We start from the raw sequence: 104,382 nt of genomic DNA on the forward strand, positions 1-104,382 counted from the left end.
AGTATCTGCAGAAGAAATGCAAGTAAATAACATCAAGATGAGTCCAACAGTTGTTATTCAAGAATAAGAACCATGGGTTTATGTAACACCTCAAGTAGATTTGCATTTGTTGGAGGTTAAAAAAACTGAAAGAGAAGCTGAATTGTCATCCGCTTTTACAATATACACCAGAATCCAATACCCTCTGCATTTACAAGTGTATACAGATGGATCAAAAGATCCAGAACGTCTAATAACTGGGGCTGCTTTTTTAGTTCAAGACAGTGATGGCCAGTGGATCAGTGGAGTAAAGTGAACTTCAAATCATTTGGCAGTTTATACTGTAGAAATGATGGGAATGTGCTTGGCATTGCAGTGGGTTGAGTAACGTAAACCTGAGAATGTTTTAATTTGTTCTGACTCAGTTTCAGTCTTAAAGACTTTGAAAACTTTTAAATCATGTCACCAAGATATTCTTTTCAGTATCCTACAAATACATTTAAGAATTGTTCAAAAAGGTACATCAATTAGTTTTATATGGGTCCCAGCACACATAGGAATAAAGGGAAATGAAGAAATGGATAAATTAGCTAAGCAAACTCTACAGAGAGAAATGATAGAGATACAAGTTCCATTAAGTAAATCTTAGAGTAAGGTTTTAATATAGAGTAAAGTGATTAAAGAATGGCAATTAAAGTGGAGCAATGGGGGAAAAGGTAGATTCCTCTATAGTTTAATAAACAAACTAAGTCATAATATAAGGTGTGTAGGTAAGTCAAGAAAAGAAGAGGTTATCTTTAAAAGGATATTGTTAGGGCATTCAAATTTAAATAGCACTCTTAAAATAATAGGGAAACATCAAAATGGGTTATGTGAACAATATCATGTTGAAGAAACAATACCTCATGTATTACTTGAATGTAGTAAGTATGAATGGGAAAGAGGAAAAATGATAGTAGAAATAAGTAAAAATGCAATTCAGGATATACATTTTAAGGTTTTAATAAAATGGGCAAGTGAAATAAATAGTAAAATATTATTTGATTTTTTAAGAGAGACGGGGTTGTTATATAGAATTTAGAACTCTGTCCCACACTCCGGAGCAGAAGGTGGCGGTAATGGAAATATTTTACATTGGTGCCAGCCGCCGTTAAAAACCAAGAAGAAGAAGAACCGCACACACGCCACAAATTCTTTTCTAAAAAAGCTTTTTTTAGGTTCTTTCTCTGATCCTATGAGGGTCACAGTTAAATGTTTTGTTGGAGACTCCGCTATCTTGTCTTGTTCGATCCCTGGAAGTGAGATTCAAGACAAAATAGAAAAATTCAGTGTACACTCGAGAGTTGATGAAGGCAAGATTGTGTGTGACACAACTGAGGGGAACAGTACATGTAAAGATCAAGCTGCAGAGTACAAGCACAGAGTCAAAATGTTCCCAGAGGAGTATAAGAAGTAGCCTGACTACGTCAGACTTCGTACTTGTGCCCAATTTCAGTTCTCTTCTGTACTGGCTACTAGGCAAAGCAAAGTAGCAGAGTTTGGTATAGAAAATCTGTGATTATGGTTTCAAATTCTGAATAAAGTTGCTAGTGATGGATCGAACTAATGTTACAAAGTTTGCCATTGTTGTTTTGTCTCACAAATAAACCAGAAGGAAGAGAAAACCATAGAGAACTATCAGTGATTGTGTTGATCAGTTTTCTTCTTACCGGCATTCTGTCATTTATCGGAGCAATGATTCGTTTAGTTCTTTAAGTGTTGTATGAGTTCAGATCTGATCAATCAGCCAAATGTACTTAAGTATGTTTTCCAAGTATCTTTACACTGCGTATCATCATTTTTGGGTAAATTACACTCTACATAAAAAAAAATAACATGTTGATCCTGTTTTTCAAGCATTACGTTACATACATGACTCCATTCCATTCATTTCAGTTGTTGCACAACTTGGCACACATTGTTTTCATCAGTGTTTGTACTAAAGATGTAACAATTTCAGTCATTGCTACTTCTGTCAGTCATGCATGCAATTAAAACGGTATAACATCAACCCTGGTAATACAATTTAAAATAAAATCTCTTTTTACATATCTAAGTATTTTACTGGTGTTGGAATGTAAGTTATGAACCTTTTGCATTATAGATAAAATAAACATTACCTGAAATAAAATATAAAAACTAGTTGCAAAAGCAATTTCTCATTAATTTTAACTTGTACGAAACAAAATAAAAACTATTAACAATGCCAAGCACATAGTACTAAAACCTTAAAAATAAAATTAAAACTTAAAAATAAAAACTCAAAATATTAATAAAAACTGTAATAGTTTCATAGTTTCTCAATGATACTTAAGTGTTGTTATTTAGTCAAAATATTATATAAGTGCATAAATCTACCTTTACACATCTCATTTAATCAACACAACATATTTTTTTAAACACAAATTATTTGCACTATTACAGGTAGCGTAGCACTGTTACACAACAAACTTAAAACAAATCGACAAGGGCTTGAATTAGTTTAATCAATTCAACAACTCAAATATACATTAAACTAAATTAAATAACTTAAATATTAAATACAAATATAATTATTTTATTTTAAATAAACAAATAAATAAAGCTACTGCATATACTGTTTTGAAACTGATCAGCCTGAAGCAGGTGAGGTCTTTATAACTAAATACAATACAATACAAGTGACATTTTATCAAACCTCCAGGATTCCTGAAAAAAACAACAACAAAAAAACAACCTTGTCAGGGTAGATGCCATTTTTTATTTAATTTGTTTCATGTGAATAGAAAAGAGTTTGTGTCTTAATCAATGTCATTTATTGGTTTTATCCACTGGAAATTTTCTGGAAAGACATATTTGCCATGTTGAAGTCTGAATCCTCTTTAATAGAGTCCAATGAACAGACTGTGCTTACGGCATCTACTAGGGGTGCACAATAAATATCTGCCAATAATTAATGCACATCTCGTCAGTAAAGCCTGTTATCTAATCAGCGGTAAATTCCATCAGGTGCGTGATTTCACATAGAGCAGCTGATACTACACAGAGCCATTGTTAATTGACAAGCTGCGCAAATCAATGTTCATTATCAGTGTGGATTTGCACAGCTTGTCGGTTAACAACGGCTCTTTGCAATAACAGCTGCTCTATGTGAAATCACACACCTGATGGAATTATCGGCCGATATTTATCGTGCACCTCTAGCAGTGGTGTAATGTAACGAAGTAAAAATACTTCATTACAATACTTAAGTATTTTTTGGGAGTATCTGTACTTTACTCCACCACATTTCCTAATTAAAATGTATACTTTTACTCCGATACATTTCCTCTTAGTATATTCGTTACTACAAAATAGTCGGAAGAACACAGACTGGTTTGACGAATCAGAGGTCTGGCATTTGCTAGACTCCTAAAAATAGCATTGCTCATGAGGCTGTGGTGTGCATTATATAGCTTCATCTGCGATAATAGGGTAAGTGTTGTTGTAATGATATGCAATGTGACGTTATCAAGTAGGCCATATCAGCAAATCACACCCAGAGTGTGTGATAAATACATTTATTAGTCTATTAAAACTCAAAATATTCCAGGCATTTTAAATTGTAGATGGCAATAATGCTTCAGATTGGTTTTTTTTTTCATATATAATTTCAAATAGGCCTAGTTAACTTAATCTATATCACACAAAGAGTACGGTTTTTCAGCAGATGCATGAACACATTAAATAATCATTGTATACAAGTTCAGTAAAACAATAAATGACTTTTTAGACATAATATTGCTTGTTTTTGCTCAATTTTGCTAACGGCAATAGTTCCAAACAAAGATCACAGCACTGTTTTGCATCTCTAAGCAATCGACTGTGTTTACTTATTGAATGAATCAGCTTTTTGAATGAATCGGTTGAATAAATGATTCAATGATTCACTCATTAACACAGCCAAATGCTGTTTCTGAATAAATCAGCCGTTTAAATGAATCGGTTGAATCTCAATGACTCACCCATTAACATTCACTTGTTGTCACCTACTGGCGGTTTTAATTTCTCATTTCGACTATTTATTTTTCCTACATGTTTTAAATGATTTGCAATATCAATATTCAGTATTGTGTGTTAAAAACCAAACATTAGGCTTATTTATACATCTTTATCTGCAGTTTAAATGCATCCATATCCCCTCTGAGATACATGAATTTGCTACCCAAGCTGTGTAAGAACAACCACTGACACTTAGCATCTACCCTGATTATAACTGGTCTTATATGTGATATGTAATATGTGTGTGGGTGCACTTCTAAATGTTTGCCACAATTATATCTAGATGCTAGACACAATGCAGTGGAGAACTAGATGCAATGTAATTCTGTGGTTCCTACTCTGGTTCATTAAGTACAGAATAGAAAATAGTAATAATGCAAATTCAAGCTTCACTTTAATTGAAGCACACTCTAAGTGGTCACACTCACACTCAGAGCTGAAGAGTAACAGAGAAGAGAGGAATTAACAGAGATACAATCCTCCCTGCTGTGGTTCCAACTCCACCATTACAGCCTGGCTTTTGGATTCCTATTGGTTTCTCTACAACATAAAAATAATGAAAGATGAATGAAAAAAGTAGCATGTGGGTTAGTACACACTCACTGCACTTCACAGTGGCACATCATCAGGAAATGCACTCAAACACTACAGGTGAAGTGTGTCATTTCTGTGCCACAAATTATATCAAATGGAAGTGCAAGAATAGTTACTTGTTTCCAAACAGGTTTCACAAACCATCAAACCGCTCCACTCCTTCTGTCTTCCACCTCCTAGGCAATTGTATTTTCAGTTGTTACTTACCGATTTCACATTTGGATTTTAGATTTAGTTTTGAATGGTTACTGTTATGGGAATTATTTTTGTTTGTAAAACATGTTACTTCTTTACAAGATTTATGTTTTATCATAATCTGTTATTTTGTTTATAAGAGTAGTTTTATCATTTGTTTGTTTGTTACGTCTGTTATTTTGTTTGTCAGACTGCTTATTTTGTATTAAAATGAATTCAGGCAGATGTTTTACTGTTTTAGAATTTATTTAGCTTTATAATCTGTGTTTTCATGTTGGACTGCTTATTTTGTTTTAGAATCGATATTGTTTGTCAAACTGGGGTGCATTTCCCAAAAGCAACTATGGTAGAAAGTTCCGTTGTAACCAATAATTCAATGAAACGTCTCGGTTACGTACGTAACCCTTGTTCCCTGATGGAGGGAACGGAGACGTTATGTCGAACGACATACGGGGTCTCACTTGGGAGACCAATCATCTCTGAATTTAAGAGAAAACGCCAATGAAAATTGGCTAGTGGATTAACATACCTGAGCCACTCCCCGTGCCAACGGGTATAAATAGGGCGACAGGTGCATCCACTCATTAGGTTTTACGCTGAGGAGCCGAGAACGTGTCCCGGCAACAGCGAACGGTTCAAGGTTGTGGCATGGGGACATAACGTCTCCGTTCCCTCCATCAGGGAACGAGGGTTACGTACGTAACCGAGACATTCCCTATCTGTCGGTCACTACGAGTTATGTCGAACGACATATGGGGTCCTATGGAAAACGCCACAACCTGAACATCGTCACAACCCTGTGGCGCTGCAATTGTCGACAAGTCCTGGCGTGCCACAAAAGCTACGCTTAAGGTCGTAACCTTCCCAAAGCCCCAGCGCAAATTCAAATTCAACCGAGCCAGCCCTTCCCGCCAATTACCTGTTACCCAACACACGGGAAGAAACTGGCTCTACACGGAGGTTGTAAAACCTCGCAAGGGTGTTAGGTGTCGCCCAGCCCGCAGCTCGACAAATGTCTGCCAGAGAGGCGCCGTGCGCCAGCACATAGGAGGAGGCCACACTCCGTGTGGAGTGGGCCCTCACCCCCAGGGGGCACGGCTCGCCTTGGGAATGGTAAGCCAAGGCGATGGCCTCCACTATCCAGTGGGCCAACCTCTGCTTAGAGACAGCCTTCTCCTTCTGCTGACCTCCAAAGCAGACCAGAAGCTGCTCAGAGCTTCTAAAGCTCTGGGTGCGGTCCACGTATATGCAAAGCGCTCTTACGGGACACAGCGACGCCAAGGCTGGATCTGCCTCCTCCAGGGGCAGCGCTTGCAGGTTCACCACCTGGTCTCGGAAGGCAGTTGATGTGCCAAAGCAGTCGAGGTCCTGTCCAGGACCCCGAAGCTGCCTGCCCGTTGCATGTCGTGCCCCAGCCCGAGTTGGAGGCATCTGTTGTGACAACAACGTGCCGGGACACTTGTTCTAAGGGCACGCTGGCCCGTAGAAAGGCAAGGTACGACCAGGGGCTGAATAGGTGGCGACACATCGGTGTGATGGTGACACGATGTGTACCGCGGCGCCATGCCCATCTCGGGACTCGGGAGTGCAACCAGTGCTGAAGTGGCCTCATATGAAGCAACCCGAGCGGCGTGACTGCGGCTGCGGATGCCATATGCCCCAGGAGCCTCTGAAAGTGTTTCAGTGGTACCACTGTCCTGCCTCTGAAGGAACTCAGGCAGTTCAGCACTGACTGGGCACGCTCGCTGGTGAGATGTGCCGTCATACTCACCGAGTCTAACCCCATACCGAGATAAGAGATTCTCTGCACAGGGGAGAGCTTGCTCTTCTCCCGGTTTACCTGAATCCCCAACTGACTGAAATCTGCTCTCTTAGTTGAAGCGCCCAGGGGAATCGCTGAAAGGGACACCGCTGTTTGCGCCGTACCGCCAACCAGAACAGCTTCCCGACACAGCAGATGAATGGCTTTGTGGAGTATAACAGCTTTCATACAACCACTCAGCTCCGAAGCAAAAATCTAATGAGTGGATGCACCTGTCGCCCTATTAATACCAGTTGGCACGGGGAGTGGCTCAGGTATGTTAATCCACTAGCCAATTTTCATTGGCGTTTTCTCTTAAATTCAGAGATGATTGGCCTCCAAAGTGAGACCCCATATGTCGTTCGACATAACTCGTAGTAACCGACAGATAGGGAACTAACAGCCATACAGATAATGATGCTTTTGGGAAACACAGCTCTGGTTATTTTGTATTAATATTTATGTTGTTTATTATAATTAGATATTTTGCTCAAATACTTCTGTTATTTTGTTTGTCAGGCTGTTTTTTTGTTTGTTTTACAATTTTGCCAGATTGGCTATTTGGTTTCATAATCGGTGTGTTTGGCAAACTTTTTTTTCATCATTATTAGTTTATTAATTTATTTTTGGTTTTGTTTCAGAATTTATCATTGTATTTATCAAATTATTATAGACGTTTGTTGTGTTTTTATTTTTATTTTTTGGTCTCTTTCAGAACCTGCTGTTTTGTATTTCGAGCACGGGCTTGGATGTGAGGCCGGCCTTCACCCGCTGGAATGCGCTCTCCGTCTCCGGGTTCCACGGGACCTTCTCTGATTGCCCCTTCCTGGTCAGGTCTGTCAGGGGAGAGGCTAAGGAGGAGAAGTTAGGGATGAAACAGCGGTAATATCCCGCGAACCCCAAAAAGGCCCATACCTGAGTTTTGGTGGTGGGCCGCGGCGCAGAGAGGATCGCCACCACTTTCTTCTCCTGGGGTCGAATGAGGCCGCGGCCCACTTGGTAGCCGAGGTACTTGGCTTCGGTGAGGGCCAGGTGACACTTACGGATCCACTCCAGGTGCTGTGCGGATATCATGCTTGAGTACGTGGGTGTGCCCTGGCTGGGGAGAGAACACGTCGGTGAACTGACTGACCAGGTGTCGCAGCTCCGACTTTTGGGCGGTGGGGGTCCATGTCAACAGCCACGGGAGGAAGATGAGCGAGGGCTGCAAGCTGTGGCCCAGTCCCGACCCAGCGCTTCAGAAGATTCACATAGTATAGTTGGTCCTCTCTGCGTCTTCCGGGCTGCCGGACTCGGTAGGTGACAGGGCCGATCCTTTCCGTGATGGTGTACGGACCTTGCCAGCTGGCCAAGAATTTACAGGCGGCGGTGGGGACTAGGACCATGACGTGGTCTCCTGGCTGAAACTCCCGTGGCTGGGCCGCCCTGTTGTAATGTCGTTGCTGGGCCTGCTGGGCTTTGGCCAGGTGCTCCCGGATGATGGGCATGACCCTGTTGATCCTCTCCCGCTTCTCCCAGACATGCTCGATCGTAGAGTGGTGGACGGCCGGCTGTTGTTCCCAGGCTTCTCTGGCGACGTCAAGCAGGCCGCGGGGACGAACAGGACATAGGGCAGCATCTTGTCCCTGTCGTGCTTGTCCTCAGCAGCCACTCACTGCAGCATTTGCTTGAGCGTTTGTTTGAAGCGCTCGACCAGGCTATCCGTTTGCGGGTGGTATACGGTGGTGCGGAGCTGTTTTATTTGAAGGAGCTTGCAGAGGTCAGCTATCACCCAGGACATGAAGGGGGCGCCTTGGTCAGTCAGTATCTGGGATGGTAGGCCGACCCGACTACTCAGCAGGAAGAGCTTCTTGGCAATGGCTTTCGCAGTGGCTTTGTGGAGGGGGATGGCCTCAGGGTAGTGGGTGGCGTAGTCCAGGATGAGTTCATGTCCCCGGGTGGACTTCGGCAGTGGCCCCACTAGGTCCATTCCGATCCGCTCGAAGGGCACCTCAATGATGGGCAGCAGAATCAGCGGGCTGGGGGGGAGGGGTCGAACCCCGGCCAATCCCTGCCGAGGAGGACCAGAACTGGCAGATCCTTGACGATCCCGACTTCCACCGGCCAGGCGCCAGGGGGCACCATGATAGTGACGCGCCGCACCGGCACTTCCCTGGTATCGCCATGGATGCAGGTGATGGGCAGTCTGGCTTTGGGTTCAGGCCGTGGAGGAAGGACAGTCGGCCGGACAAGAGTGACTGCGCTGCCAGAATCGAGGAGGACGAGGACCGGTCTGCCATTTATCTTCACTTCCGGCTGTGGGGCCTGCTTTGGAGTTTCCGCGTGTACGGCACAGCCTGCCAGCCAAACGCGTCCAGGGGAGTGGGGAGCTTCGGTGGGCATGGGCTCATCCTGTGGCCCGGGAACCGCCGGCCTGCAAACTTGTCGCTGGGTGCCCTCCAGCGCGTGTCGCTCCTGGACCACCCTTCGGGGAAAGGGCAGCGCTCACTCCTCAGCCTCACCGTGTTGGGTGGCCTCCGCCAGCTCGATGGCCTCCACCAGCTCATCGACGTTGGGTGGGTTCCTCATACCGGCCGCCTGCCGGAGAGGGCAGGGATGGGCCCGTAGGAGGCGGTCCAGTACTACGCACTCCGCTACCTGGTGTACGGTGGGACCCCCGGCCAGTAGCCAGTGTTGGGCGAGGCATGAGAGGTCTGTCACTTGCACACAGGCGGGCCACCGTGGGTTGTAGGACCAGTCATGGAACAGTTGGGCGGCACTAATGGGCGAAAGACCAACCCGCCCCAAGATCTCCTTCTTCAGCTCTTCATATGAACCGCTCCGCTCGGGGGGAAGCATGAAGTACCCCCGTTGCGCTTCTCCCGCCCCGCAACGGCGCCACGATCCACGCCCACTCATTCCTGGGCCACGCCTCCCAGGCCACGATCACCTCGAACATCTGATGGGATGTCTTGACATCATCATGCGCCGTCATTTTGGGGATGAGGTGGGTAGCTGGGCTCGGGGGCTCAGGTAGCGGAGTTTGCGGGGTGGCGGCCATGCGGAGGGCGGCGAGCTCTCGTTCCGTTTCACCTTGTCGGGAGGCCATGTGCTCCATGATCTGTTGCTGGCGGATGCTCACCTCGGTGAGGTGCTTCAGCAGATCAGTAAAACAACCCGGAAAAAAAACGTCCGTCAACAAGCCAAGTGAGGTGACAATGGATGTAGTGGTATTCTGGTCGGTAACTTCTTCACTGCAATGCCCGCATTCTCCGACAAGTGTGACGGGGTGAAGAAGTGCATGACACAAGGATCAAGGCGAGTTCCCCGAAGGGTGGATTTTTATTGATAACCGTGAAGGGGAAATAGCCAACGTGAGGGGTTTCCGGTGCTCAGTGCTCTGCTTTCTTCTCTCCTTCTCTCTGTCTTGGTGCGCAGTGCTGTGTGGGTCCGTGAAGTCCGTGTCTGGGGAGGGCTGGCGGTCACACGCTGCTGTCTGGAGGGAAAAACAGAGTCTTTTGGAGACATCGCTCACCTCTGTGTTCGTCGGCGCAGCTTATAAAGCCCGTCCTTGATGGGCTGCAGGTGTGACCGCTCAGCCCGTAATGAGCAGGTGCAGGTGTGTCTGCTCTGTTTCCAGGGCGACGCTGATGAGAGCTCGGGACACGCGTCACAAACTTTAAATTCAAAATTAAAACTGCAAGTAGGTGGCAACAAGTCACTGTCAACAAGTGAGTCATTTCTATTGAACCGAATCATTTAAATGGTTGATTCATTCAGGAACGAAACACAGCCATGTTGCTCAGAGACGCAAAACAGCATTGTGACTGAGTTCGGAATTATTTTTGTTGTAGAAATAGCCAAAAACTGAAAATATGGTTTCTAAAATGTAAGTCTCTTAATTATCTTGCTGTTTTTTTTAAATGTTGTAAAAAATAAACATTACATTTGTAAGCGTGGTAATTTTTGGTTTTGGTGTGACATTGATTAACTATATGCAATTATATAAATATTTATGTGTTCTGTCCCCATGTCTTGAATTTGTGATCATTCTAATTGTATCAAGAACACACTCTAAAGAACACACTCTAAATGCACTTCAAGTAATACATGTGTGCACTCTGTAGGGGTGTTTTCAAAGGTCTTTGCAAAATACTCGATTATGTCAAATCGCACTTCCTTAAAACAACAATTATGATATTATCGCAGACGATATATATCGCACACCCCTAAGCACCAGTGTTTACATTTATTGCGTTAACCTATGAAAAGCTTACTGTGCAGTTGCCTTTAAACATTAAACTGAACCGATTTTTTTATTTATTTATTTTTATATGTTGGGGAGGGGGGTGTACACACTTCACCTTACCTCACTTCACTACACTTACACACTATACTATTCATAGATATTTAGGAGCAAATTATAGCAACCATTTCATCACACCTCTGAATACCTCCAGTGTGCAATGATGACTGTAAGTTTTCTGTTCCCAGGATGGCACGGCAAAACTGCAGAACCTCCGATAAAACCCTGAACTACTTCCTGGACAGATGCTGAAACAACAGCAGAGACAGACCAGGAACACATGAAAGAGAGTCGATATTGACTTAAAATTTTATAAAAAATCTGCAATGGTATGTGTTACCTTCATTCAAAAGTAGTATAAAGAAACAGATGAGCAGCACACTGCGAAAAAAACATCACACAGACATAACAAACTGTGATAAACTTCTATTCCCAATATTAAAGGTATGCCTCAGGATACTAGTCACAGTTTCTTAAAAACAGCTTTTCCTGAGGGGACTGACAGACTTCAACAACAGGTACTGCAGCGACACAGAGGTCAACAAAACTTCATTTATGAGGACAAAAGCAGGTGATGAACCTACAGTAGTCACAAGAGGCCTTTGTAGAAGAGTTAAGATAGAAAAGACGTTTTGTCAAATCTCTGTGTATATATATATATATATATATGTGTATATATGGCCCATAAATATATATATACAACTATAATTAACTGGTGCAAGTTTGACATCAGATAAGTTAATAATACAAACACATAAACTATATCAGTCTGCATATACTACAGGTTATAGTATATAGGCATTAATATCCGCAATAACACTTTATTCACTTTAATTTGTTTTCATGAATTTTAGTTTTGTTTATGTTCAACAAAAGTTAGTTCTTCGAAATAACGTCGCAAGCAAACGCATAATTTTAAACGGGTGCACTAGAAATTACATTTCTCTGTTCCTGGTAATATTCAGGACACGCTATCGTTGTAATAGTATCGACATTTATTGATACTGTTTATATAACGTTAGAGACTGACGCTTAGCTAACACAAAGCCTCGAGCTAATCTTAACTTTCGACGAGTCTTTCTCCTCAAAGTCAGTGAATAAAGATGACTACTGATGGACGACGACGATTTCAGCACAAGGTACCTTTTGAGCATGATGCACGAATTTAAATGTGTATTACTTGCAGCAATCCTCAACTGCGCATGCGCAGATTAAGTTGTTTACTCAACGGTCTTTAAATTACTGATGACCTAATAAAACTCGCTTATGCAACACAAACAATACAAACGCGTCTATGGTTATATACAAAAGAAAAATGATACTTTATTAATTATATAGATATATTTTTTTACACGACAATAAACACATGTATTTATCCCTTCGACTAATAAATCAACAATAAAGAGCTACTCTGCAAAAACGAAAACATAATTGTATCAATAAAACCACTTCGCATATACCTATTTCCACTATGAAAGATATGAGCCAAGGTGCTAATTTAGTTAAAAAAATATTATATTATTAATATGGACATATGAATCAGCCAATGCTGCTTTTTGTCCGACTGTTATTTTAGTATCACCGAAATACTAGTTTTTATTAGGCCTATCATTTTGAATCGGTTTCTATTTTTATATTTTCATCTTTCATTTTCAAGTTTTGGTTTCTCTCTCTCTCTCTCTCTCTCTCTCTCTCTTTCTATTTCTCTCTCTCTCTCTCTCTCTCTCTCTCTCTCTTCTGCATAAATAGTTTGCTATATTATTCAGATATGTTTGAATGTTGTCGCATCTGACAAACACATATGAATCTTGAATATTTATCAGAATGTACACCAGATGGCGCTGTAACTATACCCGCCAACCGCCAAAACTGCAGAAGAAGAAGAAGAAGAATTGGGAAGAACGTCGCACATAAACAGAAGAAGGGATTCCCACTTGTTAGTTCACTTATTGCTATTCTGCTGTCCAGAATACTTTAGCAGTGCCTTCACCCGTTCATAGCCCATGCCTGATATTTCTAGAGCGAGTCTCAGACAGCTGTGTGCTGTAAGTATGGCGTTTATGAAGCTAATATCAGCTCAGCTGTCTAATATTAATGGCCCTGGAGCCTAGCAGCCAATGCTAACTTAACTTACATGTTTAAACTGAGTGACAATAATCACATTCACGAGCTCCAGAGCTTCGAGACACTTTTATTTTGATTATTATTTCTGATATATACGATTATATTTAGCTTGTGTTTATTTAACTGTGTGTTTGAACTGTGAGATTTTGATTGTAAGATGGGCATATAATTTTTTTAAACAGTCTTAAAGGGGACTGTTTTATATGTATCTCTTCTCCTAAATCATGAAAGATATGTTTACTTGAGAATAAAGATAAGCAGTCTTGTTTTCTGGGAAATTTAACAAAATTAGGTGAGTTTTTGCTTTAAACAAGAGCATATATCTTTCATTGGTGTTTTTAATTTTTATATTTAAAAAAAAAAAAAAAATTATATTTCCGAACTCATTGACAGATATCGTTGTTTTAAGCATCAACTCACTTTATTTTTGATCAGTTCCTCAGCAAACAAGCCTCTTCACGTATTTATTTTTGTAAGCACGTGTATGTTTCGCAGGCGACAGTAAAAGCCATTTTAAGTAAAAATGACATTTTATTTATGTAAAATTAATTAGGAAGAAATGTCATAAATACAAATCATTGTGCGCTTCCTAGACATTTTTTTAAGAACATACAGATGTATTAATGCTTGGTTTTCCTTAAATCCTTCCAATTATTCCTTTACTGTTCTGTACTTGGTCTTAGTTTTTTATCTAATGTTTGTACAAATTCCTAAAAATACACACTGTTTGCTGTAGTGCATTACGCTGATTTATCACGGTGTAAAAGTGAAATGCTTAAAAAGTCTGTTATAGTTTGAATGCCCTAACAGTTCTTGTATTTGTTGTAGATGGCAGTCCCGTTCAGGATCCCCAAAAAGAAGCAGTCGTCAGATCTGTGTCTTAACATGCAGTCTCCACTGTCTCGACTGCAGGACAGCAGCTCACACGCGGTAATAAAGCCCCCATCTGCACTGATGTCCATAGAATCAGCCTGTAAATGTGTGTCGTCCATTTACAGTCTCATCTCAGCCTTTTTATATAAAGCAGCTCTTTTAGTTTAAAAACGTCTCGTCTCACAGAAGCAGTGGGGTTCAGTCGCTCTCAATGGAAGAACACTTCAGAAATGCAGTTCTAATGGAAATGTGCTGCAGAGAGACTCTCAGAGGAGTGAATCTTTGAGGTAAGACCTCGGTAAACCAGGAACATTTGGAAAGTGTCACTAGATGGAGCTGTTTATTCACTTTGAAAGAGGTGTGTGTTCAGACTAGATTCACTGTTACACTAGTATTTATAATTTTTATAATCCTGTTATCTATGCTCTCCAAGGCTGCATTTATTTCATAAAAAATGCAGTGAAAATGGTTATATTGTGAAATATTATTACTATTTAAAATAAATGTTTTCTATTGTGATAGATTTTAAAATGTATTTATTCCTGTGATTCAAAGCAGAATTTCCTCAGTGTCACATGATCAATCAGGAATTATTTTAATATACTGGCTCAGTTATTATTGGTGCTAAATTATTATTAAGGGCTCTTATTATTAATGTTGAAAGCAGTTTTTTTCCAGCTTAATATTTTCGTGAAAACTATAATACAGTTTTTTTTTTTTTTTCAGAATTCTTTGATGAATAAAACATTCAAAAGAACCACATTTCTTCAAAATAAAAGTCTTTTGAAACATCATATATATCTTTACTTTCAATTTTAATACATTTTGTATTTTTTTTGTTACTTTTAACTTTTGAGTGGACTTGTATTTTCATACAAATAAATTCATAAAAAAAAATCAGCTTTGAATCACAGAAATGAATTACATTTGAAAATAAATTCTATTAGAAAGCAGTTATTTTAAAATGTAATAATATTTCCCTAATTTTTATTTTATTTTTTAAAAATAAATGCAGCCTTGGTGGGCAAAAGACATGGTAACAAATCACAAACATCAAGAAATCTTAATTGTTCCATACCTTTGACCTGCGAGGTATTATTTTTCATCTTTAAAGTTCAGAACCAAAACAATTCCCAACTCCAAGTATTAAAGTATGTTTATTTTAAGCAGTCAGACTTAACGTTTTGTCTTAAAAGATGATAATACCGGCAAAATAATCTATATAAATTTTATTGTAACAAGGATCTCACCTGCATTTAAGGTCTTGATTGCACACTGAGTCTGAAATTTTTGCAAGTTAAAAAAATAAATACAACCTCACGTTGTGTCATTTATTTGTATGTTATTTCATTTATACACTGCCTTCGAAACTTTCATCTGTCATAAAAAAAAAATTTGGATCAGGTTCGATTCGATGCATTTTTTGCTTTTTGCTAGGAAAGGATGACAAATAACGAAAAAGTGCATACAAAATTTCGGACTCTGTGTGCAAGGACCTTTAGAGAGCAAAACATCATTAACCGTTGCATAATGGCACATTTTATTTGTATCTGTGTCCATTTCTCTCTTGCAGACCCATCAGGCCGTCTCTCAGCGGTGAGCGGCGGGATCTTTCACCGGGCTCACGCACACGCACCTGCTCGGATAACATTCCCAGAGGAGCCACACGTGGACTGATCAGTTTTAAAATGAACAAACAACCGATAAAAATCAGCCCCATGCAGGGGAACAGGACACCCAATAAGGTGTCCGAGACGCCTGGTTTCAGAGCCCAATGTCAAACTCCCACCGCGGGGAGAGACTTCACAGGAAACAGCAGGTGAGAATCTGAGCCATGGTGTGCTGGTCTGTGCCCGTGATCTAGAACTGGAGATTTCGGTTTGATCGAGTGGGTTTTATAACGTCTATGTTTATTTGTTTCAGATGGAGACCCAAAAGAGCATCGGATACTCTTCTCTGCCATGATGAGAACCATACGGGCGCGACTGAAAGCTCTTCATTCAAGATCCATAGAGGTACATTCCTGTCTTATTTAAGTATCGTTAATATAATATTATATATAAAAATTATTATTATGATTTAGTTGGCTTTTTTATATTTTACAGTTCCATCTTAATTTTAGTGTAGTATTTTTATTAATTTTTTTTGTTTTTGTTTTATTAGTTATACACGTTTTTATTATGTTTCTTTAAAATGTAGTTATTTTTATTATTATTATTATTATTATTATTATTTAGTTTAAAAATTTTTGTATTTAAATTTTTAAATATAGCTAAATATAGCAGAAATATGTTATTTCACAGTTTCTAAATATTTAGTTATTTTATTTTCCAGTTTTAGGGTGTGTGTGTGTGTGTGCGCGTATATATATATATATATATATATATAAATATATATCGGTGTATATATATAATTTAGTATATTATTTTTATATATATGACGAGATAACTCCACTTTTAACAATTAAAAATAAAATCATGATTTTTTTATTGTGCATTCCAATTCTCAATCAAACCGCAATTGGGTTATATTGATTAGGTAAAATAAAATAAAAAGCTAACTAACACAATAAAAACATGATAACTTAATAAAAAACATTTGAACGATCTGTTTTTGCAAGTAAATTTTATATTATATATATATATATATATATATATATATATATATATATATACACACACACAATGTTTTATATTACTTGACAATCGTTTTAGAACTTTGGTGCTAGATATTGCATGCACACCCCCCACATTTTCCTAAGAAAACTTAAACCTATAGAATAAACTCAACCATACATTTCAAATGAAATTGACTTCGTACTAATTCTTGCCAAAAACACAAACACAATATAGCATGACTATCCGCATAATTCAGAAAGCGACTTGGGTTTTCCCTATTGAGTTGGACCGTTAAACAAAAGAAGCAGTTAAAGTAAACTGTAAACTTTGGCTGAGATATCTGCTGTAGATTATCAAGAAGCTAATGAGGGAAAATGCCCTTATTTTGGGGCTTTTCTAAGTCTCTGCATCTCTTAGTACCTTTAATGATCAGCTTTGTCTCTCTCCATTGTGCTTCAGGCAGTATGTTTAACATCGCGCAGCTGTCTCCTATCCTTTGACCCTCCTTCACTCCCTGCTCTACATAATATTGGACGGCATCAGAGTTTTCCTGGCTTCGGATCGCTGATAAATAAACAAATGCTTAACTTTATGGATCTGTTAAAATGGTCCTGCTGCTCTCCTTCTCGCTGGCTTTCTTTCTTCTACTCTGTCTAGTTCCACATCTCTGGGGAATTGGGTGATTTAGCCCCGTTTCATGGCTGATGTGACCTCCACCAAGGTGGAGGAATGATATTTGGTCAATAAGGCTGTTTTAGATGTACTGGGGACTGCATAAAGAGAAAAAAACAGTTGTTAGGAGAGGGTTGTGCTGCTTGTAAAATCCTAGAGTTTCCTTTTTTTATTATTTCACCATTCCATCTTAGGCCTGGATCCAGGGGAACTGGAGGAAGAAGAAACCGAAGGGACACAAAGCCACTCTCAGGTGAAAGAGGCACAGAGGTCGTCCAATTTAGAGGACACTGCGCACGTTTCACTGGAAGACCGCAAATTAAAGTCAACGGGTTCTGTTGGTGACGTCTCTAAGGTGAGATGGTGTTCAGATCTGTCACATTCAAGAATATGTAGTACCCACTCAGTTTTGAAAAATTCAGAATCTTTCTACTTTAAAGTTCTAGCTCATGAATATCAATTACATTCTGGCACTGTTATCTGGTCTAAACCAAAGGTCATCACTGTTCACCATAAGTAGGGCTTGTATCGAGGAAGGATATGAAGCAATATCTCTGTGACCTAATTTATATTTATGCCAAAGCTCAGCATAATACAGAAATATGGTCTTAGCTCATGAATATTAATTAGGGCTTTCTTATTATGTCATGTCGATTTGTGCAATGTCAGAAATGGAAACTGTCATTATTAAGTTGTTTTATAACCTCTGCGGAGTCATGCGGTCGTGTTACCTAATTAACATTCATTAACCAAGCCTTCACCATAGTACGACTGATAGATATTAATTAACCTTTCAGAAGCATCCAGTCATTTTATGACTTTGGGGAAGTCATGGCCTAGTGGTTAGAGAGTCAGACTCATAACCAAAAGGTTGCGGGTTCGAGTCTCGTACCAGCAGGGATTGTAGGTGGGGGAGTGTATGTACAGCACTCTCTCCAACCTTAAATACCATGACTGAGGTGCCCTTGAGCAAGGCACTGAACGCCTAACTGCTCCCTGGGCACCGCGGCAAAATTGGCTGCCCAGTGCTCTGGGTGTGTGTGTGTGTGTGTGTGTGTGCACTTTGGTTGGGATAAATGCAGAGTACTAATTCTGAGTATGGGTCACCATACTTGGCCGAATGTCACTTCACTTCACTTCACTTCATCATTGGTGATATTACAAATCTTACTATAGCAAAGTGTTGGACCATTAAATTATTTTAACTTAACTTATCTAATTAATATTCTTGAAAAGAAGTTTTTGGCTCATAAATACAAATGAAGTCATACTGACCAACCAGTCATGCTACCTAATTAATATTCATGAAGCAAAGTTTCACCATAGAACAATCTAATCTTGGCTCATAAATATGAAATAGGTTATACTGACATTGCCTCAAAACCTTCCAGGAGCTGTCATTCATGTTACTTAATATTCATGAATTGAGCCTTCACCATAGTAGGGCTCATAAATATTAATTATATCATACCATTATTGGTACATCAGTGGTGATATTACAAATCCTACTATGGCAGAGTGTTGCTACTATGCCTAGAGCATTGAAAGTCACCATAATATGAGTAGTACCTATTAGTTTATCCATACTGATGTTGGTACTTAGAAAATGTAAGATTCCGACTATGTCTTACTGTTAGATCATGAATATTAATTACTTTATGCTAAGGTTGCTTTGTAGCTTTTCTGAAGTGTTCAGTCTTGTTACTTAATATTAAAGAGCTGAACCTGTGCCAGTTTTGGACAGGGTGTTGTCTCACTCAGCTGGAGTTTAACTGTAACCTCTTTGTTCTTGTCCCTTCTGACTCTAGAACACTGCAAGCAAAAACAAGAATGGAACTGTGTTGAATGAACAGTCTGTTTCTAAACTGTCTAATCATGAACCCAGCCTCCGCTCAGGCCGCTCTCTTCAGGAAGCTCCAGCTAGGCATCTGAGGACCTCTGGAGAAAGAGTTGCCACCTCTGTGCCTGTTAGAAAAGACATACTCACTTCACCTCCAGAGGCCAAGAGCAAAGACCCATTTGGGTCATTTTACAGCAACAAATTGAGGAGGAAGCCCCCGATTTTCTACAAGACCTACAAGAGATCCAAGCCTAGCTCCACAGAGCCAAGTACGTGTGACTGTCTTTTTTTCTTTCTTTCATATTATTCTTTCCATCACTTTTCAGACATTGATTTAAGTGCAAACTTGCCTTATTTAAACTTTCTTACCCTTCAGGGAGGTGGGTAGTGCGTTTAACAGCTTTTGCATGCCGTGTATGCCAGCTTACCCCATAAATGATTGGAAAAAAGTTAACATGCTGCCTTTGTCTTTAATGGAAGACGTATTTCTTAAAAGCACTGATTGGCAGAGGCACCAGATCTTGTTTTTCTAAATGGTCAGAAGGTCAAGATAACCCAACCTATAAGTTTGTAAAAAAAAAAAAAATGCACCAATATTACAACACAATAAGTTGATAATTATTTTTGTGTTTTGGCTAATAAAAATAAACAGATTTTAAATTCTAAAATGCATCACAGCATTATAACAAACATAAATGCACATTATGAAAAATGGATATTCATTTTGAGATTTTCTAAAGATTACATTTAACGGTGTTATTAAATTAGTTTCCAAAGATCAACTTGAAGTGAGTGTTAGATGATGACGAAGGGAATTAAAATGTACAAACAGGGAAGATGAGCATTTACAAATACAACAGCATTTTTTACTGCTAAAAATTTTTTTTTTACTGATATATTTTGTATCCCTAAATAAAATGGGTTACTTCCACCAATTGAAAAAGTGGAATCTAGATTTAAAAATGCAAAGGGAGTCTGAACATAAAACGAGAGTAAAACCAAATTAGCAGGTAAAATAAAAGAAGCTTTTTCCAGTAACCGTTATTTACTGTGCATGCCTAAATAAAATAAACTTCCACCAACAGACGAAGTGGAATCTGTATTTAAAATGGAAACTGAATGGGAATGCAGAAAGAGAGTGAAAACTAATTAACCTAATAGGTAAAAAAAATAAAAATAATAAACCTTTTTCAATAACTCTTATGGTACAGATATACAACCTATCCATCGCTAAATAAAATAGTAAACTTTCACCAGTGGACAAAGTGGAATCTGGATTGAAAATCGCAAACTGAGTGTGAACGGAAAAAGAGAATGAAACCAAATTAACCTATCTGACAAAAAACTGCCTTTTCTGTGACTAAGTGACGGTCCTATTGTTATGGAGGCAGCATTTTTTCTGAGCTGTCATTGGTTAAAGGATGTCCTCATAAAGATTGATGCCTTGCTAAGTGTGTGGTGTGCAGAATAGCAGCATTCACTCTCACAATCTAGATTACTGCAATCCTGACCTCAAGGTCTGGGTAAAGCCCATTACACCTCTGTCTGCTCTGCTCTGCTCTGTCGCAGATGTACCATGCTCCTCTTCATGATCAGCTGGGATTAGTTCATCCTAAAAACCTTTCTCCTATTATGGTTGCCCTTAAAGGAACAGTTAGTCACTGGTCACCCAAAAATTGATTACACACATTCACGTTGTCTTCAGAAGACATGTGTTAGTGTGCAAAACAGACAAAAACTTCTCAGTCTGGATCATTAGGTCAGTGAGTTCATTCAGGCTGGTTTTGTGAACCAGATCAATTGATTCATCGACTGGCTCAAAATAATGATTCATTTTGCTTCAATCTTATGGCTACTTTCATGTTGTTTTTCAATTTATTTATTTTTTTCGTCTTTAAACGCTTCAGTTCCCTTTTGTTATGATTTTTTTCCGTTAGTGGCAATCTGAAAAAGAAGATTTGAACAGATTGATTCGAACAAACATCTGTTTAGTTTGCAAATTTGTAATGTTGCAAAAACAGATGGGCGGCATTGAGGTTGTTATGGTTTTCTGATGGATTGGTGGACAGGAAGAGGAAGGGAAGGAGGTGAAGGATGAAAAAAAAAGAGAGGATTACCAATGTCCCTGTTTCTCTCTCAAAGCCCATTATAGGACCCAGCCAAAGAGAAGCTTCTGCTGCAGAGAAGAAGGGAAAAAGATAAACACGTGGTCAGAAATTAACACTCATCAATCGCCAAATGCAAGAAAAATGGTCTGATGGCTTTATTAGAAACATAATATTGCGCTGTAAGAACACAATGTCGGAATGACCATCTGACCCTCGATGGTGTTAATCATGTGAACTTTTCAAATACACACACAAGCTGTTTACTGAAGCAAACATCTGTCAAGACTCGCGTTTACCTCATTGGAAAATGTAGCATCAGAAGTTTATCTAGGAGGCCTGAAGTTTGTTTTTCCTCCAGAACGTTTAGACATGTGCGGTGTGCTCCGGAAGTCTGAGACCACTGGTGAAAAGGCTTCTATTCTTCATTTGTTCCTAATTTAATACAAAACATTTCAACGCAAAATATATTATAATGCACAACCTGATGATCTTTGCTCCAAAGAACCTACTGTGTGCTTCTATGGAAGCAAGAACATCTGACTTTTTGCACAAATGCATTTCTGAATACACATCTGTCTCTCTCTCCTTCAGTCGTGCTGTCCAGCGATGATGAAGGAGCCGATGAAATGAATGATGTGTCTGGGGGTTTGCAAGAGCAGCGGATTTCTGAGGGGATCAGGGATGCTCAGGTAATGGATAACGAATGGGTGTAGATTTAGAGTAGATGCCCCTACTGACTGCATGTCATAAATATTTGCATTTATTAATTTAGCACTTGCTTTTACCCAACGCAAATTACGAATGATAAATGTTTAATGCTGTTTGTGGTTATACACTCACAGAAGTCATTGAATAATTTAGTCAAACTCCGATAAAGGTAAATGTAGAATATATACTTTGTTTTCAATAATGTGACACATTTTATTTAATAAAAAAAAAGAACTGAATACATAAACATTAAGAATGGAAAAATTATAACCTAAACCATGATTATTAAAATATGTCAATCATTTGGCAGCCCAAGATATTTATAAACATTTCTATAAACGAACCAAAATTAGCCAAAGGCTATTTTTCATCCGTAGTCCCTGGATAAAATAAGTATGGTATGTTTTTGTGTCTTTATTTATTTTATTATTAAAATAAAAGCATGGTGTTAACATGCAGATGAGTTTACACTTTAATGCCTTAACACATTAAAATTGCATAATAAAAAATAAGCATTTTTACACTGCATAAAATAAACGAGCTATATACAGATTTGATTTTCATGTTTTTAAAGAAAGTTCAAAAGAACAGCATTTATTTGAAACAGAAATTGTTTGTAACATTATAAATAAATGTCTTTACTGTCACTGTTTATTAATTTAATGCATCCTTGTTGAATAAAATGATTAAATACTTATTGACCCCAAGTTTTTGAAAGGTAGTATATAAATGCATTTTCTCTTAATCAATGTGGAATGGAAAACTCTTACATCTTTGACTGATCTTCAAATGTCCCTATCCTTATTATAATCTAACCCACACCATTTGGATGAAGCGTTTGTGTCCTCGAGAATCTGTGTCGTTTGAAGAAGCTTTGAAACTTTGCCGAAGAGCTATGCTAAACAAATGTTAACTCATTTCATCTTATCTTCATGCACATCTGTCTTTTGAAGTCTAGATTTGTTCAGTATGGCTGAGGAGCTTTGGGTTCGCCCTTGTTTACAGCTATTCGTCAAACCCTTTCAACGAATTTCCTTTGTCAGAATCGTTAGTTTTGTTTGTCCAAGCTGGACACATCTTCAATTTGCGTTGTTTTTTGTGACAGTAGAACAAATTCAATATGGCACCCCGGTATGAGAGGCTTCTAGCTTTGGTATGCAGCATTTTGGATTTGCGCTCAATTCTGAAGTAGAAACGTTTTTGAGACATGTTTGAGGACGAATACAGCAATGCGACTTTCAATATCAGTGCAAGGTTTTTCTCAATATCAGTTGATGTATTCACTTTCAGCCTGGCATGCAAACAAATGAGACACTTGGTTTTCATTACGTCCAAGAAAAATTAAGACCCAAAATTCAAATATTGTGTATTAAAAGCATTGACTATTATTACAATATAGTGTTGGTTTTATATAAAAGAAGTGTATTTTTACCATATAAAATTAACACTGCTGTTTGTGGTCAGTATTTTATTACAATTTGTAAAGAAATTAATATTTTTATTCAAAAAGAATGCATGAAAGTGACTGTAAAGACATGTATAATGTAAAAAAAAATGAAATGTTTGTTTTTCTTTTGAACATTCTATTTATCAAAGAAAGAAATAGATGAAAAAATGTACACATTTATTAAGCAACGCAACTCATTTTAACATTGATATTAAGCAATTTTTCTTGAGCATAAAATCTGAATATTAGAATGACTTCTAATGGATCATGTGACACTGAAGACTGGAGTAATATATATATTTGGTCAAATAGGCTGTGTATTTAAGAGAAAAAAAATGTAAGAAATTAATGTTATGTTATTAATAATTTTACCAAATTATAATTATTTGCTTATTAAAATAAAATATACATTTTTTTAGTAAATGTAAATATTATGTTATGAATTAAGAATTTAGTTTTTATTATTTGTGTTAATTTACAAACAAACAAATAAATAAAATGTTACAATATATCGAGGAACAAATTATACTGTTAGCGCTGAAACCACACCCACTCGCGGCAAAGTTGCCATCTCTCTCACCTGTCAAATACAGCAACAACCTGAATGAATTCTTCATATCAATTAAAATAATGAGGCCGAGCCGTTTTGTATATTGTTGCTACCAGGTAACCATTTGCGTAAGGAATGCATAGCTAGCTAGCAAAATGTAGACTATTATAGTAACGAACAGTGACGGTGATCGGGAGAACTGCTGATGCTAATAGCAGTAGTTATTATAAAGTTAGGGGCGGGGCCACGCGCTGTGGCTCCATTGCGTCATTGAGCCACTGTTTTTGCCCAACCCAAACATTCCTGAACACAGAACTGGTGAAAAACTATTTGACGCTTTAACACCACAATTCTGTACTACATACTTCAGAGTCTTTGTAATGTGTTTCAGCAATACATTTCTAACATTTATAATGTGTTAAGAAACAATTCTCAGAACAACAATTCTTGAAAAACAATTCTTCACACAGACTTTAACGCAGTTAGCGCAGGTGCAGAGCTAGCGGTGGCCACCCCACTCTGCATCCGACTGCTGCTTCGGGCTCTTTTTTTCTTGACAAGAATTGCACTTATTTAGATGCTGAATGTCTTTACGACCACATCAAATGGGAGACTTTTGAGACGTGCACTCTACTTCACCTCAAACGAGTGCGGAAACGGTACAGGAGACAAGAAGCGTCAGTAGAACAACAGTGAACTGAGATGTTGTTAGGCCATATGTCAGTAAAAACTAATTTTCCTGTCCTGTCAGCTGTTATTTTGTGCTATACTACGCTACTACTGAAACGAACATGCGTGTCAGATCCGCGTAGAAGTTGTTATTCTTAAAGTCTTATAAAACCGTATAATTACAATTATACTGTAATGTTAGGAGTTCAGTATTAGCAAAAAAAATTATAGAGAAATCAGTAGTATTGGTTATCAGTGAGATAGGATCGCCCTTAGTCAAAAAAGATGACATTAAACAAATATTAAACATACTTTCTTCTACATTAATTTGAAGATTGAATAAAACATTATTGCGATATAAAACTATATTTAACAATTTTATTGTTAGGTGGGATAAGTCGCGATAAATTTCAATAAGAAAATTGCAATTAATAAGCAAAGGTGACCACACTAATATATAAATGATATAATAATGTTTTTTTTTTGTTTTCCATTCTCTTTCATCACGCTTCAGTCAGGGAACCAAAAGAGCCCAAAGACAAACGCAGGAGGTGAAACATCAGCGACCAAAGTAGAAGTGCCTTCCAACATCGAACTGGACTTCAGCAGACTCCATTACGACACAATCGAGGCGCAGGCCAACGGGACCATTGTGGTGAGGGAAACTTATGCTGAAAATATGATTTATAGTTGTATTAAATTATAAAAGTGGTTCAGCAGCGGCCTCAAACCCACTAGATTTGACATCAGTCTGAAGATCTTAATTCTCTTATCTGGTATGATTGAATTAGGCCTCTCGGTTCCATCTTCCAGATCTGGACGGATGGGCTTCCAACACATGGTTCCAGCTCTTACATTCAGCCCATCACACAGTTCGATTTGTGTTGTTGTTTGTGTAATGAAGGACATCTGTTATCCCAGTGTTTTAATTGGCCGTTCCTGCTACAAACCACAGAGCAACAGCTAGCCGACATTGGGCTGCAGATGTGATTAAGAGACCAACGAAACACGGTGAAAGCCGTGTTTATTTAGAACAACAACAACGGCTGGAACCTAAACTGGCCCTGACACCGAGTACAGCTTATCATTGTTTGTCCAGCAATGCTTCAAAAGCACATAACAGGGGCTTTTATGCTCCCTTTTTACAAGCCGTTAAGCAATAGTTGTGCTCTCCTGGAGGGGGCCGCTTGTTTAGGATGTGTTTAAGGAGAGTAGCCGGAGGGGACGCGTGTGTGTAACGTGTGGATTTGATTAACAGGTCAGTATCTCTGTTCCAAAACCCAGGGAGCTGCCTCTTTTAACCTAGTAAAGGCTTGAAAAATGGGTTTGAAATTGTGAAATCAAAATTTTTCTTATGCAGTTTTTTTTTTTCAGAAATGTAATTGTATACATGCATATTAATAAATACTGTAGCATATATATATATATAAATAGTTTTAAATGATATTATTTTGCTTGATGGCAGGTCAATTGATTCATTATTCAATGCTTTTTAATTCAATTTTTTTTTTTTTTTTTTTTTTTTTTTTTTGCTAATTTAAAATGATTCATTGCAATACACAATTCTTTGTTGTCATCAGTTTGCAGATTGATTTTCATCTAAACTATATAATTTGAATTTTGTACACTAATAAATCACAATTATTTCACTTTTTTTATTATTTTTTTATTAATGCCTGACACAAACTTTCAAGATTTAAAAGTCATATTTCCAGATATGATTAAGATTTTAATAACAATAACAATAACATTCATATTGCGTTGATATGTGTCACGCTTACTGTGGTATGTTTTGTTATTTCCTGTCTATATAGACTCTTTTGAGGTTGGTTTCAGTAAGAATGCTGCCTTTGAAAAAACTGCCAATGTAGGCAGCATGAACGCGGATATTTGGAACAAAGGAAGTGTCAAGCGTTTGTTGTCTTTATCGGAATGAATGCCAGAAGGAACGTCCTCTGTTCTGGTTTGGGTTCATTGACCACAGTTTTATGTGACTGTGTTCTTTTCTGCTTTTCTATCTGTGGCAGAATGGCTCTTTTATATCTTCAATCTGTTAAATATCTGCTGGTGGACAGACTTTGTTGTCAGCAGTTTAAGAGACCGCTAAAACCCTTTGTTATCCCGTCCATGTTTGCCTTTTGTCTTAATGCAATGTTTTCCTTCTCTCTTTCTTTTATAGATCACAGATGAAGGCATCTATGTACCACTGAAAGGTATTTACAACTAACAATCTTTTTCTTTTTTAGTTTAGATAAATATTGAGGATTATGAAATAAGGTAAGCAAAAAAAAAAGAAAAACCTTGAAAGACCATTAAAGTGTATCAAAAATCTGTTTTTATTTTTCCATCCAAGTTTTCTGTTATATCAGAGCTAAAAAATAAGAACTAGCTTTATATTTAATAATAAAAAAACATATTTAGATCTATTTCTATAAATGTATTATTTAAAAAAAAAACTTTTATGTTTATGAATGTTAAGTAATAAATGAAAAAAATGAAAGAATCTAAAATATGTATTAATATTTAGGAATTAGCTCTTATTAGTGCTCTTATTAACATACAGGAATTAGCTCTTATTAGTGCTTTTATTAACATACAGGAATTATTGTGTGTGTGTGTGTGGTGTGTGTGTGAGGATTAATTTATTCAGTCTTGTGCTCATGCTGGGAAGAGCAGTGAAAAACGAGACTCGTTTAAACAGGTGTTTTGCGTTATATTGTACGACACATGCGTGTTAAGGAGTAGAGCTATTTAGTGTGATACTAGTATAACATTCGGACACCCAGTGAACAAATCTGATCTAATACAAAGTTTATGTATACAAATATCATTGTTTTGCTGTGGTGCTTCCCCGTGTGGCAAATAAGTGTAATTACATCGATCGATCGGCTCACTGGATGGGTGTCCAGCAGACTGCAGAGTTCATTAACCCTTCACCCTGTTTTGTCCCAGGTCACAGCTCTCCTCAACTGTCTGTGACCCTCTGTCTCTCCCTCCTCGCTCTTAGTTTCACCACTAAGACGGCTCAGATTAAGACTCTATTTATGTGTGTGAGACAGAGGAAGAGCAGAGAACTTGTTTGCATGACTTCAGTCATCCCCGTATTACTGTATGTGTTCAATAGAGCACCTGTGTGTGTGTGTGTGTGTGTGTGTATAAGATGCTTATGAGGGTTTCAGACAAGCGCCTCTCTGTTCTTAGCTTTCTAGGGTCTTTGTGCATAAGCCACCCACTCGAGAGACATTAAAACAAATCATTTTGAGCAAGGTCATCCTTTTCGGGAGCCAAAGAGAGCTTTTTATCAAGCCTTTGTGATAAATTTATGGCTGTTAGCTACCAGTGTTGACGTATATGCTAGTGTGTGCCTAAAAGCTTATCAGTGTCAGTTGCTGTTTGAAATGCATTTTACTTGCGTAATGTGACATATTTTTCAGGGAAAAGGATATTTTTCAGGAAAAAAATTACGTGGTGGGACATTGTGTTATGGGATTGTGACAAATGGGGGCTAAATATCAGAATGTATCAATGCTGGTTCACATTGGTATTCATTCAAATGAGGCTATCCTGTTTCAAGAGCCAAAGAAAGCATTTTATCAAGTTTGTGGCTGTTAGTTTATTAGCATTGACACATGTACGCTAGTGAGCACCTAAAAGTTAGTCAAGCTAATGTCAGTTGCTGTTTGAAACCATTTAATGTGAATAATGTGTCTTTTTTTCTGAGGAAAAAAGGACATTTGACAAAATAAAATAGGGTTGGACTTTTCTAGTGGGTGTTAGCTATTAGCATTGACACACGTACACTGGTGTGCACCTAAATGTTAGTCAAGTCAATGTCAGTTGCTGTTTTAAACCCATTTTATATGAATAATGTGAGCTTTTTTTCTGAGGGAAAGAGTATATTTGGCAAGTAAAAATGTGGTTGGACTTTTCTGGTGTCTGTTAGCTATTAGCAGTGGTGTGCATATGCTAGTGTGTGCCTAAAAGTCAAGTCAACGTCAGTTGTTTGAAATCCATTTAACTTGCGGAATATAACGTATTTCTGAGGGAAAGAGGATATTTGACAAGAAAAATAACTTAGTGGGACATTACATCATGACACATGGGCACTAAATATTATAATGTATAAATGTTAGTTGGTTATTATTTGAATGATACCATTCTGTTTCAAGAGCCAAAGATAGCATTTTATCAAGCTTTTGAGTACAGATCATGCCATGTCTAGGTCTAGTTAAGGCTAAAAATGTAGCTACTTGGCTATTGGTTAGCATTAACCATTAGCAATTAGCATGCACATTCTAAAGACCTAGGACAATAACTACAGTATAATAATAGTTATAAAAATTGGTCTAATTAAAAAGAATTAGGAAGTCCACACTACAACTTTAACGATAACGACACCGATACGACATCATTGGAATCGCTTTCAGAAAAATTTTTTTTTGAGCTAATAAATTATAAAAAACTTTGGCAGCCAATCAGAATCCACCTGACTTTAAAGAATTTAAGAATTTGAAGCAGCAGACAACCAAACTTCAGCTTGCGATTCTAATTGCAGTTCGTCCATTCGCTAAAATTAACGGTAATCTAGCAATCTTTAAATTTAACTTAACCCTACATATGAAAATGTCTGCTTATACAGTAGGTGAAAAACAATGTGAAAAGAGTAGGATATCCAAAGTTGTAGTATTCATAATATCGTAGAGGAAAAGTTCTCGAATGACCTACTGCTTCAGATGAAATTTCAAAGTGCGCAACTGATGGACACTTTACTATGAAATCTTAGGAGAGGAGTTGTGAATGTGCAAGTCACATGGTGATGACAACATTAAGTTAATAGGCCAGTTTTGATTTTGTCAACTTTTAGCTACATATTTCAAATCAATAAGAAAACAGACCACAAATACTGATTCAGTGCTGTCTAAAATGAGAACGTCTCTGTTTGTCACTCAATAGACTAGTAATGGTGGCGGTTTTGATTCATCTCAGAAATGCAAATCTTATTTGAGTCTGTTCACTAAAATGATTCGTTCACTGACTCTTTGGGTATGCCAGTAGTTTTTGGTATAATTTGCATGTTTTGATCAGATCATTGAATCATGTACTCAAAAGTTTGTTTTAACTAGGGATATCAGTTTGGTTTGTTTGTTTGAATGACTCTTTGAAAAGAAACACATTAAGATTATACTTCGCCAAATATTTGTCATGCTATATTTAAAATATATTTGAGTAAAGTTGAATAATCCTTCTTGTTTATTGTATTTGTAGGTGTTGATGGAGAGGGTGAGCTAGCCGTTAGCGTGTCATGCTCTCAGCTGCTCTTGTACGGCGTGTGGGACGGCGGACTGGCCCGTGACGGCAGTTTGTTATTGAGCACAGAGGAGCCCGCACCTTCTCTCCTCTTCCTCATGGTGTCAGATGCTCAAGCCAGGCTACTCCAGACAGAGCTGTCTGTGCTGCACACCGTACACACTTCAGGTGATCCCTGCACTGGAGCATTCTGGATAGGGATCCATTTGAGCTGAAAGTTATGCTTTTCTGGATGGAAATCAAAGTTATTTTATTATAAAAGAAACTCATTTAACAAATGACAATTAATACAGATTATAATATAGACTATCAAAAATGTTATTGCACTTTTGTAGAGCACAAGGTACTGTTATAAATTAAAATGAAGAACCTGCTCTAAATTCTGACTGGATAAAGCATATCTGTACACTAAATACAGATAAAATATTTGACATTTTTATACATTTAAAATTCAAGTTTATTTGTATAGCGCCTTTTAAAATATATATAATTTTAAACACACACACACACACACCTATTAAATCAGTTGAATATTTAAAAATATATTTTTTAAAGTGCCAAGTTGCAATGTTAATTGGAAACTTTAAACTAGAACGGCATATTTTATTACTTTTTTCTTAAATACTTTTTTCCATTAAATGAATAATTATAATAATAGTAGTATTTTTGTCATTTTATTATAAAAATATAAATATGTATTATTAATAACTGTTAATAAAACAAGAAACAAATAAATGTTTAAAATTAAATATTTATTTTTTTTAATTTGATTTGTTGTTGTTATTATTACTACTAATACTACTACTACTATTATTATTATTAATAAATATAATTTTATTATTCAAAAGATTTTACATTTCAAATCTAAATCACAATATTTATCTGAGAAATTGCAAGTCCAACATGCACACTCACACACCCCCTTGATTTCTGTAATGAGAATGCTGCTGGCATGGTGACCCAGTCTTAATGGCACCATGCGGTTATCGCAGCAGTCGGAGCTCATGTGACGAGCCGTCAACCATTGAGTATTAAGGCAATCCCTGCAGTGTGTGTGAATCGCAAACAGGTGTGTGTGTGTGATTGAAGCGGCCGCCATTAAAAGATTAATTAATTCAGCCTGGTTCTCATGTGCTTGGCATTCTAGCAAGGAAGAAAGCATTTTCTTTTTTCATTTTGGCCAACCAGTGAGCATTTCTGGATGGATCTTTAAGCATCTGAGCCAAGTTAAATGCTCAAGATAAACAAATAAAACAAACTAAATTAATAGAAAGAAATGAAGAATGTGGTTTCTATTTTTCTATTCTGTTTCCAGGACAGGCCTGTCCGTTCATCCTGCTGGTGTTGACTGGCCAGCTGGAGGATCTTCAGGTGGCTCTATTGGCATCTCTCATGGACGTGATTGGTCTGCGACACGGTCAGAGTGATTTGAGTAACTCTCTGTCCTGGTCGGACGGACTGAATCAGCTTCATTGCTACCCACGGGGCGAACATCTCCTGTCCCTGCTGGGACAAAACGTGAGGGACGCTGGACAGGACATGTCAAAGGTCAGTTCATCTGTCTATCCATCCATCTATTGATTCATGCATTCCTTTGTCAGTCTTCCATCTAATATTTACCATTCACCCATTGATTTCATTGTTCGTCCATCTGTCTATTCTTTTGTTCATCCTTCCATGTTTCCATCCTTTTGTCTTTTCGTCCATCCATCCATTCTTATTTCTTTTCGCCTGTCCTTCCATCTATTTCTTTTACTGTCCATCCATCCTTCAGGTTCTTTCATTCTTTCATCTATTCTTATGGTGTGTTCACACCAAACAACTGTGATTATTTGTGCGAGTAGATCATATTTAACGTCAATACAAAGACCTGAATAGTGGAAAATTCATGGCAGGCAACGTGAATGAAACAAAGTGTGTGTCTCATTTGCTGCAAACGCGCTGTATTTGCCTCAGTCATTTTGAGCAGAAAATCAGCGGTCACCCAAGCGCAGTTCCTGGAGAATGACGCTGAAATTCGAGTTGTTTGCGCCTCTGGATGGTGCTGTGTGCTCAGACATGTCAGAATTTGGCTTTCTGGCATATTTGGAACTTCCAAAACAGGTACAAATCAGCAATCATAGTTATCTCAACCATGGTAGATCACGCAATGTTTTTATTTGTGCGAATAACATCCCACGAGTAATCTAGAGTGATTGATACGATGCGCATCTATTTCCATCAATTTCTCTTACTCCATCTTTCTGTCCATCCATTTATTATTTTGTCCATACATCCCATAATCTGTCTGTCCATTCAGTCCTGTCCTTCAGTATATCCTTCATTCCTTTCATCCATTCATTCATTCGTCAGTTTCATCCTATCATTCTTTCATGAATCTAATATCTGTCTGTCTTTTTTTTTATTCATTAGTCCACCCATCTACTCCTTATTCTGTCCATCCTTCAGCTTCTTTAATCCTTTAATCTATTTTGTTTTAGTTTCTTTAATCTTTAGTCCATTCTTTTGTCCTTTGATTCATTCAGTCATTCATCCATACATCAATCATTCCTTTGTCCATCCATTTTTTTCCCATCCATTCTTTGTTCATTCATTGATTTCATTGTGCATCTACCTATTCCTTTGTCCGTCATTCCATCTGTCCATCTCTTGGTCTGTCCAACATTCATTCTTTTGTCCGTCCATCCACCTTTTCTTTTGTCCATCTGTCAGTCCTTTCATCCACTCCTTTATCTCTCTCTATTAATCTGTCCTTCAGTACAACCTTAATCGTTTTCATCCTTTTATTCATTCTTCAGTCTCTTATCATCCATCCATCCATCCTACCCTTTTTTTCATTCATTCATCCATCCAATTTCTTTTTATCCATCATTCCATCCATCTTTTCATTCCTTCAGGTTTGTTATCATTCATTATTTTTGTTTATTTAATCTTTAATCCATTTTTTGTCCATTGATTGAGTCTTTCATCCATATATGATTCATTAATTTGTCCATCTGTCCATCATTCATCCATCCTTAATTCCTTTGTCCATCCATTATTCAATTAATTCACCCATTCATCCAATTTATGTGTCTATCCATTTTTGTTTATCCTTGATTCCACCCATCTGTTTCTTTTTTCTGTCCAGCCTTCACTTTCCTTCAACCTTTCATATATATATTTTGTCTTAAATCTTTAATTTTGTCCATTAAATCATTAATTCAGTCATATATCCATACATTGTTCATTACTTTGTCCATCCATCCTTAATTTCTTTATCTTTCCATTAATTTGACCATCCATCCATTAACATCCATCCATCCATCCATATTTCCTTCATTCTTTTGTCTATCTGGACATTCATTTGTCCTTCTATACACCCAGCCATTCATTTGTCCCTTTCAGTCGCTTCCTCTTACAGTGTTCAATGGGTTGGCCAGATATTGGCAGATATTTGAGTGCAGGCATGATAGAGGCACCGGTGGAATTATACGGCCCAATATAAGAGCAGGAGTGAGGTTAGCCATGGTCCATGGAGGCTGTGCTGGTGTGTAGATATGGAACAGAGAAGGAAACTTGGCTGTCTTTATGGATAGTAGCTGAGCGGTTCCCTCTCTCTCGGTTCTGTGGAAGTGGCCATTGTGTCACTCTCTCCAGAGACTTTATTACGTGGATGAGGGGCTCATAGCGGCTGCACTTTGGGGGTCCTACAACTTTAGTAAATTTGTGGACCTTTTTTGGGGCAACATCTGCGTGTGGGCGTCAGGACTCTTGGGGCGTGACACGTTTCTTTATTTTCGGTTTCAATGTTGCCAGCTGGCAGCAATGGAAGTAGGCCACCTCAGACGCGTTCTCCTTTCTTTCTTTTCTTGCGTTTTACGAGCTGGCTCAGCGCTCAACAGAGATGGAGCCCAGTTAGCCGCCCTAAACAGGCAGCACATGGCGTCGCTATTCTCACTTTTCATTTTCCTTCTTCTGAACTCATATCGCCCTCAAGTCTACTGGCACTTTGATCACATCATGTTTGCTCTCTTTACATTTTCCCAACCTATATTTACAATCCTCTTTTGAACGAAATCAAATGTAATTTGCGCGCTCGAATGAAAACCGAGTAACCTGTTGACTTTCTCGTAGCCAATGAAAAGGTCAGTGGGTTTGGATACTGCAATCACAGGCAGTTGGAGTATCTCCAGCTGTTTTGATTCAGATCTGACCTGGTTCACTTTTCCCCAGCTGGAGAACACAAGTGGGACCAGCAGCTTGCTAAGAGAGCCAACAGTCAGAAGACCCCTCCGGAGCCACAGCCGGCAACAGAGCTCACCACGCAGGTACTGGATTTGATGTTTCATGCCAAGAGGCCTCAAATATGATGACACTAAAAAATATGAAGGGAGCTATATATTTTTATGCATACAGGTTCATTGAAAATGTAAAAAAATATGTATATTAAATGTGAGATAGAGCGCTGCGGTGATGACTTATTTTTGTAAGCCAACCCAGCAACATCACACTGGTTCCTTCAACAAAAATACAATAGGATTTTTCCATTGGCTTTTATAGTATAGGGGAAAATCAGCTAAAGACAAAAGTTTATGATTCTTACATATTGTGTTCATCATGATAACCTTCGCAAAATCTTCACAAGTTTTATACATTTTTGAAGCCTAAATGCTAGTGAGTGAAGGAATTCAGCATGACCTGTTCAAGGTTTAGTTCACCCCAAAATGAAAATTCTGTCATAAATTACTCAACCTCATGTCATTCCAAACCTGGAAGACCTTAGTTCATTTTCAGAACAGAAATTAAGATTTTTTGATGAAATTCGAGAGCTTTCTGACCCTCCATAGATAGCAACACGAATGAAGTGTTCAATCCTTCTTGTGCACAAAAAATAAAAATAACACATCTGTTGAGGACTCACCTGAACACCTGTCGGAAGGTTGACAAAGAGAAGAAATTGTTGAATAGTCGTTATTGTTGTTTCTGTCTTTTGCACACAAAAAGTATTCTTATAGCTTCATAACATTACGCTTGAACCACGCTAGTTGCATTGCTGTCTATAGAGGGTCAGAAAGTTCTCAGATTTTATCAAAAATATCTTAATCTGTGTTCTGAAGATGAACAAAGCTCATACAGGTTTGAAACAACATGAGGGTGAGTTATTCATGACGACAAAATTGTAATTTTTTTTATCCGGCCACTTGATAGAAACTGGCCATTTCAAGACAAGTAAAAGCTTTTAGAAAATCGCAAGGTGGTATTACTGATGCAATTTATGTTGTAGAAAAGAATGTGAATATATAGTCTGCCTGTGTTAACCACAGAACTTCAGACATTCAACAAAAAACACATTCAGAAAGGCATTAATTTCAGGATGATGGAATCAGAAGTGCTAAAATGTCATCCTACAATCAATCATTTGTCCTTTTATGAAGTCGGTGCACTAAAGTCAAAATAAATATTAGAGCTATAACAAATAAATCAACGAAACAAGTCTTTAGGAAGTGTAATGCAACTATAATTATGTAAAATTATAAACATATTACCTTTTTTTTCCTGACATTTATGTGGAACCCTTAATGCCCCTTATATAATTAATGTTTAAGTTAATAAATAACAGTTTGAATAACATACATATTTATATATATATATATATATATATATATATATATATATGCATTGTCTTTTGCACCATTGAAGACAGGAAACCTTTTTTTATACTTATTATTTTTGCAATTCAGTTAGGTGCCACTAGAGGTGCAGAAGTGACACACTTCACCTTTAATTTCTTCTTTGAAGGCAATGATTAAGCCGTAAGCTCAGTAGTTGGAACCCAAACGCTGACGTTCCCTGGCCCTTCAGAGAGGTTTCCATACCACTAACTTTCCATCAAGTTGTTGAAGTTTCCATACAGGCAGTGAAATTTAGATTTAATTTGTAAGTCAATATTGATATGTCATGATTAGCGCAGAGGATTGTATTTTTGGAAGCTGAAGTTACATTTTCTGTGAGGAGCTTGTTTGAACTTTTTTCCACCAGGCTGATCCAGTACCCGCCTCCCCCCTCCAAGGGCGGCATTACCGTGACCACCGAGGACCTGGAGTGCCTCAAGGATGGCGAGTTTCTCAACGACGTCATCATCGACTTCTACCTCAAGTGAGTCTGATGGTACTTATGAGGGTTTCAGCTTGTAAAATTAGATCTGATATTTTCCCCGATATTAAATACTCCCTTCAGGTACCTTCTGTTGGAAAGAGCCGACAAAGATGTGGCCGAAAGATCTCACATCTTCAGCAGCTTCTTTTACAAGCAACTCACTCGGAAAAACACAAGCCGCCCTGAAGAGACTGGCAGCACGTAAGAAATCACCTTTTATAGTGTTTTATACAGGTTTTAAAGAGACAGTACACCCAAAAATGCAAGTTAAAGGGATAGTTCACCCAAAAATGATTTACTCACCCTCAACCTATCGTAAATGTACATGACTTTCTTCTTTCAGACGAATACAATCAGAGTTATATAAAAAATATCAGTAACACTTTATTTTACAGTTACATCCATTAGTCGCTTATTACTAATAAATAAGACTTTTCTCTCAGTAAATTCTACATTTTCTGATAATTAATTGTTAGTAAGTAGTTGTTAAGTTTAGGTATTGGTTTGGAGTAGGGATGTAGAATAAGGTCATGTAGAATTAGGCATTAATATGTGCTTAATTGGCACTAATACATGGCTAATATTCTAGTAATACACATGCTAATAAGCAATTAATAGATGTAACCATAAAATAAAGTGTTACTAAAATATCCTGGCTCTTTATAATGACAGTAAATGGGGGTCGAGACTTTTAAGCCCAAATAAAGTGCATCCATCCATTATAAAAAGTGCCTCACATGGTTCTGGGGGGTTAATAAAGACCTCCTGACGTGAATCGATGCATTTGTGCAAGAAAAAAAGCCATATTTACAACTTTTTAAACCGTAATCTCTAGCTTCTGTTAACTGTCGTACACTTGTTCAAGAGAGAGTGGCATTCCAGCGAAGTTGTAGGATGTAAACATATCATAAATCATGAGTAATTTTAGATTTTTGGATGAACTATCCCTTTAATGTATCTTTAAGGATTTATTTTTGTTTGTTTGTTGTATAAACTGTATTCTTCTTGCTAATGTGAATGACTGTGTGGTGTTTTTTTCCACAGAGCTCCGTACAGTCGACATCAGAGAGTGAGAACATGGACCCGTCATGTGGACATCTTTAGCAAAGACTACCTTTTTATACCCGTAAATCAGGAGTAAGTGAGGAATTTAAATTTAAAACACACACATGCATAGTTCAAATAGACACTAAATATTGGATAAAATAACTTTGAATTATTAATTATATTAATTAAGTTATTATTATTATTATATTATTATTATTTTTTTAATAATATGGAATGAAGTATTTTTTTTTAATGTCTCACCAAGGCTGCATTTATTGAATTAAAAATACAGTCAAAACAGTCACATTGTGATGTAACATTACAATACAAAAAATACAATACATTTTCTATCTGAATATATTTTAAAATGTAATTTATTTCTCCGATGCAAAGCTTAATTTTCAACATAATTGATTTGCTGCTCAATAAACATTTCTCAGTATTACCAATATTGAAAACAGTTGTTCTGCAATATTATCTTCTTTTTTTTTTTGAAACATTTAGATATTTAGGATTCCATTATAAATTCATAGCATTAAACAGCATTTATATGAAAGTTTTTTTTTTTTTTTTTTACATTGATACATTTAATACATCCTTGCTTTTAAGTATTAAATTCTGCTAGTTTGTTTATTTATAATCAGTATTTCAGGAGCATCACCATTCATTATTTGGAACAGAACAAGCTGTCACCAATGAAAATGAGACAACGTGCACTTTCAATGTCAGAGCGTTTCACGAAGCCTCGCAAATAGTTACGACATCTCAGACACACTTTACAGAATGTTCTCTTGTTAAATATCCAGGATGCATGTTGAAGGCCTGTGTAGATGTTGGATATCTGACGACAACAGAGCATGTTAGATTGAGCTTAAGCAACAAGTCTGTATTGCCAAACTGCGAGAGAACAGGCAATTCCCGTGTGGTACTCTATGTTCCCATAAAAGCAAATTGCCCCGCAGGACACACACTGTACGTGGACGTGCACACACTCGCACAGTACGACATGGCACAGATGATTCACAAACCGTCCCAGTTCAGGGATTAGCAGATCTTGTACTAGGACTTGGTGATAAAGCGTTTTTATGATGATGTTGCTGGTGATTATGATTTTAAGCAACATTTGTATTAATAGACTTCTGTTCTGCAGTCTTTATCCAAGTTAGTAAATTTCCATGAATTAGTTACGTTGATCCATTTGAATGAATCTATTCTTGGTTATTTTGCATCATTACTCAGTAAATGTTTGGGGAAGTGTCTGCATTCATATTTATAGGTAAATATCATTTCTTGTGTTTATTTAGTAAGGAACAGGGACAAAATGTATTTTTTTTTTTTTTCAATCTTTGTAATAAATTAGATTTAGATTTAAATAAATATCATGGTTTAGCCTTTTCAGAGCAAATACATAAATATTATGTCCAGAAAGTTATTATTATTTAGCAGTAAAATCCTGTCCTACTGCTGCAGGGTGTTTTCTGCAATGGAAACAAGGCTTTATCACTGATCACTGACTTCCACTTCCTCTCCTGCTCTGTTTGCTCTCGGTCCAGGGCTCACTGGTACCTCGTGGTGATCTGTTTTCCTGGTCGGGAAGGGCTTGAGTGGGTACCGTGGAGAAACAAAGGCCTTGTGTCGCAGGATAAGAGTCAGACAGCTAAAGCCAGCTCTGCAGGGGATTGTCAAAGAGGTAGCATACGCACATCAACAGAATTAATAAAGTGAACTAAAACTAAAAATGTTTTGTTACTTAAAATGAAATGGACATGAACTAAAATGTGTGTGTGTGTCTATATATATATATTCTATAAACATTTTATTTCAGTTAGTTTTCAAGGCATTTTTTTTTGTTTAAATTGAAATGCTAAAAAAGCAAAAACTAATTATATATATATATATATATATATATATATATGTGTATGTATGTATGTATATAATATTTATTAAATAATTAGAAAATGTTTAAAAATAGTTATTACATTTTCAGAATTTCTTTTATTTTTTTTTCAGATGTTCTTAGGTCAAAATATTAAGGAAAATCATGCAGGGCTTCCATGTAAAATATTGAGAATGTGTTCATTACAAACATTTCTTGCATTGAATTCTTAGAAAACTATACAATATTAGATTGTGCCATTTTTATGATTAATTATTATTAGAGATCATATTGTTTTTTAATGCCAAGTTTATTTTGTTAGATAATATTTTTTAAACATATCTAATAGTTGTCTTTCCAAAGAACAGTTGTTCTATGCCTTTATTGTAAAGGGATGCCAATTTTTAAAAAAGTAATGCAGAAAGAACAAAAATAAAACAAAGAAAAGTTATTTGAGACTCTCTTTTCTGTTATTCCAGACAGTTCACAGCGACCAAAAGGAAACAAATTAAAACCCAGTGAGCTGAGACCCCACAACCTACCGGTAAATACTAATAATATCAGTGGATATTACCAGGTGTCTTATAAGGCATCGTTAGTATTCATTTTAAACTTTCATGCACATTTTGAGTTTTTATTTACAGCAATATGTCATGAATGGCTTTTGTGTGTTTTTAGGATTGCACAGTACACAGCTGCACAAGAGAGACCATCTGCAGGAGGTACCAATATTCAATCTACCATCTTCATCAGTATTACAAATGTGCAACCACCATAGAGAATAGCATGGGGGCGAATACTTTTTCACGGCGTGTGAGATTGGTTTCTGATCCAGTTATTGATCTCTTTTCCTGGTTTGCCCTCAGGCCCTGTATTCTGGTCATGGACTCTCTGAAGCTGTCGTACCACCAGCGGATCTACACGCTGTTACGCGAGTGAGTCGTTCATGCAATCCGAATGTTTTACTGCATTCGATCATGTCAGAGAACTGAATACTGAACTCTAAGAGAAATGTCACCTATCCCGCAGGTATCTGCAGGTGGAATGGGAGGTTCGGAAAGGAAGCACTCGAGCTTTTACCAGTGAAAGCATAAGCGGGAGTCTGTGCAGGGTCCCGCTGCAGGACAACAGCAGCGACTGCGGCCTGTACCTGCTGCAGTATGTGGAGAGCTTCCTGCAGGTACTTCAGACTGGCTTAAGAGCAGAATTCGGTCTTTGTCCCGATACCTCGTGTTCTGTGGTGCGTTTAGTTCCAGGTCAGAGCTTTTTGGTTTCCTCAGTGGTAAATGTCAGAAACGTAACCTGACATTTGCTATTGAGTGGGATTTTCAGTAAAGTCAGTAATAGATTGGGATCTCAGAAACTCAAGTTACACCTGTTTGTTTTGCAGCCTTTGAGTTGAATCCTGGTTTGTGTTAAAGCACATACTGAACTAGAAATGGCCAAGTATGAAGTCAACTGGGTATGAAGGTTTTGGGACAAACAAAAAAATATATAATTGTATTTATTTTATAATCATTATATTATGAAATCAGTAAGCATGACATGACAACAATCAAAAAAGTCTTACAAGCTGTGCTAAAATGTGTAATGTTTATTTTAGTTATTTAGTTTTTAAAGTTTTACAGATTTGTCCTTGATTCGTTAAACTTCCGCTCAACGCTTCTTTTTGTTTTTGTTTTTCCGCTCAGAATCCAGTGGTGCACTTTGATCTCCCGCTGCGATTGGACCTTTGGTTTCCGAGGAATCAGGTGCGCAGGAAGAGGGAGGAGCTACGGGAGCTGGTTCTGCAGATTTACCGAAGACAGGGGGGCGGGGCTGAGCAGAGCGCTAAATAATAACAGCCGTGACATGTCCTGGCACTAAACTGATCATTAGGGCCATTTGATTTGTTTAAGTGCTTGTTCGGTTTCATTTTATTTGGTTTTTCTACTGATTAACAGATAAAGGATATATTTATAATTTAACTTTGTATTTATTTGTATTAAAATGGCTTTTAAATGTGACTTAAATTCCATCTGTTTTATTAATTTCCACACAAACATGTAGGTTATTTAAATAAAAAAGGAGCTGAATATTTTAAATTGATTTGGGATTTTGAATTTTTTATCTCACAATTTAGGCGCTTCATAGAATTAGGAATATATACTATATATATTACGATTCTGATTTTAGATCTAACAAATTTGACTGTTTTTATTTTAAGTTTTTATCTCATAATTCAGACATTTTTTACTCAGAATTGTGAATTTATATATCTTGAAATACTGAGTTTATATCTTACAAATCTCTCACAATTGCAAGTTTTTATCGCACAGTTTTTATCTCGCAATTGGAAATTTGTAATCTCACAATTTAGACTTTATTTCACAATTGCAAGTTTTTATCTTATAATGCTGACATTTCTTCTCAGAATCGAGAATTCGAGAGTTTATATCTCACAAATCTGCCCTTTTCACACAATTGTAAAAAAAAATCTCACAATTTTTGACATTTTTCACACAATTGCAAAAGTCGTAATTTTCTTTTCAGAATTGGAAATTTAATTTGTTATATAACAATTTTGTTTGGGGTACAAATTGTGAGATACAAAGTCGAAATGACCTTTTTTTAGATCTAGATTATATAACCAGATTCCAAAAGAGAATGTAAAAAAAGTAATTGAAGTAAATTCCAAAACTAGTGTTCGTAATCAGATTACAGTTACTTTTTTATAGATTACATGATTACATTTTATTCACACAATAGTAGTAAATTGCTTAAAAATGTGATAATGTAATGATCTTATTTGGAGGGAGTGAGTGACTGAATAATATTCATGTAATTATATCACTGACAGCCACAGCTGGAAGCAATAGTGCCATCACTACAAACAAGCATTGTGTTCCTGAGAATGAAGCAGGACTGGAAACCCCATAATGCACTTATATGCTCCATTAAAGAAAAAAAAAAAGAACATAAAAACAGCCCTTTTTCCAGAGGCACACAAAAACACAAATGTTTATGATGAAACTGAAACAAAGCATCGGCACGCTTTCACTTGTGTTTGTATGAATTGGCCAGAGCTCAGCTGTACCCCTCACTGCCTACTAAAATAATAATAAACATCATAAACTTTATTTAACCAGTACCTGCCATGTATTTAAAATGCTTTTCATTAATGGAAAACTTTAAAAATGGAGAGGGATGAAAAGAAATGAAAGACTTTTTAAAGAAAATTAAAGTCCGCTTTGACTGTACAGGCATTATCAGCCCCCGCTGGGCTACTTTAAGCATTTTGTTGGAAAAAGCTTTGATGGCCAGTGCTGATTGGTTTTTCGTGTGCATTTTTCTTCTTCCAAGGAAAATAATTATACATTTGTATTAATTGGATGCATGACAGTGAAGAATTAAGTATTTAGTGGTAAATGGACTTTTTTTTTTAAACTGTGCAACAATTTGTGGGTCTATCAGAGGACTAAATCCCCTCTGAAAATTAGAACATTTCATATATGTATGTGTGTGTGTGTATATATATATATATATATATATATATATATATATATATATATATATATCATTGCTATATATGAAGCTGATCCTATATTGAGGAGTAGTGTTGTTCATGAACGGACTGGGATTTGGAGGAGAGCAGGCGTGTGTTGGCCTGGAGCAGATGGGAATGGGATTTAAAGCAGCCACTGCTGGTTGTCCTGAATGTCCTCTCTTTCTCTCACTAATTCAAGTGTTTTTCACTAGAAGATTATTCCTGGGGATAGTGAAGGATTCCTCAAGGAAAATTAAGAGATTATTGCTGTACCTGTATAAGAACGGCCACCTGCCATATCTTTTTTTATTATTGTTTTGTTTTGACTTGTCTAAAATGCACCTTAAAATTCACTAGACACTTTTTAACTGTTTACTGTTTTTCCAAAATTGTTTTATTTTATTTTATTATTTTTAATCATTGGAGTGAAGGTTTGTTTTTTTTTTCAAATTCGTTTGCTGGTTATGTAATCTCTCAATTTAAAAAAAAAATTAATTAAACTAGAAACGTAAAATAGAAGACTTTGGGACGCCCGCCTGTATTCGGTATATGATTTGTGTTTATTAATAGAAGTACTGATCCTCCCACATGAGAGTTAGCCTTAAACTCCAGGCCTGACTGGGGTGCTGCGTGTGGGATTTAGGATCATTGTTGGGTTTTGCTCTAATCACGTCTGACAATGGAAGTAGCCTGATTGAGCCCATGTCAAGCCCAGTGCTCCAACTTTATACTATACGGCCCTAGATTAGTTAATCTGGACTAGAATCTGAGATTAGATCTGAATTAGGCTCTAAAAAGAGGAAATCTCGCACGCCCGTTCAACCCTAATTTATACCCCATAATCTACTCTCACAACAAGGCTACTGCTTTCTGGTTCTGTCCTAGCTGACTACAGGACTATATATATATATATATATATATATATATATATATAGTTAATAATAGAAATATTCATAAAAAATTTTTTTTTTTTTTATCAGAATTATTTGAAAATAGCTTCAGCAATTAGATGGCTTTCTGCTAAATCATATCAACCAAGTACAGTAAGTGTGAATGGAAGTGACTGAAGATGAAATGCTTATCTGACTGTCTGGATAGTCACCCAGATCTCTGCTAGGCGAGCATCCAACGACTTACCATTTTATCCAATAACTAAAGTCTAATCATTAAACCTTCTTGAAATGTCACTGTCACTGTCTGGAGCTAACTGTGTCCTTTGTGCTCGAAATAGTTTTGCAGACAAAGAAAGCGCAAGGTTTGTTTTATAAATAGGTCTGTCTGAATTCAAGGTGTTGGAGTTCTGCCGTGTCGACCTGCTCCAACCCTTCCTTTGTCTCTCTCTAAGATATTTTAATTCAGGACACTGACTGTTACACAGGTGAAGCCAAAGTTACCTAAACGCTAACACAACCTCCTGCTGAAGTGAGAAGTTGTGATAAGTGGACCCGTGACATAATTGTCATAATGTCATAATTACCAGAATGACTGTTCAGCTTAATCATCATCGCCATTTGAAAATCTTTTTAAAAGGCCATTAAGGTCACATGGAACCATTACAGAAACTTTTGTTATCATAAAAACTTTAATCATAAAAAATATTGTTTTCAGTGCTATCATATCACTAATAATTGTGAAATTATCCAAAAGTGTTTTCAGGAAATGATTTAAGCTGAAATAATACAAAAACTGTTGAAGTAAGTTTAACTGAACTACCTAAAAATTACTAAAATAAAACAAAAATGTATAAAAAATTATAAAATAAATATACTATAGAATGAATGGTGAATTGAGATGTGGTGGAAAGTTCTTCATATTGGTGAAGAATTTAAGAATGCATTTTGGTGCACTTTTGAACATTGTTAGTTGGACGAGTGAAAGAATCAAAGATGGAAGAAGTGAAAAGAGAGAACACAAAGCTACAGATATGGCAGATGTCACACAGGATTTGATCTGTCACACCCACCGCCTGCTTCCCGTCAAACACCCTTTACCATCAAACTCAACGGATTTAAACCAGAGTCCATCAGCTCAGTGTCGGAACCATCTGGCACTCTTAACATTCACACTTCCAAAGAGAAATCTGTCTGTCTATCTGTCTCTCAGAACATCTTGGCTGAACATACAACACTTAACCAACTATGGCATACATAGCTGTTTTCTATGTACTAAACTGCAAACTTGCAAAAAAGTGTCTTCATAACATTTCAGACAAGCCAGCATTCAGAATTTATCTTTACAATAGTTTTGGGCGATATGCTCCATATGTCATCAGCCTGTGAGATCACTGATATTATTTGTTAATTTATTGAATTATTTACTTAGTTTTATAGCAGGAAAGTGACCCAACTCCAGAGTAAGGCCTTATGTTAGTGTAAACTATTAACTACATATATGTCAAAAATATATTTAATAAGATTTTTAATTTGTATTTAACATGATAATAATTCAGTAAAAAAAATATTGTTAGTTACTAATTATAATTATAATGCTTACAGTTCATCGGTTATTCAAGCAGCAGCTAACTAACATGTATATTATCAACGGACATCACTGACTTCAGTCTAGTTAGAGTTTGTGAACTTTCAAACACTCCCGTTATAATCGGTGAAGCTTATACTTACATCGCACGTACATCTGCACTTTGTTGTTTATAAGGAAAGAATTTGCAAAGTTCAGTGAGCACACTTACTCAACAATAAAACTCCGGTGTTTCAGCAATGACTCATCTGAACGCCTCTGATTGGCCATTGAATTCATGAAGTCAGCGGAATTGTGTATGATTGGTTAAAATGTGCAACACTGTAAAAACGCATACAAATAAATATGATAGAACAAATAAGCCATAATATTATTTAACATGATACTCTATCATCGTCTATTGGCAGAAACCCTACTTTACAAACAGTAATTTAGAGTTAATTCAACTCTATATATATGTTGAATGAATAGCTGTGGTTTTAATATCCTCCACCGAACCACTGATACCTTATGAAACCTGGAATTGTTTGGCCCACTCTTGTGCCATCTGTTCATACGATCCCCTGCCATGATGGAACACACCCAAAACACAATAAAGATGAAGTTCTTGTAAGCTGTATGGTCACGGCACGTGGCAAACTTGTAGACAACGGGCTAACCCTACAGGATGTCAAATCTAGTCAAACACTTAGCAAGAGATCTTGCATGTTAGATTGCGCAATTAATCAATTATATCATTGCAACTTGAAATTCCATTTCAGACATTGGCAGCAAGGAAGCCACTCATAATTTAACTACTCAATGGATCTGACCGCAAATTACAAATTATGGAAATCTCGGCAATCCAGAAGGATCCCACAGGTGGGCAATAAAGGAGTATCACTGACTTCTCGACAAGCTTCCTCAGAAGAATTAACTAATAGGATTAGAGGGCAAAGAAAAATCTTCCAAAGAGCCATCTGCTAAGCCGCATGTGGAGACGTCAGCTAAAAGCTACGTGATCGCATCCCTCTGTGACAACGAAAGGATCTAGTGATAATGCAGACTAATTAATTCAACTATGTACTGTAAGGAGGGATGCCTGAATTGCATCCGTCAGTAAACTAAAAATTGACAACTTTTTCTTTAAAGTGTCCCGGAATAAGGAATCATTATGCCTGATTTATCTTTTAAATGCATTTGGTGGGTTTTGATATTGTTGTTGTCCGGGCATTTTTCCTTAGATGCAGGTATGTATCTACTCTACACGAACACCTTGAGGAGTTTTGTGGTGCCTGCTGTGTTGTGACCATGTGTTCTTTGTTCCTTATCAGATTCTGAGGATTATTTACCAAATGGATTTACAACTTTTTTGGACACCGATGAAGTTTTGAATCACTCGTTGGTGCCATTAAAAGATAAAACCTGGTCCAGTGAGGGGAAAACAGCCCTTTCTAGATGGAAAAGAGACCTTCTGTTTCCCAGTGGAGTTAAACTTTGCTCACATGAGACAGTGCAACAGGCAGTACGGAATCATCTCAACTACTTTCACCTGCGAGGTAAGAAACAGACATTTTGGTTGCTTTTGAGAGATTCTGGGCAAGTCACCTAAAATGGTTATTGTAAGGTACAGTATGTTGCAGATGACTTCTATAGTGTAAATGGATGATCTTTGAGATCATTATGTGAGAAAAATTAGCTCATGCTTCTGTACTTTTCATCAATAATAATAAACTAAGCCAACCTGACCAATTCCATTAATGTCCAAGTAACCACATATTTCAACCACGGTTTCAAAACGTCAGAAACACACTGTCTCTTTGTCTCTGTCTTACTTATAAGCTTGCTCAAATATTCAGACCCACTCAACATACTTTTCCACATCATGCTCTTTCTAAAGTTCACATATTAGCCTGTGAAGTTAGATGCAATCAAAGTATTAAACTCTATTGGAGACCACCGCTGAGAATAATCTTTCTCGATGTTGCATTGATAGGACCCAGATGACCCTAGTGAATCTAATTATGAAAACTTGAGAACCGAGTGTTGCTGTTTTACATAAAGGTTATGATCGCAGTGTGTCAGTGGAAAGATGATTACGTTTAGCCACGGAACCCTATTTTAGGGTACTATGGTGCTTTATTACATGTGCAGCAGGGTCCAAAAGTCAGAAACGACTTGTGAACGTGTCTATTTTGCATTTTTATAATTGAAAACAAATACAATTTGTTTGAAACACTGATTTAATTATTTGGTGTTTCCCCACATTATATGCCAAATAAATTAATTCATACAAAGATGTAAGCAAAATAATACCGTACACTTTTTGTTTTTCCTCGCAGTGATACCTAGGAGAACTATTTTGGTTTCTCAAAAAACCTTTAGTGAACATTTTCAAAATCGAAAGAATTTCTTAATGGAACCATAAATGTAAATAAAGGACAATATATATATATATATATATATATATATATTAAGAGTGTATATAGGCGTGCAAGCCATTTGAACTACTATTATGATGCTTTTGAGATGTTTTCATTTTGGTTGCATGCAAACAATAGCCTATATACAATAGCCTAGACTCAATGACTCAATTGACTCAACTGAGTTTCATGGAAAATTTGAAATCATTTGGGATCCAAACAACATGAGGTTGAGTAAATAATGACATACATTTTATTTTGGGGTAAACTGTCCCTTTAAGGCTGATAATAAAGGCGTGGCTTGAGATGTCTGACAATGCTTTTGAAATCAAATACTGTCAACATGAATTGTTCCAGTAGGAAAGGCCAGAATTCCCTGTTTCTCCCTCATTGCTCCTCATGCACTCCTAACTGCTACTGAATCACTGTAGATGGTGATCAGATCTTTCGCTCTGCCAGGAAAACTTGTGACCTTTGCCGTCTTACACGCTTGAGTTCTGGTAGTCGTCATACATAGTCGGTATGGCAGGCAGATGTAGATGGAACTTTCGACTGGAGCCGCAAAATGTTTAGCAAGAGTTAACAACCCCCATCTGTGCATTTAATTTTCAACTTGCAGGATACTTTAAGAAAGTATTCGACACGTACCAAAATAGTAATTTTGGTTCACAAATTGAGAAATAAAAAAAAACTGCGTTTGTCTGGAACAATTGACGTATGTGGATAAGGATAAGAGATGTTTCCATTATGTTAGTTATTACTTTTTCTTTATGCAATTTAGAAATAACTAAATAATTCTGTTATTTCTGTCTTCTAAATGAAAGGAGTATGCATTCAAATTGATGTCAATTTCAATTACAGCAGAGTTCATAGCTGGAGATTTGGCAGATTTTGTCTTCTACGCTGTTTATAGTTCACTAGCTCTTTTCCAAAACCTAGCGAGCTGCATTACTGTCTGCTGTCTTTACTGGCAGCATAAATTAAATTGAACCTCTAAAGTGACTTATCTGGAGTGCCCTCATAGACAGCAACTCTACAAACTTTATAGTTCAAATAACAAAGTGCTCTGAAGATGTAAGTAACAGTTGATTCCAATTTTGGGTTAGCATGTTGCTTAAGCTAATGCAGTGATGCACTAATAAACAAAAACTATTTTATACACTTTTTCATTTATACTTTGTCAGAATATATTCAGAAAGAAATAGGTACCTTTTCCTACATATTTTGGCTGTTTTTATGTTCCTGTGTTTTCCTATAGAGTTTGTGTGTGTTTACATTGTTTGGATTGGCATGCTTATGGGTATCTGTAGATCTGTCTGCATTTGTTTGTGTGCCTCAGTGTGCCAGGAAACAGTTTGGGAGGCTTTCAAAATATTCTGGGATCGCTTACCCGAGAAAGAAGAGTACCAGATCTGGATGAGGAAATGTCAAAATAGTAGCGTTAGTGTGTTTGACATTGGCCGGAGCTTTAGCCAGTCAGCTGAGCACCTTGCTCTGATTTCAAGTGTAAGTATCCTTGCTTATGTCATGACACAAAACAAATAAATCTCAAATCAGCACTTTACTGAATATACTGAAAAATCTTAAAAATTAAAAGAAGCAAACTATTTGTTATGATATTTTGCAGATGGTAGGAGCTGCTTCAATGACACCAACAAGGTGAGAACTGCTTATAAGCATCTACCATTATAATAATATGCGTTAATATCATGGTACATGAAGAGGGAAAATACTTTTAAACTTTCAAGCTTTACACTGTATTGCATCTCACACAAGTTGCCACCAAACTTGGTCAACACAGCACATTTATCCATATTTCAATGGAAAAATAATAATGTGCTATATAGACAAAAACAAGAACCCACGTCACATTCCGCTGTTTCTAAAATAACAGTGTAATCAAATAATTCCTATATTTGTCTTATGATAGTGTACCCACCAGTCCATGGCAACCTGAATGCAGGTAGGACTCATGGGCATAAAAGACCATATTGTGCAAATCAGTAGTACTCTGCTTTGAAACTTAAAAATATATATAAATCTGCAAATGTCCAGTGTGGAGCTCAGATTATAACATATGTAACATAAAACTAACACTAAATGAATAATCTGAAACACCAGTTTCTTACACACACTGACGCTTTGCAGACAAAACCACCCATTAACAGTAAAAGCTAGCCCCTGACTTCAGACTGCAGAAATTTCAGTCATACCTTTAGTCCCTGCTAAAGCTAGTTCACTTTCCACTAGCTTTAGAGAAATAGCTCTGCTTATGGTTTAATTCATTTCCCGGGTGGGGGGCTTTGGGGGGGTATAACTGGGTTGCCAGTAAGAAGTTTAGATTTTGTAGATTTTGGGTATGTTCCTGGCCTTCAAACACATTTATAATTGTCTTCTCTTTCGCAGACATCAGACAATGACTACTGCGCCAACACAAGCAAGCGTGGCCACAACCCAAGAAGGTCAGTCTAGATACTACATTGTTTAACAAATATATGCCACTTGAACAATGAATCTGTGTTCCTATTTCCTATCTTTATAAATACTACAAAATAAGTCTGGAAAGCCTTATTTCTATTTACTGGATTTTGCAGTCAGTTGATTTAAGTTATGCTCTGATTAATCTTTATTGTTAATGTCGGTATGAGACCCTGCAGTCATATCAGTAGAGACCTAGTGCTCTCTGGCTCAGGATATGCACTGCTTTCAGAATAGACTTTAATCCTTTTTAGGTAATGATTAGCTTGTAATGCAGTAGAGGTGTCCGGATCCTTAGACTTCATTCTTCCATTTAGTCAAATGTAAGTAATTATTTGTGCATGGACTTAGCCTCAACGATAGGCTACATGTTTGTCCCTCATGTCCTGAAAACAAATAAGAGCATGCAATTAATTGATATAACTTAATCTTATGATTTTCTTTTATTTCTGTCACTTCCTCACTTTCTTTCTTTCTTTTTCCTCACCTAGTCAGTGTTTTGGTTCTTGAGCCAGCAATAGATTCACAGGACATCACACCACAGACCACTGCAGCAAAAATCAGCACTATGGCTGCAGAGCTTCAGATGACACTTGGAATCAATCCAGAGCCTGACACAGCCTTTGAGGCCTCAACGGAGATAAGCACTAATTCACCCATAGAACACACAAGTGTGGCCACTGGGAAACCTATTTCAGAAACTGAACTAGAGGTTGAACTGGATGCTACTGAGGGTCCTGTCAAAATATTAAATATTACTATTCAACATGAAGAGGTTGAAATGGTCTCAGAGTCTGATAGAACTCCAGAGGAGTTTACTTTAAGAGCATATGATTATGATATTCCCACTACCTTTGAGGACTTGCTAGGAATAAGCAATTCTCCAAAAGTAGTCATCAAAGATTTTACTGAAGAGCTTTATTTAGGAACAGAGTTGGGAAAGGATGTTACTGATGGTCCAGTTTTTTCCATTCAACATGAAGCTGACGTTGTCTCAAAGTCTACATTATTGACCACTGATAGAACTCCAGAAGATTATACTTCCAAAAAACACGCGCATGATATTCCCACAACCATGGAGGACTCACCAGGGATAAGCAACAATACTCCTATGGTAATCATCAGTCAAATCACTGAAGAGCTTAATTCAGAATCGGAACCGGAGATGGGAGAGGATGCTACTCAGGGTCTGGTTAAGACAGAAGGTGTTACCATTAAACATGAAGAGGTGGACATTGTCTCCGTGTCTACATTAATGACCACAGATAGAACTCCAGAAGATTCAACTTCAGGAAAATATGAGTATGTTTTTCCCACATCCTTTGATGACTCAATAGAGATAATCACTAGTTCATCTACTGAACTCACAAATGAGGCCACTGTAAAGGCTACTGTGAAAAAGAATGCTACTGAAGGTCCTGTTAATACAGAAGATGTTACCATTCCACATGAAGAGTTTGGCATTGTCTCAGAGTCTACATTAATGACCACTGACAGAAACCCAGAAGATTCTACTTTAGGAAAATATGAGCACATTCTTCCCACATCCTTTGAAGACTCACTGGCGATAATCACTATTTCACCTAGTGAACTCATAAATGAGTCCTCTGTGAAGGCTACTGTGAAACAGGATGTTACTGAGGGTCTTGTTAAGACAGCAGATGTTACCATTCCACATGAAGAGTTTGACATTGTTTCAGAGTCTACATTGATGACAAATGCTAGAAGTCCAGAAGATTCTGCTACAGGAAAATATGATTATGGCATTCCCACAAGTTTCGAGGACTCAGTAGCGATAAGTACCAATACTCCTAAAGAAATCACCAGTGAATCTACTGAAGAAATTATTTCTGTAACTAAACCGTATATGGGAGAGGGTGTTAATGAAGGTCCTCTTAAATCAACTGATGCTACAATTCAATATTTAGAGGCTGATGTTGTGTCAGAGGCTACACTGATGCCCACTGGTAGAACTCCAGTAGGTTCCACCACAAGAAAATATGAGACAGATCTTCCCACAACTCTTGGGGACTTGCCAGGAATAAGTACTAATACTCCTGTGGTAGTCACTAGAGAATCTACTGAAAATGTTATTTACGAAACTGAAGTTGAAGATGGATTGGGTGTTACTAAAACTCCTGTTAAATCAGCACTTGTTACCATTCAGCATGTAGATGTTTCAGAAGCTACAATGATGTCAACTGATAGACCTGCAGTAGACTCTCTTACAGAAAAACCTCCAGTTCAGAGTGTCTTACCAGAGAAACCAGCACAGACAACTCCTACAGAACTGAAAGAGGTTTCGCCTAATCCCCCCACAGAAGGGCTGCCAAAAGCTCTGACAGATAAGGATGTTGTTGAAATCTCACATGTGACCACAAATCCAGAAATTCTATCACCCACTACACCTGTAAATACATCACTTGAGGTAGAAGACATTGCAGTTGTTACTTTACTTGACAAACATGAAAAGGAAGATGCACCCTACACTAAACCTACACCAGAAGTCACAACAGATGAAGAACTACCAGGTACCATGACAGAGAGTACTCATGAATTGTCAAAGGAAACACATGACTCATCTGATGCTGAAAATGATAATTTAGGTAAGGAAGAGGACATTATAACTGGGACACCAGAAGTTGTTGAGGTGACAGCTGGAGAGACACCTAGATTGACACAGGAAACTACAGAAGCTATTGAAGCTACTGTGTTTACTGAGAAAGACAAACATGTTGATAAGGACATAGCTGAAATTGTAAATCCTGGAGAGATGACAAAAGAGCCAACAGAAGTTGCTGAGGTTGAATTTGACATTACCACAGACGATGTAACGGTTCTTGAAAACATGCTTGAAAATTTTGTTGGAGGAACAAGTGAAGCTACTGCGGAACTGGGTGATGTAACGGAAGCTGTCGTCTTAGAAGAATCGTCTGAGAAAAGTACTGATGGAACTTTTACTGAGATAACAGAAACTTCTACTAAGACCATAAGTCAGACCACGACTGGAATCACATCCAAGACCACACCTGATACTTCTTTTGAAATTGGTACCCCTGAAACTGACATTGTAGAGTTTGTAACTAAAGGTATGGAAGATAAGGTAGAAGACACAACTAAAAAAGACCAAGGTGGTGAGGAAACACTTTTCAAAGTTTTCGAAGGCACAATGCCATATTTTACTGTTACTAAGTTGGAAAAAGATATACTGACAACTACCCTAAATGAAGATATACATGAAGTTACAGATCCATCAAAAATTCCACAGGACACACCTAAAGTTGCAGTGGAAATCAGACATGAAAACACAGATATGCGTGGGACCAGAGACTTCTTATCTGAGACACATGACGTTGCAACAGAGACACCTAAGGTCATTACAGAAGCTGATGCCATGAAAGAGACAACTCATGTCATATCTCAAACACCTGAATTGGAGACAAGTGTATCTATCTCAAAGGTCACATCTCAGAAACCTTTGTCAATATCTGAACTTTCAGAGGTGCCTGAGACAGTACCTAGAACCCCTGAAATGCCTGTGGTCCAACCGGAACCTGCAGAAGATGATATCCCAACTCCTATCTTGAAAGTCGAGGATATGACGGTTGTTCTAAATGACTTGACAACTACTATTCAAAAGACTTTCTCTACCACATTACAAAACTTACCACAGGACATTTCTAATGATATTTTAAATGAAAACAGCATGGTAAGCACATTGGATTTATAATAGACAATTATTTATGACATTTTAGTTAACTATACTGTATATTTTTAACACCGTAGTTGTGAGTTCCTCTAAAAATTTCATAAAGGTTATTTTTGCTTATATATAGACTGGAAATGAAATTGATGACATTATGGTCCGACCAGTACGTCCTGGCAACCATATTGTGGAGCTGAGTATTAAGATAAGAGGTGAAAGTTATGATGATGCTCTGAGAGATCCATCAAGTTACTACTATCAACATCTATCCGAACTCTTCATCGATAAGGTAAGCAGCATCTATACATTTATATATTTATGTATTTGGTTACACGTGACAACAGTGTGTGGGGAATGAAACTAATTATTAGTAGGGGTGTGACGGTTAGTATATAACCGTGAGACCGGCGGTTATAGTTGAACACCGTCATTAGAACTCTATAACCGCCAAAACCGTGTCATTAAAATATTTTTTACAAACATTTTTTATCAAAAATTATTTTCATTTATTAGATATGATCATAAGATGCGCAATATATCGGGAGACATGGTTTTTACCTTTTAATGAAGTTTTGTAAATCGTCAGACATGATATTTACCAATTCATTAAATTTTGCTTTGTAGAAAACGTACTCGGTTACTAAACGTAACCTCGGTTCTCTCTAGAAGAGCGAACGAGTACTGCGTCTTAGCTAAGACGCTACGGGAAAAGTCTCTTTTCACGAAATACTGAAGCAAAAAATTATCCTTAATTTTGTATTTTTGTAAAGCGCATTTGCAGCAGTACACAGCCATAGGCGAGACGGCTCGTTCGCTCATTGGCTTGTTCTGCGGCAACTGCACAGCCTATCGAGCGCGGGCTGATGCAACATCAGACCAATAAGGGCGCTTCGCGCCCTTCTTGCCACTTCCCGCCGAAACGGGTGTGGCCCAACCTATAAAAGGAGCTCGAAAAGGCTGACTCACCTGATTTATTTCATCGCCGAAGCGAACCAGAGTGAATCGTGCGCACGGCAGAGAACGCAGTACTCGTTCGCTCTTCTAGAGAGAACCGAGGTTACGTTTAGTAACCGAGTACGTTCTCTTACGAGAGCTCTCTCGTACTGCGTCTTAGCTAAGACGCTACGGGAACCCAATGTAAAACGCCGTGCGCGCAGGGATCACACACCAATAAACCTGAAGCAACGCCCAGGATTTACAGTGCACAGTCACCTGAGGGACTCACAGAGAGTCCAGGACAGAAAAGGGAAAAAGCCCTCCGTCCCATATCTAGCAGCATCCGTAGATGCGGCAATATGACGTCACACAGCCGAGGCAAGGCCTGACCAATGTGGCAATGCGGGTCTTACGCAATACTGCCCATATAACAGTCGGCAGCGCATAGCGCTCGTGAACTCAGAATTCCCCTCAGGGCCCTGATTCGCCTATACCGACAGCAGCCTTGCTTGCAAGGCGGGAACCTCCAGGTTATAGAACCTGATAAATGTAGACGGCGAGGCCCAACCTGCCGCCATACATATATCCTGCAAGGAGATCCCAGTAGACCACGCCCACGACGAGGCGATGCCTCTTGTGGAGTGTGCTCTGACGCCCAACGGGCACTGAAGGCCCCTGGAAGCGTAAGCTAACGCTATGGCGTCAACTATCCATCTGGATAGAGTCTGTCTCGAAACAGCCATTCCCTTGGAACGCCCAACGAACGAGACAAATAGCTGCTCCGTCTGCCGAAAGGCAGCAGAGCGAGACACATAAGCTCTTAAAACCCTGACAGGGCAAAGAAGACTCGAGTCTCCATCCTCCCCTGACACCGGCAGGGCAGACAGGGCAATAACCTGAGCCCGAAACGGTGTGTTGAGGGATTTCGGCACATAACCGTGCCTAGGTTTGAGTATGACTCTTGAGTCATTGGGCCCAAACTCCAAGCACGACTGGCTCACCGAGAGCGCGTGCAAATCACCCACACACTTCACAGAAGCGAGAGCCAACAAGAATACTGTCTTGAACGACAGATGCTGAAGGCTAATCGATTGGATAGGCTTGAAAAGGGGGACCTTTCAAGGCCTCCAAAACCGCCGCGAGGTCCCACATAGGGACTGACGGAGGTCTGGGAGGATTCAGCCTCCTAGCTCCTCTGAGGAACCGGATGACTAAATCATTCCTTCCTATTGACTGACCGGACGCCGTTTCAGAAAACGCCGCGATGGCAGCCACATAAACTTTGAGCGTGGATGGGGCTCTGCCCTTATCCAACAGCTCCTGAAGGAAGGAGAGGACCTCCGTCACCTCACAACTAAGGGGTGAATAACCTCGAGCTGTGCACCAGCTGGAGAACACCGACCACTTCGAGGCATACAGACGTCGTGTCGACGGAGCTCTAGCCTGAGTGATGGTATTTAGCACTCTCACTGCGAGATCAGCAGGTAACCATTGAGTGCCCATACATAGAGGGACCACAACTCCGGTTGAGGGTGCCAAATCGAGCCCCTGGCCTGCGAGAGGAGGTCTCTCCTCAATGGTACCGGCCACGGGGCGACATCTGCTAACTGCATCAAATCTGGGAACCATGGTTGGTTCTTCCAAAGAGGTGCTACAAGCAGTATTGAACATCTCGTTTCTCTCACCCGTTCTATCACCTGCGGAAGGAGGGAGACGGGAGGGAACGCATAAAGCGGGCAGCACGGCCATCTCCGTGACAGCGCGCTTTCGTTCTTGGAAAAGAACGCGGGGCAGTGAGCGTCTTCGTGGGACGCAAAGAGGTCCACCTCCGCCATGCCAAATCTCTGCCACAACAGCCGGACTGTTTGCGGGTGTAGAGACCATTCGCCCGTAGGAACATTGCCTCTGGACAGCCTGTCTGGACCCAGATTCTGCAGTCCAGGCACATGCACTGCTCTCAGCGAGCACACGTTGCGCTGAGCCCAAATCAGGAGGCGTTCCGTCAGCCTGCACAGGTTTCGGGACCCGAGACCGACCTGGCGATTTATGTAGGACACCGCGGACATGTTGTCCGAACGGACTATGACGTGGTGATCCTTGATATGGGGACAAAAGCACGTCAGCGCGTTCTCCACTGCCAGCATTTCCAGGCAGTTGATATGATGGAGCTTTTCCCATTCTGACCATAGGCCAAAGGACGGTCTGCCTTCGAGCAGCACTCCCCATCCCGAAGTGGAGGCGTCCGTCGACACCATTTTCACACTCGGGGAAGTCCCCAGGCTTACACCTGATCGGTACCAGCCGTTCGCTGTCCAAGGTGCTAGAGCCGCAACACAGCTCTGATCGACCTTGAAATGCAGCCGGCCAGACGCCCACGCTCTGCGCGGCACCCGAGCCTTCAGCCAGAACTGCAGGGGGCGCATGCGGAGCAGGCCCAGCCGCAGAACCGGAGATGCTGAGGCCATGAAACCCAGCATCTTTTGACAGTGTTTGAGCGACACAGTCGCGCCACAGCGGAAAGAACTCGCTGCACGCTGAATGCCCATCGCGCGCTGTGGTGACAGCCGCGCCGTCATGGAACACGAGTTCAGAACTATACCCAGAAACAGGATCGTCTGACTGGGGTTCAGCGAACTCTTCACCCAATTGACACTGAGGCCGAGCTTCTCGAGGTGATCGAGTAAAACGGCTCTGTGGTCCATGAGCTCCGCTCATGATCGGGCCAGAACCAGCCAGTCGTCCAAATAATTCAGCACTCGTGTGCCTCTGAGTCTAAGAGGAGCGAGCGCTGCATCCATGCACCTCGTAAACGTACGAGGAGCTACGGACAAGCCGAATGGCAGGACTGCAAACTGGTATGCCTGGCCCTCGAAGGCGAATCTCAAATATCGCCTGTGGTTTGACGCTATCTGTATTTGAAAATACGCGTCCTTCAGATCTATTGACATGAACCAGTCCCCTCTGCGAATCTGCGCGAGGAGCTTCCTGGTCGTGAGCATTTTGAAACTGCGTTTCATCAATGCCTGTTCAGCTGTCTTAGATCCAGTATGGGCCGGAGACCCCCGTCTCTCTTGGGCACCAGAAAGTATCTGCTGTACAGCCCCCCCTCGCTTTGAGACACAGGCTCTACAGCCCCTTTGCTCAACAGTTTTGATATTTCGGCCCGAAGTATGTGTGCTACTTCTGTTTTGACCGTAGTTTCGACGCGCGCTGAAAAGCACGGTGGGCGTCGAGAAAACTGTAGCGTGTAGCCTCTCTTTATAATGCCTAGCACCCAATCCGAAACCCCTGGAAGCACTGACCATGCATTTGCATGAATGGCTAAGGGCTGGATGCGAAACGCGCTCTGTTGACTGGGCAACGGCGGCGCTCGAGTGTGCTGCGCATCTGAGGCGGGGAGCGCGCTGATCACAGCGGGCAGATCGCTCTTCCTCGACCCCGTTCTGGCGCTTAACCGACTGGAGGGAGGCTGAGCGGGTCCCGTGGGACTCGATGTATCTGCGAGTAACCGTGGGCTGCATGTGTGCACTTTTACCACTTTAAACTCGCTGTCTGCCTGTGCAGAATGTACGTGCACGGGCCTCGTTTTTACAGAAGCCCCGCGCCGTATGTGACATAGTGTATGTGGGCACTGGGAAGTGGGCACGTTTACTATGCGGCGCGCTCGACCGATCTGTGTCGATCTTATGTGCGCTAGCCCTGTGTGCAGGGCTGTGCTTATATGTGGAGATGGGCACTGGGTAGTGGGCATCGTCACTGCATTTATAGCACCATCGGCCGTGGCCGGACGAGCATGCACGGGTTTCGTTTTTACAGAAACCACATGACGCGTGTGACATAGTAATTGTGGGCACTGAGGGGTGGGCACGTTTACTATGCAGTGTGCGCGACCGACTTGAGTCGACATTATGGGCGCAGGCCCTGTGTGCAGGGCTGTGCTTACATGTGGAGATGGGCACTGAGGAGTGGGCATCGTCACTACATTTATAGCACCATCGGCCGTGGCCGGACGAACGTGCACGGGTTTCGTTTTTACAGAAACCACATGACGCGTGTGACATAGTGATTGTGGGCACTGAGGAGAGGGCACGTCTACTATGTAGTGCGCGTGATCGACTTGAGTCGCTTTTATAGGCGCGAGCCCTGTGTGAAGGGCTGTGCTTATATGCAGAGATGGGCACTGAGCAGTGGGCATCGTCACTACATTTATAGCACCATCGGCCGTGGCCGGGACACCAGAAATTACACCTTTTTCGGGAAATATCTGGGTAGCCGTGATAACGGTTTTCGTGTGCAGGCAAGCGGGCAACCGTACAGGCTTGCGCATTGCAAACAACGCTGAAATAGTCACAATCTCTGGAAACTGAAACAGCGGCGCGCTTAGGTGAGAGCCCGGCCGCAGCGGAACTCGTACACTGGCGCTTCGATGAAGCAGCCATCGTGTGTAGTGCCGACGCAGCGTCATGCAGCATGCGTAGATGGCTTTCCCAGGATGGCTTCGGGGCTCCCGGCCTCACCGTAATCCTCTGCCGCGGTCCCCGCGGCGCGGGGCGACGGCCAGTAGAGCGAGAACGGGGGTCTCGAGCTGCGTTGCTGAAGCTGTTGTGATAACGGCTTTTGTGTGCAGGCAAGCGGGCAACTGTGCAGGCTTGCGCATTGCAGAAAACGCTGAGACAGTCACAATTCCTGGAACTGAAACAGCGGCGCGCTTGGGTGAGAGCTCGGCCACAGCGGAACTCGTACACCTGCGCTTCGATGAAGCAGCCATCGTTAGTAGCGCCGACGCAGCGTCACACAGGAGGCTTTAGATGGCAACACCGCTTTTGCCGCCGTCCAGCAGAGGGCGGACAAAGGTGCGTCGCTATCGCCTGTTCCACCGGCGGAAGTGAGTGGTAGTTCCTGTTTTTAGCATCATCAGTGTGGAGAATGCTAGTGAGACAGACGAACGAGTTCGTGCTGAATATGGAGCGTTCCAAGCCTTCGCCACCTCTTCGTGAAGCTCAGGAAGAAAAGAGGCGGGCTTTGAGAAGTACGCTCATCCGAAAGGGAAATACCATCCAGCCGGGAACGAGAGGGGGGGGCGCTGGTGCAAACCACTCGCGGCCGAGACTCATCGCGGCCAACACGATCATTCGCCCCGGCTCCTTCTCGATGTCAGCTCGTCTGCTGGGCTTCTGAGCAGAAGGCGCGAGATCCTCGGAGCTCGCCCAGCCCTCACTGCCCGAAGCTAGCAGAGAGCGCGTGTCCTCTTCCCCCGACGCGGCCCTGAGATCGACTTCCTCGAACGACGCGCCGGCAAACAGCGGGCGCTGCCCACCGGGAAGCGATGCAGGGGGGGCCGGTGAAGCAGGGCGAACCGGCGAGCTCGGTTGAGCTGAAGACGGTTCCGGAATCCGCTGGAAGCGATGCTTTTACGGCGCCTCAGCGCAGCGGAGAATGCAGGCTCAGAGAAAAAGGCCAGGCGAGTCCTCAGAGTCACCATGGCAACAGCTCGCAGTGGGGGCATCCGCCGTCAGCGAGCGAGCGCTGCATGATCTTCACCCAGGCAGGAGACACAGATGACGTACCGGTCTCCCTCGCTGAGTGGGGCTCTGACGAGCCGCAGGAAGGCATCTTAAAAAAGACGCGAGCTCTTTTACGAGTGTGTGTCGCAGGGCGAACACACACACACACATAAAGAACAGCTTGTATATAACAGGATTGAAAGGATATAGGCGCCGGATAGCGCAGCAGGAACGGCAATGGAAGGCGGCGATGCCAGCAGCTTCAGAATGGCTCGTCCTGCTGATGTGCTTTCTCAGACGGCGCTTGCTTCCTCCGTGATCCAGCGATGCGTGAGCTTCGCTGAAGAGATGAAAAATCAGGTGAGTCAGCCTTTTCGAGCTCCTTTTATAGGTTGGGCCACACCCGTTTCGGCGGGAAGTGGCAAGAAGGGCGCGAAGCGCCCTTATTGGTCTGATGTTGCATCAGCCCGCGCTCGATAGGCTGTGCAGTTGCCGCAGAACAAGCCAATGAGCGAACGAGCCGTCTCGCCTATGGCTGTGTACTGCTGCAAATGCGCTTTACAAAAATACAAAATTAAGGATAATTTTTTGCTTCAGTATTTCGTGAAAAGAGACTTTTCCCGTAGCGTCTTAGCTAAGACGCAGTACGAGAGAGCTCTCGTAAGAGAACCTTTCTTAAAAACGAATTTCGTTTGGTACAAATTTTATCTTAATTTTAATAAATGTTTCATCAACCAATTGCATGTATTTTAATAAATAAAAAGCAAATATAGCAGACAATGATAACCGTGACATGGAAGCGCCAGCGCGCCGTGTTCACTTGCACTGCACTGAGAACTAGAGCGCTTCTCATCGTATGAAACTTAGCGTAGGCCTATGCCTCATACATTAGCATTAAATATCTTTGCTGCATCCTTTCTAGAACAGACAAGGGCTTTTTTTGTGGCTCGCATCAGCAAAGCATTGCATCGTCCATAGACCGCAAAACAATCAGCGGATGGCGGGCGGGAGCCACTCAGGAGCTTTTGGCAAAGTCATCTTTCCTTGACCCACGATACAGAGGCAATGGGGGGGATGGATTGGAGGAGACAAAAGATGCACTCCGGGGGGAAATTGTATCAGCTGACGAGGGAAATGGAGGCGGAGTTAGTGGTGCTTCGGAGGCTGCTGCTGCTGGAGATGATTCGGGAGAGGTCTGTGCACCACCCCCTCCCAAGAAAAGAAATTAGCGGGAGTTAACCCGCTATCTCCAAGAACAACCAATTGACTCTACGGCAGATCCACTAGCATGGTGGCGAAACAATGAAACACGCTATCCGTTCTTAGCAAAATTGGCACGTAAATACATATGTATTTGTGCTACAAGCACAGCATCAGAGCGAGTTTTTAGCACTGCGGGGAACATAGCTACCCCTGTCAGATCGTCACTAAAACCGAGTAAAGTGAACATGTTGGTGTTCCTGTCACGGAACTTGGAAGTCGAAAAAGATTAGGAAATTAAAATGTCATTGCACTTTTTTTTTGTTTCCTTTAGTTAGTTAGTTTAATTAAGGTATTATTACAACAGTCGTTGTTCGACTTTTTTTCTTTGATAAAGGTATGTAGATTTTATCATTTTAATTTAGGCTTAGGCTACTCATTCATTTTTATGCTCTTATAGAATTTAAGTAGCCTACTTTTTTAAAAGGTTTTGTTTACTGTGTGTGATTTATTTAATGGAAAGCACATTCACTGCTAGTTCTCTTGCTGTTAATTTTAAATAAACATAGAGCAAGTAGCTAATCAGTGTCTGCTCGTTTATTCAAACTAATACCCCCCCCCGACGGTTATGTTATGAACCGTCATATTTGACTCACGTCATAACCGTCATCATCAATTCTGAAACCGGCACACCCCTAATTATTAGAATGTATAATCTCATACCCAAATGGAATTGGTATGGTACTGGTATTGGTATGGTAATTGCGCATTGATAGCATCTCCTTACTTTTTTCTTTTCTTTTTTTTATTCTTTTTGAAGATTGAAGAAGTTTTTAAAAGACTCCCAGGTTTCAAGAAAATATTCGTCCTTGAGTTTAGGTATGATTTTATGGTAATATAAAGGATTATGCATACAGATAAAAATAATAGCAAAAGAATATACAGAATGTTGATTTCTGAATAACATTCTTTTTTTCTTCTTAATAAAATATCCCAGACCACAAAAGGACATTGAAGGGTAAGTATTCTAACACTTTTATAAATCACAGTTAATCACATCTCAAAATGAAGAAAATGTGTAATGTGTGATTTGGGCTATCACTATTAAATTCACCCAGGCCTGATAAATCCATCTCCCACCCTGCCATATCACACAGCTGCATGACCCATATCTCCTCCAAAACATCTAATGAGAAATTCATGTGCCTGAATTTTCCACCCACCATATGTAGTGTTTTATAGAGCGTTACTCTGAAATCGCTTTCACACTGTTTTCTTGGTAAGGTCATATGGTTGTTGCCTCATTAGCCTTGCAAAATCAATTGACTGAAAGGATGGTCTTTTAGGTGTGACCTCTTATGTGTGTGTATCAGTGGGCTACTTCGTCTGGCCAATCGCCACCTTAAATGTGATAAGTCCCAGTGCTAAATGCATGCCCAATTGCCAAGCATGATGGGACTGAATGCTAAATGTTCTCTGCTCTCAAGGCAATCTATGTATCATGGAAATGTTTCCCATGGTTTATCAGCGAGGCCTCAGATAACCCAGATAACTGCTTATTTTGTGAGCTTTATGAGGCCCCTTAAACCATCTGAGAACAGAGATGTTCTCACTTAAAGTCATTTAAAACTAATTAGCATTTCTGGTGTGCCAAAGAAATTGAATCTTCGTGGAGGTTTTCTGTCATAGGAGAGAAAATTGATCTGGTCGTAAACACAACACAGGTTTTCTAACCCTCATAGAAAAATATGTGGCAAAAGAAAAAAATCTAGGTCAGCTTTCTTCACTCCCAATTCTTTTTTCTTTTTCCCCTAGTAACCAACAGCTGGCTGCTGTATATTCTGTGACATTTTTGGTTGCTAGCTACTAAAAAAAAAAAAAAAAAACTGAAAACAGCTTAAGCCAATGACTCTAAGCCTGTCCATGGTGGTTAACCATCCCTTTTCAGCTGGTTTGACTGGGACACCAGGTGGCAGATTGGTTAAACCAGCTTAACCAGACTAGGAGACCAACCAGACCAGCTTGGTGTTGCTAGTAGAACAATTAGACCTTAATCCATCTAAAGCCATCAAGCCACCTTAGACCATTTACTGTAAGATGTTCTTCTCTGAATTTATTTCACTTTAATGTACCACTGGGAATTATGTAAACAAAGTTGTAGAATATGGTCAAATATGACAAACTGACAAAAACAGATAGAAGACTCCAATATAGAATTATCCTACTATACTGTAGAGGAGTAATTTCATACATTTCATACATTTTTTTTTTTTTTTTACCTCAAACAGTCAATGTTTACTTTGCATTCCCCAGAGGCCTGGCTGTGGTGGTACACTATGCTGTGGTTCTTGAGGGTGATGGTGCAGGAATAAGTAATGAGACCATGGATTACATAAACCTAAATTCCAACATGGTTGAGAACTTCTTCACAGATCCTGATGAGCTACCTACTGTGGTCTACACCATCACTGACTTCCGAAACTACATTACCGAAGCCCTCCACAAGGAGAATTTCATCAGAAACACAACTCTGGAAGTGGACCCTGATTCTTTGCAGCTGGAAAATGGTAAGTCATTCTCTAAGAAGTAGAGACATATTGTGGATCCATTATAGGGAACCCAAGACATCAGGGTGTTGAGTTGAGTGTTTCTTACTGATGTTTCTTATAAACATTCAGGTTCAAGTTCTGTCATAGTGGTAAATTGCAAACTGTAGCTGAATGAACCCGAAATGCAGTATGTTGACAATGGTGGCATATCCTCTTACACTGCTTGGCTGTACGCAGTTTTAACAGAAGCAAGAGCCTTTATGGTTCTTATCTCTGGTTTTGGCAGACTAATCTCACAGCCCTCAGAGCTAATCTCTTGAAGAGACGCCAGTATGGGTATGAACTGTGCTTGAGCAGTTTTAAATATAATTTGATATGATTTGTCTCTGTTTTGGCTTCACAGTGGAGACACTGGAGTCTTCCAAACCAACCAGCAGACCGCTTGACTCCAGTGACATGATGGTGAGTCAATGGTCATTGGCAGGACCACCCAGTAAATGGGTAACTATGACTGTCCAGTCCAGAATCCCTGTCCAGAGCTGCAGTTTAGGATTCAGGGTTTTTTCACCTCATTGCAGTGCAATTACTCTCAAGTGTGAATGTGAATCCTTCCAAAGCTGTTAAATGAAAAATGAGTCACACTAATGGCAATCACATGTAGTTTTTTGTTGTTACATGATAAGAAAGATTACCTTGCACATAAAATGGGTTTTCATGGCATGTCATTAAAACAGATTATAGCACAGCTATGGGATAATACAGCAGGTCTGTAAAACTATTCAAGTCAATTTTCCAGCTCAAGTATTCTCTAGACACAAGTAACCATGCTATTTTATTAAAATTGTTTAGCTCAGGCACTATGAAATATTGAAAAGAATCTGTTTTTAATCTCAGTATGACATATATTTATTGCATAGGCTGAGCAGCTTTCTTCACAGTCTGTAGTTTAATTAGAAAGACACATTGGATACCAAACATGGCAATAATCTTAGAATTTACTCTCGGTTTTTCCTCTTACTTTTGACAAAACTGGCACTTCTTTCAATATCCTTATTAAATAGATTTACTGTCTTGTTTTGGCTGGTGCGCTATGTCTTTATCTGGAAACATGTTCTCTATCTCTAATAATAGTATGCATGCCTCCAAAGACACAAATGTTAGTTACTTAATGTTAATTAGAAGTTGATGTTTTATCTGATCTGAACTAGTAAGGTGCATAAAAATAGTTCTATAGGAAAGTCAGTCTAGCCATTTGTCCTGCATTAAATGGTCAGTGGACCTAATTCAAGAAATACAAGCATAGCTAATTTCTGTGTAAATTATCCGTGAAACTTCTTATGTAAATAGTCGCACTGAATTAAAAGTGACAGTTTACGTAAGAATGGTTTTACGAATGATTTACACAGAAATTTGTGCTGCTCGTGTTTCATAAATGAGGCCAGTGTGTGCATCTGACGGTGATCCATTTCCAGTAGCACCTCACTCATTACTTGCATAAAAATAAAATGGTGTGAATAATTCATGAATGTATATACAACCAGCTGTTATACAGTTTAAACAACATGACATATTCCAAATCTGCATGAAGGTTAAATGTTAATTTCTGGTATATGGAACAGTTGAAAACTGTCTTCTGGTCAAATATGCATAAGTCAATAAATCAACTAGGATGAGATCCTCAGGATGGTGTGAAGATCATATGCATGTGTGCTTTTTTTTTTTTAGTATGTCTATGCATTTTTTCCACTGGCATATCGCTGGGAAAAAAATATGTATTTCCAGTATAATTCACTAAGAAGTTTGAGGAAAATTTATTTCACTTACACCAAAAGTGTACTTTTTTTTTTTTTATTCTGTCCACTTTTTTTTCTTTTTTTTTTTGTGATGGTCAAATGATAGTCATAATTTTAACAGCTGAAACATTAGGACATTCAGTGGACATAGGCCTCAGTATGGAAAGTTATAGGGTATTTTGTCAGCAACCTTTTTTTGTAGACCTACCTTAAATATATTTCCTTTATTTCTCAAAAAAACTATTTAACAGTCAATAGTAACTAACCATGATTGTTCAATCATTAAATCCTAGGATAATGTTCTTGCCTCTGAGAAGCCACCAGATGTTCCCAGGCAGGAATTATCCAACAATGACATCTTAATTTCAAATAATGATTTCCTTGACCGCATTGACACAATAGATCCCTGGATGGATGATCGGAATAAGGACACAAATGATGTAATCATCTTTGAGGAAAGTCCCACTCTGTCTCCCACAGATGTGTCTTTGAAGAACGTTGACATTGAGTTTGCCTCTAAATTTGAGACCTCAAGCAGTGCACCTGCTCCTGCTACAGAGAGTGAGTCTTACCTAAAAAGGAATTATTTCCCACCTAAAGGCAGTAATATGATTCTAAAATTTTGTGTTTTTGTTTAGATGAGGGTATTATTGAAGAGGAGGGATTCTTACAGACTGTAGCTACAGACAGTCCTACCACAGGCACGATGAGTAAAGTTGCCTTACCTTCAGAATCACATCACAAGTTGGAAGAGACCTCAGTTTCTCCTGTGGAACCTCCTGATGTTGAGTTGACTACTGAGAGTGACTTGATAGACCTGGGTTCAGGCTCAGGTTTTTCTGGGGATCATCTAGGTCCTGACATTTTGCCTTGGGAGTCAGGAACACCGGAAGAAGTCTTGAAGGAAGATGAGGTACACCATCCTCAAGAAGGTCAGGAATCTATAGAGGAACAGCTTGATCATCCCCACCAAGATCTGACACCCAATGAGCCATTCTTGAGCAGGGTTCTTGTGACACAAGATATTCGTACTAATCCTCACTTCACAACAACTGACCAGGCTCCGGTTTTTTGGACAATGGAAACTTTGACTGTCGAGCTTTCTATGCAGACCCAAGTAGCCCCTGAAGAATATGATGACTATTTTCCGGATGAATCTACCACTATGGCTACACATGTGACCAGTCGACCCTTGCTACACATCTACACTTCAGCAGAAACCCAAGAGGTGGATGCATCACATAGTCCTGATACAATCATTTCACCTGCTGATAAGGACTATTCAGAACGACTTGTTACACCCACTGTGATCCCACCAAGCACAGCAGTAGCTATGGATGAACATACTACTTCAACAGAAACCAAGCAGATTCAGGAAACGCTGTCCTCCACAACAAAGTTCAATGAAATTCCTTCAACCACGCAAATACCTGTAATTCTAGAAATTGATACGGTTTCTGTGGAGGGTCCTACTACTTATTCAGAAGCCGTTGAGCATCCTGTAACCAAAGGTGTCACAGAATTACCTGCATTCTTATGGCCAGAGGTAGAAGGTCCAGATGAAGAAGTCAAGATTCTAGATGAGGAGATGGAAGGCATCAGGCTTATGCCTACAGAAAGCCCAGCAACTAAACTCTCAGAGGAGGATTTAGCTGGGGATGAAATCTTGGTCGCAACAACATCTCCAACAACAATAACTACTGAAGAGCCAAGTGTAGATGATTCAGTTTCCCTGTCTCCTGAGAAGGACTCTCCATTCACTCGGATATCACATTCATCAATAGATGAGGCTGAACCTTTTTCAGAATCAACCACAGAACCTCTACCTACCCAACCATCTACTCATTCAGTTTTTCAAGAGATGACTCCAGAGACTCAAACCAATGGAATGCACACTTATAATACAACTGTTGCAAAAGAGCCTGATTTATCAGATGGAGACTCAACTAAAATATTTCAGTCCACAATGTCTGTGATTCCAGATGTTGCAGAACATTTGGAGACCCTCAGTTCCACCACTGTACCATCATTTAATCAGCCAACATTCAAACCTACCAAACAAATAACTTCAGATGACTCAGTACAAGAGCACACAGTAGGATCAAGACCTGATATCACAGGCCTCATCCTTCCAACCAAACCAGTGAACTCTGATGCTGCTACTATGAAAGTTCCTGCTCCAGTAAACCCCAACATAACACAGTTTGATGTTTCTTTTGACATATTTCCATTTGATGGGCCAAGCCAGGATGAAGACGGCGGTAGTGGATTTGCTCGTGGAACTGACTTGGCAAGTATTGCCTTGCCAGCCAGTCCTGGAAGGGCGTTAATAGTGTTTTTCAGCCTCAGGGTCACCAACATGATGTTTTCTGAAGATCTGTTCAACAAGAGCTCTACTGAATACAAGGCTCTTGAGCAGCAATTCATAGAACTGGTAATATATATTCGTTATGCACTTACATTCTTAGGTACTCTCTTGCTCTTCTTTATGGAAAGAAAAACATTAGTAAGAAGACCTTGAGTTATTAATCACAACTGGTTTTAACATCTTTTTAGTCAGTAATGACCTTAAGGAACCGAAAGGGATGTTAGAGAGAATGTTTGGGACTTATCACTTTAATTGCACTTTAATCTTTTGTGTTCAGAGGAAAGTCTTCAATGATGACAAAATTTTCATTTTGGGGTAAACGATTCCGTATTTCACATTCTGAGGTTACACACAGGGCAACGTCAGTCTAGATTTGTTGATGTTTGTTGTTGTAGGAGTGTTTGTTATGGGCTTTGCATATTATCCGTTAACTCCATTAGCATAGCTGTCTCTATGAACACTAACTAATGAGATAATTGATGGAATTAGAATCTTCAGTCACCTTCTTGACTTCTATTAACGTAACTAGATATGCATGCTTCTGTATTGCTGCTCACTGGAATATGCTTTAATTCTTTTTTTTTTTCTAGCTTGTCCCATATCTACAGTCAAACCTAAGCAATTTTCAGAATTTAGAGATCTTGAACTTCAGGAATGGCAGCATTGTGGTAAACAGCAGGATGAAGTTTGGCAAGCCAGTTCCCCATGGTGTGACAACAGCAGTTTACCTTATTCTGGAGGACTTCTGCAGTACTGCTTACCAAACTATGAATCTTGCAATAGACAAGTATTCATTGGATGTTGAATCAGGTAACTCAAAGAACTTGCATATACACAGAAAACAAATTGGGGTTAGCTGAAGAAGCAAGCAAATTGTTGGTGCCACCTATGGCCAACAATATCCACCAAACATTATTTGATTCTTTAAAGGGCAGAATGGCTAACATATTATGCATTTTCTGCCAATTCAATGTCATTTTAAATCCTGAAATTATTAGCACTAGTCATTACTGGGATTTAGCACTATTTGTTATAGATTTTCAGTTTGTGCACTACATATGTTTTATTTTGAGCCAACATGGAGGAGTAACAATAAAAATGTTTTGTTTTGCTGTTAAGTGTGTTTTTGTTTTATTAGTTTTTTTTTTTTTTTTTTTGCATAACTGTGCTACACAGGGAGGCTTTGTGACTCATGTATGTTACAGGAGCCAGACTATGATTGGCAAAAGAAAAATTTCTTCAATTGATACTACTTTAGTACTAAAAGGCTACTGAACAATTGTAGTTGATCAGGCATTAAAATAGGTGAAAAATATATTACACTAACTTAGGGACAAGAATGTTGGAAGGGTTGTTCATTTTGCTGGCACACCTCCAAAATGGTAGATCTCTTGCATTTTGAACAATATTGAGCAGGTTTCTCCTATGCTAGAGGACACAAGGCAAGGCTTATTCCAGTCTGGTTTTGGAAAACAATAGGCCTTGTTGGGATGAGTGATAAGAGATTGATTCTGTACTGCAGACAGATTAGAGGTGATTTATTCTAGTGAGACGTGCAGGGCTCAACGCATCAGGCAAGTGAGTCATATTTGTTTGTGGCTCTGTGTAAATTCTGTCTGAGCTCCTTTGTCAACACACGTCTCTAATGACCAATGGCTGATGAATCTGAAATCAGTAAAATTATCTTTATTTTGATGCCACATTGGAAATGAATTGTTATAATGCTTATATAGCAATTGCAGCAAATGCAAAAATAGTCACATTTATCAACTGACATCCAAACTTTTAACGTCATTGTATTCCATCTTATTTTTATATAAGAAAAATCGATGACATGATGTTTTTGTTTGGATAATTGTTTAGATTATATTTAAAAAATATAGAAAAAATAAATTCACATAAACAATGCATTGAATACAGCTCTCTGTCAAAATGATAGTTGTTCCTGGCATCATAATGAAGAAAAAAAGCATCATTATATTTTTTATTCATAAAAAAAAAGAAAAAATTATAAAAACATAATGGTTTATTTGTTATTATTATTATACTTACTATTAATATTATTAGGTTTTATTTTTATAGTTTCTGTTCACGGTGAGAGCATATACAGTATGTACATGTATACATGCACATACATGTATATATAATAGGTCTTTTTCTTTCTAATAGGTGACCAGGCTGATCCATGTAAGTTCCAGGCGTGTAATGAGTTCTCCCAGTGTTTAGTCAACCGCTGGTCTGGCGAGGCAGAGTGCGTTTGTAACGCTGGCTATTTTAGCGTGGACGGGCTGCCATGTCAGAGTATCTGCGATATACAGGAAGACTTCTGCCAGAATGATGGGAAATGTGACATCATACCTGGCAAGGGCGCCATTTGCAGGTGTGTACTGTACAAAATCTCCTAAAGCAACAACACGGCCAAAGATGAAATTCACTCACCTTTTTTTAGGTGTCGAGTCGGTGAAAACTGGTGGTATCGGGGCGAACACTGTGAGGAGTATGTGTCAGAACCACTGGTGGTTGGCATCGCCATCGCCTCAGTCGCTGGGTTCCTCCTCGTGGCTTCGGGCGTGATCTTTTTCCTCGCCAGAACTCTGCGAGACCAGTATGACACGGATGATTTAGAGGACCCTTTACGGTACAAACTGTGCTTACAGAATAACAAACACACCCCAATGCCCTTAATAAATCATAAGATTATTTTTTTTGGGGGGAGAAATTAAGAAGCTTATGTCCTTCTTTAAACTTCAGAACAAGCTGAACTCCTTAGTGGTCTACAAAGTGGATAATTAATACCGGTTCAATTCATTTGAATGACTTCTATGGTGCCCATGTGAAGCCTAAATGGCCTTTTTAAAGCATTCTGTCAATGTTTTGAATGAATGCTGTAAATACAAGTACTCTGAAATGTGATTTGAGTTTCCTCTGAGGCCCCAAGAGAAAAATAATGTTGCATATTCCAACTTGTTAAATGACATTTGGTTTCCTCACCTGGTTGAAAAAGAACCAACTATTCTCAACTGTGATTGTGTTTGAAAGCAATGCGTTCTGGAACATAAATATGGAGTGCACTGCAATATTTTATGTCCCAAACGTGCACGTTTTGTTTTTATGACCTTGTACGAATAAGTCTGAACACATAATATTTTCACTTTGGTTGTTATGAAACAAATGCTCTTAGGCAAGTGCAGGTTGGACCAATTATAGTTTTTGGACAAGTTGTTCCTGTCATAAGTTTTATTTTGAAATTTTTTCACATCATAGTACATCATCTGATACATCATAGTGATAGCACAGATGCAATTTTTTTTTATATAGTTAACATACAGTGTCCCCAATAAGTATTTGAACACTTATAGTTCATTCATTTACAAGTTGAAAGCACATGAATGCCACCACAAAGTCTTATTAGGACTGGGAAACTCAATATTTCTTTAAGCCCAGAGATTCCAAGTTGAAGGCGTATCAGTGAAAAAGTGTGTCGGATGCAATCAATGCAGCCAAAGACTAGATATGCAGTGTATATATTGACTGTAATTTTATTTATTTAATTTTTTTTTGCAATGTAAAATAAAAATATATATTACCTATACAAAATATTATTGAGTATATAATGATTCACTTTACATCATCTAAAAAGGAAAAGAATAATGATGCACATGCTTTATTCAAATTGAATTTTATGAGTTAAAATCGCCATCTTGTTTTGACCAAAGTGTTTTGAACACACCTGACATCGTAATTACAATTTGTCAATTCGTAAGTACGAACTTTCCAAGAAGACTTTTGAATGCAGCATTCATACACAATGTATTAGACAACTGTGACTGAATTAGTACAGTATCTGAACAAATTTCAATTTATTTTAAATACAAAACATATTGTGATGGTCAAACTTAGATCTGACTTCATACATGCACTAAAAATGATCATGGGACCATTCAGTTTAAAGCTGCAAAAATGGTTCAGACAAGTCAAGTTAGCTCTTATACTTGAAAAGTTACTTTGAAATACATTTAAATAGATAAGAAAATACTTTAATTAATTTATTTTGCATCTAAACTTTGTCTGTAAACATGGCACACGGCAGACTTAAACCTGTTTGCTTCACTAGCACCAGGGCAAGCAGGGAAATGTTGGCAGACGTAAGATGATGTAACGTCTCTGAAGGGGATCTATCAGTGATCCTGATCAACAGGTTATAGAAGAATGAATGCCGGGATGGAAGAACATTGAGCCGCTCTCACTCGGCCAGAGATAATCCACTCACTTTTTCCATGGCTCCACTATCTGACCCTGGGGCAGATATAAATAGGAGGGACGATTTAATTTTACGAACTCATGCCAAGGACATGTTCGATCCCAGACACAACCCATTTTTTAGGTTTGAACGTTATTTTTTGGATTAGATTCGAACCTGTGTTTCCCAAATAAGCACCCAGGCTCATTTTTTTCTCATGTTTAGATGTTGCAATCCATAATCTTTTATTTCCTGACATTTTTTCACAGATATTCAGAGAACGCACCATCTCTAGAAAGAGCTACTAAGTACAATCCCATGTTTGAAAGTGAAGCAACTACAGGCTATAATCAGTACTATCGCCGTTACCCAGATGCCCCTGCGTATAGCACTGGCAGCGCTGAGACCTCCACGGACTTCAGCAGCGAGGAAATACGACACATTTATGAGAACAGGGAACTAACGAAAGAGGTAATGATGTGTTGGCGTGCATGTTAATAGACCTAAAAAGTTACCATATTTATTTCGAAATGAAAAAAGTTTTGTGGGATGGAAGTGATGACAAATGATTGAAAAGACATCTTTGAGATATAAAAAGTCAATTTTCGAAAATAATGCGAATCACGGCAATGCAGCAAATGTTATGTCAAAATGAAGCTAATAAAAGTGCAATAAATTAAACTGATTATGAATTAAACTGATTAATAAACTGTGACTACTTTACGAGGTGATGATTTTGCATGAATTCGTACAATGTTACAATGTAATTTTTAGAAAAAGTAAGATCAGGGTCCACCCTTAAACCTAACCGTCAACTGGGGCAAAAGTAAATCAAACAATGTAAAAAAAAAAAAAAAAGTAACGTAAAAAAAAGCATAGTAAAATTATGCCAATAAAAGTTGAATAAACTAAACTGATAATAAACTGACTAATTAACTGACTTGATTAGAAAATATAAAAATGTTATGAGATTTCATTCCAAATTAATTCACACTGTTTTATTTGTGCGAAAATGTATAATTTTTAATAAAAAGGTAAGCATGAATGTCCACCCCTAAACCTTACCATCAAACGGGGAGTAAGTAGATTGTACAAAGACATACCAATAAGATCATACACATAAACATTTTTCCCCCAAACCTAAGCCAATAACAGTGCAGTAAACTAAACTGATTATGAACTGAATTCATTAGAAAACATAACAATTTACAAATTGGCACTTTAGGATGAATTTGCATGTTATTTATATGCAAACGCATGATTTTTATGGTGGGGGGGGGGGGGGGGTGAAGGTTCACCCCTAAACCTTAAAATGAGGCATAATTAGATTGTATAAAAAAGTATGAAATTAAATGAACATTAAAATAATAATAATAATAAAAACTGTTCATGGTACACCATAGTCCATAGAGCAGTACAGCTGTGTGTGTTTATGCAAGTGGTCTGCAGCATTACTTAGAGTTCTAGTAGCGTTCACTGCGCCACATGTTTGCATGAAATATTCCTCAAAAACATCCCTAAAAACACTCCATGTCCTTCATCTAAAGCACTGTTCCCTGTAGCAATGAAACTGTCATAGTCTCCTTGACTGATATATGCTCACAATAGAGAATATTCTGGCAACTCTGAACAATGGAGAATTGTCAAGCACGTCCTCTTTGGAAAACAGTACTTGATGGGTAGATAAATCATATTTCTTATGTAACACAACGGAATGAACTAAAGAGTTTAAGAGGGTAAATGTCTTTTATTCACTTTTTCCTTCAATCCATTAAACATGTAGTGTAGAGTTAATAGGCGAGGAATTAATATTTACTTACTTACCTACTAAATACATGCATACTTGTATTTATGTCAAATGAAATACTTAATGTAAAATATGTAAAATGCAACAATAGTTTAATTATGGATTACTATATTTTAGAAATATAATATTTTAAGAAGTACAATCTAAAAGGCCTATATCTCTCATGTATTGTTCACAAATCTGTCTAAATCTGTGTTAGAGAGCACTTCTTGCCGAGATAATCCATCCACCTCACAGGTGTGGCATATCAAGATGCTGATTAGAGAGCATGATTACCGTATTTTTGGACTATAAGTCGCACCCCAGTATAAGTCGCATCAGTCCAAAAATACGCCATGATGAGGAAAAAACATATATAAGTTGCACTGGACTATAAGTCGCATTTATTTAGAACCAAGAGCCAAGAGAAAACGTTACCGTCTACAGCCGCGAGAGGGTGCTCTGTGTCTTCAGTGTAGACTACAGGAGCAATGAGCAGCATAGAGCGCCCTCTCGCGGCTGTAGACAGTAATGTTTTCTATTGGTTCATTTCTCTTGGTTCATTTCTCTCGGTTCATGTCAATTTAATTTTGATAAGTCGCACCTGACTATAAGTCGCAGGACCAGCCAAACTATGAAAAAAAGTGCAACTTAAAGTCCGGAAAATACGGTATTGCACAGGGGTGCCTTAGGCTGGCCTATCTGTCTGTCTGTCTATCTATCTATCTATCTATCTATCTATCTATCTATCTATCTATCTATCTACATGTCTGTCTGTCTGTCTGCCTGCCTGTCTGTATATCCTATATAATCCTATAATCGATGCTTGAATAAATGTTTTACTTTAAAATCACCGCATTTGACGTAAAACTGTCTGTAACTGAAGAAATCCTTCATAAGATTCTGTGTCTCACCTTTGCTCTTGGTTTAAAGTGCTAGAGTTGGTCTAGACGTCTAGAAGTAAAATGAGGGCTAGGGCAAAGAGGTCACTTTCTTTAGTTATATAACTGTCTTCTTCTCCCTCTTTCATCTTCCTGCTCTCAAAACAGGAAATCCAGGACCGTATTCGAATTATCGAGCTGTATGCCAAGGACCGCCAGTTTGCAGATTTTGTCCGACAACACCAAGTGTAAGTGTTTGTACTAACACAAACTGATGATGATAGACCTGACACACACCATCAGAATGTTCTGGTTTGCATATAACCTAAACTCAGTGGACAGCATCTGTGAAAATTGTTGCTGACCATGAAAAAAATAAATAATTGGCTCGTCCTTCAGTTGTAAAAATAAGCGAAACATTCATTCACAGTTGTGCACGTACAACGAAAATCTATAGCGCAAGACATTCACACAGGATAAACAATTTACATTTTCAATAACACATTTCTGTGTGAAAGATTTCAGTTTTAACAACAATACGAGCCCCACATTACTCTGGAATGTCTTGCCCAATAGACTAATTGTAAGTTCGGTACAATAAACACCAATTTTGTTTGTTTTTAAAAAGTGATGGATGAGTCAGAATTAATTTACATGGTAATCGACTGCATATCACAGAGGCTGCGGACAGAGCTTAACTTTTTCTGCACCCAGTACTTTTCTTTAACATGCACTGTGTTAGCTAATATGAGATCTGAGCCAAATAATAGACTGCAAACCCAATAAATGCATCACTAACTGGAAAGCAAACTTCCCTTGTCCTTCTGTAAAGTATGACTTCGGCTGCACATAAACATTAATTAGTAAATTCTATAGAAAAGGGGTCGGCAACCTTAGGCACAGATGCCAGTGCTGGAGCGGAATCCACTGGCAGGCAAGCAAAATTAGCAAGAGAAGTTTTGCTTCTGCATGCCATCAACCTCTTGCAGTAATACTATCTATCTATTCATCCGTCTGTCCATCCATCCATCCATCCAACTATCTATCTATCCATTCATCCCCGTACCATCTCTGATTCAACCACCTAAAAGATTGTTTGGAAATTACAGGCCTTTTTTCTTTTCTTTTTTTGGTAGCCATTTTAAAATTAAACACTGAAACTGTGATTAAAGGAACATTTCAAAAAGCCACATCGCGTCAAAAAGATTGCAAAGATTGTAAATTGCAGCGCTGGCAAAATATGTGACACAAAGAGCTGTAAAGTGACAAAAATGATCACTGACAGGTTCGTATGATGTTAAAATGTATTAAGGCAGTTTAAAACACTTAAAACTGGTGCCACTGCTTACATCCAAAAGCAATATTTAATACTAAATTAAAAAAATAATTTCATGCCGTTGAAGAGCACAGATTTGTTTCTTTTGTATCATGAAGAATGTCTTTTCGAGACATTCAGTTTCTGGATTTGAATTGAACTCTTTGTGCAGTGGTAGTTAATACGTCTTCAAAAGAGCTCAGTGTTCTGCACTACAATGGCATGGCAAAACAAATCCAGACAGCAGGCCGTTCGTGGGTGTTCTACCTGTGCCAGGTGCTGTATAGAGTTCCAGACAGGTGGAAAGTACCAGACTGAAAAATGAACGCTGGGGCTGAGTAATGGTTAACTGTCATACCAGCTGCGAGCACAGGGCAGATCGTTCACTAGAGTTTGGATCCAGGCCACACACACTCAGGATGTGCACCGAAACCTAGTGAACTGCCTACATAGGAGACATTTTAAAACTTTGTAGGCAACCTACTGATGCGAGGGCTACTCCAGTTGGTAAGCAACCTAAATCTGCAGAGTTCCTTTTGACAAATTCTATGGCAGTAACAAGCCTAATAAACAAATAATAATCCATCCAAGATGGCAGAAGAAGAAAGATGACTATTTTAGTGTATTTCTAAGCTAGTATAATTTTGTTAGCCTAGCAACATGTTAACACCTGACTTTAGGAACATTAGAATTTGCCCTAAGAAGGTTCCTTTTACTTAGTATGCCTTTTATTTAGGCCTAGACAGTTCGTTTTTGGAACAGAGCTTGATCAAGACTAACACATGGAAACACAAGTATAAGCAAATATAAATGTAAAACAGATCACATAATACAAGTCTGAACGCAAACCAATAAAATTCTTTGGTCCTTAGACTTGAGCCTGGCAGAAACGTTTCAGTTTAGAGTTCAATTCAAGCCGTCAGTCAAGACAGAAATAGCAGACGTCTTTATTTGATTCAGTGTCACTTTAAAACAGACTGCTTTCCTCAACCAGGAAAGGCTGTCATTGTAATGAGTGAAGTTTTATTGGTTCGTATTCATCTGTGTACTTTTTTATGTTGTATGTCTTCATCATAGGGCACTTGACGCTAGACGAGAGAGCTCTTCCAATTAGAGTTGCAAATCGCTAAACCCAAGGTACTTCTTTTTTTTTGCAAATTTAACAGCCTTATATAAAAACATTTGTTGTATAATACATGTAATCTGCACCAGTAGATTACCAAGACATGCTAAATGCAATTCTGGTCATCTTTTGCTCAACAGACTCTTGCCTTTTTTCTCGAATGCAAGAAGAGGGCCTCTTCTGCCATGGTGGACTTGTAAATGGACTGATTTTAATCGTTTATGGATGAATGTGCAGCCATCACAATGATGGATTGACAGATTGTGATCTAATGTAGAAAACAATGTATTTGTGAATATGTTTACTGTTTTTACTGATGGGCTACATGACTTATTGCTGCATTGTCAAGGTCATATCCATAAACACTTATTATTGACACATATCTGTATCAACTGACCACACCAGAAAACGCAACTATACGTCCGGGCTTCATGTTGGTTCCTCTCTTTTTTTAATGGAAAGCCTGTGTTTCTTTCTTATGGTTTTTCATTTGTCAGTGCCTTCACTTTGATTGTTAATCTTCTTTTTATTTGCGACATAATTGCTTGTGTCCTAAAACATGGACTGACTGAAGAGAGAACGTTTCGCAATAGTTATACTATTTTAATGAATACAGAGAAAAGTAGTTCTTTAATTTCATTTGCAAGTTTAACGTTTGGCCCTCATGGCTTTTTTGTTTGTTTGTTTTGTGAAAGCACAGCTTTTTGACTACGAGTTTGATTATACAAAATTGATTTTAACTTTAAAATTACTTTTAGTCATTTGTTTTGTGATTAGTGACTATCCTGCTGTTCATTTTTCTACTTTTGTAAAACACTTGCCATGCACACAAGTGTATTTAAGTTATTTAATCTAAATGTTTATGTCAATTATGACAACAGATATTTTTAATATTATCGATTTTCACAATGATTTTAACGGTGGTTGCGGCACAAGTTCTATTTTACGAATAAAGAATAGTGCACAATGTTTTGATTTATTGTTTAATTTATAATTTTTCAATAAATTAATAATCAGTAAATAGAAGGCAGTGAAGGTTCAAGTTTTAATTAGCTTTTGTTATGTAATTTGTTTGTATGCTTATTTTCATTTTCTATGATAAGTTGTTAGATTTATGGCTTTCATTTTCTAGCAGGTATAGAGTTCAACATGTTCCATGATATATATATATATATATATATATATATAAAAATATATGTGTGTGTGGGTGTGTGTGTGTGTGTGTATATATATATATATAATGACCAATATATATTATCAAATATTGTTCATTAATAACTTTCAGAAAGTTCAACCTATATAACTTAATTTTTATTATTTTTTTTTATTTTATTTTTTTATTTTTACAAATTTTTTGTTTACTTCACAAATAATCTACCATGGGTCTGTGCCCCCAAGCGTAAAATTTTTATGACACTTGCATTTTTTTCCACCATGGACTTACTGTGTGTGTTACTTTTATAAATTGACGCACAAGGGTTAAAGACTTACTAAGGCACTTACAAGCAAGAGACTAGATATCTTTGTTTTTGACATTTTTACAGTAATTAATTTTGTTGTTCTCTGTAAAATCATTTTATGAAGACACTAGGTGCCAATGTTTGAACTATTTGCAGTGGCCAATTATTGCTTATAATTTGCTGTCAAGTGGACCAGACTTTATGTAAATGGTCTCTGCAAAATTACTTACAATTTCTGTTTTTCTACTAGAAAATAATATTGATAGTTCCTGGATTACCCCTTGCAAGTTTAAGGGCCCTATTTTAATGATCTAAGAGTATGGTCTAAAGCACAAGGTTCGGTTGTACTTAGGGCATGTCCGAATCCACTTTTGCTAGTTTAACAACGGGAAAAATGGTCTGCACGCCAGGCGCATGGTCTAAAAGAGTTGTTCCTATTCTCTTAATGAGTAATGGGTGTGTTTTGGGCATAATCTGCGATAAACCAATCAGAGTCTCATCTCCCATTCCATTTAAGAGCCAGTTGCACTCAAACCATGGCGGATTCACTATTTACAGTACACGGAGGAATTTGCAAGCGCAAAGACTGAGAGGAACTGGATCTGTTGTGTGTGAGCAAATAGGTAGCCTAATTCTCTGATAAATGCAATGACTATCCATTATGACATGTAGGCATTTTATATTTATCTACACAATAATAGTCTTTTATATTGTAATCCTTACAGTATTTGGCATGTTTGTGTGGTGCCCGCTGACCTTGTGTGTAATAAGCAGAGTGTACACGCATTGTGGACCCGTTTATAGGCGCATACTACTAATGCTCTCTTTAAATAAAATAAATAAAGAAAAAAGTACTGCACTATTGACTTAAGACTAGGTTTTAGTTGGTCAATTTCACTTGCCTTAAATTAGCAATGCACCAACAATGCGCCTGAACACACTTTGTTTTCAGACCAGCACCCACAAAAGGGGCGCACATGCATTTGCTATATAAACAATGTGGCAAAAGACGTGAAAATTATAACTTAATCAGGCTGAAACTAGCAAAAAATGCTTGCATTGCGCCTAGGTGTATAATAAGTCGCTAAACTTACAATGTTCCCAGATATTATAAAAAGCCTATTCAGCTTTTGTCTTTAGCAGAAGGGCCGAACCCTCCTCTGGATGGCCACTGAGTTTACTTGCAGCCTGTTCCAACACAACTTATGCCAAGTTCACACTACAGGATTTTAAGCATGATATAGGCCCAATTTGGATGTTATCGAGTCAGGCTGTGATCGGAGCAAATCAACGGGTAATCAACGCTCTGCAATCTTTGTGTAAACTACTCAAAGAGGCAAAACAAATATCTAGCATGCTATATTATCTGGACTGGTCGGGTCACTCGACATCCTGTGTTATCAGGTGTTATCAGGTGTTGCGATGAGCTACAGCCAATGAGAGAACAAGGCATGGGTTGAGGTCACCAGAAGAAAAACAGCAGCAGCAACATGGCTTTAAGAAAAGTGTGGACACAAGAAATTGAGAAAAAAGAAATTCAGAACAGATTATTGCGTAAACAGCTTGCTTCACTAATTTTTTCCCGATGTCCAATTTCCAATAAACAACTCCTGTTTCACGTGTTGTTTCGCATCATTCGTGTTCCACTTCTCGCATGTGTTTTGTGAGAAGTCTGAACTAGGCTTTTCTGTAATTATCAAGTAATCCTGTCGACTTGATTAGCAGATTCAGGTGTACATATTTGGAACTGAATTGATTTGCCACAAAAATTGGACCTCCAGGAGCCGGGTTTGACACCCTCCATCCAGAGCAACTTTGACTACACTTATTGCGGGGCAGTTTGACTGAAGAAACTTGGGTGTCTTGCTCGAGGGCACAATGGTAATGGACTCTCCCAAAAGTACAGGGATTTCCTCGGTCAGAAAGGTCCCCTTGATTACTCACATTTTGGGCAATGTGATGCATGATGACACATGCTAAACACAACCCGGTTCAGTGTCATCTCACCAAGCCAAGGTTATGCAATACTGGTTTGACCGTGACTGTGGAAAAAGTAATTTCAGAACTTCCCTTGGATGCTCCAGTTACTCCCGTTCCTGAGATGAACTGGAAAGTCAAGGTCAAGGAGTGGATAAGGTTTCCTCAGACACCTTTTTATCTCCCAATTCTGTTTTTTTGTGCTGTCTAACCTTCTCTTCTTCCCTCACTCAGCCAACTCTTTTCAAACGTAGTCCAGAAGACGCTCAACAAGTGGCATCAATAAAACATATCCCTGTGCCAGTACCGGGCGTATAAGGTAACTCCACCATGGAACAAGTGACTTAACCTTTGGATGTACAATGCCTGTGATGTGTCTCCTTGAGCTCAGCCCTTAAGAGACAGAGAAAAAGAGAAAGTGGGAATCTCCCACTTCTCAAGAGGAGAGCCACTGTTATGTGGAAATGGTGAGGCAGCTTCCTTGGGATATCTTATGAGCCAACTCTCTGTCCTCATCCTTCATGAAAACCTTAAGTAACTCAGCTGTTGCGTGATTCTGGAAAAAATGGCAGGCCTTATGTTGCTGATCTGAGCCCTCATTCAGTGCTGGCCCCGCCGGCAGTTGCCTCCAGTGGATGAAATGCAAGAAATGTATCCTGGACCTCCAAAACCACAACACGTTTACAGTTAGCCCCCATCCAAGAACGGACTCCCCCTGTGAACCATTACAGCAGAGCCATGGAAACGCATGCACAACACAAGCCGGGAGTGGCTGAGAAGTGGCTGCGTTTCAAATCACGCACCGCTAAAAGTGGATAGTGACATCAAATCAGTGTGGGAAAGGGGAATATTTACCACAGCAACTGGACGGGTGAATCATTCATTTATGTGGCGTGAAAATGTCGTGGGGTGTAAGGCGAAGCTGACTCATCACACCCTTAGAGCTAGGATTAGTAACCACATTCCCTCGGCTGTTTATTTGTAAAACTTGGAGATGTTTTGGCTTCTCATTTGTTGATTGATATGCATTGTGCACATGTCTGAATCTAGACTTGCAGAAGTTAAAGTCGTGAATGCTGAGTTTGCACAGCTGAGGATACAGTGAAATCCTTGAGGCAAGGCTTGCTTTTCTGGCGAGCGATCAAAACCTGGCTGCATGTGTGATTGATCCATAGTCAGTTTGCACAAGTGTGGACAGATGTGTTTGCAGTGCGCATCCCATGGGTTGATTAACCTCGACAGACACGCTTCAGCATTCTTCATGTATGTGGAGATGGATGTGTGACGGATTGAGCTTGGTGGGAGTCTCTGGAAAGTTTGGGAAATCCTCTTTGGAATGGTGACAGGTTGTGGTGCTGAAAGACAATTTTTAATGCACAGGTAAATGATGTATCTCTCTTGTATCCTCTCCATCCTGCTTTCTCCTGCTCTCGTGCTCTGCTGAGTCTGCAACCCATCCGTTAAGCTGATTTGGCCATCACTACGAACTATAAGTGGAGTGGCGCTTTTCCGCAATTTTCTTAAAGAGTCTGGTTTTTAAAGGTGGATTTGTGCAAAAGTGTTTTCACTGAAACAAAGTATTTAAACGAAAATAAAACAGTGATTGGAAAAAGTGTTAAACCACCAGACCTTTAAATAACAGTGTGCTTACCTAACTGTCAATAAGTATGCAATATACTGTATGTTATTAATAATTTCATAAATTTTATGTACATCACTTATTGAAATCAATTAACTGAAGTCCATCAGATTCATTTGTTATATGCAAACCATTCCTGCCACTAGGGGGCTCTGTATTTACACAGTTCAGTGTGTGAGTGACATTCAGCCATATACATATACATATATCGCTGCACACTAATTTTCACATGCTAGGCACTCAACACACTTTAAGTACAACAAAAGCACAAAAACCTCAGTCCACATTTACCCTTAAGATAATGACTGGGTACCTGATTGTTTGTTTATCCGTGTTTAAGAGCAGTTACTGAGACACGTCTCCACTCTGCCTGTTTTGGGGAGCGTTCACTTCATCCAGGTGTTTTCATTGTATGGAAGCAATTACCTTTGAGTACAGTTGCTTAGTAATTTGGCATGCAAGGCACAGAGAGGAATATATAGACAGACAAACACAGACAAATAGATAGACAGACAGACAGAAACACACACACAGACAGACAGACAGACAGACACACACAGACAGACAGACAGACAAATAGATAGATAGATAGATAGATAGACAGACAGACAGACAGACAGACAGAGAGACAGATAGATAGATAGATAGATAGATAGATAGATAGATAGATAGATAGATAGATAGATAGATAGATAGATAGATAGATAGATAGATAGATAGATAGACAGACAGACAGACAGACAGACAGACAGACAGACAGACAGACAGACAGACATATAAATAAACAAACAGACACAGACAGACAGACAGACAGGCAGGCAGACAGACAGTGAGACAGACAGACACACACACACACACACACACACACACACACACACACACACAGACAGAGATACAGACACACACACACACACACACATAAACAGACAGACATATAAATAAACAGACACAGACAGACACACACACACACACAAACACACACATAAACAGACAGACATAAATAAACAGACACAGACAGACAGACACACACACACACACACACACAAACACAGACATTCAGACACATGGATAAATAAAAAATAAAATAAAAAATAATTTGGCTTTTGTTGTAACAAGCTTGTTCAAAAAGCATATTTTTCATAACTCAAATGTACATGCAGCATTAGCAAGTCCGATTTGTTTTAGTTTTTATGGTTCATATTTATTTGATTCCATGAAGAAATAAACAATCCACAGATTCATTCTAACCTCTGTCGATTTAGGATAGATAGATATTTCTGAGCTGATTTAGTCAGAAATACAAGCGCATTTTTCATCACTTCATAATCTCTATCTCAAATGTAGCATTAGCAAGTCAGATTTGTTTTAGTGATTCAGTTCGTTCATATGGTTCTTAAATTATAGCCATAACTATTCATCATCAAAACAAACGATTCACAGATTAATGATTAAAACACATTTTATATGCAGCCGTTTGTCACTGTTTCCGAATCACTGAAACACGATTTTATTCAATTTATGCTAATCATGCTAATTTCCTTTTATAATGAACAAAATCATATTTTTGTCAGATAAACAATCTAATTACAGAATATTTGTGATATTTATACATTTATGAAGATACTGTCTCCAAGTTAGAAGACGGATAGTGTTTGGACGGACCGACAGAATGACCGTATGGAAGGCCCGTCCGTCGAGACATCTAAAGGATGAGAAATAAACAAGGAAACGCACGAAAACAAAAAATGTACATATTTTCAGTGTGTGATATTAAGCAGAGTTACAGTGCCGGAGCAGAGAGTGAGACGCAGAGCCAGACAGCAGCACGTGGCTGGACTATGTCTCTCGTTCCTCTCTCACGTGCCCGTGAAGAATCAAAGCTACGAGCCAGTTTATTGGCCGAACTGATCCAGCAAGCAAATGACATACAGACTTCCCTCCTCAGGCCTTGGACGGGCCCAAGCCCAAGTGTGTGCGAGATATAAAGCTCTTTGATTTGAGGTGGGACTAAACAGCAGTGTCCGTATCCATCATTTAGTGCCGACGTGTTTGTGGTCTCATGCAAATATGTGTTTGTGTGTTCGGCGCCGCCACACGTAGGTCTGTTTGTGTGAGCGTGTAAACCTGCTGTTGACATGTTGCGCTTCATCTGTCAAGGAACCGTGGAGTGCTGTGAATGATGAAGTGTTGATGAAAGACTGCAAAAACATCTCTTTGTCTCTCAAACCTGCTGAAAGATGCTGTTTTGACGCCAGTCACCTTCGCATCAGCCCCTGACCAACAGCACATCACAACCAATTTACCAAGAAGCGAGCGGATGATGGAATACATTCGTCAACAAGGAAAAACTTACACAATCGCTGAGCCGAAAAACCCCGGTGGGATTTCTTGTGTTACTGCCATACAATACAGTACTGGAGTGAGCCGAGAAGGGGTTTGTATGCATCGCTCAAAAAGAAGGATGTTTTGAAGACCCATCGGGACGTTTCCTGTCAGTGTAGATTGTTCCGAAAGGCCTGCAGAACCTCCTCGGAGAAGTTTAAAAAACAACACATCAGGATCGAATGTCTGTTTAATTGTAACATTGTTGAATGAAGATAAGTGACACAGATTTAACCGTTTTTTTATTGTCGGAAAATAGGTTTAGTCACAGTAGAATGTTGACATAAATACAGCAGGGCCCAGCTAATGAGAAAATAATGTGTGCGCAGCTACAGTAAGCGAGAGCAGATCTTCCGAGAGGCCTTGAAGTTGTTTAACGGACAAATCGCACAAAGTCACACCAGCGATCAGTCTGTGGCCGGGGTCCAAGCGGGAACTCTTTTTCCACCCTGGTACTCATTAGATCCCAGAACGATTTGCGTCGAGACAATTTGAAAGGAATCCACTGTGAGGGATGCGCACACGTTGATAAGCACCACACACACATAGTAGATATAGTTCTTTAGATTTGAAAATATATTTCAATAAATAAATGATAAAAAAATAATAATTAATAATTAAATATATTTAAAACAATAAGTAAAAAAATATTAAATAAAAAAATTATTTCGGGATAATATTTTATTATTAATAATATATAAGGCATTTAATAAAATAATAATAATAATAATAACAATAATAATAAAGACTCCTAGAACAGTCATGGGGTTGAACCAACCAACATTTAGAAATATTTTGGCATTGTTAGGATGTAAAATGTCATGTGGTGCAACCAAAAAAATAAAATAAAAATAATGAAATCTTATAATTTTAAATATATATATATATATATATATATATATATAATCATAACAATGGCGAAAAGTGCTAAAAATAAATTCTCCTGAATTTATCCCTAAATAACTTAGAATTCACAATATTTGCAAAAAGAAACAGCAAAACAATCTTGATAGATATGTTCAAAAATGTTTTGGCTTCATTCATGCTGCAGGCACGTGCGTGATGAGTTACGAGTTGAATTTTTATACTTCTCTTGTTCAAATCCCCAACTCTTAAGTATGAGCAAAAGCAAAAGAATACATTTGCTGAAGTTGTTAATAAAAACTACCAGTAATTGTTTTTCCAGATATATTTCTGGAAGCTTTTAGAATCGAAATGCCAGGATGTCCAACTTTGGAATGGCTGAAACCCATCGTCTCATTTCATATGCCTGGTTTCTTTTCTTACTGTGAGAAATCTTTAGCATTTAAGCATCTCCCTCAGAGAGACTGGTGCTGAGGTGTAAAGCTGCCAAATTCAGTAACATAATGATACCGCCGTTTGGCTCCAATTGCAACCATCAGCTCTGCTTGGGAAAACACACACAATCACACACCTCTGGACTGAATCTGGTCATCACTCTGCCAAAGCAGGTGAATGTGTTTGAAACGATTAAATGTGAAGTCCGGAATTTCCCTCCGTAGGGGCAGAGGGAAATTATGGGATGTGGAAGCCAGTAAACGGATGGACCAAAGCAACACACAAGAAAAACAAGAGAGACTGTGAGGGAAAGGAGAGATTGATTCATTCAGTGGCTCTTAATTTGTGACATCTCTTTCAATTCCTCATGTTGGATTTTTTATTTTTTATTTATTTATTTTTATTTTTTTTGGAGTCAGATGACTAGAATGACTTGAACTACAACTACAACTTTATTGACACGTGTTATCATGTGTTTTGAATGTTGACAATTACCTTCATCTCATCCTGTTTTGTTCCATAAATGATAATACGAATAATACAAAATGCACCTGCAAAGTAATATCTGTATAAATTTATAAAAATTATTTTGTATTATATAGTATTCTCAATACTACTCTTACTTATTAAGATATATACACTGAATAATATAAGTGTATAAAATATATACTGAATAAATGGTAAGTAAATGTGTTTTATACAGAATTTTGTTTTTAAATTCTGTCTATTTTTATTTTATTTTAAATGTACCTTTTCAACACAGTGCATATACATATAAGAAGAATGTAGGCCTTACAAAATGTGGAATAACACAATTTAATAATATTTATTATACATTATGAACAATATAATATATTAAAATACAGTCTTGAAAAAAAATCTGTAGAATTTTAATGTTATTTAACACTGTGTTAAAGTTTAAAAAAATATATATTTCTACAATATTAAAAAACAACAACAACAAAAAATATGTAAAATATTGAATATTGTATAATAATATATTTATAATAGTGAATATTTAATATTTTGTATAATAATATATTTATAATAGTGAATATTTAATATTTTGTAATTATTTCTACTTTTATTGAGTAATTGTTCTACACAGAAAGTACACAAAAATAACAATGTAGGCTTAAACTGAAAAAAAAGTTTAAATTATATTAAATTATATTATATTAAATTAAATTATATTAAATTATAAAAAAATAATAATAATAAAGCTCACTTCATGCCTAACATTGTTAGTTTCTTGATGTCAATTTAAGAAGATTTTTTTTTCTGTCATGTTGTTCTAGTTTCATGCCCAGAAAATGGAGAATGGAGACTATTCTGGATGATTTTCAGCAGAGCGAAAAAATTTACAGCGTGTCGAAGATTCAGTGACGTGCGAGAGCTGCATATTCCCCTACAGAGAATGAACAAGACAACACAGTCCAACAGCGACACAATTTCAACATAAGGGAGCATAATAAATCAAGACGTGCACTGAAGTGTCACTTCTCTCACATTTTTTTCCTAGCATCTTTCACGACAGGCACTTCGAGTCGCTCTTTCGGAAACTCTTCTGCTTTATCTCAGTATGCTGTGATGTTTAGCTGCCTTATTCAGTAAGTCTTTGTGTGTCACAGTTTCGCGTTTCAACTCTACAGGCCTCACTGCCCGTCCAAAACTGGAGTTCAAAGCACAACATCAGCCTGAGCTCTGCGATATCTCGATAAGAGCGCGACTAATAGAAATCACATTGAACCGAGGCGATTATACGGTACGCCGGCTCGAAGAGCACCCATGTTTGCGACAGCTGGCAGCGTCACGTCTGTACTACGACCCTCTACACAGATAAGGTAACAGAACAGCCTCCAAATCTGCCTCCCATATCAAATGTTTATTTCCATGGTGATTACATTTCCATACACAGATGGAAAGATTGTTTCAACGTATTTAACCAACCCTCAGCTGGGTTGTATCAGATTTGTGAAAAACCTGATCCCGTCAAGTCAAAGGGCGGAGAGCGGAGACGCGATTTCGGCTTTCCAGCACGATTTCCTGATTGATTCTGGAAGAGAGTCGGATTAAATCATTTTTCATCATTAAATCGTTTTTTTTTTTTGGTTTTGTTTTGGTCTGAGTAGTGGACAGCATGTTGTATTTGTGTGGAAAAGGCCTGGAAAATTTCACCAGGTCTCCACTTTGCTTCCTCTCAGACTTGCATGTTTGGCCATCCACTATAATCCGTCAACAATCGTCCTTTTTATATGAACGAACAGTGAATATTACTACTTAAGTCTTTCTAAACAATCCGAGGTGCTTTAACAAAAGTATGACAGAGTTTAATGTACTGATAGTGGCTGTAAAGGCAAGAGAGCTGTTTGGAAATTGCACTAAAACTCTTTTGCATTTCCAGTGATGTCAGTGCTAAGTTTGTACTGCGCTTTAAAGCTTGGGCTTAGCTTCAAGGTGAATACTAGGGTTGGAAATGGGGAACAGTTTTTATTCAGAACTGATTCCATTTTGTAAAAAATACTGGAACCGGATCGTTTACATGACGTTTGGTTCTGCAGATGTGGACAAAACCGAACTAAAATAGTATTTCCTGCACCACGCACTATCCAGAAGCAAAGCTGTGGCCACACCTAAATGAACTCCGCTTCCTGTGGAAAGAAGCACTTGCGAGGTCTCAGCTTTTTCTCCTTCTCTCACACTCTCATTTTCCTACCCTTCAGTGCTCAGGATCCCACCTCTGTCCACGTGAGGAGACTGTTTACGAACTGTTGTGTCTTTTGAAGGACAGCACAGAACTCCCTATTGGAAAAGCAAGAGTGTATAGTGAGGCCAAAGTAACAGGAAGAACAACAAACTCGAAGTTTCAGACATCAAGGGCCTGTTGAATCCAACCCAAGCCCTTTAGAGTTCAAATATTCCTGAACTGCTTTTTAATGGTTCATATTTGAAGAAAATTCCTTATGAACTTCGATCATACTGACTGATGTGCGCTGTGACTTTGAGAAGATAACATTTCTACTGGACGGGTGCCTGTGGAAAAGACGGTGCGGCGTGGCAATGGGGGCCTGCAAAAGCAATGTTCACTCTACATGCTGCGCGCGTTTGTTCTATGTTCCTTGGCTTCCAGTATCCTTGATTGGAGGGCAGCCGAAAAGTCCAGCATCCAGCCAAACATTTTAAGAAGATCTAAAGCATGCCATCGCACTGGCAGGTTTATGAAAGCTATTTATCTGTATCTGCTGCATATGTACGAAGACATGCGCTGTAAACTTCGTAACTAAAATAACAGCTCCATTCAGAGGAAACAGGATGACGATAATGTAAATGACAGCTGCTATGCAGACGTATACTCAGTGTTTTGTTAAATTATGTAATATGTTGCTGTTATGAGGTCATGGTTTCTGAATTACGTAAGATGACAGTATCAGGGTCAAATAGAAAAAAAGAGTGTTCACGATCAAGAAAAGAGAACTCACTTTAAAATCATATGTACCGTATTCCTAGAAAAGTCTTAAGAGTTGGTTTTCTAACGGTTTTAAAAAATGCTTTACATTTTTAGCAAAAGCTTAAAATCAATGACTCTAAATATGTCGTGTGGTGTAACCAAATAAAATGCCGTAAAATATTATCCCTGAACATTTCAACACAAGTATTCATCTTGAATATAATTTTCGAAAAAGCTTTAAATGCATTTTCTTCAGGTTTGAATAATTCTGAATTTTTATTACATTTTTTTGGGGAACATTAAAAAATAACTTACAAAATGTTCCCGCATAACGGTTGCATCATATGACTTTGATTTGGCCATATATATATATATATATATATATATATATATTGCGTCTTGAACAAAAGGCTTTTATATAAGTAGGTGTTTTTATCAGTCGCTCCGGGAAGGCATTGTCTTATGTAACGTCAGATTATACCACAACTCAATGTAAACCTCATGGCGGGGTAAGGAACGGGGCATTTTTTCATCCAGCGATCACTGTTGTTCGTTACTGGTCCCTCTGTGGGTGATATTTGTGGTATCCCAGCATGCTTTAGCTATGATCTCACTCCATACAATTCATTGCTGGGGTTTGATGCTCCGTTACTGCATTTTTTAAACTTCTGCGCACAACCTGGTCCACATCGTCAGCCAAAATGCAAGATGATATTTCAAACACATTTGTCCAAGAGACAAAACACCATGGTAAGTTGCAAAAGAAACCCAAATATTGTCAGATGCTTAAATACATCATTGCGTACGACCTTTGATCCGCTTTGCATTGCTGTTGGGGCCTGGCCAGTCCTGGGCGGCTATAATGGCTCCTGCAGACTCCACTATAAACTGCAAGCGCCAAACTTCTGGAGATCTAGCTGACTGTAAAACCCACCGAACTGGCAGCACATTAGCCTGTCAAAGAAGCATAAATGACGAGGAAAGAGAGATGGTAATGATGGTAAGGTAAAGATGTGAAAGGCAACCAAGTGTTTCAACTGATTTGCAACGTAAGACGCCAAACAAAATCAAAAGTATACAGGTCAAAGTCCACAGCCATACGTTTTCTCTCAAGACTGATGTATGTAGATCTCATTACTTCAGAAAGCACTGATGCCTGGTCTATACTACCCGATACCCTCATAAATCAAGTGTGAACTCATCCCTGGAGAACTCGGCATTGATCTGCAAGCTTCTCTTACACAAATCGTGACCCTAAAGAAACAGTTCATGCAAAAATGAACATTCTGTCATCATTTACTTAACCTTGTGTCGTTCCAAACCTATATTTTTTTTTTTCTTCTGTGGAACATATTGTACAGAACAGTTTTGTTCATATAATTATTCATATAATGTTATAAAATCCATGTATCTCTATTGCTATTGGGGCTCGGCATAAGGCTTATGAAAAAAATAATAATAATAAAAAAAAAAAAATATATATATATATATATATATATATATACACACACACACACACAAAGCATAAGACAAATTCATATACACTGTCTTTTATCTGGCAAAACCTAACCCTCTTAATTCAAAACAATCGTTTCCTTAGATCCTGGCTCCAGAAAGGAGTCGCACATCTTAGATACATTATGTATGATCGTAACAGCTCCAAGAACAGTCTTGACCATGATCTCTAAACACCTTTTGTTTCTATTCTCTATCAAATCCAGACACGAATGAATTCATTTCAAAACATCACACCATTACACAAAGAGACTGCATGTGGTGGTTAATTAGCATGTTAAACTAAGCTAATCATCATTTAAGTCAAATACCCAGTATTATTGGAAATGCGTGTCTGTGCTGCCATTTCTGCAGAATGCTAGTACGTTGCTTTTTGAAACAGAGGAACATGAATCTGGTAGCATTTAAATATTACATTGGTTGCTATTGTGAAATGTCAGAAGAATGGTGCTAAAAGATTAATGCTCTCGCATTTAAAACAGACACTTAACCCAACCCTACACCTAACCAACAGTGTTAACAAAAGCAAACGTGAGATAAAAATGCATTTGCAATTTCTGAGCTTTCAGTTTATTTCCCAAGTCTTTTAGCTCTTTATCATGATTCATGTTTTAAGAGACTCTGAAGGCCGTTTCAAACTGAGCGCGACACGGAAAAGTGAGACGAATTGCTGACGAACGGAGCTTTCACAATGAGCGTGAAACGATTGCCACCTGCATGTGGTTGCCAGCAATGCATTTTTCCTCAGACACAGAATGCATCTCTTCTGTGGTCAGCTGCTCAATATACAGCATTCAATTAAAATAAATAAAGTTTGGCTCTATGCCAGAAACACAAACTATATATAAAGCTTACAAGAAAACATCTTGAAATATAAATAGAAGTACAATTAGCATCAAGCCACATTTGAAAATTCATGATTTATTTAATGTATTTGCTTAAAACCCACTTTAAACCATGCTTGTAATAACTTCCGATTGTTATCTACAGTTGATTATGATTCTATAATAGGCAGACATGGACTCTTTGTTTAATAACACCACAGTGCTTATTGTCATAAACATCCTTTATTGTTATAAAAATACTGGAGTGACGGGGAAAAAATGGACACAGGACGAAAAAAAAAAATCTCGCTTTTTTGCGCCGTTAATTTATCACACCTGGGGTGAATAGCTCGATAAGGTTTGATTGTTTCAATTCAAAGGTGTCATCGCACTGAACATTCGTACCAAATTTTTACATTCAGATTGTTACATACGTGTGAAAAGTATCACACGTATGTAATGAGCAACTATCAGATCATATATTTGTTTAATGAGAGAAGTTGTTTTTCTTTGGGGGGGGGGGGGGGGTATGGGAGTGAAGGTTGATTCTTTTGAACAAGCTCAATTACCATTAACTGAATGAACCCATTAACCTGGGCTTTCCAAGGGAGGACAGTTCAGGAAAGCATGTTTAATTGTTACCTCCTTTCTCTTGACTTTTAAGCTGATGTTTGATGTTGGTGTGAGCCATATGTGCATTTACTTTCCTACTTCGTTGTATTCAGGCTGGGCCTCCACACTGCTACTTACAGTCTCTTTTTTTCAAAAAGCAATAAATTATGAGCAGCTTGGCAAGCTGCATTTTAAATTAGTTTCCCCAACACTAATAGCTGTCCTTGATTAACTTAGATTGAGTGTTACATGTACCTCATCCTGAGAAACACATTTTTTTCTACCAAGTTATCTTTAGAAGGAAACCTGGCAATAACAAAGAAAATCAAAATCTCATGAGCTAAGAAAACATCAGCTGTATAAATACATACAGGACATCTCTGTGGAACGGAGGCATTACTAAAACTTGGCTCTAGAGGAAATGTTCTTCTTTTGGAGACCACCATTTTCCCCAGGATCAAGTTTTTTTTTTTTTTTTTTTTGGCATTTAAGGATTTAGAACATTACCATTTTGTGGTTCCCATATTGTCATATAAGGTTGTATGGTTTTGTTAGAATACATTGCAATATATGCACAGGCCTCTCTTACAGGATATTGCTGTCACCAATATAATAATTTATATAAATTATATAAACCATTACTTATGAAACTGTTACATGGTAAGAAGAATGTCAAAAAGACATAAACACTTAAAAAGTTAGATGGGGGGTGGTAAGATGTTTTAAAAGAGTTATCTATGCTTATCAAGGCTGTATGTATTTCATTAAAATAATAATAATAATTAAAATACAGTAAAACCTCTAATATTGTAAAATATTATTACTGTTTTCTAATTGAATACATTTTTAAATATAATTTCCTGTGATGCAAAGCTGATTTTTCAGCATCATTACTCCAGTCTTTAGCGTCACTCCTCCTATTTGAGTCTGGACTATGTTCATGTCATGTCATTACTCGTTCCTATTTCCTGAGGTGGATTTATCCCTGTGTCTTGGATCTAATAAAGACTATTTTGTGTATTCCATAGCTCCGTGTTCCTTTTGGCAGCGATCGTGACAGAAGCCCCGACCACAACAGTTACATCCGTGTGTTCCCTCCATTTTTGTTTCCATTGTTTCCATGGATCCCCTCATTCATCCTGAATATCTCCTCCTCCTGTTGGAGCAGGGGGAGAGATCTCTCGAGGGCCACACCAGACTGTTCCTTGTGCTTGCCAGCCTCTCCAGCTACCCGGACGATGTGCTCTGTGCATTCTATGATGCCAGTTTAAACTCTGCATACAGAGCGCCAGAGTCAGAGCCTGCCGCAACCAACAAGTCATTGCCACACAGAGCGAGAGTGCTGAGGAGCCAAAGCTGCTGAACTCATCAGACCAGGTGCGAGAGCCGGTAACCATGCCTGCCATGACAGAGAGTGCTGTGGACAGTGAGAGCATAGAGAGGAGCTCCACTCCCTATATCATGGCTGAGGGTAAGCTAAGTATGGTGTAGGAAAAGTGAAGGAGAGAGGGTTCCTGTTCCCATGTCAAGCCCAGAGAAAGTTCCTGTTCCCATGTCTAGCCCAGAGAAAGTTCCTGTTCTCATGTCTTACCACCTCCAGCCCTGAGAGGGCAGTTGGTCCCAAGTTAAGCCAGGAGGCTCACAAATGCCTACCCAACCACCCACCCGCTCCTGTCTCCTCCACCACTGTGGTCTGGCAGCCCCTCTGCTCATCCTCAGCCCACCATCAGCACAGTGTGAGCTCCGCGGGACTGCCATCCTTCAGTGTTGGCGTGGAGTTTCCCCTGACTTCACCTCCAGCCTCTAAGCCCCAGACTACGCCTCGCCCCGTGGGCTCCACCATGGCTCCTAGCTCCCTCCTCTGCGCCGTGGCCTGGCAGTCCACTAGCTCAACCGGGCTCCTGCTTCTCTCTGGCTCCACCTTGGTCTCACATTGACCATCCCACACCTCGGACTCCCCTCGTCTGACTGCGCCTCCTCCATCAGGCTCTGAATTCTCCCCATCACCCTGGCTCATCGACTCTCTGTCTCCGCCTCAGGCTACTCCGCCACCTGCTCCTCCGCCATTGGTCGGCCCCCTGGAGTCGCCGGCCATTTCTCCTTCATTGCTCCTCCTACTGTCGATTCCACCGTGGGCTGCCATCATGGCTGTGGCCTGGGTCCCAACCGGCTCCTCCTGTTCCAGCTCCAAGTCCTTCTTGTTTCCTTCCTAGCTCCTCCCTCCTTCGAAACCTCCCTGGACTCTGTCTGTCTGTCCCCTCCCAGTTGTCCGTCCTCCTGAGCCGCCTCCCAAGTTCCTACTCGCCCCTCCCCATTTAGTTTCTACAGTGTGAGGATGCACCTTCCTGGAGGGGAAGTAATGTCGGGATTCTGGACTATGTTGTGTTTGTGTGTCATTCCTCGTTCCTGAGTTGGATTTACCCCTGTGTCTTGGATCTAATAAAGACTATTTTGTGTATTTCCCAGCTCTGTGTTCCTTCCAGCAGTGATCGTGACATTTTGCTGGTCAAGAAACATTTTGTGATTCTTATCACAGTTTTGCTGTTTAATATTTTTTAGGAAACCATTATTCCTGTATTTAGAAGCTTTGTGTAGCATGTTTATGGTGTCCACTTGTTCTGTAGCAAAAGACATGCAGTTTTTATGAAATGAGTGAAATGTTCCTGTGGTATTGTTAGCTTGACAGGTGATCAAATATGAAATATTCCAAAACAGTGATTAAAGCAAAAAGCTCCATGACATTTACAGAACAACATTCCCTTACTTATCCTCGTCTGTTTTCAATTGTTTGACCTTTCTGCTTCTCAAAAAGAAAAAGCATTTTATAAATATCCAATTGCATGTAAAGACTGTTTACCTTTGTTTACCCTCATTTAATGCATATGTACAAATCTGTAAACCCTCATTTCCATGGTATTTTGGTCCAATAAATACATCTATGTCCAAATGTCTGGTACCTGTAAAGTGTGATAAGCCTTGTATTGATTGCTTTCCATTTGGCAGGGTTCACGTCTGAGATCACTGTAAGCATATGGTCTCCAGACAGACTTCATTTATCTTACACAATGCAAAATGGTGAACAAATCTTGAATTGATTCCAGAGATTGCATACGAGAGAACACCTTTCATAAACCCAAACATGAGGCCTTCAAGATGTTTGCCTACCAGCCACATCCATCCATGTGAAACCGACAGTGGCTACTGTTCTGGTGTGACAGCCGGTTGAAACAGGATTGAGAATCTGTTTAAGTAAAAAGACCAAATTCACTGGCTGGAGCAGGTGCTGCACTTGGCTGTTTTGTATTGATCTTACGGTGGTTGGAAACTATCTACGACTGGCAGGTTGTGCTGTTTGGAACAGCAATAATGAAACCGTGAAACAAGAGTCTCCCTACATCCTCAGCCTGGGGAGATGGTTAAAAAAATGGATTTGCATCAAAACTCTGTCATCGTTCTTCAACAGCGTCATTACTTGGTGCCATAATTAAATCGTGTCTTGTATCCAAATTCAAGGGTCTTTCCCTACCAGGTTTTCTGTGGTTGAAAAAACACTGTTACATAACCGCTGATGCCTCTACGATACATCAGGGTTATGTTGGATCAGTGATTAACACCATCTGTGCAGGAGATCCTTTTGCTTATGTCCTTAACGGATGTGAACTGAGGCCACGAAGGGCACTACCTAACCTTTTCCAAAGGAAGTGGAAAACAAGTAACATGAACTAAAATTAACCAGAACAAACATTTACAAAAACACAATATTTCAGAGAACAGAAAAATTGCAAATGCCTGTTCTAATGAGCATGTTTCCTTACATGTTTCTAAACTAAGAAAATTAAGTCGGTTTCTACATATGCTGTATTGGTTCAGTAAATTAAGTGTGTACATCTAAATAGTGAGTAAAAAACGTATTTTTTTATTTAGTCATTATGTTAAACAGTAAGTGATCAGGACTGTATAATTAAAATAAAATAAAATTTACCTTATTATTTTTTTTATTTATTTAATTTACAGTTAAAAAGCCTCTCTGAAGGCTGGCACAGCACCTACTGGACTTTACTCATCAGCAAAATCATACACCCACATTTGTCCAAAAAGCAGGCAAACCTGACTAAAAATAGCAACATTACAAAAACTGGACTGTAACGCGACTAATTTGTCAAGAATTTCAACTTCATCACAGCAGGCATTTAATGAGCGTCTTATGGGCTCACTCACTGATGTCCACTTGCATAACTTTCTGGACGCACTGTAAGTAGTGAACGAACTCCATCGCACACCTGTAAGTAATAGGTGCATAGAAAAATAAGACCAGGTAGGTCGTTTCAACATATAAGGAACTCCCGCACACTATCTTAACTTGCAAAATAAATTTTAATCGCACAACGTTTCGGTCACACGACCTTCATCAGGAGCCTGATGAAGGACGCACTCTAAGGAAATCTATGATTGCTGATTGTAATCCAAACATCGATCTACAGCTGCAAGTCTCTCTCCAGCTGCTGAGGGGTTATTCATGGCTATAGATAAAAAATTAAAATAAAAATAAAAACACATATGATAAGTTGAACCATTGTTACTTCAAAAACACTTCAAGATATTGCATACCCGTTTTTCTAAAAGGAATATACTAAAGGAAACAAAAATGGCAGTTCTTCCATAATTTGTTCATCCTTGTGTAATTTCAAACCTGTATGAAGAAGACATTTAAAGAATGTTTACGCTGCTCTTTTCCACACGATGAAAGTATAACAATAAGAGAATGATTAAGTGATCACAGAATCTCACACACTCGAAACAGCCGCATAACTACAAGAATTGGGCAGAGATGCAACTAATAAATGCGTAGCCGCTGTTTTACTAGCAGTGCACACAGAAGCTCAGCTTCATCACAGCAGGCATTTAACAAGATTCTGACGAACAGATCCCATTCACTGACGTGAACCTGCATCACTTTCTGGATGCACCGCAAGGAAATCTATGATAGCTAATCGTAATCCAAGCACTGAACTACATCTGCAATTCAGACTACAGCTGCTGAGGGGTTAGTCATGACTGCAGATAAGAAAACACACACGATAGCAATGAACCAATATTTCCTCAAAAACACTCAGAGATAAAACAGGTTTTAAAGTAGTGCCTGGATTTATGATGGTAGAGAGATTAAAAACACTTCCTGCTTCTGTTTTCCACTTAGATTTAAGGGGATAATCAAGCTATAGTTACACCTAGAGCAACTTTTATGGTGTTTGTGGTGCTTTTTGTCAGCATTAAATTGAAATTCACCCTAAAATGAATCTCATAATCTTATTGTGAACAGTTCAACAATATGTTATTATTTTACCTCAGAATTTTAAATCAAAATGTTCTTCTACAACTTTATTAGAATAGGTTACATACAGTATGGCATTCTTTTCCTATCATGTCTTTCATTCAGATCTGCTTCAATTGATTCAACAAATTAAGCATTAGCGTTAGTTCTGGCAGGTCATGTGAGTCAAGCTTGCTTTATCTGATGCTTAGCTGATCACATCTACCTAAAGGAATACAACAACTATCGCGGCATTCCTATATAAGCTCTATTCAGTAGTATTCAGCAGCTTTTCAGCCCAACCGAAGTTCATGCTAAGTATCTATCATTGTGACGATAGTGGTCCTGACAGAACCTATGGTTAGAGTTCTCGCTCTACATTTTTTCTTTTCAATCATCAGTTTTACTCAGATATACATCAAAATACAGAAGAAAAGATGTGTTGCTACTTCCATTACATCACATCTTTAAAATGTCTTATTTCCAGTACTACGGTGGAAAAAATGTATATGGGTTTGGAATGGGAGGAAAAAGTTCAAGTAATGTGGTAATAGCTGTTTTCACATGCCACATGCAAACAAACCCCACCATAAACTCATCAACATGACCATTAAAAACTCTTTCTTCAAGCTTCAACTATCATAAAACAAATACTTATTCACATACACATTTTATGTATCATTAATGAAGAACAGTAATAAAATTGGTTTATGAGGAAGCAATATTATGCAACACAACTACATTAACCATCATTCTCTGCTGCAACACTGGAATCATAGAATACAAAGATAAGTCATCAGTTTCACCAAATGTGCACCTATTTATACTGCACTAGCATTATACGGCTTCTAGCCATTTTGGAACGTCAAAATAAGAGAGAAAAATATAAAATTCTCCAGCTTTAAAGTCAAAGCCAAAAGCCCACTTGTTGTAATTCCCGAAATAGGAACTAGGAATAATTCCTTAATTCCTTCAAAGTGTTTTAATCTCTCTGCTGTCATAAACCAGGTGAAGTATATTGGATAAGTAAAAGCCATTATTATTTGCTATTTGTTTTTTAAATGTATACATCAGCACTTATTTCTTTGTTATTAATAGACTTTGCATATCACAACTGAACAGAATTCATCTTAATTTCAAACAAGCAGTACTGCCAGTACCGCACATACTCAGATACTCATCCTCGGCCATTTCTTTAATATACCATAAGAGCTGTGCTTTGCAACATTTAGCATTTGCTTCGATAAAGCTCCACAAAGCATTTGAGAATTCTTGGGTTGCAACCAATAATAAATGCTACTCCACAAATTTAACTGCAAACTGATGTTCTGTGTCATTTTAATTGATAGAGATCTGTTCTGGTGCAGCAAGACGTACCCAAATAATTCCTAGAAGTTATTTCAGACAAGAAGTACTTCAAGATCCTGGTGAGGAAACCCAAACCTTTGGTGTTTCTTGATTGGCACGTGCAAACATGGAAGAAACTTTTCAGCAGACCATTGGAAACAAGAATGGTTAGCATACGGTCAGTGGAATATTATATAGCGACAGCCGGTTTGACTGAAACCAAAAGTATGTTTAAAAGGTTTGTATCCTTCATGTTTTATCCTGATTCAACAGAAAAATTGACATTACAAATATTTAAATCATTGCCAGATTAAAATAACATGCCTGAAATTCTTCAGCATTCAGTGTTTGTGTATTATGATTACTAACATTTTTAGATGCATTCAATATGCTTGGGGTTGGGGTTGGGAACTTTTGTAATATTTGGAATTGGGAATGATGTTTTGTATTTTTCTGCAGTCATTATGAAACATTAATGTGTTTTTTTAATCACTATTTTTGCCTTGTTATTCAGTAAAAATATTTAACCATCTTAAAAAAAAATTACTTGAGATATGTATTTGACAGAAAATAAATTGGCTACGCACTACCATTCATACAGTAAAGACTTTTACATAGATTTCTATTTCAAATTTCAAACTTCAGGTTTGCCTTCACGCAAATAAATTACATTTTAAAATATATTATAATTAAATTTCACTGTACAATATTTCACCCCCATTATTTTTAGCATCAGTGTGTTTATGCTGTATATATTTTAACTTCGGGATATTCCAATGTTTTTTAAACTGGAAGCCAAGACAAAAATACTGCTGAAGAAAATGTTTAATGGGCTTTTAAAAACATTCCCACTTAATAGTCTCTTCTTTTCACTGCTAGTCTATTTCCTGTACCTCTTTTTCTGGTCCATCTAACAGAAATACAACCTCAGGTATAAAACGCTCTTGTGGATGGTCACGGGTGATGGCCAAGATCATCGAGAATGAAGCCTTGGAACATTTAACAACGAAAGATAGAAATCTGAGTTTAGAGAACTTTTCCATTAAACCATGAAATGGCACCAGTGGCTTTGTTAGGGTGTCATCAGACAATATGATTTATGATTCTCAGAAACCGCTGCTGCTTCCACCAAATTAAGATGTTTTGGCAGCGGATCATAGATAAGGAATTTGACAGCGTTACATGGGAAATGTGGGAGAAGTACATATTTGAGGCTAGATTCTGTGTCAGTGCTTCCATGGGGCTTCTGTATGTGAAATGAGACTATTCAAACTCATGTTTCAGTAACACTGAAATCAGGATCTTATAATTACATAGCACTTAAATGGCTAAAACGTATCATTGGATGGCTGTGGCTTATTGGAAGTTGGTAATTGTAAGTTTGGTAGGTTTAATCCCAAAGTGTGATGCATGAGATACCATCATTGTAGCCAGAACTTTGATGAGTGTCAAAAGGTCTGGTCCAAAATGTATCTTATTCTGGACTTCAATAGGAAGAGACTTCAGTGCCTCAATCAAAACTCCTCAACAAAAATCATTCTTAATTGTACAATATCACTTACAGCAAGGATGCTTAAATCTACTTCCATTTCCGCCTTAAGCCACTGTGTTGAGGGATGAATCATCTAAATGAAAGTATAACAAATCCAGAGAGTCCTCAACAAACTGTCCAAAATATTACATGCAAATGGAGTTGTTGATAGGACCTAGTTTTGGGAGCATCTAGATGTGGTGTGATGGAGATTCTAGGTCACCACTTAAATTTAAAAAAGCAGAATTTTAAGCAAACAAATGCTCCAGTGCTCCAGTTTTGGCTAGAACCAACTTCAGCCTACCATCAATGGTCTACCCACACAACACCACAAGAAAAGTCCATATGCGACAATCATAAATGTGTTGGCTGAAGCAGATTCAGCCAAATTATTCAAGACCAGCCAATATTGGTTACATCTGCAATCAAACTGTATAACAAGCAAACCAAATAGAGCATCTCCTGAAATTTGTATATTTGTATATTACTTACTTGGTCTAGTTTTGTCATATGCAACAATTTTCCACTCAAGATGTATTTTATCTTGTATGACTATTATGACTACATGATAGTTGATAAATATCTCTTCCTAGGGTCTTCTTTTTCTGATTTTGCAGGGTTTGATCACAGAAAAATGCAGAAAATATACATATATACAAAATATACATATATATATTACTGTTGAAGGCTACAACTGCTTCAGCACTCCCCTTATAAAGATACATTATACTTATGTGTAGTTATTGCCAGTATGCTAATGTTTTATTTGTCAAAATGTTCGTCTCTTACTGTCTGTCCAAATATGGCACTTGGTGGATGGATATCCTCATCATCATAAGACGATACATCACTGGTCATAACTTCTCAATAGCGACCTCTAGTTTTGTGTATGAATGAAATGCACATTAAATGTGTGTATTAAAGCTGCCTTATCAGTCCATCAGTATTTCTCGGCATGTGCCCACTTTTGGACTAAATTAAACGCCTCGCATAAACAGGTGACGCTATGTACTGCTTTATTAAAACAGTTGACACTAGAAGATACTAAACCATTTTTATGAAGTAAATATTCAACAGTGCCTCTAAGCAAAATATATACATATAATAATAATAAATACACATTTCTGTAAGTATAGTTTAACCATCATATTTTTGTAGTTGATAAAATAAGCTGTTTAAAAGTGTAAAAGTTTTAGATGTCACCCTTCCATTAATTGTGTCTTGTCAGCTGCCCACATGTGGGTTTTTACTGAGCACACTCCTGTCTATAGTGTCAAGTGTGCTAAGAGTCTGGGTGTGATCCAGGCCCCTCAAGCGAGAGAAATTAAAGTCTGACGCACTGCAGCCTCTTGCACCATGAACATGTGGAACATGTAACGTCCACACATTTATGCACAAGATGTCCAGAGCATTAATAGGTATTAAAACCCAGAGGGTTTGGGTCTCATCTGGATCGCAAAAGCGGAGCGAAAAGACTCTCTGACCTACATTCACCCAATGATCGTCTTTTCCCCTTAGACATGCAAATAAATTGGTGGAAAATACCCAGCATGCTGTTCCTGCAAAGGGGCTCAGGACGTTTCTCTTCAGCTGGTTCCAGATGTACAGTACAGCTGGTCCTCACAGTGTTCGGGTTGAGAGGGGCTCCCTGACCCCCTTAAGAGTTAAGGGACCAGAACAAATAAAACCGTATGATTTGCATTTGTATGTGCTTTGGAATTAACTGATAGAGCTACACACACACATACACACACAAAACATAATATTATTAACTTGCATACAAAATTTGATTAGGAAATCCCGTGAGCTATTCAAGCACTGGCTGGTCCCCACAAAGACAAGGCCATCCCCTCATTCTCACTGACCAAAACAAAACATAAACCCCTATTATGGCCACCATCCACTTACAAGCAATTACTTATGTCCAACAACTTCCAGCTGAAAAAACTTAACAAACTGTTCTGTTCTTATCCTCACTCAAATCTCAGCAGCCCAGAGTGATCTCTAGGTAACAGATGGGTTACATGCTGGAGAACATGTTCAACGATTCACTCGAACCGATAAAATACAATGATTGATGGTTTAGGAATAGAGGTTAATGTCCATGAGCACATGCTGGAGTTCTTTAAGATCAATGTTCTTCTTTTGGGTCAGAGAGCAAAACACGGCACTGGAGGGTAGGAACAGACAGATGATGAATGGATGTCACAAAATAGGTGAGTGTTTTTTTTCGGAGGATGAGGATGATGGGTAAGAAATTATGGTTCATGTGACTCAGCAGGGAATTTCAGAGGGGTTTCAGTTTTAAAAAGTCAACCACGCACATTTGAACCATTCCAGATCATAAAAGCAAAACATTTCCTGTTTTGACATAAGTGGTTGAACTTACTGAATATTTGCACCAGTATACAGTAAAAACTTTCCTGTCAAATCAAAAGTGCATCCAGAAAAAGAAACTTTGTAGTATTTAGCATTTAAAAGTCAGTTCTACAACTTCTATTTTGTCTATTTGAACACTTCATCTGGTAAAACAAATGTCTGGAGTTTGTTGTACAAAGAGTGTTGTTGAACGTTTGCCGTGGTAATTCAGAGCCGCTTTGAGCTGGGCTTCATTTTAGCATGAAATGTTTCACAGATGGGACCAACAATGCTTCTATGTACACATATCAAACAGGCATTGAGATCCAAGGAAGTGCTTGATGTGTGCAAACTGAATGTCAGACTAAAGTTTAGAAATCAGAAATGTGCCATTAACGTGATGTGACATTTTCATTGGCCATTTTTGCCATAATATAAGTTCAGACGTTTAGATCAAATTTAGCTTTAACTTCTCGTCCATGTGGAATACAATGGAACAAGCCCAAACCTGTGAAGCATTAATGCGGCCTATGTCAGTGATACCTGTGAGGAAGGCAATTCAACCGGACAAGTCATGGAACATCTCATTTATATAATCCGTTATATATGTATAGCAGGGGGAGCTGGAGGGGATGCTTTAAATTGTTTGTTTCCTTTTTAGAAAAAATTCATAGATCCTCGTCACTCCAGCTGATGCCATTTGCTAAAGGCTAAAAGACAATGGCTGCATTGTAAGGCTAAGAATGATTTTCCCTTCTAAAAGGCTCGATTTGCAGGCCAGACATGGTGGAGCTGTTATATAAGCTATGATTTCTATGACATACAGACTGCATGGAGATTGTCATGTCTTTTCTTTTAGTTTCAACAATTATCATTTTGATATGTTGCAAGAGAAGCCATGTGCAGATTGTGTGCCATATGTGTGTGTTCTTCTGTTAGTATGGACAGATACCAAAATTTCAACACAGTACAACACAAAATTGCCATGGAATTTATTTTTTAAATAATTAATTAAATAAATTTTTTTATTAATTAATTAATTTAATTTAAAAGTGAAAATACTTTTTAAATTATTTATCTGCAGGGGTTATTATTTTAGCACATGTCCATTTTCCTTATTTATTTATTTATTTGCATTGTTATTAGTTATGTTGGCTATGCTGGTCCATCAGTGAATGCTGATCTAGTTCAAGTTTTCCAATATGAGGTATCCTTACAAATGAACTGTATAACCTAGAGAAGTGTTGGCATACCATGATGCCAGCTGAAACATTGCAAAATCCATTGCTCAGTTAAGAGGTGAGCTGCTTGACCTCAGGGTGATGGTTGGGCAGTTAAAAGACAGAATATCAATTTAAGGCATATTCCTAGGAAGGGTTACAGGTCATCATGTTTTCAGGTATGAAAGCAAAGCAGTAATGACCTGATTCTGGTCTACAAGTCTTCTCTAATTTGTCCAAGACTCAGCGCTATCCAGCTCTGTCTTTTGAAGTGACTCATTAAG

At 38.6% G+C, this 104,382-nt stretch overlaps 2 protein-coding genes and 1 long non-coding RNA gene across 4 annotated transcripts; 2 read left to right on the forward strand and 1 right to left on the reverse strand.

Annotated features, from left to right (window-relative positions):
- Positions 1-11,057: 11,057 nt before the first annotated feature.
- On the reverse strand, positions 11,058-12,084 carry LOC132160046 (uncharacterized). The gene is made up of 3 exons (XR_009437939.1): positions 12,057-12,084; positions 11,254-11,294; positions 11,058-11,161 (listed from the first exon to the last, which is right to left on the reverse strand). It is a non-coding gene; the product is annotated as an uncharacterized LOC132160046 (long non-coding RNA).
- A 697-nt stretch (positions 12,085-12,781) lies between these two features.
- senp7b (SUMO specific peptidase 7b) lies at positions 12,782-40,978 on the forward strand. 2 transcript variants are annotated; one of them, XM_059569719.1, is made up of 22 exons: positions 12,782-12,958; positions 13,866-13,967; positions 14,097-14,197; positions 15,484-15,729; positions 15,834-15,925; positions 17,395-17,555; positions 19,009-19,309; positions 21,740-21,837; positions 25,037-25,177; positions 26,702-26,735; positions 29,788-29,997; positions 31,145-31,377; positions 34,045-34,139; positions 35,851-35,967; positions 36,049-36,168; positions 37,012-37,104; positions 38,568-38,704; positions 39,370-39,434; positions 39,569-39,612; positions 39,757-39,825; positions 39,920-40,070; positions 40,582-40,978. In XM_059569719.1, exons 1-22 carry the CDS (start codon positions 12,917-12,919, stop codon positions 40,726-40,728), a joined length of 2,799 nt encoding a protein of 932 aa, XP_059425702.1. In that variant the 5' UTR covers positions 12,782-12,916; the 3' UTR covers positions 40,729-40,978. The 2 variants fall into 2 exon arrangements, with proteins under 2 accessions (XP_059425702.1, XP_059425703.1); XM_059569720.1 differs by having other exon boundaries at positions 14,100-14,197.
- Positions 40,979-49,626: 8,648 nt separating this feature from the next.
- LOC132160220 (uncharacterized) lies at positions 49,627-78,052 on the forward strand. Its single transcript, XM_059569958.1, has 16 exons — positions 49,627-49,758; positions 50,266-53,483; positions 53,611-53,769; positions 61,941-61,999; positions 62,118-62,138; positions 63,434-63,687; positions 64,073-64,131; positions 65,756-66,023; positions 66,101-67,896; positions 68,421-68,640; positions 70,000-70,210; positions 70,280-70,468; positions 72,340-72,541; positions 74,906-74,985; positions 77,130-77,189; positions 77,316-78,052. The coding sequence occupies exons 1-15, from the start codon at positions 49,656-49,658 to the stop codon at positions 77,164-77,166; spliced, it is 6,876 nt and encodes a 2,291-aa protein (XP_059425941.1). The 5' UTR covers positions 49,627-49,655; the 3' UTR covers positions 77,167-77,189; positions 77,316-78,052.
- The last annotated feature ends 26,330 nt before the right edge of the window (positions 78,053-104,382 follow it).

Source organism: Carassius carassius, chromosome 16 (assembly GCF_963082965.1).
Source record: "Carassius carassius chromosome 16, fCarCar2.1, whole genome shotgun sequence".
Classification (NCBI taxonomy): domain Eukaryota; kingdom Metazoa; phylum Chordata; class Actinopteri; order Cypriniformes; family Cyprinidae; genus Carassius; species Carassius carassius.

Coding starts and splice junctions, on each gene's coding strand:
- senp7b (XM_059569719.1), top strand. CDS start 12,917: ATGCCTGATATTTCTAGAGCGAGTCTCAGACAGCTGTGTGCT. Junction 17,556..19,008: donor CTGTTGGTGACGTCTCTAAG/GTGAGATGGTGT, acceptor TTCTGACTCTAG/AACACTGCAAGCAAAAACAA. Junction 19,310..21,739: donor GCCTAGCTCCACAGAGCCAA/GTACGTGTGACT, acceptor TCTCTCCTTCAG/TCGTGCTGTCCAGCGATGAT.
- LOC132160220 (XM_059569958.1), top strand. CDS start 49,656: ATGTTCCTGGCCTTCAAACACATTTATAATTGTCTTCTCTTTCGCAGA. Junction 62,000..62,117: donor ATATTCGTCCTTGAGTTTAG/GTATGATTTTAT, acceptor AAAATATCCCAG/ACCACAAAAGGACATTGAAG. Junction 70,469..72,339: donor GATTTAGAGGACCCTTTACG/GTACAAACTGTG, acceptor ATTTTTTCACAG/ATATTCAGAGAACGCACCAT.